Source organism: Chroicocephalus ridibundus, chromosome 2 (genome assembly GCF_963924245.1).
Source record: "Chroicocephalus ridibundus chromosome 2, bChrRid1.1, whole genome shotgun sequence".
NCBI lineage: Eukaryota > Metazoa > Chordata > Aves > Charadriiformes > Laridae > Chroicocephalus > Chroicocephalus ridibundus.
The window spans coordinates 51,241,428-51,385,606 of record NC_086285.1 but is presented as its reverse complement, the minus strand read 5'-3'; the positions used below and the strand labels follow the sequence as shown (position 1 = coordinate 51,385,606).

The 144,179-nt window shown below is 40.3% G+C and overlaps 1 long non-coding RNA gene across 1 annotated transcript; it reads right to left on the bottom strand.

Moving 5' to 3' along the window:
- Window positions 1-28,347: 28,347 nt before the first annotated feature.
- On the bottom strand, window positions 28,348-115,598 carry LOC134510635 (uncharacterized). The gene is made up of 3 exons (XR_010069679.1): window positions 115,450-115,598; window positions 83,118-83,278; window positions 28,348-28,479 (listed from the first exon to the last, which is right to left on the bottom strand). It is a non-coding gene; the product is annotated as an uncharacterized LOC134510635 (long non-coding RNA).
- Between the last annotated feature and the right edge of the window lie 28,581 nt (window positions 115,599-144,179).

Genomic DNA, 144,179 nt, shown 5'->3' with positions numbered 1-144,179 from the left:
GACCAATGCAGAATCCTCACTGGGCTGGCTGGGACAATTTCTTACTCACACAGCTGGAAGCACAGGTGCTGTGGATGGTGAGAGGAAAGAGGGAGAAGGGAATGGGTTGAACAGGCAGGTGGTTCCTTTTCTAGCACATCATCTGGAGTTCATGAACTCCAGCAAAAAACAGTAACTGGAAAGGACTATCTTCAGCTCCTTGTTCCATTGCAATAAATACACTCCTAGCTCATAGGTGGGCACTTAATTCATGATGTCTCAGAAGGTTTCACTGTCTACATCAGAAGAGCCCTGCTGGTCCCAGCCACCACTGCACAAGCACAGAGGCCTGCTAGGTGCAGTGTAGTAGGGTTTACCTAATAGAGAGGGATTGTAAATTCTACCCAAAAGAATCACTGTCAATCTTTTTCTGAAAGTCGTGTTTAATATCCTTGCAGAGAAAAGCAGATGTAGGTTTTGGAAGAATTTTTCTAAGCAAATGTCTTGAAGCTTTTTGCTTATTAATATTCTATACTGAAAGAGAATCAAGTATTAATAAGTAAGTGGGCTAAAGCGGAAATGGGTATCTTTGCTACTCGTACATCTTAATCAACAACCCATTTTATCCTTTACCTGCCAGTGAGAGCTACAGGGCCAATTCCTTTCTGCTTTACAGCGGCAGATTCCTGTGACCTCAGTGATATAAAACTGAAAAAAACCCAGTGTGAGTTAAGGCTTTAGTTCACAACTGGGGAAATATTCTGAACTCTATCCATAAGGGTTATTTTGCTATTGTATATTTTCACAGCGTCTGGTCAGAAAACTTGCATTGCTTCCCTACACATATGGGTAGTACAGCGCTGATGATAAGGGATGGGGTTTTCAAGACTGTCCGGTTCAGCTGCAGCCTTTCCCACCAGCAACCCTTGTTAGTTGTGGGAGGGAGCAGAGCTGGGGCAGCACACAGCACTTCTGAGGTTTCCATCTGCTCAGGTGAAAGGTGGGGCAGGGGGGTAAGAAGAGATGGGATAATTTGCCCCTCTGTCAGGAAATAAAGAATTTAAGTCTCCAGGAATGTCAGATAGAAGGTCTACCAAATTTGGCCCTTAAAGACAATAGAAGCAAGGAAGGAAATAAAAGCTCCTTTAAAACTTCGCAGCTATATGTGGGATGATGCTAGATGCAAGGGAGCTGCCAGCTTTCTTAGTGTACATTACAAGTATGTAATTAAAAGCCCTTTAAAACCACCACTTCTTGAAAAAAACAAAAACAAAAACCCACAACACACAAAATAACGAAAAACAAAGCCCCAACTATAGAAATAGTTGTTATTCTTTATTGTACTTCATAATTATGGGTAATGATTTGTTTTTCATATTTATGAGATTAAAATACTGCATCAAGCTGTTCAGATTTGCTTTTATCTTGCTCAGGCCACAGAATATATGGTTTGATCACAATCTTTGCACAAAATCTACAGGAAATATTGAAAATTATTTCTTTTCACTAATTTCTTGTCATAATTAAACACAAAGTGCAGCTCAAAAATAATTTTGGACAAGAAAATTACCAGTAATTAAATCTGTAATGTTAGTTTCCCCCTCCTCTTTTTTTTTTTGAAAGCCTGTTTTTTAAGGAACAAAAACTTCATGAAGCTCTGTCTGCTCATCAGTTCATTTTCTTCTTCTGAACCTTTGCACCTCTTAGCTAACTTGAAGCAAATTTGACAGAGTAGCAGAAATCTTAAAGATAATTATGTTCCTGAAAGTTTCATGCGAATTGATGGCTGGATGGATTGAGAAGAGAACCAAACAAGTTCTTCCAGGGAGGAAAAGGGCTGCAGCATGAATTTAACCTTCTTCTGTTGTGCTTGACCTGCCAACACCCACCCAGCAGTTTACCCACTCAGTGACTCGGCAGCATATGCATCTCTCAGCTCTGACCCCAGTACATACAACTTCTCACTCACCAGGCGGTCAGGGGACATGAGAGCGAACCAAGAGAGAGCAGGGCCATGAGAAGCCTGCAAGGAGCCCCTGCCGTGGGTAGGAGCACAGGGGTTAGTATACAGAAGCACAGAAAAGCTGGTGTCCTCAGTTTTGCTCCTCATGAACTAACCTTTGTTGTTTGGGGAAATTTTTTTTCCCCTGCTGTAAAAAGAAATTTCTCACCTATTTGGGGGTCTTATTACTCCCAAAATCAGTACTGCAGGTTTAGTCCACCATGGAGTTGGAGTACATCTTTGCCATTCAGTGGCTGTTCAGCACAGTGGGAGAAGCAAAATGAAGCTTCTGTGCATTGCCCAGTAGACTGTGTTGCTTACATCTACCCTACCGTCAGTAGCAACCAAAAATGTTCAAGCAGTATCAGTGTGAGAACCACACAGGATTTCAGTGGAGGGCACGCAACAACAGAGGTTAGTGGTCATTTCTCTGATTGCCTAAACAGACTATGGCTGCTCAAGCATGCTTACAACCAGCAAGCTCTCCTTTCAAATCATAGAATCATAGAATGGTTCGAGTTAGAAGGGACCTTAAAGATCATCTAGTCCTAACTCCTTAAATAGGGAAGGAGATCTGGGGAACAACAAAGAATCATAGAATTGCCTAGGTTGGAAGGGACCTTTCAGATCATCTCGTCCAACGATCAACATCACTCTGACCATCACTAAACTATATCTCTAAGCACTATGTCTACCCGTCTTTTAAATACCTCCAGGGATGATGCCTCAATTACTCGTGCCAGAGCTGCCTTGGTTGCAGCTGTCCTACAGGTAAACAGAGAGATTTGTCCCTGGGACATCAACCTGGCAATTTCCACCACACTTTAGCTCAAAATAAAGCTTTTTGGGTTGTAACTCAGCTAGAAAATGAAAACAAATGCACTCTGATTCAAAGCTGAACAGCCTCTTCAGTCAGCTACATCGCAGCTTTTTGTTCTCTCTGGCCACAGAACAAACCAGAAACTCCACAAAGATTATGTCTTTTTCCTTGAGGGAAGAAGTATAAGATTAAGTAATAATCAATAGCAGACTGTAAATAAACCAATCTCTTAATGGATTGCAAAGGGACTTCAGAGGTCTTTGCACTGCACAGCAGCCACTTCCAAAAGAACAGGCAATCGTCTTTAAAGAGGGGAGACAAAGCGTCTGTGCCAAAGAAAGGTCACAATAAACATCAAGAGTACATGCTAAGCGTCAGAAAGCCTAAAAGAGACTGAGGTAGTACGATGGATCGTTCTCTCTAACTGGACAAGGCACCCTAAAGCATATTTCTGAAGTGACCGCTCTGCTGTACAAAAAACATTGCCGTTCCTAACAACAGACCTATAGAAAGTAAAAGACCTCAAAAATAAGACAGGGATCAATATGCAACAGCTTAACCTTTTTAAGAAGAACCTAGAGGATTCAGAAATAAACTTTCTCCAGGTAAAATGCAGTCTGAGGCAGCGCTGATGATTTGACACAATGCAGACTTGTCTGTATTTGCAGAATAGCCTCACTTGCTGTCACAGAAGCCAAGGATTAGGGACCAATCACATCAAAACCTGACTAATCACAAATATCTAATATTCATAAGCACTAAAACGGTTTCAATTGTACCCCAGTCAGCTCTGAATGTATGATTTGCTACCCCTTATATTCTCTTTTTACATTTTCGCTCCCTCCCAAGCTCTCTGTTACCACCCTCAACCCCTCCCTAATAAACAGCCAACCCCTCTTTACTCTTTCCCATGGGCCCAGTTTTGCTGATTTTGCACTCTTATACAGTATTTGTGATGTGGTAGTGTTATAGTAATTTCAGTCTTGGTCAGCAATTCTGTTAAGCCCTGTTTTGTTATAGATGTAACGTCTCTCTGCTGCTGCTTCTCATGTAGTTGTCTTGTCAGCGTAGTCACAGGTCATGGCTGGCCTTTTGTCAACGTAACTCAACAACTGCTATGCCTTAATTCTTCACCTGTAATGTGGATGTGATCATAGTATCTTTTCTAATGTCATTTTTCTGCTTTGTCCATTTAGACAAACGGACAGTGGACATCCTTTGCTCTGTTCATTCAAAGCACCTGATTTCAGATGAAGGCATTTAAGTGATGCTGATGTAAAATAAGGCAAGCAGATAAATAACAGCAGAGCCGCGCAGGCCCTCAAAACAGTGTGCTTACACTTCTGCTACCTACCAAAACAGAGCTGGAACATAATGCTCCTGTTATGCCCTATAGAGAGTAAAACCTCAAAATTAATAAACCTTTCAGTGATGCTCTTCCTCTGCTTGATCCATCACCATCTTCTGCTTGGAAAGTCCCTACTTCTCACATTCCCAGGCTATTTAGGAAAAATAAGCTGGGAAGAAGATAGATGAACTCCACAGGGAATGAAAAGTGTATTCCTATCCTCCAGATGGTTGTAACAGCTCTGCTGTTGTGGTTACAGGGAAAACAATCATGGGGCTCCTCTGGTTGCCTATGTTCAGATGACAACATTCAACAGCTGCTGTCCACCTATGCCAACATACCTAACCTAACCGTACCTTCCAGCTTCTATGAAATAAAAAAGAAACACATACAAGAGAAGGAGCAGTAGATCCCCATCTGTGATTCTGGACTGTAGAGTTGCAAGAATTTGCAATATTTTGGGTGCCAATAAACTATAAAGATATTTTTCTCTTTGCTTTTGGCTAAGTTTAATTTTCTCCTCGCTGTAGACTAACGGGAGCAAACAAACTGTTTTTCTTGATTAAACTAGAGTAGGTTGAGTTTTCATTGGTAAGTACCTATCTCATGCCCTAAATAGCCTATCGTTCAAGCCTGGGTATTTTAGCCTGATGAACCTAACTACAGATGTGAAAAATGGGAATTAACAGTCGGGAACTGCTTTCCTGTTATATCTTGTTGAATTGTGTTGATTGGTTGCTCAAAAGCACAATCCATTCAAGAAATAAATACAAAATAGCGCAAATGAAAGAATCTGAGGAGGGACAAGAGAAGCTTGAAATTCACGGTCTACCCATTCCACACACTTTGGATTCAAATGTTAAAAGAAATACAACCCACTTCTGGCTACAAGTGAAATATGACTGAGCTGTGCTCTAAATTAAAAGCTGGCAATACCTTTGGATTTGATAAACTGTATAATGATGTCATGAACATTTAGAAGAACTACCACTGTTCAGGGGGGAATGAAGTCTACATGATATCATACCCTTCAGCTCTCATGGTGTTAAACTGAAAAAAATCACTAATTGTAAAACTATTAATTGAGCTTAGAATAAAGCTGAAATCTCTAGCTCAGTTATTTGATTTTTGCTGATATATCTGCTGATACATGGCTGAGAAGGTAGCAGATGGTTGTAAAAGATTCAGACAAATATCTAGCTAGGGAGAGAGCAAATACAGCTGGGTGATTTTATCTACTGTGCAGCTTCCAAGAATATGGAGAAACGCACTGAACTGGTCAAAAGAAGGAGCTGGAGGGTTGGAGTAAGAGCAGGCATGGTGTTGAGCAGGCTCTATCTCAAAGCAACCTGGAGAAGTGTTGAAATTCTTCACATTATTCTGACTCCATTTATTTTCTATATTAAGTATCAGGACAGTCCTTTCTTGACTATACTGGTGCCAATGGCTTTGGTTCTACATCCCGTTCAACAGAGCCTTAACACCAGTATGGGCTTTTTCAATTTTCATACAGACACCAAACTTTGTCACAGCAACTTACAGCTTTAGAACTTAATTTAAAATGTGAGGAATATATGGGAGGCTAAAAGTCGAAGGCTATAGTCTGACATAGCAATGTGTTTTACTATGTATACTATTGCATAACACATTAGCTTGAAAACCAAAAGCATTTTATTTCTTTCCGTGTGAATCTTAAATCTGAGAAGGTTAAATCAGGCAAGTTACCAGTGGTGAAGGACTGACAGTAAAAGCTAACTGAAAGGTCTGATAGGGTAGTGGGAGGCTGAGTTTGCCTGACCTCCAGAAGCAGAGGAAGACACTGAGGAATCTGGGGGTCCCCCGCCAAATCCAGCGGATCCACTCACAAGCACTAGAATGTCAGGGCATGTTAAACTGGCAAAACAAAAAGCACAGCTGATGGATATATTAGGAAATGAAAACAAATCTGTATAGTAAAGAAAAGTGCTGGTTCCTAAAAGGCAAAGACAGCAGGGGTACTGCCATTTAGAAAGTAGGCAAGAAAGCCAGTATTAATTAAGGTCTGTTGGATAGGCATCAAGAATATGATGAGAGAGGTCAGGAGGCCATGGACAACTCTACCGAGCTAGTGGAGAGAAGACAGAGCAGAACTGTGAATCCACTCTTCTGCAGGAGGGAGGGAGACTTTGTGAGGACAAAGTGGCTATGACCTCAGGTAACTGGAATCTTCCCTGGGGCTGCCATTCCCCTTGTGACTCATTTATGTTTATTTGTTTTACTAGTACTCTTCTTCTAGCTCTCCTGTTGATTTCTACCATACTGTTCTCATTTGTGCTTTGCTGATTTGAAACACTTGTGAGTTCTGGGAGGCAAAAGGAAGATGTACTGATGAGATCCTCTGCTGTAGAGAAGGAGGATACATACATGATAATGACTGCTCACTTATGTTGACCTAAAGCTTTGCAATCAGAACAGCTTTGGACTGGCCTGCATAGCTGCGGAAGATGGGCAAAGCCTCTGATCTCCTTCTGCTATCAGAGGCATAGGACATGAACATTAAGAGAGGCATCACGTAGAAGTCGTATTTTTTGAGATGATTGAGGAGCAGCTGCGAGAACAAAGAATATGACAAAAAAGTCTAAAACTACACAAGAAATCAACAGGAAGTAGCAGTCAGGCAAGCAATAAGCCATGACAAATGCAGGTATGAGAAATAAAATCATACGGGAGTGAGACAGACATCTGGTACGTATTGCAGCAAGGGGTTTTTTTGGAACAAACAGCAAAGAAACACAAATGAATAGCTTATTTGTGATCTAGTTTAACATATAAAAAGCATAATAACAATCAAATTTCCAGATGCCAATAACTTTATGTTTCTAGCAACTTAAGCCATGAAACTCACCTGCTCTGTATCTATGAGCAGCTTGTTTTATATGACTATGTTACTTTTAAAATATAATTCAACTGTTTTTCATGGGGACTGATTTAAGATACACTTTTCCCAAAAAGCAGCCATTAGCATTTTGTATTTAGATGGCACGAGTTTCGTTCTCCGAATGTGAAGGAAATAACGCAAGAGAAGCAACAGTTAAGATCCCTTGGCCTTTAATTTGTCTACACAGAAAGCAAAGGTGATCTATGCGGTTCAAGCTGAAAATCAGAAATCTGCACAACATCTTCTGCTGTTTCCTTTCTGGGTTGCTGGAACTGAACATTACTTCAGATGGCTATTGTTAAAATAATACATAAAACATATGAAAAGGTGGTTTTCACATCCATATTTTTTCCTTGGAAAGAGGAGCTCATAATTTTGGGGGCTTACCCTGCAGAGGTTTAAGTGCAGAAACAACAGTAACCATACAAGCCAGGGAGCGTGGTGACACCTCTGAACGTAAAGCCCTTGCTGTGAGCATGCAAAGGGACAGACCCAGCTCATTCAAGTAACACCGTGTCCATACTCCAATATCCTGTAGGATAAGCCTCATAAAAAGTATGTTGTATTTGCATCTGTAATCCTTAATAAAAATACCCCAAACACAACAGCTGCCAGAAGAACCCCAGAAGCAACGGAGAAGACGACCTGAAGATCCAAAAGCACAAATCACATTGGATTGCTCTAGGAGTGAGCAAGCTGCTCCCTGAGTGAGGTTCTCTGTTCCTATCGCCCCCAAAACGGGATTCCCTGTGGAACTGGCAGCTCTCCAGATTTTGTCACCTGTCTGGCTTAGTTTTTTCAAAGGGACTGCTGTACATGATGTTTGTTGTTGAATCTAAGCACTGTTTAACTTGCTGACACAAGCCTTAAGTTAAAAGGTCTTTCTCAAAGACTCTGAACAGCCCATGTAACATGCATGTGCTTTAGGAGGAGAATTTTCTGGAAGTAGTACCAGCGTTTGTTCTAAGCAGTGACGAGTGTCAAATACTGACATTTTGGAAGAGCTGAGGCTGAAGAACTGTGCAGAGACACAGACCTCCAGCCTGCCTGGCAGAGCCATGTCTGATAGGGATTGACTTCTCTGAAGTACATCCTGCTCTCTCCTTACTTATGGGAGTTGCCAAAGCAATAAGTATGTATCTTTTAATTTGGGTAATTATTTTGGCATGCATGAAATCTCTGTTGATATCATATTGTCAAGGTATGAAGAAAGGGTGGAAGCATTTTCATACAAAATAGAGTTCAACAATCAGTAACTAGGCAGAGACCGTTTTGTTTAATTTAAATATTGACAGAGACACATATTATTAGGTTTTGTATCCTATACGGCCTTATTCTTATGTCAGGATTACAGAATTTCCTAATGAAATTAATTGCATCCATATTGGAATGACGCATATGTTCGTTTTTTGGTTTTTTTTTTCCCCTGAAAGAAAGGATTTCCAAGAAATGGGAAGCCTGAGCAGTGGCAGGAACAGCAAAGTGAAAAGCACCCCCTGATAAGCTATTCGTTGATTTTAGATTTTGCCTTCAGGTGTGACAGCTGGACGAGTTTACTTTCTTGAAATTGAATATAGACTCCTGGCAGACAATTGGCAGCACCTTCTAAAACACGGAGGAGAAAAATCAGAGAAATTGAACAGACAAAATGAAAGTACAAATCTTTCTGAGTTTCTTTCAGAACTGTCCTGTTTGGAATGTATTTAAAGAGACCAGCGCATAACTGATTTTGCCAGACATGTTGTGTACCATAAAAAAACCAAACCCTGATTACTGCAGGCATATCTGGAAACCAATATTTCTTGATAATATTTACATCTGGTTCTCCACCTGCAAAAAGTCAATTAAATCCATGTTTTTATCTACTTGCTTTTTTTCTTACTTTGTTGCAAAGTGGGGTTCATAGATTATTTTTTTTTTCCTCGAAAACAACACTCACAGAAAGAAATAGAGTCATGCGGAGGAACTACACAGAAAGAAACCTTGTCAGGGTTGGGCAAGAAGAATATCATCTCCTGGTAATTTTCACTCCAACCAGCCTCCTCTTTTGCCTTCTAAAAAGACAGAGCCCTGTAAATTTTTTTCAGCAAGCCACCTATTCAACAGTGTTAGCCCTCCTTCCTGTTGGCAAATGATCCATGGACTCCTTTTGATTTTCATTAATTTGGTGGTTATTCAAAGGTACTGAATGAATGGCTTATGCAAATGTGACTGTTGCTTTGAGTGTTTGCTCATTATTCATGCTGTGTGATTGATTGTCTAAGTCCCAGGGTATTGTTTCTGCTTCAGGAGTGGAGAAGCCCTATAACCAAAAGGAGCTTTCAAGATGGCCAAACACCATCAGGGCTACCCTTCACACAAACATCAGTTATTACCAGTGTCTAAAACATTTCCCCTTTGTGCGAAAGAAAAAGTGATGAAAAGAAAGCAAAGTCTTCTGATACACAAAGCAAGGGGAAAAGTGTGGGGGAATGAATCCGCTAGTTTTCCCCTGCAAAAATTTTCATGATTATGCAGCACTCACCCAGGAACAATCTTTGAAATTATTCGAATAGTCCTTTGCAAATACATAAAAATAATTTGTCATGCAAAAGATCTTCAAAGGAAATATTTTTGAGACTTGGTCAATGATTTTGCTGAGCTGATAAGTTAAGCTCCCTTAAATTCATGTTCTTTCATAGATGATTTTCATCGTAAACAACTTGATAATATCACGTATTTTTTATGTTCACAAATCATCTGTTAGTAGACTGAAAAATCACTTGAACATTTGTTCACCAGGCATTGACAGCTAGTCCCTGACAATGGCAGGCACTGAAATCAGGAGCTCTTGAGAAAAGAGTGGCCAAAACAGCCAAGTATATCTTTTGTAAAGAAGTCTATTGTTTAAACTCAAGGTCATATATATGTGAACTGAAAGCTGAATGGAAAGTACTTCAGCCTGTTCTTCCTCAGTCTGCCCTCTTGTTAACTTTTACAAAGTAGTTACGCTTGTGGTACTTTTTAGTTTAAAAAAAACCAACAAGCATCTAGTACATGTTTTGCCTGCTTTATCGTGCAGACTGATAGAAACTGGAAGAATATGCTTGGGAAGGGATTATTCTGTACATTAGTATGTATGGAGACAGAATTCTGGGTCAAAGAAACCCTTAGCATGTCCCCTAAAGTAATTCTTTTTGTTCACTCTGTATTTCTCCATGCCAGGGTGGTTTAGGGTACTTCCTTTCACTGAAAGCGTCCCTCCACTTCTACGTGTACTGTGATGCTTTCTTTAAATATTTCATGTGATTTTTTTTTTTTTCCTTTTTTTTACAGGTCCCTTACATTATACCATAGCCAGTATGAGAGCACATGGGAACAGACTCACAGCAACACAGCTCCCAGAAATCTGGCATTTCCCCGTTCTCTAGCATTTAGCCTTATTTTTTTTTCCTCCAAATAATAGCAAGTGCTGGTATATACCGCTATAGACAAATGCGCTGAAGGTCTTTTTAAAGTCATGCAGATACTCTGCTTCAACAGGCGATTTGCCCTTCCTGTTACCTCTATTCTGCCCCACTTTTGAGCTTTTTCTGCCCTTTTATCACACCCCTGAAGAGTCACCTTGTGACATCCTTCTGCAGTCCCTCTCTGCATCAGCTGACCTTTACTAATTTATCTTGAAGCTGCCTCTGCCCTTTGTTCTTTCTCCCTGCTTCAAAATCCATTTTCTGCCCTGCTGTCTTCATAGCAAAATGCATTGATTCCTATAGAAAATCCATCTTGTTACTTCCTTCCTCTGACCTCTGTTTACTGATTAGGTTTGGAGGCACGGGAACTTTGTACATCTGGAAAGCACCTGCAGCACTGGAGACATTCTCAACAAACAAAACAATAAAAACAAGAGACCCGAGTAGTGTTTGGAGAAAACATTCCAGTTTATGTGAGCCAGCACTGCACCAAGAACAGCTATTGCACTCCTGCCTTCAAAGAAAATCACTATCCTTACGTGTGAAATGTGTTTCCTCTTGTACACTGAATAAAATTGGCCTTTAATCTTTTATCTAGCTAGATCTCAAAATACTGTATCTGCAGCATCACAGTTCTTTACTTCACCTAATGACTGAACTTCCTGATCCCAGACATTTTATCTCTGTATGTAAGCATAGCAAACTGGCTTTGAAAATGGGGATTGCAAATCACATTCTCCAGAATAGAAGCCAAAGTCTCGCTTTATATGAGCAACGTGATTCTCTGTTTTATCTGAAAGGACAGATAAAAAGCAACATCTAAATATCAAGCATCAATGAATATTGCCCTCTAATTTCCCAAAGGAAAATTAGTGCATGTAATTCTTCAATAGACTACCCAAAAAAGGTCAGATCATTACCTGGTATCTTCCCATACAACTCAGTTGAAGAGATTAAGGCCATGCTGGTTTACACCAGCTATGAATTTTGCCCCTGTGTTTACTAACACTGCTGTGGTATTATTGTTCTCTCTGTTGACTTTTTCATTAGTTAACTAATATGCGATTTATTTTGATGAATAGTACAACTGCCTTCAATTTGTTCTTGTAATTAAGGTACATGATCAACCACTTGTTATTCAAAAGCATGATGAACTATTAAGGTCTGTTTAAGAGAAAAAATGTGTTGCTTGTACAGCACCATGTGGAGGCATTTAAAAAGCTGCAGAAATGTAGAGAAAACAATTTTTAAGTCCATATAAACTAAGTACTTTGCACAGATACATTATTGAGCTCTTTTCCATTTCTTAATGAGAACTGTCAGTCTGCAACAGAAGTAAAAGCATAAAAGCATTAAAGTTTAGGTGGCCATGAAGTACACGTTCGCTGCAGAAGTATTCTCAGCATTAATTAAAATGCACTGCAGTCCTGACAGGGGAAAAAAAAAATAATAACCCTATCCTAAGACAGGGAGAGAGAGAGGAACACTGAATTAAGTTAAATTAATGATTTAGTTATTTTACTGATATATTGCATTTAAACATTCCCACTGAATCCCACCGGTACAAATAACTGAAATCATCACACATCAGTGACAGGCTGGTTTTGTGGCATTTCTACCTAGGTCTGAAGCAGGAGCGACTACCTCATGAGGGAGCCTGTTTCCTAAGCAAACTGCAGGTAGATAAAATAATCTCAGGAGATTTATCTATGTATCTGAACTTCTCTGTGCTTAACTCCAGAAACATCCAAACTTCATCTGTCACCGCCCTAAGATTTTCCTGAAAAGATGAAAACTACTGTGTCGTTATATTACAGTAGCAGGAAAAGAATGGCCTTGAAATGTGTGTGATAAATATGCTTGGGTACGAGATAACTAAAGATAAACCAGGGCTTACCCTGCCCAAATACTTACAGGAAACAGTAAGCTGTTTAAAAGCCCAATGTAAATAACCGGAGAAAATGATTGCATTTTTATCTTGTGAACTAAAGTATTAAAAGAATCGCTTAGAGACGTATAGGAAGTGATTCTTGATCTGATGCTGCGTGCAAGCAGACCAGTATTTTATCCAGAGTTCAGTCATGACTTTAGTGTAAAGCTCAGCCCTTCCTTTCTCGTTCTTTTACTAGAAACACTTGAGAGAAGCTATTGGAAATATGGTAACAAACTTTCATAGAGAATCCCTTTCAAAATTACCAAGTAATGCATAGCAGTGATCTTCATTGTACTGTCACAATTTGGTAAAATTCTATTGAAAGTTAATGATTTAACAAGTGTTCTTCATTTGGAAAGGAACAAACAGAAGAAATTCTTTCATGGAGCAAAAAGATGGGAACAATTTGCAGCTTCCAAAACACGAGGTTCTGGCCAATGGAGAAGTACACACGAGACACACGTACAAAAGGCTTCTAGGACAATTATTTTTAGTAGAGGTGCTTACTGAGCAGCAGAAGCCACAGGAAAGCACAAACTAGAAATAAAGTGAAGGTAATGGAACTGAAAAAGGAGCGTAGCTCTGAAGAACACTAGAAAGAATGCCACTTGGGCAGAATTATGTCTAAAAGATGTTGGCAAAGAAATATGCCCTATTCCATTATTTGTATGCTTAGGGAAATGGGATTTTCTGCATTTTTAAAAATAAATATTTTTGCACCTTTTGTCTCACCAGCAGAACCCCAAATCTGACCTTTCTAAGAAGGGATAACAGTTCTTGTTTACCAGACAAGCATGGTTAATTTGTCTCAATTAACTCTTTAAAAAATAACTACTATAAAGTTTTTCATATGATTTTATACACCAAAAGTAAAGCCTGCAGACCTGGTAATAGATTTGGGCCTAAATTTTAAACAGCAGAAGACTAAAGTTCAGATCTTAGACACATACTAAAACATGTAAATAAACTGAGTGATTTAAGAATAAGCAATTTTAAACCAATAAATACAATGGGTGACTCAGCATTTCTAAGTCAAGATACCTTCAAAAGTTAGCACTGAGCTCCAGCCTTTAAAATGTCAACACTTTCTTCCTCATGAAAGAACCTCTTTTTTCTTAGTAGCTGCACATCTTTGCTAGCCTCCCCCTTAGATTTGTGCCATAAGTTTTTTGAGGAAAAAGATCGCTGCCCTGTGTTGAAAGGAAGTCCATACACTGGGTTGTTTCAAACTGGCATTTAGAGCAGCTGAAGGTACAGCTGAAGTACAGAAAATACAAATGCCTTGAGATATTCTCCAACCCTGATCTTGCATATCTGAGTTGCTAACACTGGCTTGAAAAATTTCAACTAAATACCTTGATTTCAGCCTTCAAAGAATCTTTACAGCTTAATTCTGAGTCTAGGTAAGGCCTGGATTACTCAAGGTACACCTTTGAGGACATACAAATCTTCTCAAACTCAAAAACAATACTAATTTTGAATTTCATTCCCTTTATAGACTTTATTAAAGAAAGGCCAAACTGAGGCTGTAAACACTGACTCATTAGTGGCGCAGCACGAGATCTGAATTCTCTCTACCAAAACAAAACACTAGGTTCTGGCCCCAGTCACAGTATATCTGTTTTCTACTTCAGATCAAACAATATCTCACAAGCCTATTTCCAAAATCTGACGTTGCCAGTTCTGAACCACCAAGATTTACCTATAGTTTATGACTCCTGAATAGTAATACAACTTTGCTGTCCAAAATATAGAATTTCTCTTCCTTTTTTTTTTTCGTTGCTCACTTTGAAGTTGTCAGCAAAACTCACCTAATGCCCATATGACAATGCTAAGGACACAATCGCTCTCCAAATTAATTTACACATCCATCCAGTTCTCATTTTCTTCTTTTTCCTTTGCCATCATTCATATGCTTTCCCTCCCATCTTTCATTCATTCCTCTTTTCCATTTTTAATCTTTTTATTATTATTATTTTGTTCATTTCTCTTTGTTGCTGAATGGTTTACGTTTTTTCTATTTCCCCTCTAAATTTTTGTTTCTTAGGTTTTATCCTCAGTCTTTCAAAGTATTTCAGCCATCTTCCAAACTGTCTCTTATCCTCCTCCTGTCTCCTTTTTTCACTCTGTTCCTTTCAGTGCATTTTCTCCTGTTCTGTTATCCATTAGCTTTAGATTCCTTTTTAACAGCTCTGAATTTCTCAAAATGTTTCCCTGGAAATACCTCAGACATCCTCGCAATGTTTGAGCCAAGATGATGTCCGCTCCACAGGTGAAACAGTAACTTGAAAAAACGGATTGGACATCAAAGGCCCCAAAAGATAGAACCTCTGTTAAAAGCTCTTCTAAGTACACAGAGAAACTCCTAATTAAAATAAGAATTTCTTTTGCATCTATAAGGATGTAACATTCCAGTGCTGATTAAATAGCAGTATGTTGCATTAAAAAGACTTAGAGCTATTCCCTAATAATATATGTTATACTGTCTATGAGAAAAGGAATGCTGCATAAGTAGTCCAGGAAAACACAATTTAAGGGACTGCCTGGTCTGATGTTCTACACAGATTTGAATACAAAATGCTACATGAACATCAAATTACAATCCTACTTTAAGAAAAAAAAAATGGATAGAACCAGCACTAATAATGTCTAAACTTCAAATTTCTTTGGCACAACCATACACAGAGAGATCAGTTTTACTGTGACAACAATAGTATATATGCTTGGTCTGGCTCTATTATGAAATACAGTATTTAATAGTCCAGGAGGCACAATGTACATGCTGTGCTAATTGCACTTTGAAGACATCCTCTTTGGTTCTGCCAGGAGCACAGACACGGTTTAGGCCAGATCAGCCAATGACGAACAGCAGATGCTCTCCCCCCACCTCTCGCTCCAAGGAGAGGAGAAGGAGGGATAAAGAGATTTACAAGTTTAGAAGGAACAAAACTACTTTAATGAAATATTATTAATAAAATAAAAAGGAAATAATGAAAGAGATACAGTATATACAAAACCATATCAAACTCCCAGGATGATGTCACCTGGGACTGGGGAAGTCCCAGACTGGACTCAGTGATGGGTGGGAACAGGATTCCAGTTCTGGATTCAGGAACCCATGGATTGGGATCAAAGGCAGATGAACAGACAGCGTCCTTCTCGGATGTCAGCCATTGAAGAAAGAGGGCTGATCCTTTGATCCCTCAGCTTTTACACTGAGCATGGGACAGTTGGGATGGAATACTCTGCTGTTCAGTTTTGGGTCACCTGTCCTGTCTGGTCCTCCCCACAGGTATGACCCCTCTACACTCTTCCATTTCCGACCCTCCAACGGGACAAATAACGAAGTTAGCTGACCTTGGTTGTTATAGCAGTAAGTATAAGCAAGAGTCTCTCTGCATACCATTCCTTGGGATTAACTATAAACATAGGTCTTATCACTCTGAGAATGAACAGCTTTCTGTACAATACGCTGTTAATTTCAGAGAGCTAGAAGAGGCTTAGCTAAGAGGTAAAATTACTGAACAGAAAGTAGATTCTGTTCTACCTCAAACCAGGACAAGAACACAGCTTGTGCATATTGTTTCCTACCTGATTAGTTCCATACATGTGCTTTTAAGGCAGAAGGTCTCTTATTCAACACTGGCAATCCTTACAGCTGCAAATCTGGGAGACAATATCGTCAATACTAGCTTAAAACCAACAGAAACTGACTTGCCTTTACAAGGCATTACAAGATGACTCTTCTCCATGCTAATCATTAACATGCATGAGAGTGCTTCACTCTGGCTTAGCCTGGTTTGAAAACATAATTTACAAACAAAAATGTCATTCCAGCCTGGATATCTATAATAGGAAATTTCAGGTAGACACCCTCCTGACCCAGCAGCAGAGCTATAGCATAGCCATACTACATTGCCCAGGCATTTCCTTTCTCTTTTAACACATTCTTCACGAATTTTCTCCTTGACCCATTTCAGCAAAGCCCTTAAGCACTGGCTTATGTTTAGTTGCCTGAAAGATCCCTCTAGAGCTGGATGTGAAAGCCTACCTCCAACATCCCCACCTGAGGTCTCACTTCGTCTCCTCACCTCATTCTGCTTTTTGCTGCTGTCTATCCTTTGCACAGTCACCTCAGCTTCTCCTCTTCAGACATGCAGAAACTCCAACAGGATGGCAGTGAGTGGCCAAAGCACAGGCAAAGTGCAGACTGACTGATTTCAGCTCCAGTTTATGAGTGTTTCAGCACATGTTCAGCTTTGTCCTGATACGGCGACTTTCCTAGACAAGAGAAAAATGTGACCTCCTAACCCATTAGTCATTTCTACTGATTCTGATGGACTCATCATTAGGACCAGGTCCCTCTAGAAAAGAGCTCATCATATACTGGGATTTTCCCAGTAAAATATTTGATTTGTTTATTATTGCCTTGTTAGACTACTAACACTATGTCTCAAATGATCTGAGAACATCATTAGTGGAAATGGGTTAAGGCATGTGTTAAGGGTATCTAAGCTATTTGGAATTTCACTGGGTATCCCTTTTAACTGTTAATATGTACACGTGACTACATGCTCATGAGGTAGATATAATAAGCTAAACAAAAGTAAGTTTTTCTTAATGATGCGTAAGACCAGCACACGCTATATGCAGCCAAGAGGAAAAAAAGTACAACCTAGAAAACTTGAAGTAGCCTCACATTTAGCAAAAAGAGAAATAATCAATCCATGTTTACAGTTCCAGTGATGAGCAATTCTGTGCTAGCAAACAATGGCATTTTCACCCCCTTTCTTCACATTGCCTCTGTTTTAGGAATAGCTAGCACATATTGATTATTATTAGAAGGCATTAAAGAAACACATGGCTAAAACAGCAACAGTGACAACAGGGAACACTTTCCTGTTATTTTTTCTCAAAGACCCTGAAAACAGTATATGAAGGGTCATTTGTGGTGTCTGTGGTTTTTTCTATCCAGGAGTATTTAGGAAAAGCCGTATGAGGATTGCAGACTTTGAGGCAGGAAGCAATCTGGCTCGCATCAGTGAGGCAGATCATGAAGGGGAAGAACATGCCCATGACTGAGGGATGCACGAGCAAGGTGCACGTGCCAATGCCACTGACAGTCACCAAACACATGTGCCACAAGGCAGGAACTGGCCCAGCCCAGGCCCCAGGCAGTGTACGGCTGGAGATGTTCCCAGCCTGTTGCCAAGCCCCAGGGCGAAGCTACCATACTGCAGCGTGCTGTTGGCACCAAAGAAAGTGGTGGCAGAGAATAGCTAAGAAAAAACGACACACCACAGGTCGTCTCTGGTCTTTCCAAGGAGGAAAAAGACGAGCCTTGTGGGGCCCAGGCTGATAAAGAAGGCTGTGGCTTTTGGCCTGACAAAGCCCAACACAAAGCTTTCTTCTTAAAGGACAATGCGCAGTACAGAAAGGTCCTTGGATATTTAAAGCACAGAGGCAAGGGGACTACAGGAGGTCGAGAGCGAGCAGCATTTGATTCACACTTCTGCTAGGTTAACTAAGGCAGCTCCTTTACTCATTTACATAAATATGCATTAGTGCAGCTTTATTAACAATGGCAAGTCTCTACATGCTTTTTTCACTGTTGTTGTCTGTAGGCATTTTAGAAGACAGAGGAAAACAGTAGAATTACCGATTTTAAAATCTCTGGTTTTGAGAGCTGGAGAGTTCACAATTTTCTTTCCATTCATCCCTTTCTTTTCTCCTATCTATTCAGCAATAAATACCAGCCGTACGCATTGTGATCCATCCTATGGCTGCAAGATGTGTCTGCTATTGATGGCAGATGTTCTGTTAATGTGTTTAATCTACACACTGTATCTCCACTGAGTGATGACATACTCATCGAAAGAGACCAAGTGGCTTCAAAAAAAATATGGAACTTGGGGCTGCTGGTGGCAGGTGAGCAAGGTATCTAAAAAGCACTGAAACCTGAAACCTTTAAATCACTGATTACAACACAGATGGCAGCAGGAGAGAGCTGGAATATAATAGGTGGGGGTCTTTGTCTAGATCTGCAGTGTCAGGTAAAAATATGTCCCTATATATCCCTGTGTTAGCACCTAGAACCCTGCTGTGGCTGCGAACCGTGCAAAAACAGCAGTGGAAATGTTGCCATCCCCAAAAAGAGCCTAGCATTAAACTTAACCATCTACAAGCAAATGTCAAACTGATGGTGAAAGCAGAAGGGAGCAATGAACAATGGAATGAGCAGTGGCCAGAAGACACTATTGCCTAACTACTACCGAAGTTTTTTGTTGACGCCACAGCTGAGATGTTTTCAGAAGATACATATTTTTAAAAGATCTGCACAGAAGCCTTCTGAATTTTGCCCGTCCCATCTGTAGTGGAGAACGTGTGACACTGTTTATCCGCAAATTTGTCAAATGGGCAGCATCATGGTACCATGAGTATGAGTTAGCCTTGTACAGAAGCGTAGAAGCTGGCTGTCAGTTCCCAGACTGATGCGAAATACAATGTTCATCACGTGGAAAGGCTCCTCACGGGGACTTGTTCTTTGCTTCACCAGGCAGACAAGGCTGCTTTATCCCTTGGGTACTGCTTGTTAATAGCTTAGCTAAGCATATGCTATGACTGCCTTTATTTGCCTTTAGCATTTCCAAATAAGGGAGGGGGCTTACCAATTGAGAAGGAGAAGGTTAGAAATAAGCACGTGTCCCCAGCTCAAACACCTCTCCAGTGAATACAGTAAAGGTTCTTAAGAACAAGATCCTTGACCAGGAGCTTGTAAACATCTAATGTTTGTCAGTTGAGTGTGGGATGAGATTTTAGAGTTCTTAAAAAAAAAAAGTAATAAAAATTAACTCTTTGAATCTTTTGTGCCTTTATAAAACTCGATAACTTCAGAGCCTCTTTTACCCACTAAATAAATACATACTTCTACCAGCTTTTTCTTAATGTCATTTAAAGGTGGTTTCAAGATATCTAGCTAACAGCATGGACTTCAGCTTCTACAATAGGGTGGTCTATAAAACTAAGATGCTTAAGCTTTTTCCTGGTGCTCAGCATCCAAATACCTTTCTCAGATATAACCAGTGTAGATCAGTGCAAAAAACCACACACACAAAAGTGTGTTGCCTCCATTAAGCTGCACAAGCTGGTAATGCACAAGCTATAGGCAAGTATCTTATAGTAACTTTTGTTAGCGAGATAAGATTCATGGCTTGGTTAGGTTATGAAGAAGAGTGTGTGTTGAACCTGAAGGGTCATTGCTTGAGTTTGTGACAGCAATGCAGTCTGCTCGATTTATGCTGTTCGTTGCCTCCTCACCAAAATCATATTCCACTTCTGAACTTACCCACAAAAGTTTTGGAAACATAAAGGAATTTCTTGTGATTCTTTATTTCAGATTAAGAAATTAGGTTGCAGAAAATATGAACAGTATCCTTTCACTTAAGCATGTGCCTTATTCAGAAGGCATAATTTGAACAATAAAGCTGTTTAGAAATGGATTTTGCTTGGTTCGTCAAAGTAAATTTGAATGTTTGGCCTGGAAAATCAGCCATCATCAGTTTAGGACTTCATGGCACTGTCTGCTGAGGAGTAATGACTGCAAAGTTAGCTAAATTAGATATGATGAACCAGCCTGAAGCTTTCAGTGAGTTCATTAAAGCACACCACACAAAACCCTGCCTAGCCAGAAGAGCTGGTGTGTCTGGAAATAAAAAGCATAGCTAGTTCAGCTCAACCAGAAAAGAAGTCTGTTGGGACAAGCTCTGCTTTGGACACATCTCGCAAGCTGGACCTTCCTGTCCATGTCCTGTAGCTGCACAGTTTGAGAAGCTGGAAGAAAACACAGAGCAACAAGAGCTTGAAGCCACTTTAAAGAATCAGAGGCAGCTTGGTGTTGAAAAAGCAGCTGAATCTGAACACACGAGGAAACTGCAATTGTGGGGACAGGAAAAAGCAGCTGGAACAGCAACAAAAAAAGAGAGCGCAGGAGGGAATGCCAAGCGAGGGCAGAAAACTGAGCTGCTGCAGACGCAGCACCTAATATCCCAGGAGATGCTTGCCTACTGCACTGTCCACCTTTGAGAGCTGTGTACTCACCTTCTCTAAGAGGGCTCCTTCCCTGTGGAGTCTCTCATGAGTTACATACTATCAGAGGTAGCAGAAAAAACACTAGATACCCGTTTTGATTTTTAAGCATGAATGAGGAGGACAAGAGGGAGGGTGCTAGTTATTCTCAGGACTGCAAGCCCAGATGTTGTGCCAGATGTTTGAAGAATCACTGTTGTTAAAATTTCAACAGATTTATCTGAAAGCAACCATCTTTGCAAAATATGCACTGAGAAGAGAGGGAATACAGAAGGGAAAACACAAGAAGAAAACTATTACCAAAATGAATGAGTAAATGGAAATGATTGGGAAATTTTCAACCATATGCTTTCTCTCTGATTCACTGATTCACAGAAATTAAACTTTTCACAGCATGACTATGACTAAGCATTTCTCAGGTAGAGGCCCTCAGGTACAGTGCAGACCTCCTGAGCAGACAGGAGAGAAACAACCAATCCCACAGCACTTTGTATTGCAGACATAAAAATTACCTAAATTCAGTCCATTCACTCTGGGCTTTTATTTGTCATTAAGCACCTTCACCAGCAGGCTATGCAGCAAGAATTTTACCTTCTTTTCTTACAAGGACACATGAAAACCCCAACAGACTATATAATCTTTTCCTCATATGGCATAGGAACATTCTTCTTAAATCTCAAAAAACTTCAGAGGCTAAGGAAAACCATTTTCTACCCAGCTCTACTAAGAAGTTAAATAAAACTAATAATCATATCTATTAAACACTAAACACCTATTTAGCTCTTCCAGTTAACTGGTCTGGAATATATCTAAATTAAAGCAGGCTAGTGCAAATATATTAATTCAATAACAGTAACATGAACATCCTTGTAAATCAGAGCTGATCAGGTGCCATGCAAGCTCGCAGATATTTTACAGCTTTCACCTTTGCTTTGCTCAAGTTAGGATGAAAAATAGAACTCATATCTTTGACCTCATGAAGCATCCTTCGTACGTAAATGTGAAGATTTCTAAGTAAAATAATTTTCACTAAGATAAATTTTCTACTGATGGTGTACAAAATATATCATATGGGTATTTCCTCAAGAGTGAAACATCTTTTAAGTATGCCTAAATGAAAGAAAAACCCTTGTAAATGTTTCTGTTTTGCATGGTATCTGGGATTTCTTCAACCAAATTAAAAAAGTGTAATTGCATGAAAGGATGTAGAGAACTACATGTATTTTAACATACCCTTCTCACAAATGCCCCCCAAATCTTTTCAAAAGTAAGAGTCATATTTTCATGGCATTTTATAAGTGTATATTCTGAGACAAAACGACATCTTCCTGCTTTGCTTTTGCGTATTTAGAACAAAACCACAACAAAATCTCTGAAATACAAGAAGCATGAATAAGATCAACATCTTAACAGTGAAAAAGTAATTGTGTTTACAGAGAAATACCTTTTTCTACTTTGTATCTACTTTGCATCGTATATCTTCTTTGTATCTTTGTATTTTGTGAAAGCTCACAGTTTTTTTCCATCCCATTCAACAACAAAATAAGGTAGCACATAGTGATTTAAGACATTTAATCCAGATTACCAATTTATCTGCTATTTGTAATATTGCTAATGAGTAGCCTGTCAGGTAGCGGAAAAATATCTTTACAATTAGAGACTTGACTTCAACCTAATGTTCTTCTGCAGGATGTTGTAGATCTGCCCCGAAATCAATGGCATTATGATGTAATAATTTAAAAGCGGGGTAAGAGAAAGTTTGAGTCAAATGTAGCCAGATCTTTTGAAGGAAGGAAAATATAATGGTAATAGAACAGTTGAGTTTTTAATAAGTCATTTTAATACTCACTTTGAGGAAAATGAAAGTCCTGGAAGGCTGTACGGTGACTGAAAATGAAGCATGAGAAAATTAATTTAGCACTGAAAGAATCTGGAAAGTTAATTCTTTGTCTACATTACAAATTCAACCATGTGGAGAGAAGCCTAGATGCAAACAGATGCATGTCCTGACACAAAGTCCATTTAGCCATCTTACCCTTGTTCAGAAAAGACTGAAGGCACTTAGATAAATATCCTCATGGTCGAGTTAAAACTAAAGGAGCCCTAAATCCTTTCATTTTCTTAACTGTGCCATATTTAGAGCTAGCTTAACATTTCCAAATTAGGCCTCACAAATATTTGCTTACATCCTGAAATCATACTTTGTTCATTTCCCGTTTTATTCATTGCTCATGAACATTCACACTTGCAATTTTTTGTTTGCACATATGTTTAGGGAACATCTGTTCTTTGTTCCCATCTGATTGAGATTATCTATGTATCTATGCATGAAGAAGGCAACTGGTTGTCTGCTACTGTCACTTATTTTTATGTAACTTTACAAGCTCAAGTCAGAGGGAGCAGGGACCCTGCAGGAGCTGACTGTTTGCCTTGCAGAGCTGGTGAAATGCCTGACTTTCACATGACGCGTATCTTCAGCGAGTAGACATCAAGGCACTTTATTGAAGGAGGCCAGTATCGTTATCACTATCTTGGAACCAGGAAAAAAGAGAAAAAAGACCATCTGACTTGGTCAAGATCAGTCACCAGATCAGTGGGAGAGCTTAACGTAAACATCAGTTCTCCTAGTTCACGTCTCTCCTTTGTTCTACACTATCTTCCTATAATAAAAGGCTAAAATACTTTATTTCAAATAACTAGTTTGAAACCAGTAAGAAAAGAATAAGGGAGTTACTCTGAAAGAATGAAGTGATCAATTATATTGGATACTTTTGGGGTAACAAATAATTTCATCAGCACATCTTGTCTGTGTATACAATTTCATTTGAATGATGATTGATAAAGGAATTTGAGCATCAGTCAGCGTTCAGGACCCTGCCACACTAATGTATTTTTTTTCCATCATTGAAGATGGCACTATTTCCTACCGTGTTTGTTTTTCAGAAATACAGGCAACAATAGGTTCTTTAAAACTGTGCAAGTTCTCACAGATGCCCACCATAAATGAACTAGAAGATACTTGATAATAACGTATATTTGCTACAAGTCATGTTTGTGATTACCTCTCCTGTCAGGCATAGTGTAAGAATACATAAGATTTGATGGAGGCAGCCAGGTTTCTATAAAGAAGGGCTTTTTTCCTTCCCAGGTTCTGTTTTTAAAAGTGTCTGGTATTGTACAGCAGAAGCAATTGTGGCAGAATGAAAGTTCCTGCTTTTTATCCCCGTTTCTATTTACCTGCCTGCAAAACAATCTAAATTTTCACTGCAATTCTCCTTGACATTTCCTTTATCTATTTTCCTTTCTCATTAGTCTGCCTCATGAGAAAATATGGGTGCAGAATATTAAATCAACTTTATGGTCAACACATCTGGTGCATACTGACAGACAGATTGTCCACATACGTAAGTCTTGGGTTTGAGAATTTTTTTACCAGAAGCGTAAGAACATGTTCTTCTTGAACTGGAATATGTTCAAGAAAAACCTTTGCAAATAAAAGACTTATGCACCTAAAAGGAAGCAGGTGGCATCATTATAGCAAAGCAATGTAAACATACAAAAAGAGAAGAGAAAGAGGTATTTTCTATCTTTTCTCTGAATATCTGGTTACCTGGTTGGTTTGTTTTACCTTTTTGATTATATATATTGAGTCATTTTCATTAAGAGGCATCCCAGAAGGAACTGGGCTATGTCCAAGCACTTGCAATTTTTGTCATTTTGCTAAGGCAAAATACAGTATTGCCAGGGGTCAAGACCAAGAGTCAGGATTTGTGGCTTCAGTTCCTAGGGACTGACTTCCTTGATGGATGTGTTCAATGGGATAGGACCCTGATCTCAGTTGCAGTTCACAGATGCTTCCATGATACAGATAAACAGAACATTAGTTTCAATTTGAGATGCTGTGTATCACTAAGTGTCTCATATTACGATCTTCATGACCCACCTATGGGGTAGAGAAGCTTACGCTCTTTATTTGTCACCTGAGGAACAGAAACCATATCACCTGTCTATAGTCACAGAGAAAGTAAAAAGTAAAGGATAGGACAGGTCTTTCCCTGATGAAGATAACTGCAGCGAGCCCTTGACCTCGACAAGAGTATCATTCACATCCAGATAGAAGATTCCACCAAAATCGGTGGTGCTCACAGTAAATGTTACTGCTTGCAGTTTTTTTCCAAGTGTGATGTGACGGACCACTTTGAAAAGTTCCTACTAGCTGCCAGCAAGAAGAGAAGATGCGTCCTAGGCCCTCAAGGTTTCACAATTCAGCTGTAAATAGGATATAATAAGAGAATTCAGAACAACAACAATAAAATAAATTGAAAAAAAGAAAGAAGCGCAAAGGCAGAGCATCCTAGTTTTTCTAACATTATATGGTGATTTACTTTAGCATCTGCTAATTTCGCTCCAAAAACTTGCAAATACAAACATATCTGATATGAATAAGTGAATACGGATGTCTTAACTAGATCATGCTCTTTTCTCACTTGCAAAGTTGCAATACAATACAATGCAGTACAATGACTAACTACGGGCCAGTTAATCTCACCTCTGTGCCCAGCAAGATCATGGAGCAGATCCTCCTGGAAACTATACTAAGGCACATGGAAAATAAGGAGGTGATCGATGACAGCCAACATGGCTTCACGAAAGGCAAATCATATCTGACAAATTTGGTGGCCTTCTAAGACAGCATTACAGCATTGGTGGATAAGGGAAAGGCAACTGACATCATCTACCCAGACCTATGCAAGGTCTAGACCTCTAAATTGGGGAGACACGGATTTGACGGATGGACCACTCAGTGGATAAGGAATTGGCTGGACAGTCATACTCAAAGAGTTGCAGTCCAACAGCTCGATGTCCAAGTGGAGACTAGTGACAAGTAGTGTTCCTCAGGGGTCAGTATTGGGACCAGTACTGTTTAACATCTTTGTCAGCAACATGGACAGTGGGTTGAGTGCACCCTCAGCAAGTTTGACAATGGCAGCAAGCTGTGTGGTGCAGTCGACACACTGTAGGGAAGAGATGCCATCCAGAGGGACCTGGATAGGCTCGAAACATGGGCCCATGTGAATCTCATGAAGTTTAACAAGGCCAAGTGCAAGGCCCTGCACCTGGGTCACAGCAATCACAAGCGCAAATACAGGTTGGGCGGAGAATGGATTGAGAGCAGCTCTGAGGAGAAGGACTTTGGGGTTTTGGATGATGACAAGCTCAGTATGAGCCAGCAATGTGCGCTCACAGCCCAGAAAGACAACTGCATCCTGGGCTGCATCGAAAGAAGTGTGGCCAGAAGGTTGAGAGAGGTGATTCTGCTCCTCTACTCCACTCTGGTGAGACCCCACCTGGAGTACTGTGTCCAGCTCTGGAGTCCCCAACACATGAAGGACATAGACCTGTTAGACCAAGTCCAGAGGAGGGCCACCAAGGTGATCAGAGGGCTGGAGCACCTCTTCTATGCAGACAGGCTGAGCGAGTTGGGGCTGTTCAGCTTGGACAAGAGAAGGCTTCAGGGAGACCTCACAGCAGCCTTCCAGTACTTAAAGAAGGCCTACAGGAAAGATGGGGAGGGACTCTTCATCAGGGAGTGTAGTGATAGAAAGAGAGGTAATGGTTTTAAACTGAAAGAGGGGAGATTTAGATTAGATATTAGGAAGACATTCTTTACTCTGAGGGCAGTCAGACACTGTCACAGGTTGCCCAGAGAAACTGTAGATGGCCCATCCCTGGAGGTGTTCAAGGCCATGTTGGATAGGGCTTTGAGTAACCTGGTCTAGTGGGAGGTGTCCCTGCCCATGGCAAGGGGCTTGGAACAACATGATCTTGAAGGTCCCTTCCAACCGAAACCATTCTTTGGTTCTATTATTTGAAACCTACAGGAAATCCACATTCACAGAATCACAAAATTGTTGAGGTTGGAAAGGACCTCTGGAGGTCATCTTGTCCAACGCTCTGCTTAAGCAGGGTCATCTAGAGCTTGTTGCTCAGAACCAAGTCCAGAGAGGTGGCTTTCAAATATCAGATGGAGATATCCTCACAATAAAAAAGCGTTTCCTGATGTTCAGAGGGAACCTCCTGTGTCTCAGTCTGTGCCCATTGCCTCTGGTCCTGTCACTGGGTACGACTGAAAAGAGCCTGTCTGTGTCATCTTTGCACCCTTCCTTCAGGTCTTTACACACATTGATGAGATCCCTCTTCTCTTCTTCAGGCTAGAGAGTCCCAGCACTCAGCCTTTTCTCACAGGAGAGATGCTCCAGAACCTTAACCATCTTTGTGGCCCTTTGCTGGACTCTCTCTAGTGTTTCCATCTCTCTCTTGTACTGGGGAGCCCAAAACTGGACACAGCGCTCCAGATGTGGCCTCACCAGTGCTGAACAGAGGAGAAGGATCACCTCCCTCAACCTGCTGGCAACACTCTTCCTAATGCGGGACAGGATATCATTTGCCTTCTTTTCTGCAATGCAACATTGCTGGTTCATGTTCAACTTGGTGCCCACCAAGAACACCAGGTCCTTTTCTGCAGAACTGCTTTCCAGCTGGTCAGCCCCAATACACCAATGTTTAGGGTTGTTCCTCCCCAGCTGCATGACTTTACACTTCCCTTTTGTTGATCTAATGTTGAATCAAAAATGAGAAAGAAATTCTTGAAGTCATTGGAATCCATAATTATTCACTTTTTGTGTAAGTCCACCAAAATGCTGTTTATGAAGGCAAACTCTCTAATCACTTCTCTTCATAGAAAAAAACCAAATCGGTATTTCAAAATAACAGCAGAAAATCTAAGCTCAAATATAACTGCCACTTCAGAAACAAATATTGACTTCATTTGCCTGAAAACCATACAAAATTTAGATATCTATTTATTGTAATAAGCTTAAAGACTCTAGAGAGAGATTTATTATGCTACATTTTTTTCTGCAAAAATACCAATTTGTCAAGATTCAAAGATGAAAAATATCACCTTATGTTTAATTTGACAGGACACAGATGAAATAGCTTGATTTCAGCATTAATGTGCACAATTTTCTGATTTTCAAGACCCAAAACTTCCTCAGTCATTTTCTGTAACTACCTAAGAAGCAGTATTTTTTTCGAAGACTGCTAAAACGATTTAATTTACCCAAGCAGCGGACAAAAGTTTCTGACCCTAAGACTTGCCTTCCATGATTTTAATCTGGCTATGACATTCCAATGTCCCTGCATCCCCTTTCCCACCCACAGAGTGAGACCCTTAGTCTCTTGACCCCCTTGTCCCCATGATGCTATCAACACCATTTCATAGCCTTGTTTCACTTCCAAATCCACCACAAAGCACCGGGAAGCACTCAAGGGCTCAGAAGCGAAGCTGTAGTTATCTGTCATCTTAGCGCACTCTTTCTCACTTTAAAATCATTCTTTGGTTGGATGTGACTCGTGTAATCAGCAGTCACAGCCTTCTTTCAGTGCTTATTGCTCATTGTTTACTCACCATAGAGCCAGATTGGGAAACTGAAGAAGTATGCCAGCAAAGTACGTTGTAAGAATGTAAAGCAGAAGTGGAGAAGAAAACATGCACCTCATTATTCAATACACACTTTTAGACTGAAGTCAAATGTATCCAAAAATCACGTGCCGTTTTCATTTCCTACAAATAGTACTCCGAAGTTCATAGACTTAATTTTTAAAACAAACAAATACAAAGCCACCTACAGATACATTATAATTTAAACGTTACAGATCTACTAGAGTTGACAAGCATGCCATTTCATACGCCTTACTATATACATATATTATATATATATTATATATACATACATACATTACATACATACCACCCTGATTAGGAGTGGAAGGAGGTTTTTGGTGACTGATTTCAGATATTCTGTGCCTCTTCTTCAACACCAATGGGATTTGATAATGCTCAGCACCTGGGAGGAGACACTAAGCCCTTTGCAGGACTGAACCTATAATTAAAAGTAGACAGAAACATTGATAAGCCAGTGTTCAAAAATACGTCTGTCAGTGTGATTTGTATAGGTGTAGCTGCTCACAGAACACATCAGAACTGTACCTTAAAAACAGACCTCTCAGAGTTAATACAGTTATTCGGATATTGCAAATGGCAGTGGGTTTAGCATACAGGTATGCCTGTTCTCTGAGCAGCAGGACAAGAGGAGAGAGGAGAAGAACAGGAAGAGGGTGAGGATAAGGAAGAGGGGAAAAAGGAGAAAAGGGCAGAGAAAGGAAAGAGAGAAAGAATATTCCCATAAGCTCAAAGAGGAAAGATGAGAAAGATGCTAAGAACAAGTTAGAGCTGGAAAAAAACACAGTCATATAACAACAGCTTTTTAGGACCATGAAAATATATCAAAACAACAACACTGCAAACTAATATGCATCTCTTTTGAGTCAAATCTTGCAAATCTTACTCAGGCAAAAATATATTACAGTAAATGCTGAGTAGGATTTGCAGATTTCACCATTTACTAGCAGAATTTATAGCTATTATTCTCATCTGTTTTTCATTAACACCGAAATTCCAGGTGAAATCCTAGCTTCATTGAAGTTAATGCCAATACTGTCTTTGACTGTAATGGGCTCAGAATTTCTGCATCATTAAGTACTACTACATGTATTAAGTAGCTTACAAGAGTATAACTTATTACATTAAAGACATATATTTCAATGCACCCAGTAAAAGAGCACAGGCTAAAAGGAAATGCAAGACTTACTGGATCTTTAATCATTGTCCTAGTTAGCAAAACTACAACCATATTTTCATGCACACTTTGAGATGGCATGAGTGCTGCTGCCAAAAGAAGTTAACCTAACCATTTTTGCTGGACGGTTTCTCATGTGAATTGGTTCTCTGATTCAACTTGCTGCATAAATGTGCTGGTGAAGGGAGGAAGAAACACAGAGTTGGGGGTGAATGTCTGCCTACGAGAGGAAAGTATGTCTTCCGTTAGTGGAAATGATGGTTTGTTCCAGCTTAAAAGTGTTTGCGAAACTGTGATGGCAAAGGGATCAGGTCCTGTATTTTTTCAAGTGGTCTCGCAGTGCAAGTACCAATAGACAACAGCATGTCGAAACAGTGGATGAGAAACTTCAGTACCTATTTATGATGCTCATGGCAGAAACAAGATAACTGAATTGTGCATCAGAAGAGCTCAGGCACTAGCCCTGGTGCTGCTACTATCCTAAGGAATGGGTATCTTCAAGCCTTCCTGGTGTTCAGGTCCCCGCTGTGGAGGCAGGCATGAGCTTGCTCTGCCCAAGCAACTCCAAGCCCCTGTCTGTAGACCATTTATGAAACAGAAGCATGAAGCTCCACGCAGCCCTGCAAGCATCAACGGTCCATTGAAACAAAAATATATTGGCTTTTAGTCCACTCAGAGCACAGGCAGGGCATGCTTACGCCTGCCTGCAAAAGGCAATGCAAATGTAGCCTTCTGGCTTTTTCTTCTGTCACTCTTCACTGGTCGGGTTTATTTGCACTGGGAGATCTTCATCACAGCAACCCTATCACACTCCAGTTTCTGTTTGGACCCTTCAGTCCTGCACAGCACCAGCAACAATTCCCCACTGCTGTCTCTTGGGAAAGGGATGTTTTAATCTGATGTATCTGAGTAAACCTGCACTGCAAAGCTGCAGGCAGCAGATAATTCCCTCTCCATCACCAGATTTAATTCCCAGTTTCCAGGGAGTGGAAGCCGAGGGTGAAAGCTGCAGCAGGTAGGAAGGAGTGCTGCTAATTATGAGCCGTGTGGGGGGCATGGATTTTTTGCACTCAGTACTAACAAACTACCATATTGCCAATGCAGCAGCTCCAAATGGCAAAGCACAGTGATGTCTCTGACAACTCCAATGGAGACAGGAGATCCCCAAGAACATTTCAGTAGAGCTCCATTGACTTCAATAGGCTACAGCAAAAACAGCAGAAACTCACCCACTGAGAAACTAATAGCAGATAGGGGTATTTTTTATTCCCCTTCCTTTTCTACCTGCTTTTGAAATAACTTAGCACCAAAAAAAAAAAAATGGAAAATAAATAAGAAGTTGTGCATAAAAGAGGAACATAAAACGGGATTTAGAGAGGAAAAAAAAAATGCTGGAGGAGCTGGGAGAAAGGAAGTAGTTAGCAAATTAAATCTTGCCCTGATTATCTCATAGTTCTAATGATCTGAAAAGAGGGGGTGGAAAGAACAAGGAAGAGATCAAGCAGCTTAGAGTAATTAATTAATTCATTGTTTGGATTGTCTCCTATTCTTCAGCACAGAAAAAGAAATCAAGATTAAAAATAAAAATGAAAGTGAAAGTTATTAGAATAATTAACTCATAATTATACTGTTGTGCTGATTTGTTTTTGTTCTAACTAGAAAAAAAGAAGTCCAATAAATCCTGCTTCATCAAGTTATTTTTTTAAAATAGTAAAAGCTTTTGAAGTGCGCAATTAAACGCAGTTTGAAAAAGGAAGGAAGATTATTGCTTAAACCGACGAGATCAGCCCTAGCAAATATCCCCTATATCATGCTAAGAAGTTATGGATGTCTGCTCAATTTGGACTGGTCTATATTTACAAGGCATTGCACTCTAGGAGACACCCCTCTTTCCTCTGTGTAGCCCCTACAAGAAAGTACGCTCCTAAACGTGTGCTTCTAATGCAAAACTGGAAACCTGGCATGCAACTGAATTTCACAAAGCCCGAAACAGTGCTTCGGAAGAGGTGAAATTCCCCACGTGTTTCAGTGGAGAGCCACTGCTCTGGGTGGCCTCTGCCAGTGTAGCTCGTCAAGTGCCTGTTGTTGATAACAAGAGAGAAGTGTGTGTCTTGTGTGGCTCCAGCCCACCACAGCTCAATCACACATGACCTCTTCGGGCAATGCAGCAGCAGATCCGTTGAGCTGCTTTTTGCTGAGGGAGCAGAGGGGGAAAACAGCAGTGCCCCACACCATTGCCCCTGTTGGGTGGAGAAGCCCAGGCTACTTCTCATCCTGAGTGCCCTGCTGGGGGCAAAGCTGTCCGGGACTAAGGATGGAGATCGACTCAGGCGCTGATCCTGACAGAGAAACCACTCGTGTGTGAGCACAAATGGTTTTAAATCTGCTAGTGAATCTGAGAGAGGTTACCCCTGGGCCTTGCAATGATTTGACAGCATGTACTATATGCATAATATATGCGACTAGCATAGACACAGAGATGATGCAGTATACAAATGAGTACTGTAGTGGAAAAAGATATGCACCAGTTCGACTCGTCTAAATTAAAATCACACTGAAGCCACTGCCGAACACGCAATATACTGAGCTCCCTCAGCAGCAACTCAAGAGGTGCATGATCTAGGGCAACAGCTAGTGCCACTAACTTCTCTGAAATACAAGGTGAACAAACTTGTGAGGAAAAAAATATCATGGCCAGCCTTGCTAGCAAGACTGAAAGAGAACAGCAACACTATAGGATGAGGCTGGTGTCTGCTAATACAGTGATCGTCCCCCAGAAGTCCTATACTGGCTGCAGATAACACTAGCCTGAAATACACAGAATTTAGTTTACTACATCTGGTTATGTTACTTCTTTTAATATCTTGTTGTTTTTCTGGTTATGTTACTTATGCTAGTATAAATTGTTAATTATTATTCTAATTATTACTACTATTATTACTACTGTAATCATTATTATCATCTTCATCATCATATACCTCTGTAGCCCCTGCAAATATTGAAGTTGGCAAAATGCCTACTGTAAGAAACACTTTTAGGGAAAGCTGGTCATCTGAATAATTGTTAAGTTTTGCCTTTTTAATCTTCCTTATATGTAGCTTACAATATGGAAATTTTTTACCTCCAGTAATCCTCATCATTATTTCATATCATCTACAGGCTACTCACTCGCCTAGGCTGCATTTGCCAGCACTGTGTCAAATTTGACCTGATGTGAGGAGTTTAAGGAATTGGGAAAAGATGACTTGAAAGGAAACTGTTCAAGACACCAGTTGAATAGTATATGACAGATAGCCTTATGCATACAGTGGGCCAAGTTTTCAGATGATGTAAATAGCTGTAGTTTTGCTAAAGCTAGTAGACCTGTACTGGGAGGTATCAGAATGTCTTATTAGACCCAGAGATTCTAAGGGGAACTTTGATTTTCCAAATAACCTATCCTAGCTAACTTGTTTCAGGGATTTGAGAGCTGATCACTCCAGAAGAAAAAAAACCAAACAACAAAATAGATGCTGTATCCTGGGAGTTTATGATATCTTTAGTAGACATGGCACATTTTAAAAGTTGCTCCATAATGCAGTCATTTTTATTTCAGCTATTCCTCTGCACTCTTCAATTATTAAAGTTTAATGCACAGAATTCCTTGGGGACTTTCACATTTATTAACAAAGCATTTTATGTGCTAACAGAAAATCCCAAAATTAGGAGAAATCATTTACAAGGAAACAACAGCTGTTACAGCATTAAAACTTTAATTGGCACCCCCTAACAGATCATTGGGTATTTCAGTCATCCTCTTAAGGATGTGATAATCCTTATAATATTCAGAAAGAGGACAATTTGTAAGAACAGGATTGCATATTAGCATAGATTGAGTGTGTATGCAGAAGCAAATACATATCTGTCCAAAATAGATGGTGCCCTGAGAAGACATTGAGTCAGAAACTTGAATTCTGTCAATTACTTGTGAGTTTAGATAAGGCATTTCTCTAATTTGCTTCCCTACCCACTTCTTGCCAGTATATCTTAAAAGTTCTTCAGAACCACGGTCATCTTTCACTACTCCTCCTATTAGACAGAGCCTTCAGCTACCTTGGTAATGACATTAATAAATATAATGGATATGATTTGTTAACACACAAGAATGTGAGAAGGTTATTCCTTGTATGCTATGCAAGTGGAAAAGAAAGATAATTTCTGCTGAATATCTAAGCACTCTGAATCAATACTAAAGCAACATAAATCAGCTCTGACAATGTATCCCTCATCCAAATTCTTCTATTCTAAAAACAAATTTTTGAAGAATTAGGTTAGTGACTGAGAGACAGAGAAGGCCACTGATGAAATTATTAATGGACTGGGTCAATGGCACATTTGGAAAAAATAATAAAACGAACAGAGTAATTGGTACAGCAAATTACGTCTGTATTTCAACATCCATTCATCTAAACCTTGCAGCACTGGAATGAAACGGAAGACTATTGGTGTGCTTCTCCTCAGGGATTTTTTCCATCTGTGAACAACATTGTCAACAAAGTTTTCTCTATTTTCCTTCATTCCCAAGCAGCCTAAATAAAACAGTAACGGAGAATCCCGGAGAAGGTGATTAAAAGTGGTATTTAAAAAATTGCCTTGGGATGGGATTTCATTTCATAAGCAGCTGCTTAAGTGTTTTGTTGATCTAGGGTCTTAGAGGAAGCTTTGCTCCAATGGTAGAAAATACATAATGGTTTCACAGCTTAGCCACACTAACAACAAAGTATATCAAATGCTTTCTTCATAGCATAATTAAGAAAATACTTCCTAATGTTGCTGAAGATTTGACTTTGAATATTATGTGGGAAACCGAAGGCTAAGCAATGATTATTTGCAGAACAGTAACCCAACTATTTTCAACTGTTTCAATTCACTTCAAATTTAAGAATGAAAAAAAGCCAACGAACTAATACTCAATTAAGATTTCAAGTGGTTGATTCTGAAAAAAATGAGCTAGTAAAGACGAAATGGAGATTAAAAGAAATATATATTTGCAAAGATTTATTCTTGTCTTGCTTTCACAGGCAACCCTCCTATTAACTTTGGTGGTGATGTATCATTATTGCATGTTTTTTTTCCTCTGATCACAGGTAGTATCCAGCTTCTTGCCAAAGGCGGCACCCCGTTTCTGTTGCAAGCATAAATGTGAAAGGCCTGAAGTATAAATGCACAAATACAGGCCTAAATTTAGCTCTAAACACAGATCTACACTGAGGAACCTTTCACTCCACAGAGAGCTTGTAACAGGCTTCAGTGTACCTTTTGGGAGCCTAGTCTGAGTAAAGGAAAATCCTCCCTAAATTCCAGTCACCCCTTTCTGAGGCGTACACAGTTGCATGAAACACTCAGGTCAGGTTTTACAATATCCATCAATTTCTAAAAAATAAAATGTCTGCATTATGACAACTGATCCTTACAACCATCATTATCTGAGTTCAGCAATTCATGTGCACCTTGATGCAAAAGGAGGTCTTTCATCCAAAGAACATAATTACAAATGACTGATACCTGTTGCTCTGCACTGTTAAGGAGATGCTGCAGAGAAATTCGTACTTAGTGTCACTCTCACAGCTACTACTCAGCTTTGCTTATCAACAGCAGAACAAATCCATCAAGAATTGCTCAGAGGGGAAAGTTGACAAGAAAGGGAAAGGTACATCAAAACATGAGTGACAATCCTATTGACTCAGCCTCAATCACTCTTAAAATACTGTATTATATATACATGCATGCAATAGCGTTCGTACTTCGATACGATAAGAAAACCAGGCAGAACATATAAATTTTCAGTTTAGACACAGAACAAATGAAATTGTAAAAGTCTGTATTGTATAAAAGCACGGTGCTCCAAAACTAGTATTCAGCACGCATGGGAATCAATACTATAGACCACAGATTATAACTCATGTTTTACAAGGTTTCTTCTACCTTTCTATATGCATCTATATACATAGTGTAGTCCATCCTCAGTATTATTTTAACAGTTTGGATAACATAACTATATTGTCTCACGGGAATGCCATAACCACAGGACTTGAACCTCATCTACCTGCATAATGTTGTTAATAAAATATGCTGCCTGCTTGAGGCAACACTTGGCAGACCCTCTCATACTTGTCTCTGCCAGGTCAAAGTAGGAAAGAGTAAGAAGCAAGGGCTCAGATGCATTGGGGTAGGACTGCAGCGTCGCTTCACATTTACTTGACGAGAAGCCAAGGAGCTGGACAGTTGCATGCCAAAGCTTGCAGAGGTATTAATGAAAATAATGTGGATTTAACACATAAATTCACATAGTGGAAAGACTTACTTGCTGGATCCCCAATATGAATAAATGCCAGAGAAGTAGTAATCTAAATGGTTATTAGCATAATTTGAGTGCTGAGTGCTGTTCTGCTCCAGCTACAAATGTGATTGAGACATATGCTTGCTCTGATGGAGGAAATTAGCAGAGGATTACCTCTTTCCCTAAGAAGATTAAACTAAAAAGAAAAAATAATTTGCTTTCCATTGCACTGCTATACTATCTACCATTAAAAGAAAACAGACTACATTAAAAAGGACCATCAGTTTAATGGAAAGATTATTCTGACAGTTGCCAGCTTTACAGCCTGTTTAGTCACGTAAGTCAAGCCCGCGTAAGAAGCAACAGCAGAAGCTGTTGCTTTAGCCCAGACAACAGAAACGTAAAGAATTTGTAATGAAATAACGAAATGAAATCAGGAGATCAGGAGGTTGTTCTAGATTCCTGCCGTTCCAGCATCGTAGCACTATTCTATCACCCCCTCCCAACAGAGGAGCCTACGCAAAACTGCTGGTTATGGGAACTGAGGACACGGACAAGAATGATCGCATTCCTCGTCACCCTAACTCTGCCCAAGCCTTCAAGATATGTTATAGAGTTCAATATCTATGTACTGTGATTGAGAGTTGAAGTACGAAGGAACAGGGATTTTAACACAGTCACTCCTGGTATCCTCAAATCCGTATTTCACGTGCCACACAATCACGTGCCAGTCATGGGAAAGCATACAGGCTGCATTGTCCAACTACACTGCTAATGATGCTGGAGGGGGTTGTGTATGCAAAAGGTGGAAGGACGTGCAAGCATTAGCACAAATGGGCCATAATGCCTTTCCTCATTACCTGACAAAAGACGCCCTATCCACTCATGATTGTGTGGTATTCTGTTTCCACTGTAGACAGAGAAAATGTAAAAATTTTGCAGGTATTTTAACTGTGTCACTAGCAGCATCTATAGTTTTCCTCTTTTCTGCAATAGCCGTAGCTGAATAAAGATACGTCTGGTTTCCAGATGCTTTTTATAACAACCTAGGTACTTTCTTGAATAGAAGGGGTTGGACTAGAAATACAACCAGAAAAAAAGCAAACCCAGAACCACAGGCAAGCTCCGAGAGGCCTACATCCTACTCATACCCTGTGCATAGCGTTTCCCACTGTCTCACTCAAGCTCTTCAATCTGCAGGACGTAATAAACACTTGGCACAGGAGCAAACCTGGAATTTTGGTCCGGTGACTCTAAGCCCACTTCCCAACTCTCCAAGGACAACAGTTTAGAGGCTATTGTGGCAAAGAATAGGTTTCATATGTACCATCTCCTTAAAGATGAGAGATTAGGATATGTCCAAATTATGATGGCCATTTATATTAATTCCTGCATCTCTGTTTGATTGAACCAGTCAGCTGCACTTAACCTCGGTCTACAGTATAAAGCAGTCATATCTAAATCAGATGTAATACTACTGCCATGCTAAGGAAAAATCTCTTCCCCTCTCCTTACACAGCTCACTCATTTGTAAACCAGATAAAAGAAAGCGTTAGGAGGTGACTTGCACTACAGCTAGCGTCTGATTCTAGGCACAGCTCTGAAAAAGTGCAAGGAAAAAGACACCCTAAAACCCTGCACTAAAACGATGTTGGCAGAGCAGACCCGGGAGGCGTTGTGACTCAGACACACATGGCTGAGTCACCATTCCCCTGTGTTTCCTCATTGCTTTTGTCTGACAGTAATTTACTGAAGGTACAGGCTAGCCGGCAATTATTAGCCACCTCCCCTTGCCTACCCTGTACCAGACGAGCTGTGCTTCCAGCTGAGCGCAGAGAGAAGGAATGATATGAGCAGGTTGAACACCTCACTTTGGTATTTCTGGATTATGCACAGGGAATTTTCTTTCCCCCTCAGCCTGATTTTTGGATGTGCAACCAAAGATGCAATGTAGCCAGTTGGCACTTGATAGTGCAGAATCAAAAAAAGCATATGAAAGGAAAGTCTTATCCCAGCTTCAGTAATGTAGAGATCTGGTCATGTTAGACAGTGTAAAACAAATGTTTGGGTTTACTTAATAAAATTTATCAAACAAATAGATGCTTTTGAGGGGAAATGGGGGAGATATCCTTCAGAAAAGGACATTTTCCTGCTGCGAAGGGTAAGAAGAGCTACCTACATTACATCCTCAACAGCAAGGCCTTGTTTACCCATTAAATACTTTGTCCCAGTTTCGGCCTTTGTACAATGAGTGTTCAGTACCTGTCTTACCAGTTATCTAAGTTTTCTCGTAAATGTTCCATTTTTTTATCTCTCAGTGTGCTGTCCATTGAATGCTGGCTAGTTCCAGCACAGGGCAGGGCCTGGGGACGGGCCAAGGGGGATTGCCCTCTTGCCAAGGAAGGATTCATCATCTAAGTACAGAGCATAAGTAAAGACGCTCCTGAGAAAAGCAAACCGTTTGCTAGAGGTGATGTTTAGCAGATAGTTCAGCCCCTAGTTTTGATTTTAACAGACAGTTCTTCCAAACACAACCAAACTGTCCCCAGCAAAGCCCACGTTTTATTGCTAAATAAATGAAGTCTCCTCACCCAGATTGGAGATTCAGGCTCTGCAGGGATATGAGACAGCTGACACACTGAAGGAAGTGCAGGTGCTCAGGACTGCTTATTCGGACCCAGGAAAGGGACTGGCTATATAAATAGATAAAGGAGGGATAGATAGAGGAGGGATAGATAGATAGACAGAGGAGATATAGAGGAGGCTATATAAATAGATAAAGGAGGAATAGATAGATAGATAGATAGATAGATAGATAGATAGATAGATAGATAGATAGATAGATAGATAGAGTCCTGTCAAAGATGGGGAGAACAGCAAGGGCACAAAACTCTCCTGCACAGGTGGCCCTTCTGGATGTAGCACACTGTGCATTAGGACAAGACTGCATCGGGGAGTTGCCAGTGATTGTCCTAGGAAACTTTAATGTCCATGTCTATCAATCTGAAATCTTTCAGGAACAGAGGAAAAAAAAATCATTTAAAAACTGAAGCTAAGCTACCTGGAACAGTTTTATAATTTTACACATTAAAAATAAATAATATGTAGGTAGCAATCTTATTCCCCAGACTCTTCCTGCCGTGAGTTTAAGCTGACTACATTTATTTGCTTCCTGATAACCTGTTCTCAGAATTGCATGGTATCAACTTTTCCATTGCCAAAACAGACTCTGACATAAGAAAAAATTGATTTTGCTTTCAGAAAGGCATACTGTTAGATTTACTAGATTTACACTACTTAACAGAGCAAAAGTTAACCCTTGGTGTCACCTTTACCCTAAACGGAGCTCAGAACAAGCAGTAGCTCTTTGCTTTTCTGATCTGATCAAATGAAACTAAAACAATTAAGAACTCATTTATCACAACACAGAAAGTAGTTTTTACACTGCTTTCAGTTCTGCCAACTGAGATGTCACCCTGATCCCATGGTGACTTTATTCTTGATCTATCTGTTTTCTTCCTGATAATCCTCCCCACTCTTCCTTAAAACAATTCCATGATGGGACCTTCAAATGTCTCGGTCCATTCACCTCGCTATGGCAAGCGCTGAAGCACTCCCTTCAGGCTATCTGGCCACTCTGACTGTGGCTACTAGAGGATTTCAAGTTATTGTATATGGCTTCTCCTCCAGCAGATGAAAAACCCCGCCATTACTGATCTCAACCTTCGCAGCTCACAACCTATGAACCAGCTGATATTCTCAGTTCTTAACTCTCTGAGTAAAGACTTACGGGCAGAGAAATATTCAGCTCGTCCTTGCATCTTTAGCGACCCAAACATCTGTAGCAAGAGCAATGAAAGAACAGTCATTCACTGTGTCAGCCCCATGCAGGACAGAACATCGTTCCATCATGCCCCGACAGCAGCTTATGAGAGATACGGGAAGCCGTCGTGCTGGATCTCAACCAGGAGTGCGACTCCCTCTCCTCTTTAAATCAGTAAGGATTTGACCATTGGCTGTGGTGGGAACAAGAATAAACCCTTGCTGTCGCTGAGCTTGCAGTAGCGCTCTCTGTGCCACCCGCTCTCTCTTTGCTTCCTCATTAACATCCTGTAATTGCAACGGCTTTTTCAGGCTGGTTTACACTGCCCAAGGCAAATCAGAAAATGCCCACCTTTCCACCACAGGGTCATCTGCATAAACAATTAATGAAGAGTTGCTGCCCTCAGCTGATGTCCTATCTGTCAGGTTGCTATAACCTAGGGCTAGTTAGGATCTTCTGAACAATGATCAGCTGCTGCTAATGCTCCAGTAGACTATTAAACTCCTGTTGGCAGGCTAAAGTATCAGACAAACATAGTGGGCTTCTTGATTAAAATATTGAAAAGCCTGCATCCTGCTGTCAATAATGGTTTTGATCTCCTAAAAGAAGAAAAATACCTTGTGGCAGAAATGTAATTACAAGAGAAACACTGTACTTTTCCGGTTTGGAGCAGATGGAGAAAAGGTCAGCTATCAATTAAGCTGTAGGATAAAATATTCTCATATATATAAGAAAAGAATCAATGAAAATGAACTCCTTTGCACAAGAATAGATGTGTTTTCTGTTTCAGTTATACTGCAAGGAGATGATCATGTGAATGCAGAAGAAAAGTAGTTCACTAGCTATCTTCTAACAATGTTATCATAGCATCTTAGGATTGAGGCAAAAATGTTCAATGGTGTGGGTATGGAATCACCTCTAAGCCTGTGCCATGCCTAGCTCCAGTAGTGCAGAGAGTGGGTCATAGGCAGATGGCGCCCAAAAACAGAAGGATGGACATGTTAGATGAACTAGATACATTAAAATCACCATGTTAGATTTACACTTAGTCAAAATTGGGGTATAGCTTGGCTTACTAAACTAGGACAGGAAAAAGTCACCTACCATTAAATATATGTGGAAAAAAATCTTCCCAAGTGAGCCACACAATTTTGATTTCATTCCACATAGTCTTCAAATCCTGAGATCTACCTTTAAGCAAAACCTGTCTTGGACATGTTTGCATTTTTTGGTTCTGTTCAGCACCATTTCAATTGAAAATAATGAGAGATTTTTCCTGGCAGAAATAATATTTTATTGAGATTTCATTGTTAACCCTGCCATTTTACACTTAAAGTTTGACGTTGTTAGCAGATAGAGCTGGGTCAAAGAGAAGGAAACTCCTTGTGATGAAGGTTAATTAGTGGAAAGAGTATGAATCCAGCTGAAGAATTCCAAAAGCACTATATATTTTAATAAAATTTCATTAAAATAAACAGTAGCTAGTTTAGTTAGGCTCCCATCAGCACAGTCTTTAAAAGTAATTTTTCATGAACTAATTTTTTTGAGACATCACATTACAGAAGAGAAAGAAAGGTGTTAACTTTCTTTATTTTTTCTGTATATGTGGAGAGGTCCTGTCCTGAAGTTTTCATGCTGAAATATGGCCTCTGCTTTAGACTATCCAAGTAATTTAGGAAATAACTAGAAATTACCATGGTAAAAGTATGTTTAATCTTTACTCGTTAATGAAGTCTTCAAAGAAAAATCATTTTTATGTACTTCTGAAATACCCCTGAGAATACAAATTACATTTCCAAGTATTTTTAACAGGTGTGCTGGGCATCTTCTACATTATAAACACATATGTACAGCATGAGTCATGCAGAAATAAAAAATAATAAATAATCTTCTCCAGTGTTTACCAGCTCCCTTTTGTTGTTCATAGAAATTTATCCTTTTGAGACTCTTACAAAAATTATATTAAAAGTAATCACAACTAATCCCGTTTAAAGTTTAAGGAATTAATACCTCAGTTTATTACTGATGAATGATAGTTTAACCTAAAAAATTAAGATCATATGTTTACTTGAAGTGCCCATGAACTTGTCTCCAACTTCTGTCATATTTATTTCCTTCAATTCTCTCTCAATCTATTTCTCTCATGTGTCCAAACAATGGCTAAGACTCGGAAATATGCCAGTGCCAAGCACCAATGACCAGTATGCACAGACAGGGGCAAACTACTTTGTGTCATATAAGCTACAATATCTCCAATAGCAGAGGTTAAGTATAGGTATTTCACGAGGGGAAAAAAAAATGACGAGAACATGTCTACCCTTTGAGGACATTAATTTCTTTCCTATTTCTGATCGCTCTGTGAGGTAGATCTAATGCAGACCTTAACCTATAGCTGGGCTCTATTTGTTTAGAAAGAAAGCCTCTTTCTTTTCCCTGCTTTCAGCAGAATATGAATAGATATTAATTGTTGTCAAAACATCAGACTTGCAGAAGATCATTTTGCTGTTGCTGGTGCCGTGATTCAATAAGCTTGTAAGCTTTTGCTGATTTAATTTCACACATGCCAATCACTTTCAAAATTTTGACTCAAGAAGTTAAAAACCATAGTCCGTCAGTGCCTGCAAGCTGCTGAGGAGTCACCTTGCAGCTTCTGCATGGTACATTCAATACACAGCAGACTTCTGCTCACTCGAAATAAGCATTAATGGCCACATAGTGTACATCCCTGCAAAGGATTTGATGAAGTGACATATATGAAAAGATAAAAAAATGCTATTTCCATTTCCAAGAAAATTTTTAGTGTGAATAAGAGAATTTATTTTCGTTACTGCTAAAACCCGGAAGTTTAGTTTTGGACTCTTTCTTCCCAAATGTACCCCTCTCTACACTGTATAAAGGGCATCCAGCTTTAAAAATGGTGCTAAATACCAAAAGCTTTGACATACCATGCATTTCACTCCATCGTCTCCAACCACTGCTTAGTTCCTTCACAAAATAATAGTGAATTAGATCCAACACTTCCTTTCACACTACCTATTAAACTTTTAAAAAAATGTTCACTGCTAAATCTATCAGTAAATTCATTTTCAAAGCTATCTCCTAGCTTCCATAAATTCAAGTTTAACACTTTGAGGCAAATCTGCACATAGAAAATTGAGCATATACTACATTATGGATGCCATTTATGTTAATACTGCACAGGTGACTAATAGGTTGACTTACTCCATGTGCTATATTTATACTGAATGTTTTTAAATGGTCATGTCAATTGCCCAGATACCAGGTCTCTAAATTGCAGTACCATCCATGGAATCCTGAAAATACAGGACTCAGATAGCTCCAATTTTTAAATTACAGAACCAACATAACATAAAACGTAGATCACTTTCATCAGGGATGAAAAAGATGCTTACAATAGGAACAATAATACCTGAAACATTTTGTGGATCAATTTTTCCTGGCACAAATTAACAACATTTATTTGATATGATTCTACTGCTCATGATAAACCAGAGCAGTTTACAAAGCCGCATCTATCATTATTGTTTGGATCAGTTATTCTTTGATGACTTAAGTGCCTTGTTTTGTGTATGTTTCTGAGCAGATGGAGAGTGAATTCTGATTTTGGCAATTAGCAGATGGGTCATTGAACATAATTTTTAGTTAGTTAATATATTAGTTTTTGTAAAATAGAGGCTTAATGAACTATTTTACATATAATTATTAATAATGGTAACTATTACATTGCAAGTAGGCAGGCTGCATAACTCTTACGTAAAAGGGGCACATTCAGCTCTGGTCATGCAAAGCTCTTGCTTTATTCAGAAAAGAAAGAATCTCATAAGAGTAGCAAATGCCAGATTGCTCCTTCTACAACAGCTTTGTATTTGAAGATAGAAAAATATTTTAAAGGAGGTCTTATTTCTGTCATTCTCAGATGAAAAAGTTGCACTTTAGATGGAGCAGAAGTTTGGCAAAGGTCAGACTGGGAATCGTTCTAAGAACAGCCAGCCCCTGTATTCCTGAGCTCAGCTGGCATCCGTGCCCAGCAGCACAGGTCTCTCAAGCAACGCAACACGGCATCAAGCCATAATGAGAAACCTTCGGGGTCACAGGCTTGCATCAGTCCTGGCTTGCAACAATGACAGCTCAGACATGATAAGGGAGGAAGATACATCTTTCCACTTACCCATTTTTATTCCTTCCTCTACCTTTCCCTTCCTTCAACTCTACTTTGCCCAAGACAGACTGCTGCGCATTTTCCCCCCTGCATTAGACTCAACCTCTGGGGCGTGGGGGGGAGACACACCAAACCCAAAAACCAAACAAGGCGAAAGTCTACAAATAATCCATAACTTACCAAAGCAGCATTACACCTTCTTCCAGAGCTGGGGACTATATAGAACACGAGAAAGAATCAGCCATTCCCAAGTAACTATGTCATCATTTATTATCACATCCATTCCTCAATGGTTAATGCAGGTCAGGGTAATTTAGACATCTTGAAGCTGCTCTAAATTACTCTTTGGACCTCGATCATTCTTTATAGCACCTAGGACTACAGCACAAGGTCACTTTTTTCCTCACTTCCAGAGATGTACTATGGATCTGATGGCTGAGGATCTTGAAGCAAATCTCTAGGAAGGGTCAGGAACTCTCAGCATCACAGAGGAGAAGCAATTCAGAGGTGATCAGAGAGCACAGGAGTCTCTGAATCAGGGTGGTAGTTTTGCCTGTTATAAAGATGAATTTAGTCCCTGACAACCAGAAAATGTCCTTCAGTTTGGGTTATTTCTTGGGGTCTAATTAAATTATCCTGGGTGTCTTTCTTTCTGTAATGCTCATCAGGAGGCTGACAGATTTGGTTCCTGCATCTCAGGAAAAATTGCATGCATATGTCAGTGGAAAAATCACAGTCTTCAGTCATGGTTTTGAGAAACATCGTATAAATAAATAAAATCACAGAACTGTTTTCCGTGAGATCTCTCTCTCTGTTCTCCCTCTCACGCATACAGGCTCTTCACTGGGCACGAGGCCTATGCAAATGTGAAAAGTGACTTTAGGGATACAAAGTGCATCCTGCTTGCACTGAGGTTTTCAGACTGTCTTGAACAGATTATTCATGATGTATTGAAGCCAAGAGAACAATATGGAAAGCAGATTGGCTATGCACGTACAGCCCGATGCCAATTTGGCTCTCCATTTAGAGGCTGACATCATCTCTTGAAAGAGATGGAGCTACAAATTAGTTTAGCCCAAAAGGATGCTCTGCACAGCTCTGGGCAGGTCGAATGGCAGCACGCTCAGGCTTCAGAGTATAGGAAGTTATTAAATACTAATGATTTGCTCTGGGGGGGGGGAGGTGGAGCAGGGGAGGAAGAGAACAGAGTTTACCTTCAAACTATTGATATTAGTTTGGCATCAAGTGTATTCTGTACTAGGCAGTTGGTACTAACTCAAAGTCTATAGTACTTATATAGAGAAGACAGACAGGATATGGCAGACACAAAATAACAGAGAAGGTTTCCCACATGGAGAATGCTTTTTAAAATCCAAAATACAGAGGTTTGGGGTCTCCATATTTTCATAGTATTTCCACAGATTCCTGTTTCCAAGGAAGCAAAAATGAAGTAAAAAACCTGGAGATTAATAGGAAGTATCCCTATGGTGAAACAGCTGACAACTGCTGAGCTGTATTTTAAGAAATGTTCACGTGCCATTCAGACACGATATAAGATTATCCCACTTATTTGCCTCTTACTATTAAAAAACAAAGAAAGAAAAAAAAAAGGGACAGAAAGGGAGAGCAAGTGAAGAAGAAAGCTGTGTGAGGGAGTGCTCTGAAGCAGCTGAGGATACAGTTACCAAGTATTAGGGGATCAGCCTGATGAAAGGATTCATTATGAGATCCCAGGACTTCAGGAGATCAGAGGAACCTTGGGGATGTTTTTAGATCTTGGATTCCAAGATGCCATTCCTACTGAAACCTGAGGATGACCTTGAATACTCATAGATAGACCCAGGGATAAGGTTGCTACATAGCCTGTCTACAGTGATTTGTTAGTGAGAACCCATTAATGAGCAACTAGTTCACTTAACCAACGAACAACAATATATATTTAGTAATAACATGACTAAGACATTGACCTACTTGAGCAATCAACTATCTTACCTCAGGAGAAGCCAAAGAATCTTAAGCTCTTGGATTTCTCTTCTCATCCTGTTTCATTCACCTGTCACGCGTAAGATGACTGGGCAAGCACTGGTCTGCCTCATGCTGAAGCCCTGCTCCTACTAAAGTCCATGACAAAACTCCTGTTGACTCATAGGACCACATCTTCTCCATCAAACTTAAACAACACATTTTGATTTACAGTCTCACTTATTGCACTGTCCTCCTCTTTCCTCTGAGGAGGGAAGAAGTCTTAAAAAAAAAAAAAAAGTCTTTTGTGTCTTATTAATCACAGCATCTGTACTACAACAAGTCTGAAGATAACGTTACTTTAAGTGCTACAAAACAAAAGGAGCTAATGTTGCCTGTGCATTAGCTCTCTGAACTATTAAATTGTCTCCACTCTTTTCTCATGGGTTCAGCATCCAAGCTGGGATGGTCTAGGTTGACTGAGACGACTCTGCAATGCCATTCGTAGATGCTGCACTGACTTTTGGTGTGCTGCACTGACTTGTGTGCTAGGACCTTTGGGGCAGACATCGCAGAACGTAGTGCTGCAGTGACATGAGCTACCCTATGAGTCCTTTCCTAGCCTGTTGTAGGAGAAATTGGTTGCCTTGTTTGCACTAACGGGCAAACCTTGAACTAGCAGTTCATTTACACAAAACACTTCCAAGTGAGCACATTTCAGGTTTCCATCCTGTGCTTGTGTTTTGGTCGAAAGGTGCAGTTACAGTCCAGACCAATGAAGCAAACCAGTTATTAGCATAACTCCCAGAGGACGGGAGAGAAGGCAGATTCATGGTGACTATTTCTCCAGCAGCTGGCTAATACGAGAATAGAGAAACAGCCTTTCCTACAGAGATCATACGTGCTGGCATGAAGAGATGCATGGGGAGAATATTTGCAGAAGTGCTGATAGATTCGGTGATGATTTATTCTGAGACCACACAACAGAAGAGTAGCAAGACAACTCTATTAGGGGCCAACTACCAGCAAAGCCAGATCTTCTGCGTGACAAAGTTCATGTCTTGGAGGTCTGTGAGGAATATGGTGGTCCAGACCCAGCTCTACAGATCAGTGAGCCATCCAACCTCACCCCTGTCAAGCACTTCAAAGCACATGTAAGCAAGAAGTTTTAATAGCTTTCCATGTATCTGTAATAATGAGGCTGAATCAAAATTATAGTAATCAACACCCACAGACACACTAACAGGAAAGGCAAAACTGAGGAAAAGAGAATGCGCAGAGCACTAAGAACCACCTTTTGGTCCTTCTACATCTGCAATATGGGTATCCTCCAAAGGAGAGGCAGATGGGCTGTTTTGTAAAAACTGCAAATGATAATTTCTATCTACCAGTCCAATCTGCATATATTAAAATGCACGTCAGGACTACAAAATCCCAAATACTTTGGTTTCTTTGTGTCTTTTTTTTTTTTTATATGGGACCTTTTTGAGAGTCATATCCAAATATCTGTAAATACAAATTATGTTTAACCACTGTCCCGATTTCTCAAAGATCTGAAAAGCTGAAGTACTGAAAAGGTATTTATATGGCAGAAAAAAAAAAGCAGTAAATGCCAGCTGATGCTTCCTTCAGCTGTAACTGGCAACAGAAACACGTATCATAAATGCACACATGCATGCACACACACACACACCCCCCTCAAGTTTGCACCTAAGACTATATTGCAGCTTCTGTGTCAGATGTAGCCTGGTGTAGCTTATAAATGGTTGTACTTCAGCAATGTATTTACAGCAAATTTTTTTCTTTCAACTAAAATGATCTAGCAATTTCCATGTCACCGTTAACACAAGGAAAGGAACAGGAACTAGTGTTGTCAATGTAAAGAAAAACACCTAAATATTTCTCAGGGAGTTGATATGCATCTCCCCAGTAAAAAGCTGAGCAGATACATAGGAACCATGTTTCCTTTCAGGCTGGATACAAAACCCAAATCTACTTAAACGTAATTTTGGGGTTTTTTTATTTTCATTTTTTTTTAATCTTGGCTTTAACAAAACAAAGCAAGCTTGCTTTGTTTTGTTAAAGCCAAGATTAAAAAAAAAAAAAGAATAAGAAAAAAAACAAGACACATGCACCTAGTTGGAGAATACATGCCATCACATGCCCTAGTACAGAAAATCGATAATCATTCAAGAGGAAAATCACTGTAGACTCCACCAGTAAGGAAACTTAAACCATGAAGCTCTTCTTTTATACTTTTAAAGGGGATAAGCACATTGCAACACATACGTTACCATCTCGCGCTTTTGTAACTATGGGGAACGGAATTGCTTGGATTTCCTGTAAGTTCAAAAAGTTGTTGTGTAGCTTCAGATAAATAGAAGTTTGAATAAATACACTTCTGAGTCATCAATCAACCTCTCATTTACCCATTTAGTGGGAGGGTGAACGTCTTTTATGAGAGTCTGGTGGAGCACCACGGAGGTTAAGAACATGCTCAATCTGTTTGTTCGCTGCTCTGCGGTGCTCCCTGCTCCCCAGCCCAGCGAAGGGAGGAGGATTTCTGCCCGGAGCGAGGAGGGAGCCTGCCAGCTTCCTCACATGGCTCCGCTAACACAGCTCCGTTTGACCTCCCGTATCCCCGCACTCGCAGCCTCCGAGCGGAGGCTGCCAATCACACCCAATTGTGGAGTGGGTTTGCAGCAGTCCATAATATCGGCATATTTCAAATGGCAGGTGGAGAGATTTCTTTGTCAGAAAAGCGAGCTGTGCTGGTTCTGTTAAAAGCTGAAGTGATAGAACATGCCTCCCTATGAACTGCAACACGCGGGAAGCAATCGAACACTCAGGGCCAGATTCTCATCTGCCTAAAATGAACCACTTTCCCAAAAATGAACAGACTTACTGAAGCTAGCAACATATTTTATGGATTACAGTGAGAGCAAGTGTATATCTGAGCATGCGAATCCTCCTTTGAATTTAGGAGTTTGTACTGACTTTGATTGCATGTAGGCAGAAGGCGGCTGCTTACCACTTACATTAGTTCCCAGTAGCTCAAATCCAGCAGTGCAAAACAAGTGCCGTGACCATAATCTACTTCTTTTGAATGGGAATTTTCAGAAAAGATTAAGAGAAAAAAGAACACATCTGTCAAGTCTAGGCTTCTCTGTCTCTTGAAAGAGTTGAGAGAAGAAGTAAAATGACGAACTGAAAAGAAAAGAAAGCACAGAGAACAAGGTGAAGCCTTCTTTCGGTGCTGCTCGGCATAGCTCCTTTGAAATCAGAGCAGCAGTGCTGGTACACAGCACTCAAAAGGGCCAGGCCATGACGAAAGGAAAAAAAGAAAAAAACCCAAACAGCGATGGTTAGATGGATATCCTGAGCTACTAGAGATGCTTCTGTGCCTTTTTCACTGACCAAAAGACTAGATTACAGTCTTAAACTGTAATAGTCTTAAAAGATACTGAAGATTGGAAATAACTACAACAAAATCTTTTCTTGTTATTACCTGCAATTCCAATGTTCTTTGACCAGTAGGGTGCCACAGAGTGTCTACCTACAGCACTCAGATGCGTGAAGAATAGCTACAATAGCCATTATAGTGACAAACAAGTAGTTAAGCTTGAGCAACAGATACCTAAACCATTCAGCATCCATCTACTATACTCTACTGTATTGTACTGCATCCTTTTCTCTAGACGAAACTGATAGGAAAGTGCCAATAAGTTAGTAAATCACAATAAATAAATAAATAGAAAAGGACGAGAATACATAAGGAATCATTCTGTAATTCCAGTATATTCATTACTTGCAGTATCACCCAGCTCTGTAAAACATATTGCTCTGCAAAAGCAGGAAGTATAGAAATTAGGTGAAGCAAGGGGAAAATTAGATCTTCTCCATAAGCACTGTATCAGAGTCAGAATTCAACTTTTATGTCCAGAAAAGTTGTTTGAAATCTCTGCCTCAACCCCTGGCCTTGAAGTCCTTTGGAAAACCTTTTTAGAGCATAAGGCCACCGAGGAAGAAGCGTGGTACCGCCTAGCAGAACATAGCCTCAGATACAGGACTTCTATATACCACAATGACATAGAGATATAGTAAAATATCAACCAAAGAAAAGAGAAATTATCAGACCCTCTTTTGAAGATCTTTTAAAACGTAATTTATTCCTAGTTTTGTACACTAAATAGGAAATATAAATATATTTAGCAATCACATTTATACTTTTTCCACTATAAAATGATTAATAATTTTTTTTTTTCAAAAAGCACAAACATATATGTGAAATGTTAATTGGGAAAATGTGTGAAAGTAAAGATCTTGGTTACTTTGAATTTCCTTAATGATCTCTAAAGGAAGTTTGGGGATCATCGGGTTCTTAAGGAAAGAATACCACTCCATTTTCTGAAACAGTTTTGTGATTTTTCAAGTAGGCAAGTAAAATGAGTATCTAGATCCCACTTAAAATATATCCTGACACCTTCTCTCAACTAACAGGTTTGATTTTTGAAAAGGATAATGGACTTCTAATACTATGTGGAGCCTATTCACTGATGTAACTCAGCCACATAAGTGGAAGCTGTAAAAGTTACTTTCAATATATTTTTAAACAGATATTTTTGGCATCCTTTATTTCAAGTTGTATTATGAGGGAGAAACGTCTTCAAATGGATTTTCTCTGAATAGTAAGCTACCTGAAAAATTTTTCATCCAAAATTTTAAACTGCATTTAATTGACACGGAGAAAATTGAAAAAAAACCCCGTGGTGAGCCTGTCTGGATAAAAATCTGGAGGACAAAAGAGTATAGTGCCTATCTAATATAGATTGCCCTGAGTTCCCTGAAGGTTTCAGAGAGTTTGACACATAACTGCATTCCCACGCACGCTAGAACGAATGCAATGCCAAATTGGTTCTGTCAAACAAATCTGACGTGACATACTCAGAAGTGAGGTCACAGAGCTTCCTTGCTACAACATTTTAATTGAAATATCTGCTGTATTTAAGACAGTGCAGAACAACCAGCTGAATCATCATGGAAAATCCTACTGGAACATCTATCTTGCAAAAAGCACAAGGAGCTGTACCATGTGCAGAGCTGATGTTACCAATCTCAATGTCTGAAAACATGGAATAAAAAGAAAATGTTTAATTTGAATGGGATATATCATGCAAACTTATATAAGGGACATCAGGACTATAGGAAAAAAAAATATTGGAATTGGATAGGTCTAAGTGATAATGAACAGGATATGTTTAGAAATAGTAACAACAATGGAAGAACTGAAACAAAGAGTAACAGGTCACCAGGCTTCAGAACTGAATTCTTGGCCCCAATGATGTCAATAGCAAAATTGTCATTAACTTTAGGAGAATCATGATTTCACCCAATATTAATGAAATTTAGATGGGAAAATAATATGATATAAGAGTTAATTTTTCAAATTTTTGTACAATAAATGAACATCACTTTCATTTTTACTCAGTTTCTGCCATCTATTAAAAGCTATTCTTTGAGGTATTTTTAGCGTAACTTCCCCAGCCTTGAGGCTGGGGGTTAGGTGATCCTATGGGAGAAGCAAAAGGCGGGGGGGGAAATAGGTGAAGCAATACCTGTTTTGCTCAGTGAAATGTGTGATGTAACCTGTGAGTTGAAGGAGAAACTTCCATTCTTTGATGTCCCAGAGATCAGCAGAGAAATAACAGAGAGACCAGATGTGGAGACTGGGGCAGGTAATGAGTGCTCTGTCTGTGTGCTCAGCCTGGCCTTCTTACAGTTTCCTGCATTTACAGGAGTTACTGCCTTTTTTTTTTTTTTTTTTCTTCAAATCCTTAGCTTTTACCTACAAACATCTGGAGTTAATACCGAATGCTTAGTTTTAGCTCCTCTAGTATTTTCTGTAGTCTACTTTAGCCTTTACCCACCACAATTTTAAACTCCAAAGATAGGTCTTCATTGTTGAGTTAATTCACAAGAGTTAGCGTAGATCAAGGCGAAGACAGACACATGTGACATAAATCTTGAGCGGCACAGGGTAACCAGATGATCACACAAAAAGCTCAGGCTTGTTTGGAGAGTATAAACATGTTAGGATCTGCTGAGCTTTCAGCCTAGGCTTGTGTTAAAAACTTCTCAGCATGCAAATTAAGAGATATTTGTGTGGATAGGTCTTTAATGAGTGACAGTGCTTGAATTATAATTTGAATTAGCTCTGGAGTAAAATAAGCTTTAAGACCACTGATCCCATGGATTATTTGCAAAGAAGCTATGATGACAAAAGGAAGGCAGGTGTGAGCTCTTCCTTCTGTGAGACTGGGGGCTAGAGGTACTCCTTTTCCTTCTGTCCCGCCTGGATCCAGCAGACACCTGCTTGTTCTGTTGCCTTCCATCTCGTGGCAGCCAAATATTTCTCTTTCTGTTGGATGTCATGAGCTCTAGTGCTCGTTTACAACCAAAATTTACGTTCCCTCATTATTGTAATTGTTCAGCTCAGTACTGTAATTTGAAATCTGCAGCTTCTGATAATAAAAGCACTGAAGTATGGAACTTACTGTTACATCTCTTACACTGCGGGATAGACGTGCTCCAGATCACATCAGGGATCTGGCTGTTGCCATGCCTTAGCTCTCTTCTGATTCATCTGTCTTAGTCGCCTCCCGTGGAAACTGGGGAGCAAGAGCACCAGAGAAGAAAAATGGTTGTGTGCTGTGCTCAAGGTGCCATGCTCACACAAAATATTGACACAGCTGGAGCACAAACATGAACCTGACAGCTGGATAATTCACCCAGCAGCTTTGAGAATCTCATGGAATCACAAAACTAGCCACAATTTAATTTTTTTTTAGCAGAAAATGCCAATTCATAGCTAAATGTAGCACATAACTGTGTGGATATTGAGAATATTTTGTTTTGATGGTTTCTGGGAATGCATAGCTTTGATTATCCATTTTCAAACCCAATTTTCATCACAACTTCTTCTATTTTATTTGGTACATCACGTGAAAAAAATTAAAATCAGGGAAAAACATTGTGCTACCCAGCTCTCCTCCTGAAATTTCATTTCTTTAGCTTCTTACAACTTTTTGCATTCATTCCCTCCAGGCATTTAAGGGGGGGAAAGACAAAAACAAGCTCAAAAAGATTGGATTCATATACATTTGGATATAAAGACAACCAGTTCCCACCCATCCCTTCTTAAAGTGAGATCGCAGAGATGCTATTGCGTGAAAGAGACCCTTGCATCATTCTGCAATTTTCTCTATACAGTTCCTCGTTTGGAACACATCACACATTTCCAAGCCTGGTGCCATGCGCCTGAGATTTGGCAGGCTTTGCAATCCCGTAGGTGTTTGACATCCTAGCAATCCTTGCTGATGATAACAGGAAAGGCCAGAAGGGAATATGAAAAGCATCTGGGATCACGCTGGAGTAAGGCATCGGTGAAGGTTTGCCCAGGCTCACTGATTTTGGTTTCGTACCGTGGCCAGCCTTTGATCAAGTCATGGCTGTAATTTTCAATAGAACATATGCATTTTTACTCAGGCTTTTATTTTACTGTCAGATCTTTGGCATTTAAAGTCCTCTCTGCTCTTGGTCTCTGTTAAGGAGGGAACAGACCAAGAGAAAAGAAAGCTGACCTGCTTCACTAGATACATTGGTATGTTGCTGCAGATAGAGTGGCAGGACTGGTGCCACTGGCATAAGGAGCCAGCCTTATTTAGTATCCAATCTACCGTATCATTCAGACAGTAATTTGAGCTCCTTGGGTTTTTCTTCTTCGAAACACCTGCCTCTGGTCCTGCAGGACTCAAATGTCAGCAAGCGAGGACAGAGAATAAATGCCTTCCCAGTCTCTCTGTTTGGCGAGCTATTCTTCAACTCCCGTCTTGCTTTCCAGGTCATACAGGTACATTCTTTGAAGCCAGGGAGGGTTACAGACAAAGGAAAATACACAATAAAAGCCTGCAAGTTGGAAGGGCGAGTATTGTCAGGGGCCTGAATAAGGAAGTGTGCAGCAAACACTGAGGAAAAGCTAGAATGATGCTCACAGAGCGCTGCAAACCAGAGGTGAGTCATGGGGAGTAAGTATACCATTAATATAGTCTGAACTGCTCCAAGAAATAACAGACAAAAAAAATCAAAAACCTTTTCCTGCACCTTGGATTTAGAGAGGCAACAGAGTGAAAGCATGAAGTAATGGAGCTGGCGGTGCTCAGTAAAAGGAAGTGCTTATTTGAAGGGGGTAGATGTTCTAAACATCAGTGAGAGGAAGATGAAGCTGAAGTCCTCTACAAAAGTAGAGCAAGTCTAGATCAGTCACCGTTAACCCCGCTGCGAGGAACAGCTCAGCAACACAGAGCAAGGAAGGCAGGATCTCAAACCTTGTGCAAAGGGGTGAGCACTTTTCCTATCCTTCTGTTCAAAAGAATTATAACCCTACTTAAAGCTGGTGAATAATTTCTGCTGATTCATAGAGAGATATTTGCTAATTCCACCAGCATGAAAGGAGAGCTACAGACAGAAATATTGCAAAGGAGGCTTACAATTACTCCAGGCTTTTAAACCTCTGTCAGCAGTCCCACAAGCAACAGATATTCTTACAACAGCTCAAGAGGCCCAAGAAAATGGACAAAGAACTCTGATTACTGTCCATCATGATGTTGAAGAAATACACCATGTACTGGAAAGGGTCAAGAGAGACGGAGGACATGAATGGTGGGACACCCTCTTTGGATGGTCACCAACAGCTACAGGACTTTTTAACAAGATGCTCCATCCTGTTGTTGTTCTACTAGTACTCACTGTATTGTGCTTTGCTTTGACAATTGTTTTGTATGTTAGACTTGATTATGATGAAACGCTTAACTCGCTTAATCACCCCACAAGAAGTATTTGCACTTGATATCCCTCGCCATAAGAGGACATGTGATATTCCCCATCAGTATTGATTATCGTGGAGCTTGAGTGACTGCAGTCACGGGGTGGATTATGTGGAATAATTACTAAATTGGCCAAGAATACAAAAATACAGCATTGTTCACACATTAAGGAAAGTCATAAAATCAAGAGGCTTCTGAGGTAGAATACAGCCGCAGCTAGCACACGAAGAATGCAACATCTGTGATTCCCTGTACAAGGTTGTTTGCGAAACTACACGAGGGATGGAATGGAACGCGCTTGTTCCGTGGCCTTCCCTTGTGACGAATAGCAGATATGGGGACGAGATGGTACTACGGAACTGATAAGCAGCCTACACGCTACCGGAGCCAACATTTCGTCTAATGTTGATGAAATGCTGTCCTTTTGTGCGAACTTTGCTCACCACAATGTACCAAAACACATCTCCATCCCGGAGGCTATCCACCCCCGAGGTGTGAACGCTCCTCCTTGAATACATTAATCATAATAAAAGTACGTATGACTAAAGTCACTCAAACTCCACTTTGAAGATAAAAAAATAATATAAAAATAGCCCAAGAGAGAGGGGATGTCAGGGAAGACACCATCACGAAGAATTCCACCGCTGATTTCCGGGATCAGTCGACGGGCTGAGCCTTTCTTCCCCCCCATAGAGACGCCTTTCGGTAAGACTTCGATTACACCGAGCGCTTTCTCGGGGACTTAGAAATTTCTCTAGAGAATCTCTACCCTACATTTATAGCCAGGCTGTATCGTTTATAATTTTGTTGCGCGTTTGTATACTTAGCAATATCTTTATTTGCACGTGCTTTGCAGACAGTGTATTTATCACCGGCAATCCTAAAGAACCTGTATATCTGTTGTTTAAATAAACTGCACTGTTTAAGTAGCTAGTCGTTTCGCTTTCTCACTGAACACGACCAAAACTACAGAGAGGCCGTGCTAGTTCAGGAGCACGACTAGACTGAAGGTGCAGTCCACTATTAGTGTATCCAAATCGTAATAGTTTAATACATATTAAACGCGATTGGACTGATAGTGCTGAATTGGGCATCACTCAGAATTTAAACCTAGCCGCACCTGGCCTCACACCTCGGTGAGGAGTGTTAGAACGCAAGGGGGTTTATCTTCTGCCAAAACCACTTGGCCCCGTTTCACGTAACAGTTCTTTAACAAGAAGCACATCTAAAATGTGCAAGGGAGCATTGCACAGATGTGTGGAAATCAGCTCAGTATTGGAGTAGTGTGGATTTCCTCATGGGCTTATAGCTGAGACAGGCAGGAGCATCCAGTGAAACAGGGCAAACAATTTCACTCTGCCCAATGCAACAGGGTCTCATCGGAAGGGTAGACTTCAGCCACTATTCCCAGACCGCCTTTTCCAACAGACTGAGAGCTAGTTTGCCTCTCTGGCATGAGGTGAAATTCTTCTGCAGGAGAGGAAATATGTAGTAGTCTCAGGATATCATACCAGAATTAAAGGAAGTCCTGGATAAGAATTAGTATTCCTGCATAATATTATGGAAATTCTTTATAAAGAGGTTGTCTGAGGCATCAAACTCCTGCATAGCACGAAGCTGTGATGAAACTGGTCTCTCTGTGACTGCCCAATAAGAATAAAATGAAGAAATATCATCAGAAAATGAAACAGACCTCTTCCACAGGAAAACATTTTCTCTAGGTGGACTTTCAGTTGTGAAAATCCTACATGGTGTAATTTGGCATGAACACTAATGCTGTCCTGCTTGGAACGCCAAATAAGAATTTACTTACGTTTTTCTGCACCATTACATCTGGAGAATTACCTGAACAAAATCTATTGGTTTGGATCAATATTCTACTTTGCATCCACGAGAGGTGCAGTTCCTGGCTTCATGTGCTCCTGTCAATTTACTTTCTTGCTAAACTACATCTCCCCCGATTCATTAATATTTCAGTAGATGTTTTGCTCCATACTCTGTGACTAGCTTTAGCATACAGACACATCCTACAGATTCAAGATGATCTCTGCCCTCCATCTCTCTACACTATAATGAAAGAGGTGGTATGGAAATTATTCAGTAAGCTCCCATATCCTTCCAAAATCCTACACATGGAATAAACTACTGCAGAGGAAAGGCACCACATATCCCAAGACTGTCTATAGTCTGACTCTATGAAAACACTTTTGAATAGCTCATTCCAGAAAATAGAAAACATACATTAAGACATCTTCTCGTCCCCAGCCATTGAGTGGGACAACCTGTTAGGGAGACTGACTTTCAATTAGGGTATTTTGTCTCTTTCTTTCTGTTGCCTGACCAGGAGGTTTGGTGTTCCTCTTTAGTTTCCTTTTTTCAGTGCTTCCTACACTAGAAATACATCTCTCGATGATGCTGGAGCCTTTCTCTATGTGGTCTTCATTCCAAGACCATTCTATTCTCCACTCGTTACTTCAGATGGTAGTTTCAATTCCAATTTCTTCCTAATCCAGATATTCATCCCTTACCTTTAAGAACAGCTATTCTTAGTTTCTTTCCAACTACCATTCTTGTCTGTGTTCCTTGCCTGGTGTGGACACCAACAAGCTCACTCACCAGATGATTTGTTTTTCCCATTAATTTTACCCTCTCTCAAACATAATCCATAGACAGACTAATTTTCTGTAGTTTGATAGCCATCTTTGGAGAGAAAGATACGGTTTCAGTTTATATTGTATTATTATATGAGCTACCAGTAATAGCAAGCAAAAAATCAAAGACTTTGACTTCTTTCCAGCTTATGTGGCCTTTGCTTAGAGGAGAGGTATACTTCAACACAGTGAGAGAAATTACCTAAGGCCATTACATAAACCTTAAACAGTAGAGTTTGTGTATAAGTGGTAAGGGTGACTAATAGTGGAAGCACTGTTAAATACAAGCAATCATGAATGTAAGAAAAAGTCCCTTGGCGGTCTTTTTGGGGGTAGCAATAAATACCGCAGATGTTAGCAGCTTTAAGTAGACTCAGATTTTCTGTCATAGCAGTAGACCGCTGGGTACAGAGTTTGAGTCTACAGACAGGCTTGCTTTTCTTTGTTCCCCTTTATCAATCATTTGGAAGTAATTGGCAGATGCCACCGGAGATCCACACTCACACCTTCAAAACCCCTCACTGATGCCTTTCTTTCCTGTCACACGTTAGGCACAGGTAAAGAAGAAACTCCAGATTTTTTCCTATAGGGAACTTGCCCATTTGTCTGACTGGCAAACTTCAGATGGCCTCCATCACATCCAGGTGAGTTCCTCTTTTCTTGCAGTGATTTGGAGAACAACTGTTGCAGTATAGCTGTAGCCCTGTATCTGGATGTGCCCATTCAGGAAATACCATAAATGGAAGGAAATATTCTAGACATAGGACAAAATAATCCCCATATCGTCCTTCCTAGGCAAGACACGTTTCAGGCAGCATCACCAACATCCTTCACATTGTCCATGTCATGTAGCAGCGGTCTCTGTAAACAGGATCCCATGTCTACGTTTCCATGAAAACGACATTGTTACTCCTTTCTGTTTGACCTGCAGAGCTCTCCATCCCCTCAGTTTATCCCATTGTTCTTTCACACCAGTCCTTGTGTTTAGGGCCTCTACTTCATTTGTGCCGTGGTTGCTTTACTTTCCTTCCTTCAGATCCATTTTTATGACACATTAGCTACAGAAAAAAACCTCTTTCTGTTAAGACCTTTAATATTCCAGTTGTCTATTCACTGCTTAGGCTGTAAGAATACCTGCTAAAACACATACCACATGAATATAACGCTGAGGAGCATCTTTGTAAGGCAGGCAATAAACTATTCATCCCCCACAGATCAGCACTTCTGATTCGGGCTGCACGCTCAGGGCAGCCGAACCCACATGAACGCAACGCATAATCCAGATGGTTTTAGAAATCTAATAATCATTATGTCAGCAGCCATCTCCTTTCTTATCTCGTGATTTTAACTGTGACTGGCTTGAAGTCACGTGATACTCTAATTAATTAAGCCTTCTGCATACACCACGTATCTGCACACAGATATAAGATCTCATCACCAACGTAAATGAAACTATAAATCAGTTCACCAAACATAACTGAAGAAATTCAGAGCAGAAAGTTGGAGACGCCTTTACAAGTGACTCATAACATTACACAGCTCCTCCGTAGTATCGGAGAGCTTATACACTAGAAATTTGCTCTTTCAGACTCCAGAAAAAGAGATGTTTTTTCTTGCACTAAGCAGTAGCAGGGAAGTGACTCATGGCAAAACAAACAAATGAAACAGAGGTAAGAAGTGAAAAAGCAGTTCTGAAAATCAGGGCAAAGAAAGGAAATTTTTAAAAGGTTACACTGTTTATTAATTAGCACCATAATTTTACCTCACTCTCTTGTGTCTTACCACTTAGGAAATGGTTGGCCACGAATGGGTCAGCAGGCAATAGCACTCCCATTTCTGCTTGTGCAACTGTCACTTCCAGGTAAATGGAAGAGACAAACACCTGGCCACAGATGTTTGTGCTACTGGTGCTGCCAAAAGATTCAGAAAAGCTGGTTACCAAGCAACAATTTATGACAAAAGTCTAAACAGCATCCTCTTGGTACTCAGATTTGAGAACAGAAGAGTCAGCCCCCACTGCTGTTGTCAGGTCACTCAGGAGACAGGGTGTCTCCCGCCACAAGTGTGACTGGTGTCATAAACGGTTTCCCATTAAGCGCCCTTTACTTTCTGTGAAGTTGCCTGCTCTTAAGCTGTGAATTGTGTATATTAAGAAGGTAACTCTTAGAAAGCATGGATCACAGAGCACTAAATGACTAGGTGAACGTTTAAGTGGGCTTCTGGATCTCTTACCGTTACCTTGATGTTTATTTAATGGACTAGACACTCGCACACAATGGTGATAAGTGCCAATTATGGAGCTGAGAGAGAAAGAGTGCTCCAATTGGGCTGGTAAAAGCAAAAAAAGGGCAATCCTATAATGCTTCTGTGAGCAGCACTCCTCATACCAGTGCTTTATTAAACACAAATTTCTTTGTCTTCTCCAGATAATTTTATAATAAACAGAACACTTCTATTTTTGAGCTTGTATTTTTTTCTTTTGTTAATTTCCAACACCAGGACACAATAAATATACATATACACGTCCAGTTACGTATACATACATTATATTTTAATATATAGGCTTCAGGTCATAGGGATATCACTGAGGGCAGAGTTCAGGCCACAGTCTGAAGGACGTTATATTGGCCTCTCCTGCTAACAACCAGCAGCAAAATTGCATTAATCCCACACTGCATGAATCCTCAGAGCATCCAGCTAAATGCGCTGTTTCTAGGTCTTATTCATCTTCCGACCCTGCCACACGCTGGGTATTTGGCAACATATATGTGAGAAACATGGAGAGGAGATGGAGATGAAGGCTTCCCAGGTCTGCCACCACCACAGCTAGCAGGGACGGTCTGAAGAAACAGGTCCTGAACTGCCTTTTTTTTTTTTATGGACACGAAATGAACTTAAAAGCTTTCTTACAAAACTGATTAGACAGACAGTGTGGCTTCAGATGCTTTGCGAGAGCTTTTTTCACCCCCTCCTTCATTTCACCTTATTTAAAATTAACTTACATTCTCACCTATACTTAAGCAGAAACTGTTGCCATGGTAACCCTGGAGGTCTTCTAAATCCAGCACATGATGTAAGCAACACAAACAAATCCCTATAGAAAGGGATCCTGGCACCAGACACAGCCGTTCTGCAAGGATTTCATCCAGGGGGAGTGGAGGTAGGAGCAGCCACTGCTGCTGCCGTCCCAGGAAGGTACCAAGGCTCTCAGTCAGGAGGCACCTCTCATCCTTCTCCCTTCTCAGATGTGCAAGGAGCTGAGAACTGAGAGCCTGAGGCTCAGTAATGAGCTGGGAGAAAGGTGCCCCCAGAGCTGACCCCAGCACTGCTGCATATGGAAATCTCAACAGAAGCACCAGACCAGTTAGCTTGGTGGCAGCCCATGGTGAAAGAGGAAGCATGGTTCACATCGATTTCCTCTATTGTTTTTGCATTTATTGCTTTTTTTTGCCCAGACGCCCTGTTTTTAGATGCCTGGCCCCATCATGTTACTCCCACAGCAGCAGCATCCCACTGCCAGCTTGCTGGCCTGCCGTGGGCAGCGGTACTTGACTCAAGGGGCAGGTGGCCGGGGCAGGTGGCCAAGGCAGCACCATCCTGACTTATACAGAGCTGGTCACATCCAGGTCCAGAGACACCACCAGGCTGAAGCAGTCTTTGTCATCATCATCCATCATCCTATGATTTCAATGCTTGTTGGATGTACCAAATTGTCAGCCCTCTTGGTTAAAATACCCCAGTTACCCACACAAGAGCTGTAGCTGTACATTCAATTTCTACAGTCCCTCTGACCCTGCCTGAACATCCTAGCACTGAAATGCAGCATGAAACGAGGTTCAGTCTCCACAATTCCCTCCAACATTTCCTCCGTCGCTCAGCTCATTAGTGCTTTCATGTAATGAACAACTACTCATAAGACTGGAGTGAGACCACTAAGTCATTTCCCATGGACTGCTTAGCTGCTATCAGAATAGCAACAATTACTGATTTGAGCTGGAGTCGAACCAAAGAGCCCATTCCTTCAAACATTGCCCAATGCATCTGCTGAAAATTATTCCACATGGCACACACATAGACAGAAATCCTCTTTAAAAGACTTATTTCCATCCCATCTATGTGACTTGCCTATATATTCTCAGGCTTTCCAGGATTTTAATTCTCCTCCCTAACTATCTGAATTCCAGGTTTTGTGGCATTTCTGAGCACTGATAAATCCCTACAAAGCATTGATTTAACAATGGAAACAAGAGTAGATCAGGAAAAAAGGGAATTTAAAGAACAGATACCATCCTACCATACAAGGCGAGGTTTTGTAGACGATAAGGCCAAAATAAAGGCTGTATTTTTCTGTCCTTTTTCTGTTTTCTAAGAGAAATCTTACAGACTGCCGCATCAACAATCCCAGAATTTACAGCAGGGCTCTTTACAACGCGGGTGTCAGAATCTAGCACAGGAATTCAGGGAGGGCAGGAGCTATTTTTGTAAAACTATCATTTGATCTCCTTGGACTATCTTTATCACAGAGTATTGTGAGGATACATATGGCAACATATAGCCTTTCTTGCTAAGAGCTCCTCTGCTTCCTATGTGGAAAATTTGCTGGTGGTTTTGCCTAAGCAAAGACTAGAGGAACAGGCTAAATAAATCTCTTTTAATTTTTTTTTTGTTTACTTTTAAATAAATGAATAAAAGAAACCGAGAGCAACAACAGCTACAAAAAACCCATGGGGTAATCGGTGAATTTGCCTACCAAAGTGCTGACTTTCCAGCTTCTGCAGCTCTCATTTCTACTTCAGTTGCCTCCTCCAGATATTTTAAAATCTATATAGACACACATATTGGACAGATATTCTCCTACTTTTGATCTCTGGAGATTTCAGCTCTGTGAAAGCTCAAAACACTTATTGGTTCTGCTCACCCTCTGTTAGCTTGGCACACTAAGTTGCACCAGAACTATATTTATCCCTTTTAATTTTCTAGTATTTTAACATTTTTATCTTATTAAACAATTACCAACAATCTGCAAAAGTTAATGGTCTTTTTCTTAATTTCAAAGTTTATTCTTAATATTCCTCCCTCCCTATCCATATGTGAACCTCCAATTTGCAAAGCCGACTGCTGCTGCCTGAACTTTATCGGTGACTTTTAATTAGACACGGTGACTTTTGAAACTGTTCCTGCTCTGCATGGTACCAGGCAGTCACGGGCATTGTCAGACACATGGTTTCCAGTTCTTCACTGTCCCAAACCTTACATAATTTAATTAAAATGAGCAGAAATTAAATAAAAATTGTACCAAATCAGAATGCCACACCTTTCCAATTGCTTTCTCCTGGTGTGAGTGACTGCATAATATACCAGTCAAAATCAGGGAAATCAGCTTTACATTTTTACCATTTAAGAGGCTTAAGCAGTCCCCTGGGATACAGTTAAAGTGGCCCACATAAGAGTAGGGAAGGAGAATGAAACTTTCTGCTTGTGATTCAGGGCTCACCAATAATGTCTTTTACTTTTTTCTTCAGCCATCTTCACTAACATGCTCTATCCAGAAACTTTAGAAGCCATCAGAAAAATTAAAGTATGGCTAGAGACAGTTCTGCTATCAGGAGAGAGCCAGGAGTAGAAGAGAAGGTCGTGGGATACTGCCAAGTACGTTCAAGCTGTACTCAATAATCCTGTGACACTAACGTCATCCTGTGCCCTTGTCAAACAGCATTCCTACCTGCACAAACAGATGTGGGAGTTCTGCTCTTGGGATCTGCGCAATCATGCGTCCTAATCCCAAACGGGTGCCCAACGTGCCATCATCTCTCATCGTTCTACAGTCTTTAGAAATGTCTCTATCAATTTAGTCTCCAGCATGTTTCTCTGGCAACAACATACCAAGGAATTAACTATTTTGGAATCTGACTTTCTCTTTAAGGACTAGGTAACTGCAAGAAGCTCAGTAGCTGAGGCAAGAAATAAGAACTTCTTATCCATAATGCCAAGCTCATACTCTAACCCCTTACAGCTCCAATGCCACACCTATTCAAAAAGCCCAAGAAGGATCCCTGCTTTGCTACTATGTCTTCTACAGATAGAAGTCAAAATTCCATATATCCATCAAATTCAGGCGAACTAAGCTTTTATTCACATACAGACAAAAGCAGTATGGAATACTAGTCAAGGGAGACCCAGAGAAGCACGCACAACAAATACAGTATTCCAGCCACTGACCCAGCACGCAATTCTTTCAGATGCCATGTTCACTTACCACTTTGTACACATACATATTTAAATTTATATATTTACATGTGAATGTACATGTGCATATATGTGTACATACATATTAATATATTTCTTCCACTAGTCCAAAAGAAATAGCACGATATAAGAAGAAATAGTACCTGAAACTGGGAGAGAGCAGTTTTTCTGTGGAAGATAGAGGAGCCTGCAAGTGAATGAAAGTAGCTGAGCCCTTACTTACCAGCTGAGACACATAAACCACTATAATGAGTATGCTGTGAACCACACCAAGGGATAAGGCATTCTGCTTCACAGCTCAGGTGAAAAGCATATATGCAATCAGTTTACAAGACCAGTTTTCCTCTGCAACTGGTTCAGTAACTGAACATGCCCATTGACACACATCAGAGGAGAAGCAACACCTTGTGAAGCACAGGTCACCTTTGCCCTCCCATCCGCACGCTAAATGAAGGAACTGACCATGCTCGTTATCAACCTGTCTTCCTAAAATATCCAGCTACTAAACAAAATGGCTCATCAGATGCAACATTTCGCTTGCCTATTTACAGAACAAAGCCTGTCTCATTTAACTATTAGCCTTAGCAGGTATGTCAAATGTGGTAAGACACGATGAATCTGTGGAACATAGGAAGTTCCATCTAAACATGAGGAGGAACTTCTTTACCCTGAGGGTGGCAGAGCACTGGAACAGGCTGCCCAGAGAGGTGGTGGAGTCTCCAACTCTGGAGACATTCAAAACCCGCCTGGACATGTTCCTGTGTAACCTGCTCTAGGTGACCCTGCTCTGGCAGGGGGGTTGGACTAGATGATCTCCAGAGGTCCCTTCCAACCCTATGATTCTATGATTCTATGATTCTATGAATCACAGGTCTGGCAAAACCTGAAGGATATCGCTAGACAACAAGATGATTTTTTTTACTGAAAAACTGAATAAGAACTGATAAAGCTAAAAGTGGTCAAGGCTGGTTTTGCATTTTATCGGTACAGTACCTGGGGGGAGCGTTTTTCCAGGCACTTTGCTGAAGAAAGCTATATGGAAAGCAAGATGGGGAATAAGATGGTGAGATAAGAGGGGTGTTGCATGCTGTGTAACAAGACTGAAAGACTGGGTGGTAAATCACTGGGAGGTCCCTACTTACTGTCTCCGTGCAGGCTCCGTTGGAACACTAAAGCAGTGGTTGTTGTAGTAGATTTCCTGAAATCACCTACGGAGCTGGTAAAAGAACGTGGGACTTACTTAATGAGCTATTAAATAAGGTATTGCATATTGATCTGACAAGGTGGCTTCAGTTACTGGGAGGACGCACACACAGGCTGCTAAAGTGAGTTTATCTGAGTCTAGTTATAGACTTTCTTTGCCATTTAGGTGGTATTTGAAGTAAGACAGGAATAAAAACAGTTTCCAAGCTATTTGAAAGAGTATTTCTGACACCTCAGGTCAACTGTCATTTTATTTCCAGGGCAGACATATAACTACTCTATGTGGAACTTATTTAGTAAAAAGTGGACTGGAGCCCTGGACAGGGTGTCCGTGCCTAGTTTCTCATGCAGCCTCTGACAGAATAGCTCCGCCATTTTCAAGCCACACAGATAATTTCGTACCTGTGGTCTGGCCTCAGCTGCCTGAACTCCACCGAGATGACAAAAAGCAGGGAATAAATTAACTGCCAATTATTTTTGAAGCTAGCTACAGTCACTTTTAGGATGAATACATTTTTTCTTGGCCTAGACCACTTGAAATTAGCAGTTTTTCCTTTTCATTTTATGGCACGGAAAAGCGAGGTCGTTCTTGAGGGAATGTTAAATATTCTTATGTATTCCAACACTGTCTCTGTGCTCCAAAGGTGCATGCAAAACCTGTGGCAAAACCTGGAGCTGAAACCCTATTCCTTGAAACTGCATAACAGTCTGCAACAACGAAACCCTACCAAATATCTTTAGGAATTATCATATATGGATCATATTCCTTTTTCTTCAGTGCTCATGGCTTTTTTTCCCAGGCCTTCACTGCGCAGTGACCATCAGCAAGCTTTGACGGAGAAGCACACAGCAAGAAGATATTCTTACTTATTTTTATACGTCTTGATCCAGTGTTTCAATCAGAGCATAAATTATTTCTCAGGAAGACCACCATTTCAAATCTTATTTACATCTCCATTGGCATACCTCCCTTTTTTGTTAGCATACTGAATGGAAGGGAAGACAGAAAATGTAGTATGAATATTAGAAGAAGCCCAGCTATCTATTACATTACGAAATAAATTCCCTAGGAGAGAATTACAGGTCTCTCACCGGAAACACCTAAAGTCTAGCAGGGAATGGATTAAAAGAGGTGCAGCAGAGAACTATGTTAATCTCACAGATGTGCCAGATGACCTAAAAAGGTTTTATCCTCTAATACATAGGATTCTACATTATATGTATTTCTCTCATCATTCGTCTTCTCTTTCTGATTGCAAATCCCATTCAAATGCATGCTTCTTCTCCTGCATAATGCAATGTATAAAATGGCACTAACCAATTATCTTAGCTATTTAATACCTACAGAGTCCGTCCTTTTGGAATGCTATAAGCCTGTTTTTTCCTGGGATATGTCATTAGAATGGAAGTGCCACTATGTTCCTGATGACTTGTATGAAAGAAGAAGACAGGACTGATTGTGAATGTGTTAATTATATTTTAACTTTGCAATGCATTTCAGAAAATATTAATAAGACTGAAATTTCAATTATTAATTACATAATGACTAACACAATGCAGTTTTGCAGTCTAATCCAGGCACATTCCTGAATAATTTAATTCTGAAAATGGTGTGGCACAAAGGGCCTGGATCACAGTACAATCAAGCAGTAGTGGGAATGTAATAATCTCAGGGCAAAGAAATCCAAATTATTTTCTTCCAAAAAAAACCCCTGAAATTCAAATGCTCTTCAGTGATAAAAATTAGATTAGGAAATGTAATCTCAGCACAATATCTAATCAAAGAATAGGGCACCAACCAGTCATTTCTTACATTAATATCAGTGTCAAAACCTGCACTCCAAAAATGTGCACTTCCAAGTGTTTGACTGATGATGTTTGTTTCCTGATTACTCATCACGGATTTTAGCTGCTCACCGATAGATCTTTCTCCGCAGTACCTATTGTGTAACTGGTCATATTTACTATTAGAGTATAGGACAGCTGGCAGGGAAACAATCTGAAAAAAGTTGTGGAATACAGAAAGCCTTCAGAATTTTTTTACTGCGATGCAGAGAAAAACAGACATCATGCAAAAATATTTGTTAAAAAAACAGAAATTGTTTCTCATTCCTCCTCCCTTCCACCCTTAGTCTAAATGCACATGAGCCTAGAATTTACTGAAAATCAGACAGACAAGGGATTCGAAGGAAGCACTCCCATGCCTGAAAAAAATCCTATGCTGGCTACTGCAAGGTGAAGGAATGTGATCTCCTGACACCAGCCCCTCTTGTCTCTCACCCTTTTTTCTCCCTGCCTGCCCCCTCATCAGTCTCCTTTCGCTGCCCTTTGCAGCTAAAAAACACCTTGCCAGCGAAGGGCTGAACTGCACTTCTGCAAAATGTTTCATTTTTGGCAAGTTGGCATTTTCTGACAACAGTGAGTACCCACGTAGCTCTAGGTTTGACAGCCTGGCAGAGACTGGGAGGATGCTAGAGGTGCAAGGGTGCAAGAAGCCTGTCCAGGGAACACTTTGGTCAGGCTTCTTATTTATTTTCAATGGACTGACACATCCTCACAAGCACGTCTCAGGGGGAAGGAGCTAGGATGGTGACCCTGGTGGCTACCCACATGTCAGAGAATAAAACAGAACGAAAAAGTGGTGACCACATTATTATTTTTTTAATCTACCCTGGATTCCCACTGCCATGAGAAGGAGCATAGATACAGGAGCCAGATGGAGCAAACGCTGGTGTCTTACAAATGCCACTACCGCAGGGAAAGGCGCGCAGGCACTCACACACACAAATAAAGTAAAGGGAGGGAGCACCAGCCTCAAGCGAGAAGAAATAAGGTTGCTGTGGGCAGGAGGGCTGGGGAAGGGAACAGATTGCTGCTCTGCTTCTTGCACCTGAGCGCCCTGCCAAATTGTCACTCAGGCCAGAAGTGGCAGCATAACTGCAGCCCGTTAATCCCTGCCAAGCCATCCGCGGCCAGCCTGAAGGGAGCCAACATGACCTCCCGCTCACCCCGCACGCCGGCCAGCTTCCAGGTAGCCAAAGTCATCAGGAAAGGGTTGCTTCTCTGCATGTGCTTTTGTCTTTCTGGCTGAAATACGCCCCTCCGTGTTTTGGTGACATGAGCCGAGCCATGGGGAAACAAACATTGGTACTGCGGGTTTTTCAGTCGTTATTGCTGCTGACTGCAAAAAATAAAACTCAGTCTTTTAAAGCATAAGCCAGTTCTGAAATGCTGGCAGGGAACCTGCAATGCACGCTGAACGAATGCTGAAAACATGGGCAGTATTACTTCTTTAGCCAGATAACTGTGTTCTCCTCAGCTCTTTCCTACCTGCTTACTGCAGACTTCCACGCAACATGAAGAAATGCTCGTTCCCAAACTCTCACAGAGAAGAGGTGACGAGTCTGAGTGCACATACTGGCCCCCATGAGTAGCTGCTGACAAAGCCGTCATTGTGGAAGTGTGTTCTGGGTGTCAGCTACAGACGCAGAAATAATGCAATGTGGAGCCATCTAGTCATACACACCAAGTTGTTCATTATGGTTAATTTTACGGTTATGGGGGTTTTTTTATGCTAATTATCCTTAATTTAGGGAAAGCTGAAGTGCTTCACTGACTTAAACCCCAAGACGTGGAAGGCACTCACTGCATTTGAGATCACATTGTGTAAGACGAACATATCTTCTTACTTTCTTGTGAAACACCACTAGGTTAATGAACAAAAAACAGCAAGAGAAATTGCTATTCCGAAAAATGGAAGTTTCCTGCCTAATAGCATTACTGAAAGCAGGATATACCCGTGTTTATGCTTGTGAAAAATAAACTCCATCGAAACAACTTGCACCTCCCCTGGCTCTGTTGCTACATGGCCTAAAAACCCTCCTTCTGCACCTCCTTCACTTCCCCTTCATTGTGCCCTGTAACTTGATGAAAGGAGCACTTATTAAGTTGATATTTCTTTGACACCATATGTGCAATTTGCACAAAAAAAAAAAAAGTTTTGGCTAAAAACAGAGACATTTACTTCATGCTTCTTTCACAGTCACCAGAAGCATAGACTTAGATTTCTTAAAAAAAAAAATCCAAAAACTATGTATCTCCCCTTCCCAGAATGAGTCTTAGAGATAAATCTATTTTTTAAAAAATCTTTAGCTTACACTACACTCTTTGTTAGTAATGCTGCATATAATGGCATTCTAAAACAAATGTTTTCTTCCTTCACAGTGCCTTTTAAAAAATGACAATTTGATGCACAGAGACAAAACAGGGGAGGGTAGGGGGAGAGATTCCTGGCTTAATTTTTATGGAGCTAGAAAAATTCCAACTTTGCCAAGCAAAAGAGCAAGAGGAGAGGATTCCTGCCAAGTGTAGAGAACTGTCTTCCAGAACCATGAGCACAGCTCTGGTGACTGCAGAGTAACCTGCATTGTTCTGGGGAAATGCATTAGACACAAAGGAAATTTACTCCTGACAGAGCAGCAGGGTTTCTTTTTCTTCCTCTCCCCAACCCTTTCTTTTATTTAAAGGGCCTTATTTTAAAATGTCATGAAGCACTAGGCAATGGCAGCTTTCTTTGGTCATCAGCCATTCAAATTAAAAGCTACTATGGCTGTATGAGTTTGCAGTCTCATACAGAAGTACCACAAGAGCTGTGTTATCAAGTGTTGTACAATGAACACATTTCTTCAAATCCACGTAATTAATCATGGGCCTGGCTGAGTAGAAATATACTTTTTTTTTTTTTATTTAAAAAAATGCTTTCAGCATAAGTTCGGCCAAGTAAACTTCATTAAGTTTATGACTGCTAACCTAACTAGCACTAAGATATTTCAAGTCCCTCAGGGGACCCCAGTACTGAGCTTTCTGGTGTTTATGTTGCAAGCAGTTTACCTGCAAGCATCCTTAGACTCAGCCCAGTCCAAGCAGATACTAGCATTTCTTTATGACATGGGGCACAAACTGCAGGTGTTGTCTTGGCTTACAAACTTTCAGCAAAAGGATGTAGTGATTTTTCCAATGACAACATACTGCTTGCTGTTCATAGGGCAGGAGAGACATTCAGATTAAGAGAGGTTCCACAGAAAATGCTGCATTGGACTTAATTTTTATATAGGTACCAACTAAAAAACAAGCATTTCCCAACAATGACGTAATTATTTTCCATTCCAGGGTGTGCTATACCTATGCATTAACTAATTCTATGATAGATTATTCCCAGCAAATGTTCAGTTTTGAAGACTGCGTCAGATTTCTTTTTGCAACATGATAAATTGTTACCCTCTGCAAGCATCCATCCTCCTTTCCTGACATGCAGAAACCAAACAGTTTGCTAGGAATCAGCTCAGAATAGCAGTTATTATGGCTATTATTCTGACAACAGTCACATATTTGTGCTTAAATAAGTGACTTTCAGGCAGGACAAGAAGCAACACCATGATGCGAGGACATAACCTTGTATTACCAAAGTTGATGAGAACTATGGAAGGGAGTGAAATTGTTCTTAAGTGGTCCGTGAACCTCTGAAAGACGGGAACCTGAATCCAATGTTTGAATGAGGAGCTGAACTGTTTTGCTTAACAGAGTGGGAGGAGTGTAGAGGAACGTTTTGTCCCTTCAGAGAAAAGGCTTTACTTAGTTAAGATCTCATTGAGTTTATAGGCATGTTGTATCATCATGCAAAAATATCTTTATTGCTGAAGTCTTCTTCCACACCTCAGCTAGTCCAATATGGTCGTCCCAGTATAACCCACTTCTCAGAAACTTCTCTCCCAACTCCTAGTTCTCACTTTCACCCACAAACATCCTGCAAATCTAGAGCTGTGCAAGAGCTGGAAACTATAGCTTAAGGGAAACCACTTATTTCCAAAAATATTGTAGTATCATTTGGAACTGCAATTCAGAAATGTAAGAGCTTGCACACAAGGGGAAAAATATATTTATTTTTTTTTAAAGCTTAATTATTTTAGAAAAGAGGAAATTGAATCCTCCAAAACAATACTCCATATCTTCTGCCTCCCAGTTCTGCAAGTGACCTCAGGCCTGGTAACAAAACAGTGAGTTTCCCTCAGTACAATAAACACTCTCTGGAAACCTGATTAACATGTGCATTCCTTCATCAAAACCCTGACAGTTTTGAAATGGCAAATTATCAACAAGAATTAAACCTGCAGGAAAGGAAGACCTCAATTTCAATCCAGGACCGTATTTAATTCATCTGTCCATTTATAGCCATCTCATTCTCTACTGCATCCTCCTCCTGCGTAGTTAGAAAAACGGGATACTGACAGTTGTGTCAGCACCAGCATTTTGACTCTTATTAGGTTTACTGCTGAGTGCAAACAGCAGTTGTGTTTCCTTCATGATCACGTCCCTAGCTCACCTTGGCGTAGTTTAGCTTGCCAACATTAAGTCTGGCGGTAGCCGCAGCAAGGTAATTAATTTCACACTCACGGTATGCTTTATACCACAGCTCTTACAGGCTAACGTTGTTCCGAAGTTGTGTGCCATATTATGTCCTTAGGTGTCCCTGAAAAGAGTGTGCGACATAAAAGAGCGATCTGAGGGCACGCACGTCGGTGTTTATTAACTCTGCTGCTGAGCAGCATACATACAAAATTAAGCATGTGCATGGTAGCGTGTGTACACACATGTCAAATGGCTGGCCAGAGAGAGAGAGAGATTCAATAATCACGCTGCCGTATAATTAGCCAGCTCAACTCTGTTATATATTGCATCTTTCTTTTATCTTTGACGGGCTATAAATCCATCTGCCTCGGGACTAATTCTCACTTCCCAACCCACACTTCCCAGGAGACCAAGACATGCTATGAAATAACTTCCTGAAGACACATTTTCCTCCACCTCTGTGTAATTCCATATTCTGCTCCCACGAAGATACAAATCTAGTCATGCACCGGGCTGACATCTTACAAGCCCCAGGGCCGGACCCTCTGTTGAGGCAGAAAGGGGGCGGTTGCAGCCTCCCAATGGGAATCAAACAGTAGCTGTCGCATCTGCAGTTATTCAGAAATAAACTCATATTTGGTTGCATTTGAAAATCCTCAATGAGGGCGATGTTTATTCATGAGCAGCAGAAAAGAATGCAGGAAACAGTATCAATAAGATTACATCTGTTTGCACGCGCTACAGCTGCGGAAAACCCTTAGGCCCAGAGATTTTAAGGCTAGATGGGACTGTTGAGAACAACTTGTCTGACCTCTTGCATCATAGTGATTTTCACCCAGTAATTCCTGTAATCGAGCCCAGTGCTTCACAGTTAAACTAGAATATAACATTAATAAAGGTCTGTAACTTTGATGAAACATTTCTAAAGCATGGAGAGTCTACTGCATTTCTTGGTAATCTATCCCACTGATTAATTACCTTTCCTGTCACATTTTTGTGCTTTACTTGCAATTACATTTTTGGTGCTCTCTCTGTAATAGGAAGAGACTGAAATTGGAGTTGCATTTTTTAACCTGGCATTGGATCGCAGGAGCAATTTCACAGATGCTATACAACAAATGGAACATCACCTCCACAGTCCCGCTCATGACTCCAATTCTCAGCAGTCAAAGGACTGTACTCACATTTTCTATGAAGACCATGAATATTTGGGGCCGGAGGCTGTGTTTGCTAGCACTTATACAATCCGAGAGACGCTATCACAAAACAAATCATCGTTAAATCCAATCTTTCTGCCTATGGCGTTGCACTGTGCTTCATGTGCATCTCTTTGCCCGTAATCAGAGGTACGCATTTCACAGATTTGGTTCAGTACATACGGTCTACGTTTGTTTGTTTCTAACTTTGTGGTCTTTCAGCTGGCTGCATTAAAAGACATAGTATTTGATTGGAACCACGTGGCTCAAGTGCTATCGACTTTTCTGTATGTCACATAGCTAAACCCTTCAAACCCTCCAGAACCAGCTTGTTGCAAGCCTAGACGTCATATTAGATTTGCCAGTTTTTGTAGGGTTCTTTTTTAGGAAATTGGAGTAATCTTGAGAAAAACTTCAATCAGCTCCTACTATACTTGTGCTCCTTGTGAAAATTCTGCGATGTTGGTGATTTTGCAAATTAATTGCTTTGAGACCTAGCAAAATATAATACCCAGAGTCTCATTTTTGCTTTAGAACTATTCAAAGATAGAGCTGCCTGAATGCATCGGTTTGGGTGAAATTCTTTCCTGTGATGCATTTTGAGGTTTAACGTGTTTAACAGTATAACTGAAAAGACGCAAGGACTGCAATATACAGCATTGCCTAAGAGCTCTGCAGCCACTCATGGGACCACAGAGCTCTGACAGCCATTTCGTGACATTTAGAAAAGGCATTTTGCCACGCACAGAGTCACTTTGGGAATGCCAGTACATTCAAAAAGATGAGGGCGTCCTTTGTATTTCACCTTTGTACTCATGCTCCTACAAATCTTAGTGCCATTGAACCTCACAGGTAAAAGCTGATGGGGAAAGTAAGTGCTCTTTAGGAGGTTGTCCCTTCTACCATGGTTGTGAATTTGGATTATGTGTGCAAAAGTACATCCTTGGAATATGTAAGAGGTCAAACTCCCTGGAGGCCCATGGGAAAAGCTCCCTCACCTATCACTGTTAAAGATGAGCTTCACTTGCATCATCCTGCTATATATAAAAAAACCCACCACAATTTCCTACAATCCTTGCCCTAAAGAATTAGAAAATATCTTAATTTCTCTTTGTGCTGCCTGTATACTCAAAAGAGTTTGTGGGCACCTGTCAGTCAAGTGGGTATTGTTCCCTGGCTATTCACTCTTTTGCTGATCTCATTAATCAGTTTGATTGACAAGAGAGTGTATTTCGGTTTTGTTTATTTTGGAGAATTTTAATTGCTAGTAAAATTCCAAAGACAAATAAGTTCATCTTTTTCCCTAGTGTCACGGAGACATTTAAACAATAGCAGTGATTAATTTAAACTGAAAAATAAGTTGTGGTTCCTTGTAAATCCAAACGCCCTTTCCTCCCGTTTAAAGTCATTAATTATCTTAGTCATTTGTAAATTCCTTGCTGAGCCTGGAATGTCATGATCAACCTGTTGCTATTCAGAGAAGCTGTCTGTTCCTCCAGCCATTTCCTTGTGTCAAATTCAGCTCACACTGGCTGCAGCATGCAACATGCCCTGTGGCCAAGGAAGAATTCCTTTCATTCTTCTGCAGTTAGCATATCCCACAGGTAAACAGATTTTCAAATCCTGCTGTATATAACTATTTACAAAACAGTCTTCACTACTATTCGCTTCCCATGCATCAGGACCACTTATTTGCAGGTTCATGTCCCACTCACATATACTGACAGAGAGAGGCCTCTAGACGGATGAAATTTTATCCAGGGAGAAGGAAGTATGAGTTGTTCCAGCATCTCCTTGTGATTTCTGATACTACCTATTACGTTGATGACATCTGCGCATTGTTCAATACATCCATCTCTCAGAAGTAAAAATAATAATAAAAAAATCTCACCTGATTACAAGAACTATAAGAAAGAAATCCCATTAGAAATAGTGTTCAAATGGTGGTGGTGGTGGTCTGTGATACAAATTTCAAAAACGATGCACATCATTCTAATATATTGAAAGGAAAGAAAAGTAGTTTGCATAGTGCAGATTAGTCAAAGATAAGGAAACAACCAGTAAGAAAAGACACATGAAACAAAAGTTATTTTCAAATGGAGATCATATCATGCTTTTAGTTATCTTATATAAAAGAAAGACATTTATAGATACTGGAATTCTTATGGAGACTGGTAAAAAAAATCTTCTCCCCATGCTGGAGGAACTACAGTAACTTGGTTTGGAAGATTATATCACATGTTTATCTTAGTGATATTATCCTATCTCTGTCACCAGAGTTAAACCAAAGGACAGAAGTAGTAAGATCCTCTGGAAACAAACAACAAATAAACATAAACAGGAAAAGATAAAACAGCTTAGATGAATGGCTTCAAAGAGTTTATCTTCAAAGGACTTGGCTGGGCCACCAGTTTGGAAAAAGCTGCCTATCTGGATATGAAAATGGTTTTCTATTATTAAGCACAGGATGAGAAGTTATTTAACTATTATAGAGCCTCAAGCCAGAGAAGAGAGTAAATTACCAACAAGAATGTCAATGACAGCGGTGAGTCATTCTGTAAGAGATGGGAAAAGAGAGAAAAAGAAGGTCCAGCAAGGAAGACTGATGAGCAGGCTATGTAATATACCAAGACTTTCAAGAAAAGAAGTAGTATACAGAAAGGCTTTTATTATTATAACTCCTTGATATAGATGCTTCCTAACTCCAGATAAATGAAAATATACTATGCTATTTATAGGAAGACTGTTTTGCAGCTATTCTCTCTACCTGCTAATCCCACCTTGCCCAGAGAGCAAGGATTTTCAGACTGAAAATGCATCTATAACTGCTGCAGGCAGACATCTTCGGGAAGGAACACCACCATCTGCCTCACCCTCAAGAAATCCAGCGTAGTGTACGTGAACCTGGACCTTCACCAAGAATGAGGGAAAGAAATTCAGGACTATCCTCAAAGTGCATGTTCAGGAACAATTAAAAGGGGTGGAACATTGGTGATTTTCTTCGTAAATGTGACACCAAGATGGTACATGGTAAGGCAGAAAGTATGTTACATATTCCCTCTCGATACCCAGAGAGAGCTCTTTCCTTCCCACATCACAAGATTAAATCAATGAAAAATGTGAGAAAAATGTGTGAGGCCACATCCAAATGCCTGAAACATGCTTGCAAGTCCTATTTGTCATATTTCGTGTATGCCTATGAGGTCAGTGTTTTGTAGGTGTCTACAACACGTCTCTTGTGGGCGTTTTCTTGTCGAATCAGATGGTCAACATAAGCAAGGCAAGCTGTCAGGCATGCGCTTGCCTATTTTTTTTTTTTTTTGGTGCCAGTCTAATAAAAGTCATACCTCTACCCACGAGCCTTTTCTTACTTATTTGTCCTTAGATGGCATCGTTGGCCTTACTGCCAGCCTGCTTTGTCATGATGTCCTAAAGAAGCCGCACAAAGTTACTAGAATCAGGGAAAGTGCCCTCAAGGAAACTGGTTCCTCTTTCAGAGATAAGGGCCGCCATCAAAGCGAGACCATAAACCATTACAGAATGCCTATACCATATAAAAGGAGGAGGCTGTATAAAGTGCTGTGGGTAATAAACCTTTTGGCCCCTTAAAGTGCAGCAATGGACTAAATTCTGCTTACTAATATAAATAATATAAGACAGTGATATAAAAAATTTTCTTACAGAGATGAATGATGAAAACCAGCAAATTCCTTGCAGCTTGAGTCATTCATTACCAGCCACGCCATGTGAGTGCATATGTGCTGAAGGCATTAACATGCTTTCACACCTGTTCTGTGACGGTGCTTAAGACATTCTTCAGAGTGACTTTCGCTGTTACAGAAATACGCCACAAAACCACGCAGCCCCAAACCTTTATATTGCCTTCCAAATTGTCACATTAGAGATTAAATGGGAATAAAGAGAAAGAAAAACTCTCAGTGTTTGCAGTGTCGACAGACCATGGATTCCCATGAGGGGAAGAACAAGCTCCTCTTTCATCCGTTTCAATAACTAGAGAGTAGCGCTGGTCACAACACCCGGATTAGAAGATGGTAACTATCAGGTTTCATCGCATTAGCCGGGCAGTCACTAAAACTAAGGGTGCTGTTCATATCTTTCAGCATCCTCACAAAAGTGTTTTGTTTACTCTGGTTATGTCAACTCCCCTTTCTGAATGAGCTACTGCTCTCTTAAATAAACAAATTATATGCACACCCTGTGACACAGGGAAAAAAAAATATTATACTGAAAGGGAAGCGATAAAAAGAATGTGTCAGAGATGACTTCAGCATGGATGTAGGAGTATAGCTGGCGGACAAAAGCCACACATGAGGTAAGCAAAATGCTGAGGGTTTGGGCCTGGAGCCAGGAAAAGCCTTGGTGGATGGATCTTTTTTCAATAATGAACTCCCACCAGAGCCTACACTTTATGGGCCTGACACATCTAAATTACGTTCAGCAACATTTATATGTTGAAATAATAGGATAAATTCAAACCAATTAGAGAGCATATGGAATATTGCCTTCGTAATGGTATGCATAAGCATCTCCTGTCAGTTTTATCAGATTAAAGACCCCGAGTGCTGGCAGTGATCAGATCTGCAGTGATAAACGGGCACAGGGGTATGAGCGGAGTTGCATGTGATCTTTGAGGTGGGTCTAACACAGGAGAAGGAATCTGCATTGCAGTTGGAGGCTTCTCCCTTTGTTTCAAGGAAGCAGGGAAATTAGACCGAATTCTCAGCCCAATCAAAGACCAATGTTTTGCCAGGTCGACGCCTTGGAAGGAGCACATTTTTCTTTTGTCATCTGGGCATCGCTGTCCCAAGATGAATGCCCCAAGGAACACCCCAATTAACCTTCAAGTGACGATGAAAGGCTTTCCTTCCATTCTTCCTGCACGAAATAAAAATAGTCAAAAAAATTTTCAGCTTTAAGCAGAAATAGAACCATTAAAACAGAAGGGAAAAAGGTACATAAAACTCGTCAAAATAACATAAAGCAGAAACAAAGCACCAGCAAAATTATCAAACCATCAGCCTGAGGCAGACACCCAGCATGAAAATTTTTTTCCCAAATTGCTGAAGTTTGGCAAAATTACAAGCAGCTGGAAAAAGGGATGTGTTGCCACCTTTGTGTTTGGTAATGATAGATTTTAAATAAATTTTCACAGCTGCAGAAGTCCTTTGCATACTTTGGTTTGTTCTCCAGGGATTTATTACTATTGTTTTGTTCATGTTAAATCAATCCAAGGCTTTTAAGACCCCTGAACATGAAGCATGAGATTCTCAGTTTAGAGTTTCAGCCCCAAGGACTGCAGTGATGATAAACTGGAGTAGGTCAGCCTGTAGATAGAATCATAGAATAGTTTGGGTTGGAAGGAACCTTTAGAGGTCACCTAGTCTAACCTCTTCAACTAGATCAGGTTGCTCAGTGGCCCATCCAACCTGACCTTGAATGTTTCCAGGGATGGGGTGTCTACACTTCTCTGGGCAACCTGTGCCAGCGCCAGCATCATCTCAGCTTCAAAGCCCATCTGGTGAGAAGCTACACCCCAGGGAAAAGACCCTGTTCTCTGGAAATCCTTAGCTGCTGAAGTACCCTCTCTCAAGCACCAGTAAAATATTCTGGCCCATATTGGTCCTGGCCTGGGGGAGCTGCATACATAGCCCCCATCAGCACAGACTAGAAAAACATGTTTCAAGTCAAGCATGTAGATCTACCAAGAAAACACGCATCCTTTCCTCAACAGTGGCATTAGAAGAACAGCTTGAAATATCTAGGATCCTGGCACAGATATGACACAAGACTATTTAACCAGCCTACAAAACACTTAAAAGGCAGCCAGTAATAAGAATGCAATTCCCATGCTAATCCTTAGTTCTCTCTTTTACAATATACTTTCCACCTGTGTTTCTTCATCTCCAGCTCTCTCTTTACTTCTCATCACTTTTAGGAAGTACCTTCTCCAAAATGCAATTCAACTCCAGGGATTTAAGTAAATGCAGGCTGAAGACTCTTGGAATTTAGCTTTTTTCACTAGTCACACAATACTTAGCATTTTCTTTTTGCTCCTGGAGGCACCTGATTAAATGATCCATTCAGTTTTAATTTAAACATATTAACCTAACCAATTTTTGAAAATGTCATGATTGGCAGGAGTCTGGCTTTTCAACATCCGTGATTACCATTGTTCTCCACTATTACCTCTAGTCAAAATGAAAATTTAAGAGTACTTAATGAAACCTATTTTTCCTGCAGCCTATATGCTTGGAAAGTGTCGCTACATCTGTTTCATGTTCTGAGAAGTAACACTACAGTGTGATTCAATACTGGCCCATTTCGATCCCTGACTAACGAAAAATCCATCTTCTATTTACATATTTCACCTGGCTTCCTCACTTAGCCAAAGAATAAGTGTACAATCAGCCATGTAACTTTCCCTCATATTGTTTTGCCAATACCTCACCCTTGCATGCCAGGCACGTTTGTTTCCACTGCTTCCAAAGCCACGCTCCCACTTACAGCAATAGGGTCTAAGGCTGAGACAGAAAAGCTCTGCAGGAGGCAAAGCAGCTAGGTACCTAGAATACCACTGAAATAATGCCACCATGCCCTGCCTTTAAATACTCTTTTTCCTAATATTAGAAGGTGATGATTAAACTCACTGATGACTAGTCACAACACAATGTAATGCAAATAATAAAGTACTTGCTGTTCATAACTTTAATTTCAATACCCAGCAAAAAGTTTTATATTGGCTGAGGCATCAGGAGACCCAACAAATAACAAGCAAAGCGTATGTCTCTTGATCAAATTGTAGTAGTGCTCTCATAAAAGGCTATGATGTTAGAGGTTTCAGGGTGACCCGTCTCTTCCTTCCTTGAGTCTTTACATGGATTCAAGATTTTGTCTCTTGCATTTATTTTATACTTTGGTTGGAGGAAGAGTACAGGGATTTCCAACCTCAAAATATAGCTATCAGATGAACATAAGTTAAAAAGAAAACGTCTTTTGCAGTAAAATGAGGAGTGGGGACAGATGAAAAATGTGCAGATTCACTTAAAAGAGCAAAATTAATAATTATCACACTATTTCCTTTAATCTCTCTATGTTGAAAAGCAAACAAAGCATGTTATTTTCACACATCAGAATTTGTTTTTACTGCAGCTACCAACAACAGTTGTTGACAGAAAAAGGGGCAAAATAAGGTGACTTTAAAAGAATTCCTTCTTAAAGAACTATGTAAAAGTTACCAGGGCATAAAACTGGAATAATGGCCTGCCATAAACTCTACCTTCAGACTTTTGATAGTAAAATTTGATGAGAGTAATACATCTACATCCTAAAGCAGTTGAGACCAGTCCCTCTGTCTTCACTCACTCAGAAGAAAAGAAAAGAAAACCTATAACCTAGCTGTGCTTGTACCTTCCGCCGTGTGAAAGTGAAATTTCAGAAAATCAGGATGACTGTATAGCCACAAAGGCACCAAAATCACTACTGCCCAAATACAAAGACAGTAAATGAAACTTTTACCCCTTCTTCCATTCATTCAAGTTTCACGGATGCTGAGCCGCACACTGTGGACCCTCAACAATCTCGATGGCATCCATACGAGCTACTGCCATAGAAATATGGCGCAAGGACACACCTCCTCAGATATTCTGTTTTCCTCTGAGAGATGCCATTCTGGCAAAAGGCAAGCCCAATGAAAGTGTCGTGCTGGTGAGTGCCAAGCACCGACAGCACGGAGCACTGGACACAGAGCCAGCCCTGAAGAGGCAGAGCAGCAGATCAGCAGCGACGGTGTGGCTGAATTGTTGACACCAACCCCCCACACACCCCCACACCCTCGAACGGCTCTCTTTGCTCTGGCATGTGCCAATCCTCCTTTAACCTTGCAGGAGGGAGGACGTGTGGATCTCCTGCATGCATCTCTTTTTCCAATGCCTTATATTAGCCAAAAAAACCCCACACTGTTAGAAGTGGAGCAGCTAGAGGAAGCATAAATATAGGAAGCTGCAGAATTGTTATCCGGAAACAAAGCAGTCCAAAGAATCCCTCCAGACTCAGACTTCTGACCCCAGAAGACTGTAGCTGTGTATTTACTTTTGCAATACTCTGCTTTTCAAGCACTCTACTTTTCAGGGTGACTCTCCAGTGTGAAAGGTGTCAGCAGGGTGGCCGAGGTGCCACACAGCCTGTTAGGTGTCTGCTTCCCTGAATCCCTGTGACCAGCAAGGATTGCGCAGCACAAATTCTCTACCCAGAATTTGGGATGACCCTGATTGACATTCGGCATGTGGGTGGGTGAGCTGAGGCATGCACCTCAGAGAAAACATGCAGGAGATCCTTTAAGAAAGCTGCAGCCCAGTGAATAAAGGAGATTTAATCACCCAGCTGCTCCCTGTTTGACTCTTCTCACTTCTAGCCGACTGCTACACAGCGCCCCAAGGCACTCCTCTCCTCCCTCCCATGCCAGCACCTGAGATCCGCACTTGCCAGGGAAAGAGGGCCCTGGAGACCTGACCCTTCCTGACACAGAAAGGAGCTGTGCCGCTGCGCAGGTCGCCTGCTCCACCTCCATGTGTGTGGAGGCAGGGACAGCATTTGCTCCGTTTTGCAAAGCTCTGCCACACTATGCTGCTACATTACAGTGTGCAATCATCAAACAGTTTGTTCAATTCCTTCTTGATTAAATTCAGCTTCATTAAACCTAAGTAATGACTCTGTTTTGTTTTAATAGCAACCATATTTCCATTGTAAGTGTCTTTCTGAATATCTTCTTCCCTTTTTAGACCTTTCTGTGACCTCCAAGCATATTCATGTCCCATCCCATTTTTCATTTCCCCTCTCATTCTTTTTCTTTCCATGCAGGCAGCTTCCTCCCTATGAACTTTGTTGAAGCATCTCTCCGGTTCCTGCCTTTCAGTATCTCCAGGGGTCTGATTGTGCATGCAGCCCTTGAAGCTGAATCAAACAGGCACCTTTGTCCTGAGATGATGGAAAGTTAGCTGCTTTGATTCCTGTTGCTATTGCGTGCAGCGGATAAAAGTGGTAATGCTTAGACAAATCAGACATTTTCGTGGTGATTGTATAACTCTGCTCAGGTTCCATTTTTACACAAACATGATCTTTCTGCTCAGGCTACCTACATCACCAAATTATCATTCCTTCAGTACATTAATTTGCATTTAATATACAGTGTGCACACAAACAGGCTACAGTGTAAAAAAGGGGGAAGAAACATTGAAATAAAAACCTGTGGGTCCCTAAAAAAGGCAGAGGAACACAAGAGTAACAGCAGCTTCAGCTCTCCTCGCTGAGTGGACGGACAGTAAGCACAAAGGTGAGCCAGCAATGGTACCCGCCTAATTGTCTCTCAGAGATTCCCACACCCTCCCCACGCACCTCGCTCCTGTAACCCGGGCGAGCCTTCACAGATACCTCCTGTGAGAAATGGCTGCTTTTAAATGGCTGGAGGGTTTAGTAAGGAAACGCATTTTCAATGAGTAGATTGCTGCCAGAACAGGAGAGGATACTGAAGTAAATGAAAACCAAAGGCATGGCAGAGTCCGGCATGCTGGGTACACAGGTACGAATGGGGGGAAGCAGGGAAGCTCTGCCCTCCTTTTCACTCATCAGCACATCTTTCCTTTCTGTTTCACTTAGAGAACGTCCTTGAATTCTCATGCCATGTATGTTTATACCATGGGAGAACAGGGAAGCTTAAGTTAAAGCTATTTTAAAGGCTTTTTTTTTTTTTTTAGTGACACTTCAAGCCAACAGGGGTCCGCTTTCTGTTTTGGATTGCATATATAATCTAAAAAGGATTAATGTGGTGCTGACTGCTAGGCTAAACTGGATCAAAAAATGTGAGAGCATAGTGTACCCTATCTAATGTTTAATAATAGCTGTAGTTTTAGAGTTATCATACTTCTGATGTTTCAGACTTTTTATTCATTTTAGTAGCAGAATAATCAGTCTGTGTTAGAATTGCTCCTATGTTACCTTGAATGACTTTTGGAAAAGCAGGAGCTTTTGTAACAGTATGTCAGGCTCCAAAGCAAGGAACTGTAAAGACTTGAAGCAAATTTTGACCAGAGCTGAGAGGGCTGCTACTCTGTATAATTTCCATACACTAGAGCAATTTTCTTGCTAGCATTGGGGGTTTTATTTGTAGGTGAAATAAAGAGAATCACTTTGTCTGCTGAACAGTTATTGAAGAATGAAATAATCTGCATAGAAACCAGAGGGAAGATTTATCTTCACAAAGGTGGATCATATAATGAGAAGGCTTACAGCACTGTTCTGCAAGCCTATATTAGGAAAGAGACAGGGAGAGCAATCTAGGGCTGAGAGGTGTATCAACCAGTGTATCAACCAGTGAGTGTGTGGGTGGGAACTTCTTAAACTCAAATTGTTCTTGATGGAAAAATATCTTGCAGTTATCCCACAGGTGAGTATGACTGATGCAGCTGAGAAGCTAGGAAGTGCAAGTCGAAATGAGGGGGATTCTAAAAATTTTCTTTTAATCATGGCTGATCAGATGGTTTTAATCATTAGATTTCGGATTGACATGATAGCAGAGAGAACAGACCTCAAATCTGAAGAGCAAGTATTTACCATTGAAAAGTCAATTCCTCTGTCACTAGCTCTGGCAACAGTATCACTATAATTATGAGTTTAATATCTGAAATTCGTTGATTTCATATTTGCATGCATGTATGCTGACTAAAATTAATTAATTTTAATTGCATACACCAATTACAACATCAGGCTCATTTTCCAACATATTATTCCTTGCTGATTACATATCCTCTAAGATTGCTGTAATTTTTCATTTTGTGCTTTAAAGTCAAAGAATAATATGTATTTCTAATTAAGCTCACTTACATATCTCACTGCTGATTAAATCACTATTTAATATTTTATAACACAAGCCACCTTTAATTTCCCCCACTGAGAGCAAAAGCCTTGCAAACTCTTTTCTTTCTCCCCTCAGTTTCACCGACCTTGCCATTCCTGTGTCGCTACAGGCAGATTTCTTCCATCTTCACAGCAGAATGACAATGAACCACCTTGTTGACAGATATTCACCCATGGGGGCGGGAAGGTGCGCACCTCACTGACCACAGGACCTGCTCTGAAGAGATCAGCAACCTGCCACCATTCACTAGGAGAAAAGAAACAGACATTCAGGAGAGATTTTTAGCAGTGTCTTAGGGGATTGCAGGTCTTGCTGAGAGTCTCTTGGAGCTGACATAGTTCGAACCTTTTAGGGGATCCTAGAAGTCTCCTGTTGGTGCCTACCAAAGGCCAAATGCTGAGAGATGAAAAGGAAAAGGGGATTCTCTTCTCTCTCCCAGCTGGCACAGCAGAGTGAAACTTGCCAGTCAGTCTTGAGCCAGGACTGCCTTAATATGTCCAAAGTCTTAACAGAAATCAGTAGCAAATCTTAAGGAGAAGTCCCAAAATTGCCTCTACTTGCCCACGTGTATTGCACAACTTGGGCTGTACAAGCTAAACAGTGTCATTTCTACCACGTCATTCCTGGGGTAGCAGAAAAGAAAGTAAACCAAATTAAATCCTTAACAAATTTGACTTCTTAACAACCAAATGAAAAAATGAAGTCCCTGGTGCCTCAGAATTTGACCCAAACTTCACTGAAATTAATGGGAAACTTCTGATCAAGTCCTTAGGAGCGTGATTAATCCCATACACAATAGATACACGTATTTGTTGTCAGTGGGATAGATTTAGGAAGACCAGTGCTGACTTGGGCTCCGAGTGAAACCAAAGCATTTCCAGTGTCTGTGCTTGCACGCGCAGCACTTTTTTTTTTTTTTTTTTTTTTTTTTTGGGTCTAGTTATTAAAAAAGAGTTATTAAAAATCTTTACCTGGATTACTTGTTAAACTATACCTTTGCAGCAGGTAGCTCTTTGTTAGCATTTAATTAATTGGCTAGAGACTCATTGGCCCAGATTCATCACACCTAACTCTTGGCATGTCAGCAAAGTGCTGGATCCCTCCCATAGTCAAGGGAAGGCAAGAGACGTCTCCAGAGTGTGGTTCATCCCCTCTAAGTTCTAAATTGTACTCTGCACTGACTACCAATGCTTTAGCTGATACTTACTTACCATCTAAAACTAGTTAAGGGTGCCATTGTGATAATGTCAGGTCAGAGATGAGAAACAATCAAATTGGAGCGGGAGGCTACCACTGAAAAAGCTTCTCTCAAAATCACCAAGTAAACTGGGAGAAAAATCACAACCAGAATACTTTGCACACTATTTTTCTTACTGAATTAAACAAAAAAGTAGATATTGATGCACGTGTTTGGTGGTACCAAAACAGGAAGACACAATCAAAGGAAAAATATACCGTCTGAACCCTTAAAAACTGATGCTTGAGGGAAAACAAAAGACACAAGGATGAAAAATTGGGACAGAAATAAATAAAAAGAGAGGGAAAACCCCAGAAAAGAAAAATATCAGAATATCCCTGTCTCCCATATCTCAGAAATAAAGAAGTCATTTATATTCACTTTTCTTCTCGAGACTGGATGATTATTCAGGCTTTGTTCGAGATGTAGGTAAATAGTGTTGCTGTGTCCAATAGGTTAGCGCAATCCTTCCAAGGAAAAAAATGCACACCATCTAAACTAAGAATGATGAACCAGCAGACTTTCTCAGACAATGCATAGAAAAAAAAAAAAAAAAGGAGGAGGGGAAGGTATCTAGTATTTGAAGATATATTGTAGAAACTATCTCAAGTCCCTACTATAGGTCCCTCTGTAAGTTTATTCAATTTGTCACCATCTAAAGATACTGAAATTAGAAAGAGAGAGGAGCCTAAATTCAGGCATTAGTTGGTCTGTCACACTTTATCAGCCATGAAATGGGGCTTATATTCCTTTACTTCCTTCGGAGTAATATCATCAGGATATATATTAAATATATGTGTCATCTCGGATACTATAGTAGAGGAGACAATATTGCATTTAAAATAGAGAAAAACAATAGAACCAATTGCTCAAATTTTCATTGGATTCATTTCCTTCTAGATATTAAGTTAGGAGATAGACAGATAGGAATTATATATATGTTTATCTTTACATGTCTGAGTGAATGCAATCCATACAGTTTGGCATACAGTTTGTGTGAGTCTATGGTTAAATTGTGATCTTTCTTGGTTTGCTTTACCATTAACTAAAATTTGCATGTTGCCTAGGTCAGTGTGTTATCTCAGAAGACAATATTCAGTAGGATTGGCTTAATGGCTCTTTAGTTTAAAAAGTAAGAACCTACACAGCGCTAGCTGATTAGACTGCTTCTGTTGTCAATGGAAACATCTTCAAGAGAACAATTTATCTTCAGTATCTTAGACAACTGCCTTCTCCATTGACTACAGTAAGCCTAGAAGCCATTGTTTGGCAAAACGCCTAAGGTTTAGATGCTAGAGTTAGGTAAAATGAATCCCATGCACCTGGGAAAAAAGTATCAGATTATCCAGAGTGTAACCTTGAGGATATAAGAGAGGAGTATTTCTTAGAAGAGAGAGCATCCAAGCAGAATACAGAGACATCTGAAGGTGCTGATGACTGAGTATTTCCAAAGCAATGGCAATGCCCATGGCTGGATTTTTTTAATCTGAAGAATTAAATTCTTCCCAATGAACCAAAGAGAGACCCTGAAAATGGTCCATGTGATTTTATAGCATGAGATGGCAAACAGTTTGAGGGAGGCAGGAGATGGCTTCTGCTGTTTGTATTTCTGTTTCATGCCTAGAATCAATACCAGAGCTGGGAACAGCACAGCTGACCCTGTGATCGTATCCCACATGCACGGGAGGCTCACAGCAATAAAAGGATTGTTAATAACCAATATTGATTCACCTTTCCCTAATGCATGGACAAAAATGTCATCAATAAACTGGTCAACAGCCTGAAGCAATGAGCCTTATAATAGTCTACTAAGACAAGAATAAAATAGCATTCATTTATTTATTCAAACGTCAAATCAGTTGCATGTAATATTCTGAGAGATGAATGGATTTAAAGCAACAGGGGTACAATTTACATGGCAACTTCTTTTGTGAGTCTCATACCCATGTTGCTCCTCAACATGGTGTCGGCTTTAGACATTGCTAAGTTGGCTTCACCTGACTCTCCACCTCCACCCATCTTTGCTGTTTCGTTACCCTTTCAGTCCCAAGAGCTAGCATTTCATATTTTTTTTTTTCTATCTTTTACCGGGCTATTAAAAGCAAAGCAGTATATCACAGCAATTATGAAAGGTTTTTCATTTTTGCTGCATTGAGGGTGATACAAATGTGGAAAAGTATTTCAAGATAGAAACAATTTGCCCAAAAGCCTTTCCCACCGTGCTTATTTCTCTCATTAAAATAAGCAATCGTCCAGAGGAACGGAATAGAGCTACCCACAAAAGCCTGTAGACCTCTCCTAGGTGAAAACTTTACTAACAGGGACTAGATAACATTTTGCAATTAAATGGTACATAAAGGCAAGGCAAGCAGAAAACACGAAAATCTTGTAATATCTCATTCCTAAAACTACATTCAAATGAATAATAACATGGCATAAGTATAATCCTACGAACCTTTCAATGTAATTGCTGTTTAATTTATTAAAAAATCCAAATGTACTACTCTGGGAGGTTGAAGGGCTTTGAGGAAGAGGTGAAACGCTTCTTTTCTGCATTTTAATCCCATTATAGGCTTTGCTTTCTGTCTATGTATTTACACAACATTCATTACCATAGTTTCCAAGCATGTGAGCATCACAAGAATGTGTTTATGATTAGCTGTCTTTTTTTTTTTTTTTTTCCTAGTGAAAAATTGATACTGGGTTCAAGCCAGGAAATTTAGATAGAGAGCAAGCCTCCAAATACTAAACCATTGTAAATGACAGAATTCAAGTTCCTCCCCATATGATAATTTGAGGATCTTGATGCAACTTGGATTTAGGGAAAGAAAAGCTTGCATTTGGAACTCCTCATGTCCATCTTTAATAAGGAGTTGTTTTTTAGAGCTAGCTTTTTTTTTTTTTTCCACAGAGATTCAGACATCAATGAAGGTGACAGAGAAATGTCCATTTCATGGAATATGCATGGCTGTATAAATAATAAATAAAAGTACTCAGCAGCATGGCATACATGAGTCATACACACAAAGTAGCCTCACTAGCAAGGTAAAAATAACATTCTGTCAAAATTCTGTACAGAAATTTGACCAACAGGATTGTTTCACCCTTGCTCAGGTACACAGAGACAAAAGAAAAACCTTAAAATGATCTGAATATCCTTTTATATTTCCTTAGCTACCCTTTCCACTGCTCAGGGATCCAAAGAATTCTTCTAAGAAAAGCAGCCCAGTAAAAATGGCAACATGGAGTTCAGAAGTTGATGCATCAGAAATTTCAGATCAAATCTATTAGTTCTAGAGATGGGCTATTTGCTTCCTATTTCCTCTCCCAGTAGCCATTCTAAAAAAGTCACTGTGCATCTGAAGCCAGCCTAGATCCTCCCCCTCTGCTACATGACCATCAGTAAATAACATTTGTGCAGAACTAATTAGGTCTGTTATCATATCTTAGTTCTGCTGTCTTCAACGTATATATTGAACTAGCACAACACCGCTGATTTGGATGCAGTCTCTTGAGGCTATCTGATGTATCCTTTTAATTAAAACTCAATAAACACTTCTCATGATAAAGATACACAGAAAGGAGCAGAATCGAGATCTCTTCATGGAGCATTGCCACTTCTGGAGGATGAACAAGAGTAAAACAAGCAGCAGGGACAAGTTTTTGCCACTGAAGTCAGCAGATAAAACTCTGAACACACATAAGGAGCAGATCTGATAAGTTAAAAGGTGACACTTTAGTATTGTCGCTTCTCAGAATAGAACCAAACTTTCAAAGAATATGTCCTAAGTTTTTTTTAAGTGGAGTGGTTAACACATTAATTTCATACTAGAAATGTCTAGCAGGCACTGCAAAATAGACAGGATTACTTATGTGGTCTTACTAAAAATATTCTATGCCCATGGTTTACCACTTAAATAAGAAGGAGAAAAAAAGGAAATCATTACATTTTATACTCTTACAAATTTATGGAGTCAATCCCTTCTTTAGCAGTTTTGTACATTTTTATCACAACTACCAAAGAGGTCAAACAAAAATGGCATCTATAAAGCTAAGTGCTCCAGTAGAAACCCACCAATACCAACTAACTGTGGAAGATCCTCAGAACAGCCTGAAAATTTGAGAATCCAACGACATAAAGCGGTCCATTCTTTACTATTTAGTCTTAGAGTTTCTATCACTGGGATATTACAAAGCATATTATTTTCTTCCTTTCTGTTATGACAGAGCTGTCTATGTTAAAATAAAAATAATAAAAATTCAGGAGCATGTTTTGATTTTAACCAAAACTATAACATAAGAACAGCCATACTCATTCAGATGAAAGATCTGTCTTGACCATTCTCTGACATTGGCCAGTAATGCATGAGCAGGTGAAAGTACAGAAACCAAGACATTTATGGAATGACAATTGCCCAGCATAATCCCAAAATAATAACTTGTCTTTGGTCTCTTAAACTCTGGAGACAGGATCTGAAGGCAACATACAGTACTATGGCAATAGTAGTGAACAAATTGAATAAGTTACTTGATTTTGTGTTGGGTTGTTTGTTTTTTTCTGGATTTGGAAAATACAGAGGCTGTAATGACCTCAAGCATCCTCCAAAAATGCCAAAAGCTCCCTACCCTTGGCAAGACACCAAAGCTCTTTCCTTTTCTACCCTGTTTTCCTTCCAGATGTACAGAGATTTTTGTTAGCTGCCACCAGTAGGACTACTTAATTAGAAGCAAGGTTTAGTTCCCTTAACAAAAAAATAAAGATATAACCACCACAGCAGTTATTAAACAGAAGCTTTGGTGAAAATGCCCAGAGGAGGAATTGCAAAGATCAGAGGCAGCTAAGCCTTGTATTTAGTGATAGACAGTTTGATTAACTGAGTTTTCACGTCGTGTTGCTCCTTTTCATTATTCCAAGAGAGGACTATTTCAACATTGCTCTCAAATGGTACTATCCTTTCTTTTCCAATAATACCTTTGCCCGGCATCCTTCATCCTGTCTGGTAACCCTCTGAGTCCCAGTGCATTACCGTTTGGCACATAACCTCTCATTTACATTGCCATAAGCAAGCACATTTGGGTTTCTGAGTTACCACAACCTTAATTGTTTTCAGAGTTTGGGTACACAGTTATATACAGAGGTTATTTTCATCCCTTTTTCTCTCTTTGGGTTGAAAGCACCATATTTAACAGAGTTCACAAACAGGGGTATACTGATCTGTGCCCGAGACTCTAAAATGCAACTGTAAAAATACATAACATAATTATCACTCAGAAGAGAAAGAAAATTACTTAGATGGAGTTTTCCATAACATTCTTACTCTGAACACAGAAAAGTCCAAAGACTCTGATTAAGAGGAGTTGTTATTGGATTTTTGGGAAAGACCTATTTGCGTTAGACACATTTCTCCTAATCTGTTACTATAATAGTTTACCTATTGAACTAAATACAAATGCTGATGTATAACACATTTACCTTTAGACTGGATATTCTCAGTTGTGACATTCACTTCCTTAAGCATTTTCAAAGTCATTACCAATTCCTCCCACAAGAACCTTTTTAAAATACAAGGAGAAAATCAGACAGATTTGACCTTGATGAAAACATTGCTTATTATTTTTCCAGGTATCTCCATATTGCAGCTTATTATTGTACACAGTGAGTTCTGTAGAAAGATATTTGTTCTATAAAATATAGTTTAGAGTTTCTAGTCTTTTTATCTCTTTCAAAGGACAAGTTTATTTCCTGGTATATTTTTGAAAACACTTATTAAGGGGAGCTCTGTGGGGCTCAGACAGGGGCTTTTCAAACTTCAAGCAGAGGAAAGACTTCTTTCCATCATTTTTATCCTTTTAACAATTTAAGAAAAAGAAGGAGAAAAGCTGAGGCTTCAGATTTACAATACATGGATCGAATAATTTTGTCACATCAGGTTCTGTTACATCAGTGTTGGAGAGGGGGTCCTACCATAGCATTTGGCAGGAGTAACACAAGTCATATTAGAACTCAGTAATTATATCTTCTTTAAAATTACTGCTTCAGAAACAGCAAGGGACAACTGAAGTCTCTTAGACTTCTTTCGGATAAGTGAGAAAATCCAGTGTCTGTCAAGAAAAGGGACACCTGTCATTTGCTGGAAAAGTGGAACATGTGAAGCGTAGCCTCAAAATTTAGCCCCCCCCAACCCCGCAAAATATCACACAATTAATCCCACAAGCTATATTTAATTGTAATACTGTAATACCTACCTAGTAGTCTCCCTTTTCCCAGAAATCAGTTTATCATGGTGGCTACCATGATAAGAATCCGTAAGAATCAACACAAAGCAAATGCTGTTGTATGAAAACTGATGAAGAGTGGTGAAACATAGGGGGTGTTTGTTTGTTTGTTTTAAAAGCTAAAAATGAGATATTGAGATATCTCTACTCATGAGAGAAGAAAAAAAAATATTCAAACTCTGCTGGAGTCTAAGTACCATTCTTCCCCATGGCCTTTGGATCAGGCTACATACAAACACCCAGAACTAGAATGGGGATCGAATTTAAATTCAGGTAGACACTTCCAAGCATGGAGTTCCTATCCACTTCCAGCTCACTTCACAGCTGAGAGTTTCTCCATTCCCAGTCCTTCGTAACATCATTCCTGCACTACCTGCTTTTTCATCTGCCCACTGTGTCTCCCTCCTCTTTGTGCCTCCCAGCGTACTGGAGACTCAGCACCTCGTACCTCCTGTCCCACTGTGTTGCAGGAGAGCCTTGTCTGCAGAGACCTTCTAAAAGATGTGGCCTGATGGAGATGTTTGAATACTTTGCTGCATTGCCCAGGAAAAAGCCGCCCAGCCAAGATGAAGAGAACTACCCAAGCAGCCTTTTCATCCTTTGCCTTTGTGCATGTAAGCACTGCCTTTTTCCAGACTGCTCACCGCTAGCACGATAAAATGGAAGGCAACACGATGAAATTCAATTTATTCTCAGAATTCATATCTAGCACTTTGCATGATACATGATACACAGCTCTGAAAAAATCCAGCACAGAGAGAAAGTCACAATAAAGGGCAAAAGACAGATTTTTAGAGGCACCAAACAGGAATGTCAAGTACAGATATGAAAATTATTTCTATTTCCTAGTTAGAGGTAGTCCACATAAAATTGCCTGACTAAATGTAGAAACCAAAATATTATAACAGACTGATGCGGAAACCTTATAAGACTTGGGGTTTGGATTTGTTTTGATATCAAATCATTCAATGTTAAGGTTTACTCTTTTTACTTCCAAGTGCGAAACTAGACTGGAAATCATATAAGGAAATCTTCCCAGTTTATGAGGCTTCTACTGCCAATCTCAACTGAAATGAGGAAAAGAAAGCTGAGGGAAAAATGCATGAGGAAAACATGTAAAAAAACCAATTTCACAATCTCAAAAGTATATGTTCCCAGCTTTTTCCTAAAAACAAAATTCAGGGATCATACAGGTAAGGTTTATCTTCCCAGCTCTAGTACTACAGAGACTCAGTTTAAAAACAGATCATATTTTACTTAGAAACCCCAAACAACTATGATGAATATTGTATAATACAATTAAAAAAGACAGCACATTCCTTCAAAAGGATACTATTGAGCCATATAAAATTCTGTTGGGAAAACTCAGATCCTTTGTAAATTCCTAAACTACCCACAAATAACAAAATACATGAATTTCTGCTAAGTCAGCATCAGGCATTACAAGGATCAATATGCAGTTCCTTAACACAGAAAATACCACAGCTATGGCGTGGAAATTATTGAAGAAATACTAGAATCTGCTTGAATGAGGGACAGGCACTGCAGCCGGGCTGCAAGGCTATAAAGAGAAAATCTCACCAGCCTCCTTAGCCTATCAAACCCGTGTCTACTAAATGGTGCCCAACAAATACATGCAGCTGTTCAGTCCAGTTCGTTTCTTATCAGTGGGTGACTTTGCCTCCTGGACCTTGTGTTACCAGATTCATCTGAAGCAACAGGGGTCTGCTCAAGTGCCTCTGGTCCCAGAATCAACGTCGAAGTTGAAGCTGGCTCCCGGCAGCGAGAAAAGCAACACCAGAAGTCTAGGAAGCAATCCCCAAAGCTACTGAAAAGGATCGGTACGCTGCCTCCACCTTCACAGACACCCTGTTTCAGACCAATGGAGCCCTGTGTCTGAAGGAATCGGTGAGTTTTGCTCAATTGCGGTTGAAGCAGGAAAAAATGAGAAGTGAGAGAGAGAGAACCTCAGCACTAATTCTCCACCTGCAAAATCCTTCAACTGAAGGGCATGGATTACTAAAAGCTAAGATGAATGAAATATCCTTTTTTTTTCTATTTTAGCATTTGAATGAGACCCCATTAGAGCAGGTGCTGAGTGAGCGGCACAAATTACCGTAACCTTGAAGAAAGACCTTATATTTGGTTCAGCATTTAGGAATGTAGGCCAGTCCTTAATATACAGATGAAGATCCCTCATGCTTAATAACAATTTACATGATGAATTCATCAACTTTAATGTTCACAGCATTGATGCTTTGAAGTGGTAAACTTTTACAACAATCACTTAAGCATGGTGGGAAACAAAATAGCATCCTGAAACAGCTCACTGTTCTAAAGGTAAAAACCGAAGTGTTTTAATAAATTCACACGAGGCCATGCTGCCTCTTGAGGGATATTTCGGTGCCTGGGCAGCTTCATGCCCTAGGCACCGTCTCAGGTGTTTGAGGTGGCCTGGGGATGCAAAATCCAGGCTCTCCCATAGCCAATTCATAACTTTCTGAGGAGGGTGAGCAGCAGACTCATACATATTTTACTGTGTGTTAGATTTAAATAGTGACACAGAAGACCCAGCCTGACTTTAAAAATTGCTCTGACACTAACGTGTCCTCTTAAGGGTTGAACAATGTGCAGTGCAGGGGTTAATACCACTCTGCCATCCTAAGTCTTGATTCATTTCTATGTAAAATGTTATTGTTATCAACAATCAGACTAAGCATCATGATCCAGAAGGTCTGTAAACTAAAATGATTTTGTATAAAGATTTTTTTTTAATGACCTAGTAAAATCAATTGAGTACCATACAGGTCAGCATTACATGATTTGGCAGAAATGTTAAGCCTGAGTAAAAAAATCCCATGGAAACAAGAATCAAAGTTGTTTTGCAAGCAATGCATTTTTCTTACTGCAGGCATAATAGCTACCCTTAGGGTTTAGAGATTTTAGTTGATTTAGAAAAGAAGAAGTAAAAAGAATAAAGAGAGAGAGAGAGAGTCACTTATGCTTTTGCCTTAAAGAACAAGATTAATGATGTGCAGTGAACAATGAAATGAAAACATTCAGTTTGGTCCAAAATGCTCCTTATTAGCTAGTAGAGTTAGGCAAAAGTGTGATAATTTTCAAGATTTCAAAGAGGATGGAGAGTGAAAATATCCAATATTTTTAACGGTGTTTTTCCTTTGTTTTGTATCAATTAAACCATTTCATTTTGCTATTTTCACATGTTTTCATTTGGACTTGTTGGTTTTTATTGTAACACAATTTTAAACAGAAGTTTTTACAGACTCCTTCCTTTCTGCAGACCTGTCATCTTATTTTTAATTTTTAAAAGATCAGGTGGGACACTTCAGCAACCTAGAAATAACTTTTTTTGTTTTTAAAGTAAGAAGGAAATGTAGTTAGAACTGAGTTACTCTTTCATAGAGTTGCAGCTGCAAAAAAAAAGGTTTTTTTTAAAACACAAAGCCTGTAGCTGAAGAATTTTTGAGGAAATTTATAGTAGATCATGACAAAAATAAGACACATGCCACTGCAACAGATTATGTTGCATTGACTACATAAAAACCTTCTAAATAGGACATTGAGAGTCCATTATACTTTATGGCTTAATGCCCACTTAAAAACAAATACTACCACTCATTTTTTGGATCTATTGAAGTCTTTTACAAATTCAGCTGTATTACACTAATTTTTACCTGCTCTCCCTGTTCCATAACATTCTTGTGAAGAGAAGAAAGCTCTTCTGACTTTATTTATATTTTCCATGCTTTCCACTTAGAGAGGACAAATATTTGAATCCCGTCAGTATAGCAAATATTCTCTTTGCTATTTGTGGATATACTGCCACCTACTAGCATACCTGGTGTTTTGTGACAGAGAGGAAGTACAGAATGATAAACTTCATAAAGTAACTTCACTAAGTTGAAAACCATTCATAAGAGGATTCATTCCTTCTGAAGAAGAACTCAAGACTAAAGAGAACTTTGTAACTATAATCTGTGTATACACTTTCAAATCAAGAAAAAAGGGCATTCAGAATTTAGACTAACGATGGCTGTAGGGAACAGGTCAAGGATGCATCTTCATTCATGTTGCAACCAAAAAAAGATGCCCAAGAAAGACCATAAAGCACAGGGCACATGTAGATGAAACACCCCCTGAATACTCTTCCAGCTTTGAGTCATTTCAAGATCATAATTTCTATATTCTTCTGTTTATCTTTTTAACCTCTACCGACATAACCCCAAGATCTTGCTCTGATTTCTAAAGATCATCTCAGAACAAGTTTTTTATATGTAAGGCTAAGACTGTGTTTTCTCTATACATCGCTTTACACTTCTATTGAATTTCATCTACCATTTTAACCTAGTCACAGTCTCATAAGGCCCTCCTGCAATTCTTCCCAGTAAGCTTTCTTTTTGCTGCCTTATATGCTTTAGTATAATTAGCAAAATTAATCATAACGTTGTTCAGTACCTATTCTGGGTCATTTAGATATATGCTCAATAGCACGGTTTCCTGCAGAACCTCACTGGTAACTTCCCTACCACAAGCAGCAGTGATTTGCACCTAATCTGTTTCCTGTCTTTAAGCAGTTTATATAAAAGGAAAAACATTCCCTGTTATTTCACAGCTTATTAATTTCCACTTTTTTTTTCTTTTCTTTCCATGATGGACCTTGTTAACAGCCTTTTGGAAATCCAGATCATGTTCCAAGTGAAGTGCCTGGAGCTCCCTGTCCACATGGATGTTGATGTGAAAGTGTGAGAGACACATCTGTTTTTTAATTACTTGGATTTCAAGGAAAAGACAAGTTCACAGCTCCCAAATAAACTATAGATCTCCTAATTGTATTCATTATGACATTTCCTTTTGTTTTGCCTGGTATAGACATCACGTTTACCATCTTGTAGTTCCCATGATCTTTTCTGTAACCCATTAAAAGCCCTTAAAAACTCTTAAAGACTGGCATCACAGTTGCCACCCTTCAGGGCTCCGGTAGTTTTAGACAAGATCCTACATACTGCAAGCTCACAATTCTGCTATTTTACCCCTGATTTCCACTAGCACTTTTAGGTCACCACCTGGTCCTGGCTCCTTGTCACTTCTTATTTTGACAATTTGTTCCACAACCTCTTCTTATAGACATTTCAATTCCAGACAACAGCCCCTGATGCGTCCCTGACCAAGACGGGTTTGTTTCTGCACTCTCTGCCTCCTTGCACACTGAAGGTGAATGCATTTTGCAGCTTCCTTATGCTTTTAAAAGACAGTTTTCTAGAGATCTCTGTAAACTGGAGAAGCTCCCACTGGAACCAGGGAATCCTTATATGAAGCTGTATACCTACACACCAAAAGCCAGTTTGGCCTCCAGAATTCTGGGGTTTGCTGCTCACAAGATGTGACCATGTAGACCACACTGTGCCTCCCACAGCATCAATTCCATTTGTTGCAGGTGAAAATAGGACGTAAATTGAAGACAGGTGCAGGTAGAGCAGAGGGGCATGGAAAGGGAGAGGAGACAAAGAGGCAAAATCACCAATATTTTGAAACTGTGGGTATTTTTAGCTGCTATACAGATAATCAAATCCCTTTCGAAACTTTCTGAGCTCTTGACCTCCCTGACTTGCAGTGCCAATGAATTCCTCAGATCACTTCTTGAATGAAAATGTGACTGATAGCCAGAAGCATTACGAAGCAGCATACTTCCATCAGCATAATTCAATAGGTACAATCCTGCTGTTTAACCATTAACATCATCTCTATTTCTATTATACAGGTATGGGGCAGCAACATTTCTCTGAAGCAAGGCTAAAATACAAAGGACAGACTTTTGAACATGACTTCTTAGAATATTTAGCTGGAAATCCCTGGTTCCTTAGAGCGCCTGCAGATCTCAGAACTCCTTTTTACTTTCCTTTTTTTCTTTCCTAAATCTGACTTTGCCTTCCCACAGGTGATACATTTCATCCTAGTTTTATTCATTCTGCTTTTTTACAATCCATTAGCTTGCTTTCTGTCAATTATGAACTGACTTTTTACACCTCTTAGTGTACAAGTCAGTGCAGAGGAAATTTTACCAAAATTTCTAAAAAATGGACACATGTAACTGTAAAGGAATGAACATGGTCTCTAAGGGAAAGGAATATTTGAAGAATACTTTTGTAAAGACTAGAATTTGACCAAGTTGATACTATAATATAGATACAGATGCTATCTTGTGACTTTTAATACAGAAATGAGCACATGAATTAATTTACCTGATCATACTGGTTCAATCGAAGGATACCTGCAATAATTTACATAATTCCTATCTCTTCTCTTTCTGTAGGCAATTTAGGACAATGTGTAATGCTTTTAATCAGTCTTTTATTAGTATCCTAAAAATGAAATCTTCCAAAAACAGGTTGTGAAGCAATATAAACTCATGTACAATTAGCTCAGTTTAAAAATGTTTTCTCCTAATGGGATTATGTTCTGTAAATGATCTTGTTGCTATGGCAACTACCACAAAAACCGCACCATGTTTTCAGTTCAATAGCAACTATTGCACCTGTGTACCAGCATTTCTTTCTGCGGTTTATGTTTTTGCTTTTCAGACATTAGTGTGGAAGCAAAAGCAAAAAACTGTGACCTAGAAAAGTTCAGGCATTGTTTCAGCTGTAGTATCAGCAATAGCCAGCAATGAACAATTCTGTGTGGCCATGTACCTACATTTAAAAAAAAAAAAAAAATCAATTAAAAAGCCTCTCTCAACGTTCCCCTTTCCACTCAAGCCAAGGAGGCATCAAAGAACATAGTATCATGTCCTTATTCTATATTATCTTGAGAGCCAATGCTGGAAATACACAAGGGAATAAGGAACTATTTTTTTTTTATAGTATCCAAAGTAAGATGAGGTAAAAAATGGCTCCTTCTTACTTGTAAACGTGTTGCTGAATTGCATTTGGAGTCAGGTGTAGAGACTTAAGTGATGGAAGCGAATGTCAAGCTCAAGACGGAAACGTGGGTGAGCAGAAAACAGAAGTTACATGGTAAAAGTGGAATTTACCACTAGAGAAGACCATGTAGAGAACCCCAGAAACATGTAAGTTCATTTTCCCACACAACCTTTTCACTATACGCTCACTGAAAAGTAAAAAGCAACAACCAACTTCCATTCCCCCCGAAGGAAGAGAGGAAGCTGCTGAAGGGCAGTCAGACACAACAATGATGGATGCTGAGTTTGAACACAGGTAAGACTGGGTTCTGTTCCTCCAACACCCACTAACATTTCTGCCTTATCAAAAGCTTATCATTCACCTACTGTCTCAACAGGAAAATTATGTCCTTTGTTTTTGCCAAAAAGTAGACATAAATCAACATGCTGTTCGCAAACTGAAGACACTGAACAAGGTGTACAACAATTTCTTCAAAAGGCATCCTTTGAAAAGCAAGGACAAAAACAGAGCCCAATGGAAGAGGAAGGCTTTGCTGGGCAAAGAAGAATGACTAGTCTTTTCAGAGAAGAATAGGGAAAAAGGCATTACCAGATGTTCCCCAGTGGAATACCGCATGATCCACTACGTCAAAGAGAACTGACAGATTCAATCCAGTTAAAAGAGAGAGTTTATCTATGGGTGGGTGTTGAGAGCCAGAAAGTAAAAGCCTGTTACCAATGTGACCTCTCAGTGCTAGTCACACCTGAACTTAATTTCTTCATACTCCTTTCTTCATACACAACAGACTCTTTCCCCCATCTCCACAGCCACCACTGAAGCACCAGGAGCGTGGGGAAGGAGCCCTTTCAGACAGGCAGTCAGCAAAGCAATGCAAGTCATCTGCATTTCACTATACGTGTTCCACACTTCTTTCCCTGAGCTGTATCACATAGTGAGGTGTTCTTCTTCTCAGTTTCTTCAGTGAATAGATCCGGAGGGCTGTAAAGGCTTGCTATGAAATAAATCTTTTGAAATATGGGCTATCAGGGATGCCCGAACTGCACAACAAACACTTTGGTATCAGTATTTCTTTATCAGGCTGTTATTATTTCAGTGTTGCTACCTTTCTGTTCTTTTTAACGAGTGTTTAGAAAAGCTGCAACATCTTCAGTTTATGGATTTGGATTGAACAATGATGTCTAGTTCTCGACTCTACCTCAGATTTCCTTTGTCATTTGGAGGACTTCACCCACCTGTGTTGCTGTGACCTCTCCTGCCTGGGCTCCAAGCTTTTCTGGGTACCCGTGTTTCTATTTTGCATGGCATAATAAAATCCTAGGCACACATGGGATCTCCACATACTATTGATATAAATATTAACCAATATGTTTGGATTTTTAGGAAGTGTTCCCAATCTCATAGGGCTAATTTGTTTTTCTGTGTGAAGAGATACAAGCACCATCCATCCTTCCATTTCTTTTACTTCATTCAGATTCTGCTGCTCTACTGCACAGAGCATATTCCCTTTGTCATGAAGATAAACAAACTGTTTTTACCACTTTTCTTCAAGCAGCAAGCAAGCCACAGGGCCAAAGTCCCTCAACTTGAAGGACCAAAAAGGAACAGGGATAAAAAGAAGAGATACATGAATAACTACTTTTGGTTCACTTCTATTCTTGCGAAGCTGATACAAAAGGTGTTTCCTGTTACCTAGAATATTATTACTTTTTTCTCACTATATGTGAGAAGTAAAACAAATAGTCCTAAACTATAATCTCAGACCTGAATAGCCTGAGCTCTCCATAGTTTTTCATCTGCTAACTGAGGACTGGTGTTAAATTGTTAAAAAATATATAATTATTATGAAAGAACAGGTATAATGTATGCAAGTAACCACCCACTTTAGCATACTAGTCAGACGCAGGCAAAATTATCAAGTGACATTATACGGAGCTGAACAGTTTTTCTCATGAAATATGAATCCTATTGATTACCCTGCACTTCTGTACACTAATATAGAATAATTGCATGAGACAGCAAAGTATTCAGGCACACAATCCACTGATAAATGAGCAATGGTCATTATCTCTATGGTGACATTCATTAAGACAGACAGAAAATGATTTGTTGCCAGGGATTATTGCTCAGTCATTTCCAAGGTTTTTAGACAATGGCAAATGGGGGACTTTTTCTGACTGTCAACTTTTGCCGAAGAAATGAAAGAGAAAAAAAAAGACAAAGAGCAGTTCAGGACGAAGTGAAACGCTACATGCTGGGGTCATTAAGTTTTCATTCTGTGCATTAAACATTAACGAATAAATGTAAACAGTGATGAATAGAAGAAAAATTGTTTTGTTTTGTTTTAGCAAATTTTGTTTCATTCTCGGGCGGGACATTTTGTTTCTGAAATATTTAATTTAGTGGTTCTTGATAGTCTCTGAAGTTATCAAATACCAAATGCTAATTGGATCATAAGACTTAACTAGCTGGACTGAAATGCCAAAAAAAATAAAGGTTATTTAATCTTCAAAGCAATAACAGTTCCACTCTGAAGAGAGCTCTTGTATACTTTGCTCAAGCTAAATCAAACTGTAGTGATTCTTGAATACAAAACACTGCAGGATCAATATTCACAGTCATGCAAGTATCAGAAAACCTAGGCTTTACTCCAAGCATTTCCCAGGACATGCAAAAACCCTCAGCTCATTGCTCAGTCCTGACCTACTCCCAATTTTTGTACGTATTAAAGAACATAAGTTGGACTTTAAATCTCTCCATAGAAGAGACGGTTGTCCAGTATTCCACAGACAGATTTGTCACCACTAGCTCCCAGCAACCTGTCTGCAGCCCACATGTGACCGGGAACTGAAGATAGTCCCCTGCTCACACAGAAAGGATGTCCTTGGAAATAAATTACTTATGGCACAATGCAATTGAATCTATTTCTGAGGTTAATCCGTAACGACAGAAATGGCTGTTTTCGACTGTGAACTCACTGTGTTAAGCAAGTGCTGATCTTCCTGGGAGAGGTAAGCGAATCCTGCTGACTCACTGGTACAAGCCAGTCATTGAAAGGAAGATTGGGAATGACCCTGAAAAATATAAGTCTAGGCAGAACAGCCCTCAAGGATGCAAACTCAGGGACATATCCGGAGGCAGAATTTGGTTCATAATACTAATAAATTCTTTTGGAAGTGAAGACTCACTCCATAATATAAAATCAGTTCCGACAATCTGTAAAACACTTTGGCTGTATTGAGAGCAGCCTGAAAAAACTCCCAAGTAGTTGTCTATAAGCCAGTAGCATCTGTCTAGAAGATACTAATAATTCAAAATTAGCACAGAAATTAGAAATTCAGAATTAGCACAGAAAGTAATATCATCTTGGGGCTACAGGGAACTAGAGAAGATAGTGTAGAAGAGTGAGAAAAAGGCTTCAAAAAAAAACATTTAGCATTAGTCTTACAAGTTCTGCACTGACCCCTTTTTGAGAAGCTCTTCATCCAGTTTGCTCTAAATTCAAACTATTTGTTCATTATTTTTAATTGAAGCTCTTTCAGAGAAAAGGCATTTTCATTTCCCAGTCATGCGAAAAAAAACGTAGTAAGATGTGCCAAGAAGACATGGTGGACCTCTGTGAAACTCTTCTTCTACAGGAAGGACATCATATGGAATTTGATCAGAAATCCAAGATCGTGATGTCACTGTGGACTGTTGTAATTGACCCTAACTGTATGTTCTCTTAATCTCATAAAAACAAGCAGAAAATGAACATAATGTTTCCACGTGTATCTTCATTTCAGAAGCACTAGAATGTAAGAAAATTATTGTCTAGAGACAGACCAACACATTGCCACTTTTCCTATGCTGTGACCTTTCTTTCTTATATCAGGATCAAATCTAAACTCCTCTTTCAAGACACCATTCATGAAAACCTGTAATTTTAAAAATTAGAAAAAATGTTCTCATAGTGCCATAGAAAAAATCCTAAAAAACTTGTGCAGTTCGTCATGACAACCAGGGGCAAATGTGGGCATATGCCTGAGCACTGCTTTTCCAGTGTCCAACTGGAAGTCTGAACTTCAGAATCCATCATCAAAACCAAACCCCAGGCTGTTGACAATCCTGTGATTGATCTCTGTTAGTCTCTCTTGATGGAGCTCTTTTGACTCTGTAGAAAACATTGAATATTTATACCCAGTGGAACAGATTACTCCACAGACCAGTGCCGGTGTGCCTGTCCTGGAATGTAGGAAAGTGTTTCTAATCTCCTGTCCCAGTCACAGCATAGCTCCTTACACAAAGTAGAAAAGCATGCAGCCTATTCTGTATATGCCCATGACCCCTCCTTTCTTTCCCATCTATTCCCTTCAGTCACAACTTTCCCATCTCCTTACTCAGATCTGCAAGAAACTCCTTATGAGCAACTTTAAGGACATTCCTATACAGGGGAAAAAAAATAAAAATAAATTTAATGATCTGGTTTTCCACTGGGAGCCCATGTTGTCAGAAAAATCTTTACCATCTGTAAAAATGGTCCCCTGACACCTGGTTACAATCCCCCAGGGAGAGAATCATCAATATGAGCAAAATCTCAGCTCTGTCCAGCCCTGACTTCTGAGAAACGTGAAATCTGTGTCTTCACAAGTGATGCATAGTAAGCAGAGACAAACAACTGACAGGCACAAGTTCCCTCAAAAATAGAAAAGAAAAAAAAAAGTTTATTTGTCTTTCTGCATCCCTAAATCCTAATAGTGGTACCTGCGTGTGCTGCACACTGCCATTCTGCCACCTCTGCAATGTGTCATGGAGGACTTGAATCATCTCTGATGGATGTCGGCACACATCCTGTCGAGCATTTGACAACGATCTGCTCATGATTGATGCTGACCACTTAGGAATCATTTTGTTCCAACAAACTGTTCTTAACAGTTTGTTTGAGGTACTTGATAGGAGATGGGAAGGGAAAAATAATAATTCAATAATACAGCATGTCAGACCTAACATCGTTTTTGTTAGGAAAATTTTACTTTTATCATATACATCACCGGATTAAAATAAACAACTAATGCTTGAGGCTTCAGCAATGTTTCAGTAATGGATGACGTGGTTCCAGTTGCATGGAGAGGCATAGCAGGAGCCAACACAAAGCCTTTTGCTGCCTTAGTCTGTTAAGAGCGACCCGTCCCTCTCAGCAGGTTGGTGCACTGACAAGCAGAGCAGTACCTCATGTGAGACAGCTGCTCTCAACACTGCCTGAAGTCCCACCAGGGCAGTGAAGGCAGGCATTTTCCCTGTGGTAATTTCCCCACTGCTAACACACCACAGGAGTCAGGACCCACCTTGGGCAGAGGTTTTTTACATGACTGACGGAGATGTAGCGGTTAGTGCCACTCTCCTGTATGGCACGGCCTTTCTTCACTTGCTCTGACCTTCTCGGTGAAGGGAAGATGCCACCCTGCTTGCCTTGGCATCTTGCTTGGCACACAAAGGAGCAAGGAGCTGATGGAGGAAGTCACAGCCCACCACCTGAAGCAGGCCACCACCCTCTCAGCTGCTGCTGAGCTGCCCTCTTCTCTGCTAATCCTCCCACCACCCAAATGCTGCTGGTAACACCAGCTTTGGGACATTTTTTGCTACAGAAGCCCAGTAAGTGAGATATATTGTCTGCTTGCTCACATCCATCCTGCACAAAGAAAATACATGGTAAAATGCTACTTTGATAACTAATGTGCCATCATACATATGGGCATGAACTGAATGTAATAAAATACAGAGTTCACCTGCTTTCTACACCCTTCCCATCCAACGTCTCTCTCTGTAAGGTAAAAACAAAACCAAGTAACCCATAAAATGTTCCAGTTTTCCCATAGCATAGGCTTTTCTTTGTGCAAAAAACGTGCACTGCTCTGAGTTAAAGACAGTAAATAGTATACCCTGTGTGTTGTTTTTTAAAAATCTCCAAACCTACAATTTTCCAGGAGTTATACTACATGGCAAAGGATGAAGATCTTGGATCTGAAGAGGTATTTCCTTCAGTCCCTTTCTGACAATTGCTGCTGGATTCTATTGAAGAAGCAGCAACTCTTCTAACATGTTGGAAAACACTGGGTTGCCACTTTCTCAACACTTTCTGCCAGGGCTGTAACTAATAAAACCATCCTGTTCAGCACCCAGAGAGGGTGGGGATCCATCAAGTTTTCCAAGGCAGCAGATTACTACTGTTACATAGATGCAACAACTACTCATGGTTCTGAAAACCCCTAACTGTATGTTTTTTCTATTCCTTACCAAAATCTATATGGGTATCAGCTTATCTTTATTGATAAAGAAATTTAAAAATGGTGACATTTGTGATAAAAAAAGTGTGGAAGTATCTGTACTACTGTTTCAGGGAAACCAAATGCATTCTCTATAATAGCAAGGTACTAAACCATTTTTGGTGCAAGTTTGGGAGGTTCACTGTGACTCACACACACTTATCCTTTTCTTTTTTTTAAACTGTAATACTTTCCGTCCCATTAGTCTCTCTGTCCATCTAGCAAAAGGAAATCGAAAACCAAACACGATCCAAATCAGAAGGGATCATCTGTAGCCCTCACTAATGAAAAGGTCTGAAATATTAACCACATCATCAGCATTTTCAAATGTTTTTAAAAAAAAAAAAACAAACAAGAAGAACAATAATGCAGAGGGGTACACATGGCGTTAAAGTATTTGTGCCATTTGAAAGACATCAGGAGGGCTGAGATGGTGGACATCTGCATTTGGTGGCACCTGTTCGACCCTCATATCACAAATTCCACAAAAATGTAAAATATGAATTGATAGACTTATGAAAGCTCTCCAGTTAAGCATCTCTGTCATTATGTCTTGGGGAGGGGGAGGAACCAAAATGCAAATACTCAAGAACCCCTTGCCACATACCACTCAATTTTCCCAATGAACAAATAACAAGAACTAAGAAACCCTGACGACAGCTACAATTTCTCAGAGAAACTGTATTGTGGTTAAGATGCTGCTTTTCCTTAAGCTGACACAACGAAGTTAGTTTTGCCTATGCTGCAACATCACTGAGCCCACCATGGCCTGTAGAAACCCAGCAAAAGCTGGGCAAGTACATATGTGGTTATGTCTACACCATGCTCTGGACTGCTGCAGCTACAGTGCCATCAATACTATTGGTAGCATGTTTAAAGCTAGTTGTACCATGAATCACAGTCCCTTCTTCATCTGCAGTATGTACAGACTCTCCACCTTAAAACTAATCTCAAATTCTCCATTTTACTGTCTTTTCATATCTGGCTCAGTTTTAGCATTTGCTCTTTCCAAACCCCATTTGGGGGGATTTTTGTTTAGAGGAATTTCAATTTTTTTTTAGATATTCATTATTTCATGCACTTTACATGTTGTTTTACTTCCCTGGGTTGGTAAACATAGTGTAAGCAACACCCAGGAAAAGGAAGGTTTTCAGTTCAAGGTCCCCAGGCTGAGAGTGCCTTGGCTCCACCAGTCAAAGAAAGCTTCTTTTGCAAATGAAGCATTTAATGGCCCATTACCTGAAATGATTAAGCATCAACAGAAACACTGCCTTGTGTCCCCCTGGAACCAGTTTTAAAGTTATAATCTAGTAGATTCAAGAACTGGAAGCTGGATAACGCGGCTGACAATTTATACAGCAAAAGAAACAATACGTGACAGGCAATTGTTAATTCTAACTCTGTAATTGCACTTAGGAGGCCTCACATGAGAATCAATCTCACATAGCTATTATTTAAAGCATCTTTTATTTTCTAAATGCTACTGAAGCAAGGCTTTTCATAATAGCAATAGTTCCAGGGTGATTTTTATTGTGGGGTAAAACAGGCTGACCTACATTAAACTCCAGCAAAAACAGGAAAATATGCAATTGTTTTGAGAGACAACACATTTAGGAATTCAGTGGCATGACATAAGATCAGTAAATGCCAAGATATCTGGGGTCTGGCTGTATCTGCTAGGATGCCTAGCTCAGCTATACATGTTCAGTCAGTCAGTTGAACCTAGAACAGTTTTTCTGGCAATTTGAAGGAAGTTTCTTCCTAAATGAAACCCTAGCTGTGGGAGATTAGATGCTAAACCACGACAGCTCGTCTTTTGTAGACATTTTCAAAGTGACCATTTGTAGCTGCAGGTGATGTTTGTCCTTTTGTTTCATGTAAGTGTCTAACTGTCTCTTGCACCTGTGTAGGCTTTTGCCTCATGACCAAATAATCGAGTTCTGCAGGCTCAACAGATGCCACATCTCTTTTTAGCACTTTTATGCTGAAATATCCTTTAATTTACTTTACTGCACCCTTCTTTCTGTACTATCGGAAAAAAGAAAAAAAAAAAAAAGAGCATGTTCCCATGGTACTCACAGGCTACAATTCATCTCCCGCAACCATCACAAAGCTAGGGAGCTACTTAGTCAGACAGGGTCCTCCTACTCCCTAAGGAGGAAACAGGTACACTTATAATACCATTCCTTCCTCCTTAAGGTAACATAAAACATAACCGGGCTGAAGATACCTTTCCTGTCTATATTTTTCTGTCAAGAGAAAGCAAGTAAAGCTAAGTCTTTAGTATGCGAGGGGACTAATTTCAAGGTTCTCCTCACTTTGTACAATAAGTTGTTCTGATTTATCTCACTCCTGTAAGATCCTGCTGTTGTAATGCAAGCTGCCCTCCAGCTTTTTAATGCATCACAGACCACACAGTGCTAAAAGCCAAGAAAAGCACTGCTTTCAACTACTCCCTACTAAATTATGCATTTATTCTAAGTGCTGATAACTTTTGGGAAACTTGCAAAAATATTGTGTGTTCTTCTACGTCATTGAGGCAAGGTTATATTTAACAATTATTATATCCAAAAAATAAAGTTGTCATGTTCCTGTGTGTCTATCAGACTCAAAATAAATGCTATCTCTTGGCAAATACAGCTGCTGGTACTTCATATATGCAGACATACTCAGAGAAGCACCTGAAAGAAATCCCTTCAGTGGCAATCTTCGTTTTGAGTGTGGAAAAGCCATCCCTCAAGAAAGTACTCCTGGACTCCCAGACTACTTATTTCACAGGAGACAAAAACCAAGAAGCCCTAAATCCCTTCCACTCAACAGCACATTTGTATTACAAGCATCACTCTCGTGGCAAATAGCTTCTAACAAGAACAGTTACAACTTATCCCTAGGAGAAGGAGGATGAAATAGGACAAGACACTGAAGATCAACACAGTGCTCAAGAACTGGCAGTAGGGGAAAGATTTTGGATGTCCAATCCCTAGAAAGTATTCATAGGCACAGGACCCTTCTTGACAGATGGATAATTCCCTGAGTATATGGCGTATCTGACCTTTAGGAATCAAGCCTGCCATGACTGATGAGCGTTAGACTTAGAGGAGAGGTGACAAGAACAGAAGAGACTTGACTTGTAATCTTTATGGCTAGTTTAACTGCACAGAAAAGGAATGAGATAAACAAGGCTACAGCAATACAAGACTATCAGAAGGCAGGAAGAGGAATATTAAGGGAAATGAAAACTCTATAGGAGTGGAAATTGCCACAAACAACGTATTAGAAAATGCAGTTAAAATTGGACAGACCAGATAATTGCCAACCTAGAAATTAAGAACCCAAGTTATAGATCCAGCAGCAAATATTTTATACCTCTCTAAGTTTGTTATATTACATGGAAAACAGCAAATTAAGGTTTTTTTAGTTAATGAGGGAAAAGTTGTTTTGGTCCTATAGTCTGACCGCAAAAATAGAAGAGACTTTGAAATAAATTCTGAAGGTAAAACCAACTGAAAGATGTGCTAAATAAAAAGGAAATGTAACGGTACCTGGGTGGTACCTGGGTGTATACTGCATCAAACTGTTATTTTTTTGCTAACGAATACACAAACGGAATGCTATAGGTCTCACGTATTTGGAACTTAATTAAAGCGTCTCACAGGGACACATGGGAAATTATTATGCTTGAGAAGATCGGTAGCAGTAAAAATATTAGAAGGCCTATAAAAGATTGCTTATAGAGAAGACAAGAATACCAGTAAGGACGGATGAGTCTTTGGCCAATCCTATTTCACATTTTCATTAACAACTTAGCCATAATAAGTAAGAACACACTAATGAAATCCAGTAATGATGTAATCCTGAGAAGCATCTCAAAACGGTAAGGAGTCTAGAGCATTGTCTTGGAAGAGCTGGATCACTGAGAAATAGATGTAAATGTGGGTTGAAAATGAATAATTTTAAGTGCAAAGTCATAGATTTAAGGACTAGCATCAATAATTTCAGCTGAGGCTTGGGAGTTCATCCTACAAAGATGAAAAGTACAAAGAAAGAAATGTAGCAGTTTATTTCAGGATGATCTACAAGCCACCAATGTACTGCTGTTGTGAGAAATGCAATCTTAAGGTACCTGACACAAGGCACTTCCTCGGGAGTTAAGGAAATAATAATGGTTCTACTGAAACACTATCTGAAATACAGCTCTGACTGAACATGATTAAGAAGTCAATTCAAACTGGAATGTGTGTGAGGAAGGATGACTAGGAAGGTCATCATAAGAATGAAAAATTTCTCTTATGAAAAGAAAGCAAAACAATTTGACTCATTCAGTGTAGCATATCTCACACCGTGGTGGGGCAAGTACAGGAAACAGGGGGAGGAGAACAAGAATGCAAGTTAGATAAAGTTATCACAAGCACAGATGGGTAGCCCACAAGGCTGGCTACAAACTCTCTTATCAGACAGCATGGGGTCTGTCATATATTTGATTACCTTTGGATTCCCAGCACAGATTACCAGGGTTTGTAAGAAAGGAGACGCCTCTCTCAAAGCGAGGAAGAAGATCGTGCTACTGGAGCGACAATTTCCCGGTCTCCTACTAGGGCCCACCTAAGTGCAGAACTGCCTCAGCAGCAGTTTCATGATTTCTACATGGAAATCTACCCTCTCTCCCACCATCTCCCCTCTCGTCTTTTGTGTCTCACAGCTACTTGTAAATCCAGCAAGGATTTTTAAGAAGGCATCAAGATCAGAAATACATTTTTTGAATCCTTAAAGAGATTTAAAAACAACCGGTTAAACAAAAAAAAATTTCTGGGTTTTCCTACCTCAAGAAAGCTTGTTGGATTTTGTCCAGAAATACGCTCAATATACTGTGAGAAGGCAGCACGTTTCTAGGTTAATCCAACGAATGGCCTGAGAGGAATCAGCCCTATCATGAACATGAATGAGTTCATGTTGTACCCTTGCTTTACGATTTATAATCTTGCATTTCCTTAAATGACAGCTGTCAAAAAGAAACCAAAACAATCATATGCCTGTTCACAATAGGCAACTAAAAGCAAATACTCTGCTCTGTGTGGGATTACTGATGGTTAGACTCTACTAGAACATGTCACACAACTGCAAAACCTTGTAATTACTAATTACACAATCAAGAAGATGACTGAGAGTGCCATTCACCAACCCAGATTACCAGGAGATAGACACTGAAACAGAAATAAAAAGACACTTCTCTCCAGAAACTGTGCTTGTAGCCTAAGAACACAAATAAAGGAAAACACAGACTCTCAGAGAGCATCCTAGCACAACCCTAAGGCTCCTTGGACCTACTCCCACAGACCCAAAGCTGCCCTTCAGGAATGCTGGTGGCAACAATCAGAGGGACTGCAGCATATTTGGCCCCATTTGGTCCTCTGCTGCTGCTGCTTTTGTAGTGCAATGCCATTCGGTGCATTTGGCGGGGGGAAATAAAATAAAATTGGCCCACACTCTAGCAGACTACAGGGAAATTATGGAACTAATTTTGAATCACCATGTTTACAAACAGTGGCCCAGTTTACAGAAATCTTCAGGGAGCTGAACTTTTAACGACAGTTTTAAGTACAGTGAAATGGGTTTCAGAAGGAAAAGCAATAGTTGTCCAGGGACTGCATGGTGTGGGTGGGAGCAAATGGCAGTCCTATAAAGAATGGAGCAGCTGCTGCCAGTTTGGCATAGTTAGGCAGTATTTAGCATATATCACCCCTGAGGATGATTATCTTTCTGTCACGAGCATAAAAGACAGATAACTCATGAGCCAGTTGAATCTCTTTCTCATAAGTGGTAGGGAGGTAATGCACTGCTAACTCTTCGGAGGTTAAATGTATTTATTCTATGGGAACGAGCTTTTATTATCATGGTATTTGAAAGGGACAGATATTGTCTGAAATCCTGATTTTTCATTTCTCTGTCTGTTTCGGTTAAGCTTTTTATTATATCTGCATTATGCCTGCCACAGTAGAATACAAGAGTAATACAGAAGAGGCAGTGGAAAGCAACATTGCATAAGCGTACACATTTCTTTATTAGGCTTTACAGTGCAAGTACATGCACCTGTTTTCTTTGAGTTGCTATATAGATGAAAACCTGCCCAAAGAGGAGATCAGTAGCACAGACAATTTTTAAGAGACCTGTGTTTTGTTCTTGTGGTAAAATAGCAACAAGCAAGAAATTTTGAGGTGGAAGCCATGAAGTGGTACAGTTTCCCTAAATCCTTCAAAATTCCTTTCCCCCCCTCCTCCCCGCTATTTCACAGGAATGCAGATTTCTGAAAGGGGTGGCAGAGATAGTTTACACTGCCGTGAGACCCTGACCATCCCTTGTTGAGCGACACTAACTGCCCAGCAGGGCCACTTCTAGGGGAAATAATTACTTCAGGACTTGATAATCTTAAAGACAGTTCATATATAACATTCATTAGGAGATATTTATGGGATTCTCAGAAGCACAGGCCCTAAGCGATTTGTTTTGTGAAATATGAGCAACTCCGCGTCAACCCTTCATTTATTAAGCTACAGCAACTTCTTTCAACAGGGGATGGGCAAGATGCATCGCCAGAGAAACAGCTTGTATCAAGGATGCTGGAGCCTGCATTTCAGACTCTTTGGTGTAATTGTGCTGTTAACTTTAAAACAAACTCCAAGAGCAGGACCTATATACAGTAACACCACAGCTGAGAGAGATAGCTACAAGCACCAGTGGGACACTTTTCTTCTTATGCATGATTTATTTCAAGGTTGGCTCCTAGTCTGAAGGGACCCTTCCCTTTTTCTTTAAAGAGAGCCCAGGGATTTTAGCCTCCTAAATTGGGCACCTGACTTGGATGGCAAAAGTTGAAAAGGAACAAGTGGAATTTAGCTGTAAGCTTCCTGTTCTGAAAGGTATGATCTTCATGTCATCATAAGAAGGATCTATCCATTAATTATTCACTGTTCTCTGTTATCATCTTATTAATCTGAAATTGCATTTTAAAAGAATAAAATAGCAACACACAGATTCTTCACCCATTGCACCTTACACAACCTTCATAAGCTAGGCTAATTTGATCCTTAATATAAGCAACATGTTGGAAAAAAGCATTTAAAAAAAATAAGGAACTACTTTGCACAGAAATTACCTGACAGCTGGTTTTGGGTAAAGGGCAAGGAGAGTACAGAGAGAGAAATTCTCCTTCACTTGCTTCATTGTGCATTATAGACTGCAGTGCACTAAAAATTAAAAAAGTAAATTGCTTGTATATTGAGCTGAAAAAAAAAGGCCTGCTTAAAATTCTGAAAGAGACTGATTATTCTAACTGCTGAACAGCTTTTTCAACTGCAAGGCTCCAAAAGATTTATCCATACAATGCACCACTGTCACTCAATCAAAGAAGTTTTATCATCCATTTTTGAAAGCAATAATTTCCTAAATTCTGTGAAAGGATCGATCTTTTTTCCTCTCAGAGTTTATAAATTATCCCTATTAGAGCACTTTTTTTTTTTTTTAATATTAAAAGACAGTTAATTATATTACTAGGAAAGCAGATCAAATGGTACCATAAAAGGAAAGTGAAACAAAGCAGTCTGAGAGATGTTCTGAACGCCTCGCTGCAGCAGGGGAGGTGGGGAAAAGCTTCTTCTCACTAGCCACAGGCAGGTAGAGCCTGGGAGGATGTTCTCCAGAAAAACAGGGTAACTGTTGTTATTTGGGACTCAGGTAGCTTTCCTGAGCAAGCATATCTGCCTTAAGAACTCACATTTATATTCGATTTTTGACAGTTTGCATTCATAAGCAGATAAATAACAACTTCGCCAGAATAATATTTTTTTAAAAAATGAGACACAAATCATTTATTTTATCAGTGCCTTTCCCAAATTTTTCCATCCCTTGCAGCTTCTGTAACAGTTTTTTTAAGTGGTCCACTCCAGCTTTTCACTGTTTTGTGACGCCCAGTCTAGTACAGTTATGGCCGATAATAGACCACTTCTGTGTCTGGGAAACGAGGGTAGTAATCTGTCCTTTTTCTGCTTTTAGCCATGTTGTTTGATCACAAAACACTCAAAGAAAAAGGTGTTTCTTACTATTTACATACATTTGGGCATTTTTCTCCCTTATCTTAATATTCTGTGGGTTCCTGTCTCACATTTCACAGAGAGCTGTGACACCCAAAGCTGTGAAGCTGTGTGCTTTTTTTTATTTTTTTTAAGTGAATTTGTCAAGGCTCTTGGTGAGATGACATTAATATTTATTTTTGCATAAAGCCGCCAAAATTAGAAAGAGCAAACCCAACCCCTCAACCCCCTCACCAAACTCTGCATTCAAACTCAGTTTAAAAAAAAAAAATCTATAGGAATTTACTTCTAGGCAGCGTTGCCTCCTCTTATCAGTCATGGGACCCCACCAGCGTAACATCAGGAGCTGAGTAGGGCTACTTTAAAACACCGATCTAGAACAGGCATACGATGCTCGCAAGGACCATCAAGGCCCCAGCCAACGAAAAAGAGGTTGGATGACAGGGATAACAGTTACCCCTGCAACAGGGCAAGAAACAGTACTGAAAAGGGGAAATGTACAACAGCTTAAAGTTTCTACCTGTCTCAGGTGACAAGAAAATTGTGTAACTTCTAATGCAGCAGAGACATTTAAAGATATCTATCATGTTCGTGGTGCCACTCTTGGGAATCGTGAGGTTTTGCACACAGTTGACAACCTGATACAGAAAGGCATTTCTGTTCAAGCAGATACTTAAGCGTAAGCTTAGCTAGCCAGCAATTTCCTACGGAAAAAAAACAAAAACAGTTTCTGCAAAATTTTTTCCCCTCATTTTCTCCAGGAATTTTTTTCTTTGGCTGAAATATGTAGATTTTAAGAATCAAATATTCAAATATTAAAGCAAACTGACATGAGCTCTCCCAGAGCTTCAAGTCTCTTTCCTTATCTACAGTTCAGACACACTGTTAGACCACTTTACTCTAGCCAAATAATGAAGTGCTTCACAAAAGGTCTTTAAGCAGAAGCACAGATAGGGAGATGTAGTCTAGCAATGGAGCTTCATTCCACAGATGGGAAACGGCATTCCCAGGAGGCAGCATAGTAACTCACCACACAAGGTTCAACATTAAATTAATTGTTAAACGTTAATATGCTAACTGAAGTATTTCTAAACATTTTGTGCAACATTTATTTTAGTACTGTTTTGGCTTTTAAAAAAAACTATTAAGAATGTAAACAAAATCCAAAGAGACAAACCTTCCCACAGAACAAAATTCTAATAAATACTGACCTTTCCAGCTAATAAAATTTCATTCCTCTGACTACTGAAGACTCAAACGTATACTTTGACACTACCTTAAGCCAGAAAGCCATCCTCTTAACTGTCCAGAAATCTTTTTCTAGTCCAGCCTCTGAGATACGAAAAGCATTATTGAATCCTATTCTATTTATTTACTTATAGCTGTACAGCTTTCCCACATTTTACTGTGCTGGCTGAATTAGGATAACTGACACCAAAGAAAATATTGTACTTAACCTCTGAATTTTTGTACTTCTGGATATTTATTTTGCTCTTACTCAAACTATTTTGAACTTTCTTGTCTCATAAAACTGATAAAGAATTTACGAGAGGCTTTCGCAACTCCTACAGTTTCTTCAGATACTTGCCATTTATTTTGTTACAAGAATCATAAGTGAACCACTATTTCTGCTTAACCCAATTCCTCTTGTCACCATTGCAAATGTAGAGGTGGACAAATAAGTTGAGCCGTTTGGAAGACGTGAAAGATTCTTATTGATTCTGAAGAAATTCTTTCTAACAAAATAATGCTGATGAATCATAGAAAAATGGGATTATACCAAGGTAGAGTCAACAATACTTATGCCATTCCCGAAAAAACCATTTTTTAGTATGCTCAGAAAGTTCCAGTGATGAAGATTTCACAAACTCTTAAGCATCAAATCACCACCGTGCACATATTTACAAACGGAGTGCACTTGACATTCAGGGCTATTTACCCATCAAATTAGATTTCCAGCAAACTACCCATTTCATTCCTGCTTGTATTATCTGCTGCCACCTTCTGCATTCAGCCCTAGTTGGGAGGGATGAGTTTTTCTTTATAATATTATGCACTGGAAAGCATTGTGAGAACATGAGCAGTCTACCATGTTTGGTGGTCCAGACTAAAGGAACAAACTCAGCAATTGCCCAGCATACAAAGTTTTAGGCTTTGACCCGGAGTTAAATTCCTGAACTATAGTCTTCTTTGCTTTCAACCTCCAAAGCTGGCACCAATAAGAAAGCTTCAACCATAAGGCTATGAAATGGTAGTTAAATGATGCCGTAGTTCAACTGCAAAAATGCAATAGACTGGTCTCCATCCAGTTCTAGACAAGCTGATATACCTCAGCAGTAGTACACGCACACACACATATGCACAAAGTGAAATAAAGACCACAGGCTGTCTTCATGGGGAGTGTACTGAATTACTGGTGCAAAACAGCTCCTCACATGAATACAAAATTATTTTAGATCAGAATAGTTTCTCCAACAAAACTGAATTAAGGCAGCTTGTATTCAAAAAGAAAAGGCCTTTCATGACTTTAATCTGGTTTAATTAATCAGATTTACATTAATTAGCCTGGATTGATTTCCCAGAGAAGACAAGCTCAAAACTCAGGTTTTGCTGAATCAACGATCGTAACTAGCACCATAAAAGTAGCTGATTTTATATACAGAGACCATGATTGTAATCCTGCTAACATTCATTATTATGATTGCTCGCATACCTGAAGTTAGACAGAAGTTTAAGTGCCTACATAAAGCAAAAGCATGAGGGGAATAGAAAAGAATTTCTAAAATGGGTACTCTAAAGGAGCACAAAGTATAATTGCCGTCAGACAAATGAAATATCAATAGTGCTTTGTAAAGCAAGTGTTTCTTTAGAGTGAGATGGACCAGTTCCATTAACACACGAATAGGTCTTCCTAACATTACACCACTTAAATGGAAACAGTCACACCAGTGAAACTTAATATATGCACTCTCCTCTTTTAAAATTGACCCACATTGCTTCAGTTTGTGTCATCAATTAGTTCATGTGCAGATGTCCCCTTTCACACCCAAGCTGGCTGATCAGAGTAGTGCTTGCTCCAGTTGGAGGTTACCTTCTCCCAGATAGCGTGGGAGTCCCTGACATCTGACAGAACTTGGTGTGCATCTGCTTTAAAGATCCTTAGCCTTCTTTAGGCAAATTCAGCCTTTAAGTGGGTTACCTGAAACATTTAAAACACGCAGTTTAGTCAGTGCAGGTGATTTTGCCCAAAATAGATTAGGGCACATTTCTACAAACCTCCTGCAAGGAAACAGAGACAAGAACCTTTGGGTAGAAACCCTACTACCAGCCCCATGGGACCCAGAAGAGCACACAGCCAGACAGGGCAAAACAAGGCATGAAATGAAAAATAGGTTGAGGCTTCTGAGGAAGTGTATGATAAAGGGCAAAACAGAAGAGATAAGAATGATGCTGACATTACTTTTGCTGTGTCCTGTCCTAGCTATGCTCAGATAAAGGAAGCACAGCTCCCTTCTGCTACTGGACTACCCTGGGTTATCACTGAGGTGTGTTAGAGAAGTGAAAATTTTGTGAGACCTACCAGTCCACGGCGTAATAGTCTTTTCCAGTCCAGGTCATCCTGACTGAATCAAATTACACCAGAAGAACTCAGCAGTAACTGGAGGTTAATCACTGGAGGCTGGAGGGAATAATGTCTTCACATGGCCAGCGACAGCTGGAACAGGACACCAGAACACAGCCTAGCCAAGAAAGGGGAAGGTAGAAATGGACATAAAATCACAGAGTTGCACAAGTGTTTCTGGTTTGTCCAAGAAACATTAACAGAAAACACGTTATTACAAACAGACAAAAGCGCGCAACAGAAACCTATTTACAAAGGCACACTGCAGATCTATGTACCCTTCGGTGAACCTAGCCAGACCTCCTTCTTACAACTGCTTCTCTCCTTCTGTCTTTTCTTCTCCTACAACGAGGGCAAGAGCTTCTGCCAGCTGTGACTCTCCACTGTTTCTCTGGTGCCCAAATCCATCTGCCTTTTTGTCCCCACACCATTTCACTCAGCCTGACTCCGCGGCAGATAGCTCTACTACTAGGCAAACACTCGAAGGCCAGACATGCTTCCTTATGGGGCTTTGCTCCTGGTCTTCCTCACTGATATGATATTCAGCTGCATTCTGTACTTTTACATTTCGCAACCTTGTTTCTCTTCTCAGAAGTAGTCATGAGTTTTAATTTGCAAGCAAGGTAAGGTGGCTGTAGGCCGACAGCAAGTACTAAGCTTTAAAAGCTTTTTCAACAGTTATTAATGCAGTAGCTTTCAGCACACAGCGAAACAGTACCATGTCTTTGGGCAGGGTCCAGCTGTCTAAATGTAGATATCTAGAAAACCAGTTTGTCAGTGTCTTTTTGAGTACTGCGGAAGCCCCAAACTGGACACAGTGCTCCAGATACAGTCTCACAAGCACAAAATAGAGGTGAACAGTCACTTTAACCTGCTGGCTACAGCCATGCTGAGGCAATGCGGTAGGCTGTTAGCCCTCCTTGCTGCCAGCACGCACTGCCGGCTCTACATCTGGTCCATCAGGACCTCCAGGTCATTTGCAACAGAGCTGCTCTTCAGCCAGGTGATCGACCCCCAGCCTGGGCTGCTGCAGGGACTTATTCCATCCCCACTGCAGGACTCTGTGTTTACCTTTGTCACAGCCATCTTGCTGAGCTCCTTATTACTGTATGCCCCAAAACAGAACAATAACTAACTCCAGAAAAGGAGCAGTAGGAAACACAGTACTTCAAGCAAAAGGAAACACTCTCTAGCTCACAATAATTGGTACGTCCTTTCTGCTAGTACAGCATATTGTTCCCCTTTAACCACAGGGCAAATACCAACCAGTGACAAAATGAGAGAAAGAGCAAGTTGGAGATGCTAAAGAGCCTGTGCATGGAGGAAAGTCAAACTTCCTGAGAGCTGAGGACAGCAGTTCCAGCATGATTAATACATGCACAGTCTGGAATGTAAACACTAATGGCATGCAATGAAATTGAGCTGTCTAGGGAAATCAAGCAGGACACACTTTGCACCATCACATTCTTCCTCTAGAGTTTAATTTTCCTGTTTATCACTAACAAAATCCTTTCCTTGGGTCTCAGCACTTTCCATTGGTTTTCTCCCATAGTTTCTCCTGTAACTCAGGTGAGACAGATCATTTTGAAATTCATCCCAGAGACTTGCTCAGTGCCTGTGGGTGTAGCTCTACAGAAACTCCACAGCTACTTCAGCTTTCGCAAACAGCACATGACAGAGGATGAGTTAGAAGCATCTTTTACTGGATTGCGAAGCCATTGTAAGTACTGGCTGTGCTTATTTCCTGCCTGATCTCTGCAGTTCAGTTCTTGGAAAGAACAGGCACTTCAGAAAAGCATCACAGTTTATGTAGCATTCCTTTACTACTCAAAATTCAGTATATCGACAAAATGACACTTTTGAACTGTGCTGATTAAAAATTGGTAGCAGCCTGTTATCTTAGCGATCAGTTGTTTGCATGTAGAAGCTTTAAGATTTTCCACATCTATTTATGAGGGGAAGGCTGTCATTCCAAAGACGCAAGGCCCCCTCCCCCCAAATAAATAAAAATTATATTGCCCTTTTTTTTATTTTATTTTGGTAGTAAGTGATAAAACCACCTAGCAGAACACTCACTTAAACCTCTTAAAGTATCACCATTTGCACACAGTTCCAAATTATTTCCTCCGTGAGCTAGTTTATGCTTAATAGAATTTGACACTCCTAAATGCTCTGCTGAAACACTATCAAGGTACAGGACTAATAAAGATAATTACCCTTGCAAAGTGGAAAGTACTTCTGAATGGACTCATTGAACCATCAGAGTATATCTGTTACAGAACACTTTTTCAAAACACAGTTAAAACTGTTACAGACTACAGGCTATTAGAAACAAATATGGTATGATCTCTTGTAATTTGCGTCTTCCAAATCATAGTTTAGTCCAGGAGTTGAAAACACACTATTGAGTATATTTCAAATATTTACAACAGTTTAAATATAACAGCCCAGGTATCTCTTCAGAGGAAGAGAAAAAGGGGTAAAAAAAAGAGTATATCAACTTGCTTTCTAAACACCTCCAAATGAGAGAGAAGTGCATATCAGTGTCTTGCATGTTGTCCTTCCACACCAGAGAAAACTGCCATGGGCTGATTTGCAAGCTATTAACAATGACCTCTGTTAGTCACATAGTGCAAAGAGATGCCATCATCTGCCCACCGACTCCTGCCAGGGTTGAACCCATTCCCTCCTCCTACCTCTCTGGCAGGTTGTGTTTTTCTTACTTCTAATAGCAAACACTTAAACGTGAAGGACGTCCTCACCCTCCTTGCTTTGTCACTCGTTCTCTGCTTGAACTGAAGCTGCCACATGGGAGGAACAAACACAGCCCAATGAATGGCACATTTAATACATGGGGTGATCAAAAGATCTTCAGCTGGCATGAGCTGCCTTAACCTCACAAAGTTACTAGAACTAAAACATTTTTAATGCCAGCTGTCAAGTGACCCGCCTTCTCTGTAATTATTCAAAGAAGACAGGTCTGTAAAAAGAGGTAAACTATTTTACAGGACCAGCTGACTGAGGTGGAAAAGCTGAACAAGTTTTTAAGCTTCTTTCAGGTTTTATTCTGACTTTAGACTGTTGCCACCGCTTGCTACTGTGTGGCTGTTTTGCTTGTCCTTGATGAATTCCAGCCCACCCAGCTGTATGTATAACTTGCACCTCAATTAGGAATAGCTTCTAGGTAAACAGACCAGATCATCTTCTGAACCTGAAAGCACATTTGCTGGGATTAGTAGATATAACTGGGGAAAAAAGTTTGTTCTTACAAACTTACAAACTGTCTCTTTTCCATCCTTTAGCAATCATGACGATTGCATGATCACCAGAAGAGAAGACTTCTGTTTATACTCTTACAACATTAATTAATTGATGCTGCAGGCTACAGATCCAACTTTGGCAAGGAAAGGAGGAGAATGACCCTGCATTTAACAATCTGGTGTTTCTCTGAAATATGAGATGTATTGTGAAATTAAAATTAATCTCTAAAAAAAACCCCTAAACACCTCCAAAAAGTTGTTTACGTTTAACAACTTGCGATTTTTAACTGCAACGATCTATATCAGTATCAGAATTGACTTTGCTAGTCCTCATGGATGAGATTTAGATCACTTACCTTAATGTACATAACTTGCATCTGCACCGAACAGAATCACTTCCCCCAGACCTGTTGGCTGTACTCTAATAAATGCAGCCAGACATATGTCTGGCCTTCTTGGCTGGAAGGGTGCACTGCTGGCTCTGGCTCAGCTCACCCACCAGAACCCCCTTTTTCCTTCAAACCTACTTCCTATGCAGCTGGCTGTTGGCCTCTGCTGTGGCATGGGATTATTTTGTCCCAGGTACGAGACTTTGGATTTTCCTCTGTTGAACTTCATGTCACCTCCTTTCTCCAACCTGTCCAGTTCCCTCTGAATGGCAGCTCTCCCTGCCGAAATATTGACCACTCCCATCCATCCCACCGATTTGGTATTGCCCACAAACTTGATGAGAGTCCACTAAGTAATACTGGTCCCTGTTCTGATCCTCGAGGGACTCCACTGACAACCAGCTGCCAGCTTAGACTTTATGCTGCTGATCACCACCCTTTGAGCCTAATAGTTTACCCACCTTGTTATCTTCTTATCCGCTCTATATGTCACCAGTTTGCCTATTTGGAGATTAGCAGACCATGTTAAAAGGCCTTCTCCACTCAAGGTATACAGCATCCATGGCTCTCTCATCTTATCTACAGAGGCATTCACCTCACCATAGAAGGCTGTCAGGTTGGTCAGGCAACATTTGGACTTGTAAATGCATGCGGCCAGAAGAGGCTTCCTATAAGGATTTGCTCCATTAACACCCCAGGACTAAGATAAGGCCAACTGGCCATTAGTTCCCTGCATCATGCCCTTCTGGAAGATGCCTTTTTTTTAGGTTTTACTTTTTTTTTTTTTAAACTTCCCCAGTTGCCATCACCTTTCCAAGGTACTAGAGAGTGGCCTCAAGATGACATTGGTCAGCTCCCCAAGATGCATTTTATCTGATCCCATGGACTTGTTTATGCTCAGTTAGCGTAAGCACTCCTTACTTTACCTTCCTGTAATGTGGATAATGCTTTACTCCCTCAGGCCTTGCTAATAAACCCAGGAAACTTAAAGGCCAGAGGGCAGACCTTACCAGTAAAAAATCAAGCCAAGGATGGAGTACCTTGACCTTTTCCCTGTCATTTGTAATTATGTGTCCTGGCCCACTGAGTAGCAGCCCCACATTTTCTTCCTTAGCCTTTCTTTCAGTACTGATGTACCGGCGAATTTCTTGTCACCCTCCACAACCCTTGCTGGTTTCATCTCCAGCTAATCTTATTCCATCAGAGTACAGTGGGTTTTTTTCATATTTTGAGATTAAAGGATGCATGAGTATGCACGTGTGTTTAAATCAGTGTGCCAGTTCTATTAGTTCAAGAAAGGAAAGGTTTTCTTTGTTTTGCTCTCCCCCACGATGCCCACTCAGATAAGAGCTTCTTGGTTCCTTCCATGGTTCTTCAACTTGGCCAGCCTAATAGCAAGGTGAAAATGGAAAGACATAAACTCCCTCAAGAGATTGTAAAAAGTGTAACTGCCTCCAGACTATATATATCACCATTGTGCACAATAGGGAATCAAATTACTACCACTTATTTCTTCATTTAAATGGTCTGTTCACTCATCTTAATATTGATTTTTTTTCTTTTGCAGCAGGAAAAATCTGAAGAAAGATGATAATGCAATCTGCCCATAATTCCCTGCTATACATACACAATCTCCACACTGATGCTTGCAGGCCTGTATTATCCAGAGCTATTAAGTAGAAGCCTGAAACTGTAGTCAGTCTTGCATAAAGAGTTAGAAATGCTGTACTGTCTTTAAAATCAATTTACCACTGTGCTCACCATGGTCTCTGGAGAGAGACATTAGGCCAGACTCAGAAAAGGTTACTGAATCGTTGTTTCTCCAACAATGGTTTTCAATTATAAACAAAGCAAGGGCTCCATTCTGCAAATCCTTACTTGTGGCCTGTACACACATGCACTACTACACACAGAAAGTGAATGGAAAGGATTAACAAATAATGTATGAGGTCCTGGTGACTTCAGCAGGGTCAGGGGCTTGCCTTAACTTTCAGGTTTCCAAGCTATGACCTTCAGCAAGGAGAGCCACAATTCCCTTTCTTCACAGAAGGAAAGAGCTAAAATTGGATCAATATGATTAAAATAAAGCAATAAATGAATCAAAGTGGATTGTAGTCTTAAGCATGTTTGGGAAAGAATGCTTCACACCGTACACTGGATTTTCTTAGAAGAGTTGTTTAGCTGCCTTTTTCAAAATGAAGAGGAACCACATGGTTTGTACAGCTGGGAGTAAAAGGCCTGTTTAACAGCCAAAGCGTAGTCTCATGTTCATTAATATTGTGTCATATTCTTCTAGTGCCTTTACAAAGAAGTGAAAGCAATGCCGGGTGATGCAGAGGGTCTAAATTAAACTCTCCACAACAATGATGAAAGCAAGAAAGTGTGATTTTGGCATCTAGGAAGGATTTTTAAAAAAAGTATTATCTTTCTCCAAATGCTATTTGGGTAGGTTTGTTTGTCTCAGAAAGCAGTAAAGGGGAATAAACAGTCCCTCATCTGTTTGTAAGGGATACATGTACAAGAAATAGGCAAGGAACTGTCTGTGCAAAAAGGATTTGGAGGACAAGAGGAGATCCATGATAAATAATACGTAGGAGCAGGGACAAAGCACATAAGCCCTTTGATGAAGCATTCATACATAAGGAGAAAAACCAAAGCAGAAACTACCAGCAAGGGAGTAGGACTACTGAAGCATCAGGGCTGGAGAGCAGGGGAGACACTAAGGGCCTGGTAACAGCAGCAAAGGATGCTGGGCACAAGATGTAAAACCTTCATGACCTTATCTCTACCAGAATTTATGGTATTAGTAAAGGTTTGTTAGGACGACTCTGTTCTAGACAAAAAAGGGCTGTACAGCACAGGGACACTGATCCCGTGACAGCAGCAGAGGCAACAACCAGGGAGGCTGATCTGGGGGACTCCTGCTGTCTTCAACCCAAATGATGGAGTATATCAGCTAAAAGATGACAGGTATGTAGCACTATTCCCTTTTTGAGTACTCGGCAGGTATTGAAAACAAGCTTAAGAGGGGAGCGTAACACTGAAGGTCATCCCACAGAGGTGAACTTTTGTTACTTCAAAAGGCAGAGACAACTATAGCACAGATTAAACAGTGAGTCTGTCACAAAGCAAATCCCCTCAAACAAAATATCCCACACTAATGTGGTGTTTTCAGTCTCACTGCAAAGGCAGATGTGCAAAAAGGAGGATGAGAAAGGACAATGACCAGGGAACATGGTGGCTCTTTGTGGTATTTGGCCTAAGCAGGGAAGTGCAAAAAAGTATGGAACTTCATGACCACATGGCCATGAATATGCTACAAGAAGGGGGACACACTTATTACAGGAAATTATTAAAATCAAGAGCTTTCTTCAGAGACTGGTTAGATGGCAGAAAAAAAAAAATCAGACGTCTAGATGTAGCACTTCAGGACATGGTTTAGTGGCGGACTTCGCAGCGTTAGGTTAACAGTTGGACTGAATGATCTTAAAGGTCCTTTCCAGCCTAACTGATTCTATGATTCTATAGTTTAATAAACAAACTAATAGTGAAATACTATTGTTCTATCACTCCATGGACCATATTAATGTCAAGCCCATAACAGAGACAAGTGGAAGGTTCACTTCTACATTACGCCAGTCTTCTAAAGTAACAAAACCAGTCCAAAAATTCCCCTGGTAATTAAAAGAGAGGAGAGAAAAAAAAAAACAAACAACATACAAAACAGTTGGAGGGCAGAGATTCTTGAAAGTCTAAGATGTTAAATAAATAGATGTATCTTACACGCCGTTAGGATTCCACTAGATGTTGTCTGTATGGTTTAATTAACAATAACTATCCACCCCCTGTTTTGCTGCTAATGTAATCTCAAAAGCACTACACTAATTCCACTTGCAGATTTTATGGTAACATTTTAAATTAAAATACTCTGAGTACACTTAACTACACATTCAATGTGGATTTAATAAGGTGATTATAGGTTCATTAAGTGGCAATTGATTATTAACTCTTTGCTGGCCTACAAATGTGAATATTTGGTAAAGAATGGTATATTCCAGAAAAGACAATCTGCCTAATAAGCTGCTTAGCTTACTCCTCAACACATCAGGCTAAACCGCTTTGTCTATTCAACAGGGAACATAGGATTAATTCTGCCGCAAAATGCCCATCATCTTCACTATGAGCAAAACATTTTGGAATGTGACTGTTTTGTAATGAATAACGGCAAGTGGCTTTTATCTTCACTGGGAAAAGCTTGCTATATTAAAATATATTAAGAGTAATAACATTAAGATTTTCTTCCATTTTATCGATCTTGTGAACATAGCTGGAAAGGCCCTCTCTAATCTGCATGCTTCAATAGCGATTCAGGAAGCCGAAGTCTGCTGGAAAGCCAAGAGGACATGTCTAATAACACAGCTCAGTGCCCAGTAGACAGAAGCAGTGCTCTGCCTGCACTCATCCACACAGCTCCCGGTAGGTTTCTTGTTTAGTGACAAATGACAGGGGAAGCACTTGTTCAAGGTAGGGATTTTATTGTGGTGCACTCAGAAGTGGGACCCATTACCCAAAGTGCATCATTGCCAATCACCTTCTCATGTTGTCTGTAATTCAAAAACAAAAAAATGGTTCACTTGCTGCTCCATTCTTAATACTCCTACTTTGCTGTCTTTGGACTCCTCTACCATTATCATTCCATGGAGAAGCACCATTTAAAATGTCTTGTTTTCAAAATTTTTCATGAAGAGGTTTTGGAGACTTCCAATTCCATCATTCAGACCCAACACTTCAGGTAACTTCTTCACAGTTGTGTGATATTAATGCTTACCAGGGTCCAAGACTGATTCATCTCTGTCACTGATTAAATCAGTTTAAAGATTAAATGGCAACATTTTAAGAGCATTCCCCAGATCAAAAAGGCAGGCACTGGTAACCTGACTATTTAGCAAGTGTTATCAAACAAGATATTTACATAGCAAGTAGCTGGTACTCTTAACATTTCACCTTACAGGTAACATTATTTGCTTGAAAGCAGCTTATTACCAGTGTCCACTGTGTCCTTCAACTGTATAGATAAAACTAATTTTTGCATCTTCAAGAACTGAGTAACTAAGAAGAAAACAAACAAAAGCCAGTTGCACTGAAAAGAACATGCAATAACATCCCAAAACCTGGTATGTATTCCCAAGGCCTGAAGCGTTCACAGAGAGCTGAGGAGCATGTAGAGTTTCTACCAACTAATTGAACAGCTGTCCTGTAAATTTCCTAAGACCAAACACTATTGATTAATGTTTTAGCTTGTGCAGCACTCATTTATTTTGTCCTGTCTCAAAAAAAAAAAAAAAAAGAGAAAACGAAAGAAAAGCCTTCCTCTTCACCCAGGTGAAGAGATGCATACGATGGGAGCTTCACAGCTCCATCCTCATAACCTGGTTGTTCCAGTCCACAGATCTGAACTCAGGCTGTATTGTGCTACTAATGGAATAATCAGGCCCCTCACACCTAATAAAGTACAACTTTATTAACTTAATTCAAGTAATTCCCTGGTGCATGTGCAATTCCAGAGCTCAGTTATAATGACTTTAATGAGGAAAGCAAATCTTTTGCTAGTTAAGTGACAAACGTGCTTTTTCTTTAAAGTTTTTCTTCTACTTTCATTAACAAGCTCCCTTTCCACAACAGCTGTGTGCATGTCAACAGTGAACTCAGATCAGCATACCCAATTAACCAACCTCATACAATCACAGCATGCCATGAGATCAGCAGTTCAGACATGTATTTTCAGATTACTGGTATAATGCCTAGTTTCTTTCCCTGAAATGGAAAAAAATATCATTTTCCATTCCAGATAAGTTAACTCATTGCCAGAATATCCTTCTTAATTGTCCCATTGACAACAAGCAGGACAGTCATCCTAACGTGCTAAAACACTGTGCAAAAATATAGCTCATTCTTTGCATTTTACTAGCTGGGCTTGATAAACTGTAGAACACATGTTATTTTATAAACGTTAATTAGAGTAAAAGCACTGGATGTGACTATAAAATTTGGGATCCAGATCCAGATCTAAATTTCATGACTAGCTCCAGTTAAAGTTGTGGATCAAACTAAAAGTCTAGTTCCTTTCTTCCAGACTCAGTAGGTTTTTCTGCATCCCAATGAAATCAAATATAAAAAAGTATTCTTTGTTTTCTTTCTAAAAGAAAAAAACAAACAAACAAAAAAAACAACAAAGAAAAATAAATAACCAGACACCATTTTAAATATATTTCATCCAAATGGATGTCCTGAATTTAAACACACTTGAAAAAAGAAGCCATTAGTGCTTTTAGTATCCTTTCTTCTTGGAAAAGACTCTCTGTTTTCCCGCTGCTCTGACAAACAGAGAGGACTGAAAACAGCCTTACTTTGTTTCTGACTTTGTTTCGTGCATTGTGGATGTATGGTAACAGCCCAAAAACCTTCTTTGTGTGTCACACTTCAATAAACTTGACATCTGTAATAAAGCTCAGGTTATACTTTACTTCTATTAAAACATCTTTCTGCTCTCAGGATCGCATCAGCCAAACTCATAGACTGGTATTGCCAATATGTCTGCTCTGCTATATACAGGAAGTGGAATCAATAAACACTCACCTGTCATCTTATCACATTTCTGTTAAAGTCAAGACACACAGTGCCTACTGAGTCTCTCAAGGAAAAGGACTTAAGACACATAGCGAAACCTTTTCTTAATTAGCTAGAACCTTCCTTTAGGCATCAGCTTAACTAAAAATCCAGCAGAAAACACTTTTGGGCCCGATATTCTGCAATACCTCCTCCGAACGCAAGAAGCCACATCCTCAGCTCGTAGAAATCACCACCATTTCACTGACATCAGCTGAGCTAAAACAACATGCAGCTGTTGAGGAGCTTACCCCAGGGGGCTGCTGTGCTGTCAATTAGGGTGTGTAATAACAATGTAAAATGAGAATGGGAGGGCTTAACTTTTCTCCATGCTTGTCTCAATGTTTAAAGGGCCCCTTCTAGATTTGGTGGATGCGCGGATTCGACTTCTTTTACCACTTGGTGCCTTTGACCAGTACAAACCAGCTTCCATTTAAAATGAGCGAATAAATAAGCAAAGACAAATCCACAAAAACCACAGCCTTCCCTTTTGACCAGAATGAACATTTTTTCCCTCTCCACACAAGACGCCTTCCCTTATCTACCATCATCAGGTTTAGAGTCAGGTCTTCTACATCCCTGCCACTGTAAAACTGAGGTCTTAGTACCAAAGTGTTTCAGTGGGACAGACAAAATGAGTGACATACATCAGAGAGGGGTAGTTAAGAGGTACAGTGGTGAGCGTTAAAGACCTCATTGACATTCATTTGGGTGAGCTGCATAATTTTGTAAATAGGCTCATCAATCATGAGTATACCTCAGCCTACATTACCTTATGCAACGCTTAAAGAAGTATGTTGTGTCTGCAAAACACAACATGCAAAAACACTGGAGTTAATTTAGCTCCCTGGTGTGCACGTGCTGTCACACAGCTTGTATTTACACAGTCTCCCCCCACCTGGAAATCTTCACTCAGAGTGCACGATCGGGAAATCTTTAAGGCAACAAAACATGTCAGTGACAGGGTCCCTAACTTGTTTTATTCAGAAGCTGGACATGCCTAGAGCCACCATTCTGCACCACAACTTCGTGTGCAGTAGGAACAGTTTTGGTGATAATTTGTAGTACGAAAGTAATACAAATACTATTTGCTTTGTTTTAAGGAAATAGATGAAATGTGATCATCAGAGAGCTTCCCAACAGAAACGGCGAACATCACTGCACAGGCAACTAATGAAACTTGGTCTGAAATACTGCATACTGCCTTGATCACCCATGCTCAGAAAGATTAATCTATTGCCAGAACAGGTGCAGCGAAAGGCTTCTAGCAGAGGAATGAGGCACCCTTTTTTACAAGAGGAAACCAAAAAACTAGTTTTTCCTCTAGCCTAGCCTAGCCAGAGGAAGGCTAAGGGAGATATGATTGCTGTCTATAAGTATATCAGGGAGTGAGAGAAAGGACAGTAGGGAATGAAAAGAATTAATCAAAAGAACTACGCTGGTACAAGAACTAATAGGTATAAACTTGCCAAAATAGGTTTAGACTGGAGATTAGAAGAATGTGTCCAATCCCCAGAGCTATGAGATTTTTAAATAGTAATGAAGGCAAAATAACTAACCACTTTTTAAAATGGAGCTTTAGAGGTTTCTGTACAGCATTAGATCACAGGGCAGCCTGTGAGGCTCTGAAAACCGCAGCTTAGGCACCTAAATGGTACGGAGGGTATTGTTTCAAGCAATATATTTCAAGTCACAGAAGGTGTCGGTGGGGTAGCTGGAAAGTCAACTTCTTTTCCCTGTTCACCTTTGAGATCTCTTCCTGTTTTACTCTCAGATTGCTTTATGTTCTTATCTTGCAACAAATGGGAGAAGTTACATATTAGTGGCACATCTGTATTTATGTGTCCTTGAACTGAAAACAACACAAGAACAGGTGAAGAAGCAAATACAGTAGACAGTCAGAAATCACAAAGAAAGCTCGCTGACACTGCAACATTCAGAATTCAAGAACGGATCAAGGCCATCAGCCCCTGAAAGATAACCATACAGCTTGCATCCCCATTCAAGCAGAAAATGGAATCATTGTCAAGTCAATTTATCAAGTTTGTTTAATAAGAAAAATAATAAGGACTCACATTCCTGAACAAGGGAAATCGTACCTAAAGAAATATAATCTTCTCTGCCGCGGGGAAAAAACAAAGACTTACTTCCTTACAAAGACTTTACATGTCTTCTGACTTTAAAAGCAACATTTTCTGCAGGTGAGATGAGCAGATGGAGTCAGGCTTTCCATAGCAACGCGTGCTACCAAGAAAACAGTGGGCAGCACACTACGGTGAAGCCCTCTGCAAGCATGAAGCAACACCTCTCCTCTTGGGACAAGGCACTCTAAGACTCTTCTTTAGCAAGGCTTAGTTGGTGCATTGCTCCATAAGCGCAACAGCCACTTCTCTTAAGTTATTTGAATTAAAAGTATGCTATGTAAGAATGAGGGTGCCACAAGCAACACTGGTAACAGGGCAGAGGGGAGCCCTGTGCCACGCAGTTAACCTGGATGCACAGCCACTCACTTTTGACAAATTTAGAGGAAAACAGATATAGAAAGGTCAAAATAGAGCAGTGGGAGACACTCCCTTGATGGCTCTTTCTCTTTCTTTGCAAGGCCAGGCTCGATGAGGCTCTGAGCAATCTGATCTAGTTAAAGATTCCCCTGCTTACTGCAGGGGGGTTGGACTAGATGACCTTTCAAGGTCATTCCAAGCCAACACATTCTATGATTCTATGAAAAGCCCAATTCATACTTGCATGCACGATTCTGCACATGTTGTAGTACACACCTCCCTCTCTTCCCTTGCACTGTGTATTTCCGACTGAGGATTCAAGTGAACCTAAAGCCTGAAACTTAAGTGCTCCCACTCCTAATAAATATTAGAGCTAAAGAGTAATCATATGTGCCTCCCAACCTACTGCCTATTGAGCTGGCGCTGCTGATGTTAAAATGTTTATTAACATGCTCTGCCAGGATATCCAGGAGGTATCTTCTCTATTCCTGAGGTCACATTCTTTGTGACTGTGCTGCCAGACAGCAAGATTAGCCGAAAGCCTGTAAGTGTCATGTCTGAATTCAGAGGCTCAAATATCTTGCAGACGAGGATTTCAAGAGCAGGTGGTCAGCTCATTAAATCCTGATTCACGTCAGCAGGCCTTCTCCTTCCTTGAAATGTTCCTGCCTCTTCCCTCCTCCCCAGCTCTCAGGGTTGGGGATGAGTGTGCCTAGCCCTTTGAAAGCATACCAAATGCACTCTTCAATGCTTTCGGTCCAGCCTCTCAGCAACAAAACTCTGCAGCTGTTCCAGAGATGATTAGGTAGGCTTAGAGCAGGGACTAGCTAGATCTGGAACCGTTGTCTTGATTTACAAGACCATCATCATCATCTACACGCAAACCACGGTGGAAGACTGCAGTTGGAAGGGGAAAAAGAAAAAGATAAGGGAGAAGCAGCATGAAAAAACCCACATTATTTTCTCCCTTTTTTTTTTTTTTTTTTTAAAAAGCGTTCAGGATTTGCCAAGGTGACTGGTGATGACCTATGAATGAGACCATAGTGAAGTTACAATGATTGGCAATTTCACGTAGCAATTAACAGCAAATGGCCATTACACAGCCCTCTGTGACAGAATTTTGTGTCAACGGCCAAAACCACAGGCACACGGGATGGCACACACAGAAAACAACTAGATGCACAAGGAAACTGGAGACATTACCGAATGCCCAGTTTATCTGTATTCACAGGACTCCTAGGATGGCTGTACGCACACAGATATAAAGACTTTTATTTCATTACAGTTTTTAGCTTTCAACCGTTCCAAGAAGAGCTAACTGAAGGGGAGCATTCACTGGGGGACAGAAACAAACCACAAAAGCTTCCTCACTTTTTTTCACTCCCCACAAAAAGCTTAACAGCCAACAATTACAATTCCCCCATTGAGTGCAAGTACTTTGACATTGTTTCCTTCCCTTCTATATGCTACCTAGCCTGTTGTTTTCAGAAAGCTGATCACAAACTAGCCAAGATGCATTACATAGAGCTCCACAGCTATTAGATGATAGTGTTATGACATTAAAAATATGAACCGGTAGAAAAAAAAATGCCCCAGGTTCTTAAATTTTGTGTAGGATTTTTTCCTTTTTTTTTTTTTTCAATAAGGGTGGCTTTTTATTTATGGGGACAGACTTCAAAATTTTTTTAACACTGTCTGCTTTACATTCAAGCCTGAAAGTAACACGCAACTCTGTTTCTTTTCTAAGTCTGCAAACCCTCCATCTCTCACCTCTGCTCCAGTTCCTGAGGGAGACAAAAGTAGCACAGAGCACGTTTGCTTCCTTCCTGATCACCCTGTAAGGTCACACAGAGCTTGCCAACAGGTTTATTGTTAACAAGCCTTTGCTCCCTCTGCTGGCTATGCTGTCCCTTTGTAGCGTCACAATTAAGAACATCTGTGACTCTGATAACAAAGTTTCAAAGAATCTCAACATAGCTAAATACAAAATCCACAGTCATCCTCTACACGGACTTCAAGCATTTCCACCTAAATTAACTGGCAGAATCACTTTATCCTTGTTAACTTTCCTGGATACGCCTTTATATCTGAGAAGACGTAGCAACAGTACTACTTTATACTTAAAATTGACTCCATTTTTTTGCTTTGCTTCTGGTATTTATGCCTGGAAACCAGTCCTGTGTGCGTACAGTTGCAACACCTGGGTATACTTGTTCAGAAGATGCGCTGAGCACAGATGGATGTGGCCTGTGGTAAGTGACAAGGACCCACCACAGGGACCAGCTTATCTTTCAACTGTTTCACAAAAAAAACCAAGAAACCTGGAGGATTTTTTTCTGCTTATGGCAAGAACTATAGTTGCTCTATGAAGTAAAGTTTAAAGTGAGAATTTGGCTGGCTGTAACGAAGAGTATTTGCAGAAAATACGACATTCTCTTGGCTTCCATGGGGCGTAAGGAAAAAGGATGACTGCATTCAAATTAAAACGAAACAGTAATTGAAGTGGCATCCCATGGAAAAAATCACAAGAGCAAAATAGTTCATAAAGGGTCAGCTACAAGACCGAGATGTGTTGATTTTTTTTTTTCCCCAAGAACTGGATAAAACTCCTCTCTGTTTCATGATGCGTGCTGCTTTTGTTTTTATCCTGTTTTCAGACAGTTTCACTTGGCATCTCAAATTTCTGAACCCATTGGTTCTTTCCTTTATTCATTAAGATAACAGGAACCTGTAACCAGCAACAACATCTTTAGTCTGAAGACAGCGTGGCTTTGGAACCTGCTTACGTGTTCCCAAATAAATCCCCACCCCTCTAACCACAGAAGTTGCACCAGCGTAACTGTAATAAAGGTTTCTGGAGGATACCAGTATGGGGTTAAGGCAGCAAGAAGAGAAGAGAGGCCACACAGCAAATTGTTCTGTTGCTTTCCATAAGCAAATTTACCTGCTTAGGACTCAATACATCATAGATTAAGCCTTGCCAACTTTTTTTCAGGGGGAAAAACCCCTTTGTCTACTGGGACACAAAGTATTAATAGAGTTCTTGGTCTGACGATTGTTGCTAGAAGGAAGTGTCAGCACCAGTCCAACAGGACAGATTTATGGCTTTGAGTCTAGAATAATCATTGTTCAAGCACCACTACTCTTCCTTCCTCCTTAGTGTTTTCGTAAATGGATGGGTGAAAAATACACTTGGCTCTTGCGCAGACGTGTCTATTGTACTTGTAAAAGGTTCAAGTAGATACAAAAAGCAATAAGGTTTTACATAGATTTAGAAAAACCTAACTATCAACAAAGAACCAAAAAATGTGTGCTCATTTTGAAAAAAGAAAAAAAGGCTCCAGCAGGATTTGCTCCAAGCTGCTGACAGGAGTTAAGTTCCTCCCCGCTGCCCATACATCATGCCAGAGTCACAGGATATTTCAGCAGAAGATGAAAAAAACACCAGTCGCATTTCCCAGTCTTCTCAAAGACTTCTCCCTTCGCAGTGGAGAGGCAAACTGGATCCCACAGCACGGTGCAGAACTTCTGCTGGAGCCACAGTGTGGGCATGCTCAAGCCCTATGCTAGTACAGAGGAAGAAAGGAAAAGAAAGAAGAAAAATAATTCAGGCTGATCTCTCCTGAACATCTTGTTCATTTGAATGTCTTGTGGTATGCTGCACTGCTGATAAATGGTGAAGTTAGTCCAATCACAGGACAATAAAGCTCACGTGTTATGCCACCTTGCAAACTGTATGGAGCACATGCCTAACAACACAGCTGTATTTCAGGAGCTTTTAAACAAAGGATTTATTCATATGTATGTAAGTATAAGTCCTAGAAGGTATTAATTACGTATATTATGAGACCGGCTGCTCCTGAAAGTTGAGCAGGAAATTTTGAAATAAATCCCAGGAAAGGTAGAGTCAATAGTGAAAGATAAATGATGCGGTCACAGGACTGCAACAGATCTATTTCTTCTCAGGTCCACATTTCTCTTGTATCATACCCACATAGTAAACAATTTATACATGTCACACACATCATTGCTATACAACCTTATCGACGGCACAAGAAAATACAGCAACATAACGTGACAGACCAAAAACAAGCCTGAAAAATCCCATATGCAACTGAAACTGGATTTTCCCCATGAAACAGTAAGGAGAACCCAGAATAGCTTGAGAAATGCAATGACCCAGCTGGGATTTCTCCAGAACTGATGGTCTAACACAATTTCTACAGGGGGCTGACTGAAATCTTTACTGACTGCATGTCATCAGAACCCTACTTTTAAAATAACCTGAAGAAGTTTAGATCATGCTGTGTTTCAGCAAGATCTGCATTCCCATCATACCAATCATGTTAACAAGTCTTTAAGGTATTCCTGATATTTGTATGTCATACCGTATGAAAAGACATGCTAACCCACCTGCTATACATACATGTAATCACAACATCAACAACTCTTCCTCCCCTTACTTAATCTTAACATTTCTCATGACAAAGGCCGTTAGGTTCAGTCTGTTGACGATGATAAACAATTCTAACTTGTGGCTTTGCCACTGAACAGTTTCTGAAGGGTTGGGGTTTTTGACACATCAGAAGCCAGGCATTGCTCTCTACCATGTGTCTGCGCATAAACCCTGAACAATTTTGTTAGCAGATAAGCGTGTGAGGCTGCGGTATGTCAGCAACCATTAACAGATGCACTGGAAGAGTCGTACAAGGCCATGAAACGCCATCTCAGAGCAAGGAATACACATGCACAGATAAGAGTCTCCTCAGGAACCATAGAGAAAATACGTGTTTTGAAACACATCTTCCTCAAGACCGTAATAAAATATAAGTTAAATAAAATCGCAATCCATGCCTAGAAGTGAATGTCGGGGCTCAGAGACTGCCTCCCATGGATGTAAATGCATGATTACTTTCATTAGTAACACGATTTCAGCACAAGTCCAAGAAGTATTTCTGTATCAGGGTATTATCTATCTACTCGCTTGCCAAGTATGCTGCAGGGCTGTTCTCTGAAAGCATCCGTATCCATATCTTAACTGCAGGTTTTAACTGAGCCAAGCCTGTGGGGTCAACAAGCATAAACTGACATAATGCCAGCATTTTTTTGTGGAATTACGCTGATTCAGAGCAGATGGAGCCATGGTCCCTTGACTTTAAGTGGAGCTTATACTCACTCTTTAAGTTGAGTGGTTTGGTCATGTCTTTGGCTGAACTTGGGCCACACTGATTTGTGTAGGCCAGTGGAGATGATGTTACGACTGCAATATTAGCTTCTGCACCTCCTGACTTGAGTTTTGGTGCTAACAGTGCAGCTAGCTTGTTGCATTTCTGACCTAATACATTAATGGGCTAAAAGCGAACACATCCTAAACTAGGCTTGCACAAAATCCACCAAAACTAGTTAAAATGCTAAAATTTATGCATTTTTCAAATGCCTTTTAAATAATTAGACAGAAGTCATCCTGATTTCCAACAATTAAATACCTGTGCTTGGCAGTGAGAAGTCACTACCAGCAGGCGGCCCACCCCCAAACAGGGAGTCAGATGCTTGCTAATACTGCATCAATCCATCGACAAACACTTGCTCAGTGAAGCAGACGTTTTGGTGGAAGTCAATATCTGCTTATTATTGCAGAGTTTGAGCCATGCCAGGACACGCATACGTATACATACAGGAAATCACTAGCAAATTTAAGGGCAATTTTCCAAAAGGCTGAAGAAATGGCTTCTGAACTCCCTTACCTCATTAGCAAGACTCTGACTCCTTATTACATCTGTATGGGCAAGGGCTGAGGTTAAGAGGAAGTGAGGTCAATATCTCATACTACTACAGAACACCTCCAGTTTCTTTCAGAAACCAGGATCTAACCAAGCTGGAGATGGCTGGATCAAATTTTGGAGCCAAAACCACCCCCCAAAAAATGTTCATAGAATCATAGAACGGTTAGAGTTGGAAGGGATCTTAAAAGATCATCTAGTTCCAGCCCCCCTGCCATGGGCAGGGACACCTCCCACTAGACCAGGCTGCTCAAAGCTCCATCCAGCCTGGCCTTGAACACTTCCAGGGATGGGGCATCCATGTTGTTATAGGAGAACTAAAATGCTAATGTTTCAGTTCATGCCAGAAAAAAAACCTGAAAATCTCTCTCCAGTCAGAAAACTTTCTTCTAATTTTAATTCAAACTTAACTTTCAGGCTTAAAATAATGTCTACATTTAACTCAAATATTGCTTACATTTCCTTACAATTTATTTGAAGATAAATTTTGAATTTGAAAGAAAAATGCTTTATAATTAATTCAACCCAAATTTACTTTTTTGCTTTTTTAATGGAATAAAATATCTTGGAGAGGAAAGTTGTTCATTTTACACCCCACCTCCCCCAAATTTTTTTTAGTTCTTAGAATGACTGCAAACTGAAAAATTAATTATTTCCACAAAGTTTGGACTAAGCATCATAAGAAATCATAGAAAAAAAATCAGTTCCTGCCTTGAAGAGCTTGTAATAAATTACACAACAGGTGGAAGAAAAGAAACACTATTCTCTTGGCATTACAGCTGACCGGAACTAAGCTCAGAATGATTTACTGAGTTGACCAAAGTCACACTGGAAATCAGTGTTACAGAAAAGAACTGAAACCACATTTGCTTTGTTCCAGAAAAAAAAAAAATTACGACACAATCTTTATAACTATCAAGACACATAGGTTCCAAATTTAGAAATATAGGAAATATTCTGCATTTTGCACCTCAACAGCAAAGAAACAAATCTAAAAAAAAAAAAAAAAAAAAAAAAGCTTGCAGCTGGTCATGGCTTAGATCTCATTTTTTTCTGAGACAGATTTTCTGATTAAGTATAATGTCCTATAATATTAAGCAACTGCAGCAAGGTAAGTGCCACTCCTGTAGAAAGCAGCCTTAGCTCTGGATGAAGTTGATTAGAAATGGAGAAGAGTTGAAGGGGATACTTTATATTCAGTGGTTCCACAGTTTCTGACAAACATTTGTGTTTCCATGGAAAAACTACCAACCAGGAAATTTCAAAGAAAGAATGAAATTTATTCCTACTTAGTGAAGAATGAGTGACAAAAAGAAACATATGGCACAAGGGGTGAGATTTCTATGAACCTTCCTGCACAGCTATCACTGCAAGAAATAGGAGCAGTTCAGTATTAACTAAAGCTGTACAAATACCATTGTTTTCCCCTTGGTGGTTGGGCCTGGTTTCAGGTTACCCAAAAGGAAAAAATGTGTGGTTTTCTTGTGAAAATGAGAACATTGCTAAACAAACATTTGAGGTTGCGTCAAAATTTTCAATCACCCTATTTTGTTTCTGAGTTAGGGAAGCATTGCTTTTTTCAAAACAAAAGAACTATATTTAAAAACAAAACAGAAATTTAAGGTTGTTTTTTTGTTTTGTTTTGTTTTCTGGTTTTAGTTGGTTTTTTTAAATTAAGCATTCCAGCTCTTTAAATTATTTTTCAGGGTGTACACTGGATTTGGGAGGCAAGGTATAAGTGAGTTCATAAACAGTTTCGGTTAGCTCAGATCGGTGCCTTTCAATAAATAAAACATTTAACAATAAAATGTGCCCCATTTCCTGTATATTTCTCATTCCAGTATTTCCCCTTTTGTGAAACACATACTAGAAAGGGGAGCAATATGACAAATCCTCTCCCTTGAAGCCCACAACACAGCCAAAAGTACAAATTTATCCATTCAAGGATGACTAAATTTAAATGTACTTTGAATGTAAATGCTTCAAGATATAAATCTGGGACTGGATCCATCAGCTGGAAGCTTTAAGGAAATTAAAATCTGGTGATTCTGGTAACTGGTGAATGCCTACCATTTGCTACAGCAATACAGCTGTGAAAAAATTAATGTGGTTTTAGGATATTTTTATAAAGCAAGATATTTTTAAGGACAGAAGTAATACTGTATGAAATTGTACATTGACTTCTTTGGGGACATTAGCTATGGTCAGCTACAGTTACAAAAGCACATTTACACTGGAACAGGTAAAGAAAATGCCTAACACCTGGTTGTGGGAACAGCCATCAAACAAAACATCTGATATGAAATTACATGAGCCGACTGTCAAATTTAGCCAAAGGTTGAAATATTATACAATAATTCCTTACTAACATACTGGGGTAAATACGAAGATGGCAGCACAGCATAAGCTGAAGTATAACAAGACTATGCTAGAGGTAAATGCATACAGGAAACTTCTAATCACCTGGGGAACGATGAAACGACTAAGAGTCATCAGGAGAAAGGATCTATGCCATTTGAAGATGTGAGATTACTAAATTTACGGAAGGAACTGTTTGACAAATCCCAGCAATGAGAAATTAAACTTCTAATTCGAGTCTTTGGTACCTTACGTGCAGATAACTTGAGTGCCTTTGAGAGAAGACTCAATCATCCTTTGTTTGCATCATTTTTGCAGGCAATTATGTTTGAACCTTCTACCAATTGCCTGGAAAATCCCCCTTCCACAAATGGTCTCTGCTCTTTTTATTTCACTTCCCACTGTGGCACTGAGTGTGCCACAGCTAGAGAGAAAACATTGGGCTGCATAAGCTGGTGTATCAGGTATACTAAATTCCTTTAGGCAAACAGTGCCACAGGAATTAGGTAAAAATCCACTTAGGTAGGAATTTCCACAGATTACTTGGATCAATAAGGCTCATTTTCACACCTGTTGGGGTACCCTCAGTCTCCTAAGATCATCTGAAGATTTTACCCAGTGGGCTTCCCTTTCAGATTCAGGCCCTGGATCATGACCATGATCTCTCCTGCAGCATATTACACTTGCGGCATTAGTTTGAGAGCTTGGAAGTGTTTTCCACCAGTGGTGACTACTGGGTATGGAATGAATCTTCCGGAGTTCCTCTGCAAGCTTTGTTTTGCCTGTCCCACGTTCCCTCCACCCTGCATCTCACCCTTTATTATCCTGAGCTGGAGGCAAAGCAGTATATAAGTGAAAGCATTTCTACCTAACTCACCCAATTCAACTTTATATACATACACTATATGTCATCATTTAGGTGTGGACATTTTTCATAACTATGATAATATGTTTTCTAGTTGTCCTAACACTGTAAAAAATTACAAAATTACTTCCTGAGTATTTTTTTTCCCTTTGGTGAGAAACCTTCTGGCAACAAAAACTTATATGAGGGCCATTTTACTCCTCCGATCGCTTGCAGAAATGTTGCTAAATTTGCAGTTCTGTAACTTAGAATATATTTTTCACTCCAATGACAGGTGGCTCCACATAAGCAGGTGTGCTGGGGATTCTGAAGCAGGCTTTCAGCCTGTCAGCTGGTGCAGTTGTCCCACTGATGGCCTGCCAGGTCTCCTTTGTTATCCTGGAAACCAATCTTTTTTTTTTTTTTTTTTTTTTCTTTTTTTCCCCTATTTTTTGATTTTGAGGAATTTTGCTCCTACTGTGAACAAAGATGTTGAAAGTAAGTTTCATTCTTAATTTTTCATCAAGTCTGTATGGATACTCTGGTGTACCTGAAAATATGCACCTCTCCTCATTAAATCCCCAAACAACTCCTGCCTGAACATATATGATGCACTACACATGTTCAAAATCCCACTGACCTCTTGGCTTGCTTAGTGAAATTAATTTTCTCATTGCAGGTCCGGTTGATAAAGTTTGTTCATTTCTCTGGAATTTTAAAGCCATTACAATAAAGACCACATCCTGCTTCTCCAAAGGGAAATCACAAGAAAAAAAGAAGAAAACTCTAAAGACAGAGAAACAACCATGTATGTTTTTGTTTTGTGCTGCTCCGGGAAGATACTCTTTGGCTACTAGGATTGCATACAGAAAATGTGCATAGGCAAGTTCAGTATCACCTTAGCATGGCTTATTTTCACTTGCTGCAACCAACTCAGTGACTTGATAAAAATAAACACTGTATTCCAGGGCAGCATAAAAAAATCAGGCCTGAGTTGCTGATTAGCAGCATAGCACGAAGGCAGAGATATGCCCCCAGCTGAGTCCCTGGGCCAGAATTCCTAAAATCATTTACTGTTTAAACATTGAAACAGCCAAGCTATGATTATTCTAAAAATTATTCTAACCACTAACTGAGCTTGTTTATCTTTTGCCCCTCTGACACAGTAAGATTTAAGTTACTCCCACAGTATGGTTTATAAGACAACTTCATGACATTAGTTTGTCAATCAATAGTTCTGTTAGAGTTAACCCAGTGCTCCAGTATCACTGCAAGAAAAAAAGAAAAAAAACAACCAGCAAGTGCTCAGAGCAAAAAACCAAAGCCGATTAGCTCCATGGAGACTTGTTTCTGCATCAGACTGCATGGCTTATTGCTTCTGAAAAAGACTGCAGTGTCAGGCACGCCAGGCTGGTGACACTGAAATTACACACACACACACACACACACACACACACAAATCAATCCGTGGGCAAAACTGGCTGAAGACTGAGCGCAAAATCTGCCCAAAGGGAAGCAGAGGGGAAGTTATTCACATTGCTGTGTAATCAACTTGCTCTTGGGCCTTCAGAATGTGGACAGGATTGGACACTTTTTTGGTACCTGTATCTCTGATTACTGTATTCGAACACCTCCCTCTTAAGGTCCTGACTTGGTAATCTTTCCCTATTCAGCAGACACTTAAACATCTCTTCCAACCTGTTTAAGTGGCACATAAGCAGGTGCTTAAGTGCTTTGCTAAATAGGATGGTTCAAAGCATGTGCTTAAATGTTTTGCTAAATAATTAAAAATTGGCTTGAGAGCCTGCATAAAGACACTCACTGAAAATTATCAAGCTTTATGAAAATAAAATGAAGCAATTAAGTTTATCTTTCCTATCTCTACTTCCAGAAATGCCTCCTAAGTCCAGCACACAAGCCCTGGTTGTTGAAAGTGACAGGATCAGTAGGTCTAGGGCTACTTAAAACAACATCGCCTTTCCACAGAAAGACCTTGATACAGACAAGGTGCTTTGTATATCTCTTACCCCAAGGTAAAACCTGAAGGAAGGATTTTGAGAAACAGCCTAACAACATAAAATAAAAAATATTTACGCCTTCATCTTCCTTAGGATTATATCTTGCAATAGGTGACTATAACTGCATAAATCATGGCCTCTTTTCTTGTGGAGGCAAAGCTGACATCCCTACTTCCATTGCACCCCTTCCCTTTTGCACTAGTTCTTCAAAGTCTCTGAGAATTTTATTTTGCCTGAGCCTTCCTATACTTCAGTTAAGCCCCAAACTGTAATTTTTCTAAACCTCAACACAACTGATTTATCTACATAGGGCTTGTTATTCAGACAGCAAAGCTAAAACCAAAACCAGACATACAGGCAAAGTCCACAGGGACAGGAGACGATTCTGTTCTCCATGCAAGGGCTTGCTAGATGTTACATTGCTTAAAAAGATCTGCAGAAACATTTGAATTCCAGAAAAAAAAAAATGCCAACTGAACTGAAAGTTTAGTTTAACTTGCAAAAAGCTGAGTTCATCTTGTGAATACTATTTATTTCAACCTGTTTTGCTCAGTTGTCCTATACCATCAAAAATATCAGGACTAAGCCCCAGACAAGCTCCTGCTTCCCTTGTGTAAAACCACATCAAAATCACATGGTAAGAGAGTCCTTCAAACTGAAAAATGCATACCATACTCGGGACAAAGAGAGAGAAAGGTATTAGGAAATTTTTATGCTACCCCTCCAAGTAAATTAAAAACACATTTGTGCTTAAATATAAAAGAAAAACAAAATGAACAATGCATTGGTTAGAGTCCTACCACACTACGCTACGCAGTTCTAGATGGAGTCTGCAAAGATGTGTCACAAGCTGATTCCTTATATACTCTTGCATCAGCAACAATCCCCAGAGCAGCTGCATGGGGCACCTTTGCCCAGCTCTGGGTCCATCCCCCAGCCCAGCTCTGCTGCCCAAAGGTAGCCCCTGGGCGCTCCCAATTGAAGGATGGCTACAAGACAATGCTGTGACTGTATTTTCTCTCATCACCAAGGGAAACATCACTCCCTTGCAAGCAGTCTGTTCTGTCTCTGGCCTTCCTACCAGAATGCCATCCCATAAATTGGGACACACAAATTAAAAAGGATGTTAAGGTACCTGAATGCATCCAGAGGAGAGCAACAAAGCTGGGGAATGGTCTGGAAGGCATGTCCTCTGAGGAGCAGCTGAGGACACGGAGTTGTGTAGTTTGGAGAAAAGGAGTCTGAGGGGCGACCTCTCTGCTCCCTGCAGTTTCCTGGAGAAGGGGAGAGGGGAATTTTCAAAAGCATGACACATATCAATGACAAAGATACTTTTTGCCTTTCAAAACTTGCTCCACTGTACTTCTTGGCCAGTGATGCATGAAAAGCACTCTTGTGCCTGCCTTGCACTTCTATTGCACGCAGGAAGAGCTGAAAAGTGGCAGCTCCTGATGGTGCATCAAGCCTGGAGCCTTTCCAAGCACAGGCTGTTTTGCACGAGCAAGAACCCCTGGGGAAATGGAGCCAAGGGAAGAGCAGAGCTCACTCCTGCTACAAGCTTGCAATGGGCAAGAGAGCCCGAGAGAGCCAGGGCACAAGTGGTGCCTTGGAGGTGCAAAAGCAGCAGGCAAGAATGAAGCTGAAAAGGTCCTGAGGAGCCCTGACAAGGGGCTGTGCTCAATGCTACAGAGGACAAGAAGCAACCCCTGGGGGCCACCCTGCGAGTCTAGAAAGCTTTCTCTCCCCAGATGCGGGGCACAAGGGCCACCTTCGTGGAGCAGGAACAGCAGGTTCCTGGCCAAAATGTCCCAAAGGAGCCCTGGCAAGGGCCCCTGCTCAATGCTGCAGAAGAAGGCAAAAAAAAACCCAGGGTTTTTTCACTAGGTCCCTGGGAGAGAAAAAAAAACTTTCCTCCCCCCAGCTTCAGGACATGAGAGGCCATCTTTGTGGTGCATGAGCAGCAGGCAGTAAGCTAGCCAGAAGGGACTGGGGGAGCCCTGACAAGTGGTCATGCTCAATGCTGCAGAGGAAGGCAAAAAACCCCCGGGGAGCAGTGCCAATCTGCCCCAGGGGAAAATTCCTTCCTGACCCCAGCGCTGGCGATCGGCTGTTCCCTGAGCATGTGAGCAAGACCTGCCTCCTCGTCCCACAGGTTGGTCACGCCTCCCAGGAGATATCCCAGCCATATTCTCCCTCAACCTGGAGCCATCTCAGGGGCATCCAAGAGTGGCCACATGCCCCTGGCCTGATCGACCTTGCAGGCAAGAATCCTTCCCACACCTGGAGTGGGTGCTCCAAAGCACTAGGACCTCTTGCAACATCGCTGCATCCCATTTCTTATGGCTGCTGCCCCTGGCTCTGCAGGGGATGAGGATGGCAAGCTCTGCAGCGCTCCTCCACGAGGCATTCCTTTGTTCTTGTCACTGCTGTGCAGCTGAAAAGACCTGATAGCCTCCCGGTATTGAGGTACCTCCAGGGGTTGGTGGTTCTTCTCATCTCCTGAGGGCCTTGCATCTGTTCCCCAAAGGCTAAAGCAGGATTTCCATCCATCGGATGAGCTTTTAACATGGCCCCGCCGGGAGCTGGACTTGCAGCAAAGAACCTCCAGCAGCCTCATCCAGCTTCCAGTCTTCCTCCCTAAGCCCTCACTAAGTAATCCCAATGGCTCCTCAAGGACTTCCCCTTGGATGTCTTCGGGCTGCCCCCAGGCCAGCTATGGCAGTAGGACACAGGAGGATGCCCCTTTATCCTGCCTCAGGGCATTGTGACTGCTGCATTGCCGGCAGTGTCACTGTGACATGGGAGTGACAGGGACCCCCTGTGCAGCCCTGCCTGCCGCCCCTCTGCCCAGCATCCTTCAGAGGAAGGCCTTTGAGGTGCTGGCCCCGAGGCCATCCCTGTGCCCAGGAGGCCAGGGGGTTGTCCCTGCCCTTGGTGGCCATGCACTGGGCACAGCTGCTGGGCATCCCTGATGCCTCCTCTGCCACTCAGCTCCCAATGACAAGCCTCATGCTCTTACTCTTCTCTCAGGCCATGGCAGAAACCAACCCTGCAGCCCATTAGTTGTGCAACCCCTATTAGTTGTGCCCTCTCTGCAACAGAGCTAACCTCCATGAGGCCATGCAGTGAGGAGGACCAGGGACACAAAGCCTTTTCCAGGGGGTAACAGTGGATGGTTTCAGCAGCTGCAGCCTGGAGAAAAGCCAAAGTGTAACCAGAGCCATAAGCTGGGATGGATGGTGCCAACAGACCACCGTGGAAATAAGACAGGCTTTGAAAAACCAGTAAGCAGTGACGACACTGGTGCGGTCAAATGGTTGGTCATTTTCAGACCTAGAACATATGGATCCATCGCCAAAGCACAGCCCAGCAACCAGGATTCTTCCTAACAGCAAAAATAGCCCACTGCTGCTATCGCACATCCCCTTTTCCCACTGGCTACAACACAATGCTGAGGCTGTTTCTTATCTCATCACCAAAGGAAATTTTCCTCCCTTGCAAGGAGTGTGTTCTGTCTGTGGCATTCCTGCTTCGAGCTAGTTTAACCCCTTCTCGTAGCTGGGCTTCTTGCCCTCTGTGCCACATCATTCCTCAGTCACGAATTACTACTGCTGAGCAGCTACAATTAGAATTTCCCCTTCACTGGAAAACAGATGCCAGCAGATTTGCCCAAAATTGTACACCCAGTCAGAAGCAAAACTAGTAATAATACCAAGATGTCCTCACTCCTAGAATCTCATCTGTCATCTGCTAGACTGGGCACTAATGACTGTAGGACAGCTCTGTACTTGGAAACTATATGCACCTTGTTAAGATTGTTATTCATTGCACAACTATTTAAAGAGGGAGGAAAAGAGTATGCAGCATTACAGAGGAATGGAAGGTGTGAACAGAGCAGCATAGAAAAGTCAGGAAAACTTTCTATCATTGTACAAGAAGAGACATGAAAGCAGAGGTTAAAATAAAGGCTAGAATATGCTGGCCTCGCAAACACATTCAGAGTGAATTTAATGCTCTGAAGTCTATGGAGGTAGAATGTCATTTCCTATGCAGTTGAGGTTTAAAAAATTAGTCTCTTCAAAGTGAGAGAGTATAGATAAGCCTTCAAATGACTGCTGCTCAGCTCCACCTAAAACCCTCTTGACCTGCCTGGAGTCAGATCTCCAATTGCTGTTGACAACAGGGAGTCTGGCCTATTGAAGCAAATCACTTCCATATCTGACACCAACATCCATGAGGCAATGTACTAAATCCCCACAAACTTTTTTCTTTCTCTATCTCTTTTTTTTTTTTAATTATTTTTAACAAAATGCTCCTGTGAACAATAAATATTTAATTTTTAGAATTAAAAAAGGGCATTGGGTTTAGTAGATGGCCTCAGTCTGGTTAGTATCAGCAGTTTTTCCCCCCTAGGGAGTAATTAAGGGAAAGCTCCCACCACAATGCTAAACTGTGATAATGACAGAATTTAAAATCATTTTCATACCACATGGTGCATTGCAGTTCATTTCCATATGTTCTGCCTCCAACGAAGGTGTCAAGCTTACAAAGTCTCCTGGGCAAAAGGATGTCCAAAGTCCCAATGCCTGGAAGGAGGCTCAGGGGAAAGACACACATTGTCACACTGTATGTGATAAGGTCTCCACTTTATGAAGTTGGCAGGAGGGAAGCAAGAAGGCTCTGGAGATTTTGACTATATTTGTCTCTGCAGCACAGCTAGCACCTGAGATTTGGGATGTTTTGTTGGTGATTCACCCGTGCTATAAATTATTTGCTAATACTGGACATTCGGTACATATCTACTGCACTCACCCTAAAAATAGACAGTGAAGAAGCACCAATAAGAAATTTTCATGGTCCACACTTTGCAAC